Source organism: Peromyscus leucopus, chromosome 2 (assembly GCF_004664715.2).
Source record: "Peromyscus leucopus breed LL Stock chromosome 2, UCI_PerLeu_2.1, whole genome shotgun sequence".
In the NCBI taxonomy this organism is placed as follows: Eukaryota; Metazoa; Chordata; class Mammalia; order Rodentia; family Cricetidae; genus Peromyscus; species Peromyscus leucopus.
This window is the reverse complement of record NC_051064.1, coordinates 131,224,494-131,368,672: the sequence shown is the minus strand read 5'-3', so window position 1 is coordinate 131,368,672 and position 144,179 is coordinate 131,224,494. Positions and strand designations below refer to the sequence as shown.

At 46.5% G+C, this 144,179-nt stretch overlaps 2 protein-coding genes across 21 annotated transcripts in view; both read right to left on the bottom strand.

The window, feature by feature from the left end:
- Pum1 (pumilio RNA binding family member 1) overlaps window positions 1-54,520 on the bottom strand; it is a 125,806-nt gene extending 71,286 nt beyond the window's left edge. For 8 of the 18 annotated variants that reach the window (XM_028887635.2, XM_028887638.2, XM_037202977.1 and 5 more), the window contains exons 1-3: window positions 54,369-54,479; window positions 48,551-48,924; window positions 17,635-17,703 (exon numbers count right to left, since the gene is read on the bottom strand). In XM_028887635.2, coding sequence (XP_028743468.1) covers window positions 17,635-17,703; window positions 48,551-48,913 — 432 coding nt within the window. In that variant the 5' untranslated portion in view covers window positions 48,914-48,924; window positions 54,369-54,479. Of the gene's footprint in view, window positions 1-17,634; window positions 17,704-48,550; window positions 48,925-54,368 lie in introns of those variants that run through there. The other 10 variants (XM_028887639.1, XM_028887640.1, XM_028887642.1 and 7 more) reach the window with 3 other exon arrangements.
- A 48,731-nt stretch (window positions 54,521-103,251) lies between these two features.
- Window positions 103,252-143,961, bottom strand: Nkain1 (sodium/potassium transporting ATPase interacting 1). Of its 3 annotated transcripts, none has more exons than XM_028887654.2 (7): window positions 143,600-143,961; window positions 111,229-111,366; window positions 109,661-109,741; window positions 106,703-106,916; window positions 105,760-105,820; window positions 105,217-105,298; window positions 103,252-105,056 (listed from the first exon to the last, which is right to left on the bottom strand). In XM_028887654.2, the coding sequence occupies exons 1-7, from the start codon at window positions 143,767-143,769 to the stop codon at window positions 105,047-105,049; spliced, it is 756 nt and encodes a 251-aa protein (XP_028743487.1). In that variant the 5' UTR covers window positions 143,770-143,961; the 3' UTR covers window positions 103,252-105,046. The 3 variants fall into 3 exon arrangements, with proteins under 3 accessions (XP_028743487.1, XP_037058871.1, XP_028743488.1); XM_037202976.1 differs by having other exon boundaries at window positions 105,223-105,298; XM_028887655.2 differs by having other exon boundaries at window positions 106,703-106,900; window positions 143,600-143,744.
- Window positions 143,962-144,179: the final 218 nt, after the last annotated feature.

The window sequence follows — 144,179 nt, the reverse complement described above, 5'->3', positions numbered from 1 at the left end:
TTAGGAAAAAGTAATTAGCTCTGTCATTCCATGTTCTCCCCTACTCTGGCTTCTAACCCTTCCACAGTGATAATAAGTAGCTTTCAAATGCTGAATGACACGCAGTGGCAACACTTTCAACTTTTTATTCAATGTCAATGAGAGTAAGAATATCTACCATCAATGCTGATGTTAAAACAGAACTAGGTAACAACTTTATTATAAAACAAAATCAAGATCCAAGAGCCACTTAAATTCAGCAACCACCCCACTGGAGGTAATTCTATCCACCACATAAGTGACTTCCCCACAAGCCAACTCATTGCCAAAAACAAGTAGTTGCCAAACTTTCACTTCAGCCAGACTTAACCTCAATCACTGCAAATTTAAATGCAACCACATTATTTGTGAGATATGGAGTGGGGGAGAATTATTGACAATCTACACAAAGCAACATTCCTAGCCAGCAGACTTTCTCTTTTCTTCTGTGGAACAGGTAAGCCCAGGCAGACTTGGAACTCCCTAAGAAATCCAGGCTGATTCCAGCTCTTGGCAATCCTCCTGCTTCAGCTTCCTGGTGCAGAGATTACAGCCAAAAGTCAACAAATCTCAGGACAGCTTTACAAAATTCACTTTAAGGGAAAACTAGGCTATAAAAGATTATAATCTGATGATTGTTTTCTTTCTTTCTTTCTTTTCTGTTTTTGTTTTGTTTTGTTTTTCGTGACAGCGTTTATCTGTGTAGCCCTGGATGTCCTAGAACTCGCTCAGAGATTTCCCTGCCTCTGCCTCAAGTGTTGGGATTAAAAGCGTGCGCTGCCGCCACCACCGCCACCGCCGCCACCACCACCTGGCAAGATCAGCCAATTCTAAAGGAAACCAATGAGAACTAGGAATTGGTCCAAAAAAAGCCAAGGAGACAGATGCAGTTGGACTGTTAACCCAGTTGGCACGTAGGAAAAGAGCAGAGGCCTCCAGTCCACACCTATGAAGGCATTTTGAGTATAGGAGACACTGCAGTCATGAGTCTGACGCCTTCTCCAACTCTAATGCTAGCAGCAAGCACCTGCTCAGAACTGAATTCCTGAGCCAAGCACACGGTGACCCAGTCCACTGAGAGCTAGTTTTTCCTCAGACTGCAATTAGGCTTTTACACATTAGTATCTTATGGTTCTAGTTAGAGTGGGGTTAACGTCATAACGCAATTTATGAGCAATACAGACCTACTTTTAAGATCTATAAATCGCCAAGAGGTGGTGGCGCACGCCTTTAATCCCAGCATTCAGGAGGCAGAGGCAGACAGATCTCTTTGAGTTTTGAAGTCAGCCTGGGCTACAGAGCTAGTTCCAGAAAAGGTGCAAAGCAACACAAGAGAAACCCTGTCTCAAAAAACCCAAAAAAAAAAAAAAAAAAAAAAAAAAAAAAACCAAAAAAAAAAAAAAGATCTACAAACCAGTTGGGCGATTGGTGGTGCACTCCTTTAATCCCAGCACTCGGGAGGTAGAGGAAGGCAGATCTCTGTGAGTTCAAGGCCAGCCTGGTCTATAGAGTGAGTTCCAGGACACAGGACAAACAGGGTTATACAGAGAAACCTTATCTCCAAACCGCACCCCCAAAAAAGAAAGACAAACCTACAAATGGGGTGGGGGTAGGGGGGTTGTTGTCATCTTGCCATCCTCAGCAATAGAACAGACCTTGTTCTCTTTCCCTATAATGTCCCATCAAATGGAATTCCTAATTGGATAGAAGGAAAAATATGCCATTTTATCTTCTGAACCATAGGTTCATACAGGAAATACTTAAACCAGTTAACACTTTGTGAGACTTCGAGAAAGTAGGAGAGAAGTACTAGTGTACAAGCAATTAGACACTCGGAAAACTGACATATTGCCTAGGAACACCTTCCCTGTTTTTTAAGTCTAACAAAAAAAGAAAATAAAGTTATACTCAGTGGAATATGGTTACACATACATGCCTGTAATCTCGGTAATCAGAAGCAGAGGGAGAATTATCACAAATTCACTGTAAGCCTGTTCTACACCAAGTCTAAGCTGGCAAAGACCTTGTCTCAAACATTTAAAACCAAGAACCTCACAGTCATCGTACATCCCTTATTAAGGATCCTTTAACACACGACGACTCTAAGGTAGCTTCCTTAGTTCAGTGATAATATATAGGAACTCTCTGAATTCCACGCTTGACTCAAAAATCATTGTCTGCCTCATCTCACCTTATAAATGACCATCAAATGAAATGATACAATACAGCTCACAATGAAGAACTACTACTACTCTAGAGGAGAGGAGTAAGACTTCCCCAACCCAACCTGGGTATGGTAGCGCACACTTGTAATCCCTGCACTCAGGGGACAGAGGCAGGTAGATCTCTGTGACAGAGAAATAGGGGGGTGGGGGAGGCCGTGCGACTTCCCTGATACAAGGCTGCCCAAATGTCCTCAGCCCTCAGACAAAACTAGCACAGTGCCACCTAGGCCACTGAAGTAAAAAATCACTAGCCAACCAAACCCCACAAGAATCCTGACTACAGCTCTGCAGAACCTAAAGAAGCTATTACTATTATTGAGCTATTATTGAGGATTAGCGTGTATGACCATATCAATTCTAATATTTGCCTAGGGAAGTATCCGTGAGGTTCTCTGAGGGCCTTAACAGCAAGTGTGCATTCTTTCTGCTTCACTACGCTCTAAAGGGTTAACTGCTTATACTTGTAAACCCATGTTGCAAATATCTACCCACCTCTTCTCCACCACCACTCCCCCCCCCCAACACACTACTCCCAGGAAAACTTGGCTTATAAGACACACAGCGATGCTTACAAACTCACAGGCATGATCAGGTCTCATGTTATCATAACTGGCTACTCAAATTTCCAAGCCTACAAGTCTCTTCATATCTATTCTCATCACTCTGATTACATTAAGTCAGAAAAAGGGCCTTCTGAGACTGAAAGGTGAGCTATGATGGTGATTGCAGTAATTCACAAGTCCATGAAAAAAAAACAGCATTTCCAGAACCTTCTCAAAACCTTAACTCCATCAAATTTAGCTAGTCCCTCCATACCAGATTGTTATGAAGCCAAAGGAGACACCCAGAAAGTGTTCACAAATGCCATGACCTATACAGATGCTAAGTCATTATTCTGTTTATTATAGTTTTTTGAGGGAGTTGTTTTATTTTGGGGTTTTGGTGGTGGTGGTGGTGGTGGTGTGTGTGTGTTGGGGAGTGGGGTTCGAGACAGTTTCCCTGTGTAACAGTCCTGTCTGTCATGAACTTGCTCTATAGACCAGGCTCACCTGGAACTTAGAGAGATATCCACCTGCCTCTACCTCCTCAGTGCTGGCAAATTAATGGTATGCACCACCATGCCTGGCTCTTTATTTAAAGTTTTATTCAAGTTTGAAAAACAAAAAAACAAGCCAATCTGGGATATAGAGAAAGCTAGTCTCTCAGAAAATAAAGAAATAAAAGTATAAATCAATTATTGACAAAACTTTTAAAATAAAGACTGAGTCATTCATTAACTGCTACAATTCTTTCAGGGGTTATAGGGGTGGGGGAGTTGTCAAAATCAGAATGAATAAAGGGCCATCTGAATTCCCAAGAATTTATCTGAACAACAACAAAACAAACAAAACAAAACGCCTCTTCAATCTGCCATGGTACAACAACTCAAGACTACTAGAGAATTACCACATACCTGGGTTACAAACAAGATCCTTTCTCAACACACATAGACTTTCTTCCCCACCCAACAAAATGCAATAAAGATTTTTAAAGAAAAAGACTGCCTCTCTTTGTGCATTGTTCTCTTTTGGATCAAGATGCAAAATTTGTCGGCGATGGTGGCACACTCCTTTAATCCCAGCACTTGGGAGGCAGAGGCAGGTGGATCTCTGTGAGTTCAAGGCCAGCTTGGTCTACAGAGTAAGTTCCAGAACAGGCTCCAAAGCTACACAGAGAAACTCTGTCTCAAACAAACACACACACAAACACACACACACACACACACACACACACAAGGGGGGGGAGGGGGAGGGAGGGAGGGAGGGAGGGAGGGAGGTGGAGGTAGAAAGAAGAAAGAAAAAGAAATCCAAGATGGACCTGGAAGATGGATCAGTGGGTAAAGGTACTTCCCTAATGGCCTAAGATTAATCTTCAGAACCTGTATTGTGGAGGGAGCAAGCTAACTGCCCCTAAAATTGTTCTCTGACCTCCACATGCCTATCCACACACATAAAAGATTTTTTGTTGTTGTTGTTTTAGAATTAGAATGATACCAGGGATAATGGCACACATCTGTAATCCCAGCACTTGGAAGGCAAAAGCAGGGGCCTGAATCTGAGGATATTACATAGTAAGACTCTCTCTTTAAAAATAAAAATAGAGCCGGGCGGTGGTGGCGCACGCCTTTAATCCCAGCACTCGGGAGGCAGAGCCAGGCGGATCTCTGTGAGTTCGAGGCCAGCCTGGGCTACCAAGTGAGTTCCAGGATAGGTGCAAAGCTACACAGAGAAACCCTGTCTCGGAAAACCAAATAAATAAATAAATATAAATAAAAAATAAATAAATAAATAAATAAATAATAAAGCCAGGTGGTGGTGGCACACGCCTTTAATCCCAGCACTTGGGAGGCAAAGTCAGGCGGATCACTGTGATTTCGAGGCCAGTCTGGTCTACAGAGCAAGATCCAGGACAGGTACCAAAACTACACAGAGAAACACACACACACACACACACACACACACACACACAAAACCACCAATGAATAAATAAAATAAAAATAACAAAAATCAGTGCTTATTGATGTTAACAAGATTATGAATTCCTTGCTGAATTAGTAGGGACAGCAAGAGAGCACAGCAAATAATGGTGCTGTCATTAAGCCTGATCACCTAAATTCAATCCCTGAGACCCACATAGTGGAGAGAACTGACTCCTTCAAGTTGTACTCTGACCTATAAACATACAAAGTGGTAAGTACACACCCATGTGTATACACACACAATTTCAACATTTTTAAATATCTTTAACAGTTTACAACTCATAGTCTAATAAATGAAGCCTGATATTAAGTGATCTTGAGTTCACTACAAATAAACCATTTTCTTTTAAGCAGACAACATTTGCTTCAACATGAATTCAAAATGACAAAAGCTGGTGGTAATTTAGGAGATTATACTGTATTATTTGACAATTTTTAATACGTAAAGTTGCAGCTAAGTTTACAAATGGTAGCTTAAATAAGAAGCAATAAAAATCATCACTGGCTTCATCACAAAGCCAATTATTCTATTAAAATAAACATATGACAGGGCTGGGTTTGTGGCTCAGTTGTTGGTGTACTTGCCGAACCTGCAAAAGTCCTCAACTCAATGCCCAGCGATACATGAACCCTCAGTGTGGGAAGGAATTTTTTAAAAAAGATTATCGTGTGTGTGTGTGTGTGTGTGTGTGTGTGAGGAGTGGTGTGGTGAGTGTGTAAGAAGAGGGAGGGGAGGGGAGGGGAGGGGGGGGGGGGGGGGGGGGGGGGGGGGGGGGGGGGGAGGGGAGGGGAGGGGAGGGGAGGGGAGGGAGGGGAGGGGGGGGGGGGAGGGGAGGGGGGGGGGGGGGGGGGGGGGGGGGGGGGGGGGGGGGGGGGGGGGGGGGGGGGGGGGGGGGGGGGGGGGGGGGGGGGGGGGGGGGGGGAGGGAAGGGGGAAGGAAGGGAGGGAAGGGGAAGGGAAGGGGGAAGGGAAGGGAAGGGAAGGGAAGGGAAGGGAAGGGAGAGGAGGAGAATGTTTGCCATGTGTGCTCGAGATGTCACAGCCAGAACAACTCCCCTGGCACTGGATCACAGACAGCTTGGGAGTAGCAGTAAAAACCCTGACCCATCTCTCCAGCCCCTGAAACTAACAATTTCGTTTTTCCCTGGGTTATAAGGCACTTCTGATAAGCAGGGTTAGTGCCATTCAACACCAGTTACATTGCAGTGAAACCCACCTATCACTTGGCTGCCCAAGATAGTCATTGATTCTTCCTTCCTGAATCTAAAAAATCCAATGCTGATTTTTCTGTCTGTGGAAAAAGTTTCTCCAGCAGCAAATGCATGTCTATAATCCCAGCACCCAGGATGCTGAGGCTGGAGTGCAAGGTCAGCCTGTGTTCAAAGCAAGAAATCCACTTTTGATGGTCTATTGTTTTGTTTTGTTTTTTGTGTGTGTGGAGGGGGGGACACGGACACAGACTACGGACACCAGGGTTTCTCTGAATAGCCCTGACTGTCCTAGGACTCACTCTGTAGACAGGCTAGGCTCAAACTCAGAGATCTGCCTGCCTCTGCCTCCAAATATACCTGCATGTATATGATACACATATACATAATGATATAGTCACTGAAGAAATTCTTCACATGGGGTGAAAAGACAGTCTATAGTACCTCAGGTGTGAAGCCCTAACAGGAGGTTAAGAACCCTGTAGGACCATGTGTGTGCCTGGTGTCTGCAGAGGTCAGAACTCTAGAGGCACTGGATCCCCTGGAATTGAAGTTATGGATTTGTGATCCATCATGAGGGTGCTAGGAATCAAATCTGGGTCCTATGCAAGAGGAACAAATGCTACCAAACATTGAACCATCTCTCCAGCCCCTTGCAAAGAAATTTAATTCCCTCCAAAACAATTAAAAATGTAACCTAGTAAAACTCAAATGCTGGGGGGGGGGGGCCGCAGGCGGGACCTGTAGGATGCCACTCAGCTTTCCCACTGCTTTACTTATTCATCTTATTTACTATGATACAGAGTGGCAGTCAGGGACTTTTGTGTGCTTGACAAGTCCTCCACCCATGAGCTACATCCCCAGCCCTCAGAGAAAGTTTGGGGTTGATTTTGTTTTTGTTTTTTTTTAAACTGTAATTCCTTTCTTTTTCTTTTTTTCAAGTTTTTTTTTTTTTTTTAATGTTTTGCATGTATACCACATGAGTGCCTGGTGCCTTCAGAGGTCATCAGATCTCTTGGAAATGGAGTTATGGATGGTTGTGAACCGCCATGTGGGTACTTGGAATCAAACCAGGTCCTCTGCAAGAAGGACTCTTAACCACTGAGTCATCTCTCCTGCCCTTGTTAACTGTAATTACAAATTAAAAATCAAGACCTATTATAATGAACAAGAATGCAACTACTGAAACAAATTTATTACTTAAGTTTTTTTTTTAAACTGGGAATCTATTCTGTAGTCAACTGAAGCACAAAGGGCTAATGTAGAGAGACTTTGTTTCATCCATCCAGAAGGAATTAAGGTGCCCTGAAGAACCACTATGAACTGCTGAGAAACTAAGAGGTATATATCTGTGGAGGGGGATGGAGATATGAAGAACTGATGCACTTTAGAACACCCATCAGTCAGCGCTGCAAGCTGGCTTTTGACGATCCCTATACTCTGATACATAGCCATTAAGAGCAACTTGTCCTGAAACAGTCCGCAAAAAAACATGCTGCTTTCAGGAAGCAAGTCCTTCAAAGACATCTGGACACACTGATAGCACTCAAAGGTGCTATCACTTGTGATGCACTGACCTGGAGACAAGTCATACGCTGACTTCTCTCCACTGAGAACTCCTAGAGTGCACTAAAGCTTTCTTTACAAGCTCCCACTTCAAGTTACTGAAACATTGACAAAGGTAACTTGTCTCTAATCTTAACACTTGACAAATTGACAATCAGTCTACAAAAATGACAGGAAGAAATACACAATAAAATAAAAGTACGTTGTCTGTCAAGTTACCTACTGATGAAGTCACATGCTTTTATTCATGTATAAATGATACAGCTGATCTGTGTTCTAAGCACATTCCTGTTAAAATGGGCCTATATGTTACTAAAAAAAAAAAAACCTACACAATTTTTCTTGATAGCCTAATGTACATAAGACCCGCCCCAGATCCCTTACCACAAAGTTCAGGAATAAGGCAGTGCGAACACCATTTCAATCAACACCCTCTAGATCCTGAAATTCCAAACAAATGCAACACTCAACTCATGCCCATGGTCAGTCGGCCTCTCTAGTGCTCAAGTGTGAGCAATACTATGCCAGAGACAGGAGTGCCCTTTCCATGCATTCTCAGAAATGACTATTTATCTATAATAGATATATATATATATTATATATTATATTATATATATATATATTATAATAGCTATTTATACAGGGAATAACAACACAGAAAAGACTTTCTCTAAGTGCTCCATTATGAGAACCACACCAAAATACAATGAAATAAGTTTGATGTTCTCTGATTCCTTATGGCAAAGTTAAGAGAAAGATTTGCTACGCATTGTGGTACAAACCACACCCTTAATCACAGCACTTGAAAGGTAAAAGCAGACAGAGCTCTATGAGTTTCAGGCCAGCCAGGGCTACAGAGAAACCCTGTCTCAAAATTTAAAAAACACCTTTTATCCCAGCACTTATAAGGCAGAGGCAGGCTAATCTCCAAATCCGAACACAGCCTGGTATACACAGTGAGCTCCAGGACAGTCAGAGTTACAAAAAGAAACTTTGTTTTGAAATACAAAAAAATAAACCAATAAATAAACAAAACAAACAACAACAAAAAAGAAATGCATACATCATAGTTAATACATATCTGAGCAAGCAACAAAGCACAAGTAAGCCCAACTTCCTAGACATCATTATGTCTGGCTATGCAGACAGAATAGAGGGTGTGTCTAAGCCATAGTAGATGATACAGAAAAAGCAGCCTATCGATCTGGGAGCATATGGTAGAGCGTGCCTACCATTCCCCCCACCCCCAGTACTCATAGCACAGAGGCAAGATCACTGCACATTCCAGGCTAGACAGGGCTACACAGTAGGGATCTGGCTCAAAAACAGAACGCCTGCATATCACACTCAACTTCAAGGGCAGCAGCACTGTTGGATCCTTGGATACCTGTGCATTAAGTAGTTATCAGTGCTTCTGGCGTAACTATTTGCAAAAGAGGAATGAGGCCTTTCAGTTTTGTTGCTATCCATCCTCTTTCTCCACATCTTCACAACCCTAGGGGCAGGAAAGGCATCTAAGTGCTCCATCTGTTTATTGAATTGAACTGGGGGTCTGGGTGGACAAGTGGGGGGCCTTAAGAACAGAAGGAATCCTCTGCAACCTAAACTCACTCTACAGTTTTTAGCTGGTGAGAGAGCAGGAGAGCTTAATGGAGGAGCACAAACTAGCAGCTGAACTTTGAAAGAGTAAAACTCAACATGATGGACTGGGAGTAAGGTATTGGAGCATGATCACATCAGTCTCTTGCTGCCTAGCTATTTTTTTAAAAAAAGCATTCTAACAACAAAGGACCATCATGAAAATCATGTCTATGAAGTAATAAGCATAGTCAGAAAACCTGTATTTATTCCTATCCTTTTTCTGTGCTCAACAAAATGGAATCAGTTTATTCAGTATTGACACTTCATAGCTTTATCTGGTCTTTTTCCTCATCTTTAAAACAAATAAACAAAAGTGGAAAGATGGAGGCACAAGTCAGGCAAAGTGGTACACACCTATAATCCCAGCATTTTTCAAGAAAAAACAGTATAAGTTCAAGGCCAGCCTTGGCTACATAGTGAAGACATATTTTACACAACAAAGCAAAACAAAAGGTGGCTCACAGATGATGAATGCTACTGATGGCATCATATGAATATGGTAGTGGAAGCTGGCATTTACTGTTACACAAGTGTTCAGCTGCTTGACTCTCAAATCAAGTATATAAATATGCATCAAAAAGACACTACTAAACAGCCATGGTGGCACACACATTTAATCCCAGCACAAAGACAGGTAGATCATTGTAAAAGACCAGCCTAGAGGGTTGGATAGATGGCTCCAACAGTTAAGAGCACTGGCAGTTCTTCCAGAAGGCCCAGATTCAATTCCCAGCACCCATGTGGCAGCCCACAACTGTCTTCATGTTCCAGGAGGTCTGACTTCCTCATACAAACATACATGCAGGCAAAATGCCGATGAAGATAAAAATAAATAATAAAAGGTCAGCCTAGGCTATGTGGGAAGATCCTGCACTTTTGAGACAGGGTCTTCTCTACATAGCCCTGGCTGTCCTAGAACTCACTATGTAGACAAGGCTGGCCTCCTGATTGCTGGAATTAAAGGTATACAAAACTATACCCATCCTCTTTTTTTTAAGCTAACATTTTAGCCAAAAGAAGAGCATGAAAGGGTAGAAATACATTAGCACAGGGGTCCTACTATGCTTACTGCATTTTCACATTCCAAGGCAGCTCAATGTACACAGTAGATCAGGTCAGCCTTCTCGGACAAGTGATATGACAGGTTGAACACAGGTCTCAAAGTGATGGGACGAGGAGTTAGGAGCTACGTTCCAAATATCAGACACACTCACTTTTCAGTTTAGAAGGCACCATATCTTTGCCCTCAAAACACCAAATCTCAAAACTTATTATAAGGCCTCAGGAATATCCCCAAATAATGCAGAAAAGTCACTTCACATCCAACATACAGTAAGTAAGTTAGCCATTTACTAAGAGTGTGCTCCTTGGGATCATGTGGCCTGAGTACATTTCATTCTAACAGCACGATGTAGGAGATGATCTAGACCAAATAGTTTTAATACAGAGTTAATAGAACTAGGGCCTTCACCATTGCTCTCTGTGCTCAACAGCCAGTTTGGAGAGAAGATGTTAGTTATATGGGCTGGCCAGATACTTTGTATTAATATATCTAGAAAGGCCTGCTTTCTGAGTCAACAGTATGTCTCCTTTCCAACAATCAATTTCATAGTCAACTGAATGAACTACTACTTTTACGTACCACTACTTAAAAGGAATTGCCAGCTTAAACAGCAATCCCATTCAGAAATTCACAAACCCTTTTAGTTGATCAAAACTTTGTAATTCAATGTCAACCATAATGGAAAATAATTTAACATACTGAGCCACCACATCAAATCCTCATTTGGCCTTGCTTCCAAACCATGTATCCTGAGGGACATTTCCAGTCACTGGAAAGAACTCAATGAGGGCTAGTTGGCAGTTGGCAGTTACATGCATTAGCATGTATGAGGCCCAGCATCCATAAACAGAGTATAGCAGCACACACCTATCATTCTAGCACTCTGGAGGTAAACGCAGTAGGATTATGTAGTGGGTAGCCATTCCAGCTTGATCTGGAAGTTCCAACCCCCATTGAGACTCTGGCAACTGTCATGCCTAGGCGGGGCGAGGGGAGGCACTGGAAACCCTAGAGCTGGATGGGCCAGCGCTCTCTCTAGGCGCGCTCTCTGTGCCTGGACCCTGGACGGTGGAGGTTGACTGTGCAGAGCTCCAGAGAACACCGCTGGATTGCGATACACCTTCCCCAGACTCCCGCAACCTATCTATTCCTTCATTTGTAAGTCATCCACTAAATAAATCTTCCTTTTAACTACGTGGAGTGGCCTTTATAATTTTCCCCAATAGGATTAGAGGTTGGAACTAGAGAGGGTGGCTCAGCAATGAAGAACACTTAATGTTCTGGCAGAGGACCTGGGTTTAATTCCCACCATCTACAGGATAGTTCACCCACCTGTAACTCCCCACTTCAGAAGACCTGACACCCTCTTCTGACTCCCACAAGTTCCTGAATGCAAGCTGCACATAAACTCACGCAGGCACATCTATATACATAAACATATTTTTTAAAGCTGTTCAAGGTCACTATTTGTTAAAATTAGAATGATACAAAAAACCCTATTGTAGGCCAGGAAGTGTGTATGATGCGAGGAATCCAATGAAAAGTTCTAGGATAACCAATCACTCTAAAAGGACAGCATATTTTTCCTCTCCCCTCTAAAGGCTGAACCATTCTTTTTCTACATAAGGTCAAACTCCAGCAATCTCTGATCTGGGAGAGTCCTAGAAACTAAACTGTTACTCAACATCTCTTAGAGATAGAAAGAGCAGAGCTCAAAGATAAATGTTTAACCACAGATGGAAGCATTAACTAAGGCCCTGCGCTATGCTGGCCCTATCCTAACTATCCTAAACTAACCAAGTTTTACTTTCTCTGAATAAACAGCTTCCCAGATCACTATGAGATCACTCCCTCCTCTAAATCTATGCTTTTAATCCCAGCACTGAGGAGGCAGAGAGTTCCTGGTCAGCCAGAGCTTCATAGTAAGAGATCCTACCCCTTAAAATGGATGGATGGATGGATGGATGGATGGATGGATGGATGGATGGATGGATGGATGGATGGATGAAAATTAAAAAACCTACCTTACATTCAGGAATACTATTCTAATTTCTAGTATCTGCAATTATCATTTAAAGTCTACTGGTGGATAAGGAAGGATTCTTTATCACTTCATATTCAGGGAAAATGCTCTAAATTTTCTCAATCATATTATTTTAATGATTTATTCTTATTATATGTGCACTGGTGTTTTGCATGCATGTATGTCTGTGAACGGCTGTCAGAACCCCTAGAACTGGAGTTACAGACAATTAGGAGCTGCCATGTGGGTGCCTGGAACTGAACCCAAGTCCTCTTAACAGATAAGCCATCTCCCCAGCCTCTTCTCAATCAGATTTAAAAATCTATCACCAAGGGTAATAATTTTCAGAGATTTATTTATTTTTATTTCATGTGCACTGGTATGTCTGTGAACATGCCAGGCCCCCTGGAACTATAGCTATAGATAACTGTTAATTACTATGTGGGTGCTGGGAATTGAACCCAGGTCCTCTGGAAGAGCAGCCAGTGCTCTTAACCACTGAGCCATCTCTCCAGCCCCAGTAATAATTTTCTAAACGATGATGGGATAACTATCTAAATACATTCAGTTTAACCAAGAAATGACATGGTGGCTTACACTATTAAACTATGCTAGATATATGAAACATTATAGAATCTTAGCTCATTGTGATGGTGAATGACTACAACATTACCATTTACAAATGGAGGCAGGAGAATAAGTTCAAGGTCACCTATATGGCATGTCAAGTTTGAGGTCAACCTGAGTACTTCCATCATTACCAACATCCTAAAAAAGAAAAATAGTCACTTTTTCTATAAAGGTTAGAAAAATTCAGCTAGCTCATGCTAGTTACCCCAGCCCTTGGAAGGCCCAGGTAAGAGATCTGTTACAATTTCAAAGGCAGCCTGGGAAGCAGGGAATTCCAGTAGAATGAGACTGTTTCAGGCCCACTACAGTAGCACACACCTTTAATTCCAGTGGTCAGGAGGCAGAAGCAAATATATCTCTCTGTGAGTTTGAGGTCAGCCTAGTCTCCAAATCAAGATCCAGGATAAGGATGCATAGTGAAAGTCTGTCTCAAAAAAAAAAAAAAAAAAAAAAAAAGACCCTATCCAAAAATAATTTTTTTAGACAACCACAAATAAATGACAGAAAAAACAAAGGTCAATTATGCACTAAGGGATCTTTTCATCAATGACTCTCACAATACTTCTTTCCTTTCCATAAATCCATCCTTTTTAGGACATAAGTAGTTATGTTCTATACAGAAAGAAAGGACCACACAGGAAACCAATGTAGAAAATTTAAGAACTCAAAGTCAACATGATAGTTAACTGTGATTGTCAACCTAACTGGATTCAGAATGGACTAAGAACCAAACAGAGCACATTCTGGGTACAAGATACCTCAGCGACTCTGATCAACCCGAGTGGAGTCTCAAAAAGATGGCGGCGTTACTGGGACGTGGAGAAGGGCAGAAGGCAGGGACCAGACAGAGCCCTGGAATTATGTCTGTGTTCTTTGGTCTCTTCCTGACTCCAGCCTCACTGCTTTCTGTCTGCCATAAACAAGCCCTTCTGTTATGTGTTCCTAACTCGGAAACTGAGAGCTAAAAGAAACAATTCTGGGCTATAAAGACATATACAGGCACAAAATCCATACACATAAAATAAAAGTAAATCTTGAAGGGGATTTATCTCCCATAAATTAAAAAAAGAATTGTTCTATTATTTTATTGTTGTCAGGTATTTGGTCTCAGTGACCACAAAAGAACAGTCCATGATTTTCTGTTTGTACAAAACTACTCTCCTCAGTCCATACCAACTAAGCTGCTCAGGCATGTGTCCCAAACCTTTGGAAGACTTTCAGGTTGAATGAAAGAGCAAGTAAGGCACATGGGAACTAGTTTAACGTATTACCCAAATCCCAAGACACATTCCTTTATTCCTTTTTCACACTCTACACAAGGAGAAAGGAATCCCTTCAGCTAAAAACAGCTGAACTTTAGGGGCTACAGAGTAGGTTCAGTAGTTAAGAGTACTGGTGGCTCTTCCAGAGGACCCAGGTTCAAATCCCAGCACCTAGGAAGAAGCCCAAAAGTGGCTATAATAACTCCAGTTCCAGGGGATCTGGCATCCTCTTCTGGCCTCTGCAAGCACCAATCATTCATGTTCATGTAGTACATATACACATACACTCAGGCAAAACATCCTCACACATGAAGTAAAAGTAACTAAATCTTAGGCTAGGCAGTGGTGATGCACACGTTTAATCCCAGCAGAGGCAGGAGGATCTCTGAGTTCCAGGTCACCCAAGGCTACACAGAGAAACTCTGTCTCACCAAAAAAAAAAAAAAAAAAAAAAAAAAAAAGTAATTAAACCTTTTTAAAAGTTTTTCCAATAAAAACAGCTGTACTTCAGACAACCAGCAAAGATGTGAGAGTGGTATTTTAAGCAACAACTTCTTAGCAAATTTCCTTCTACAAACTGCTCAAAAATCTCTCTATGCCAAGAGCTATGGCAAAGGCTTTAACACAGTAAGGCAGCACTAACAGTATTAGAAATCAATTTCTTTTAAGGGAACCAACATTCTTTGAAATTTTAAAGACCCATATATGAATGTACCTAAAGTATTCTCTCTCCCTTGCCCTAGCACCCACACCACTGTGCCTGGCTTAAAAGTCCATCCAATCCATTTAAATTTAGTGTTTGTATTAGCTATATTACTCCTTTCAAGAGATGTTTTATTGATAAACAGAAAGAAAAATCTAGCAATCAGAAGTTGGAATTAGCCAAGTGGTGGTGGCCCATGCCTTTAATCCCAGCACTCAGGAGGCAGAAACAAGCAGATCTCTGTGAGTTTGAGGCCAGCCTGGTCTACAGAGGAATTCCAGGATAGCCAAGGCTACACAGAGAAAGTAGTCAGACTTTTATTATAAAACCATGCTGTGGACGGGCAGTGGTGGCACTCACCTTTAATCTCAGCATTCAGGAGGCAGAGGCATTCGAGGCCAGCCTCACCTACAAAGAAAGTTCGAGGACAGCCAGGGCTGATACTCAGAGAAACCCTGTCTGGGGTGAGGGGAGATAAATAATTTAAAAAAAAAAAAGAAGAAGAAGCATATTGCTATGCTTCTGGTGTGCTACTCTACCCTGCATTCCTGCATTTGGGGGGGGGGGTCCCCTTTCCCAATCTGCATGTAACCAAGTCCTCATATGACCAAAAGATGCTTCTTAGTCTGGTACCTCCTCATGATACTGATGTGCTCTCAAAGCCCTTCTCGGGTTGGGGATTTAGCTCAATGGTAGAGCGCTTCCCTAGCAAATCCAAGGCCCTGGGTTTGGTCCTCAGCTCCGGGAGGAAAAGAAAGAAAAAGAAAAAAATAAATTAAATAAATAAAAGGCCTTCTGTAAGTTTCAACTATAGAAGAAACTTGTTCTTCTTTTAGTGTAGACTCTGGGTTTCCTTCAATCTGTATTTCACTGCCCTTTTTGTGCTTCTAAGAAATAACTTGTGTGAGTTATCCAAGCTTAAGGAAGGAGTAATATCTTTCCTGGTGTGGACAATAAACTGTGTCCTCAGTGGGTCCAGATAAGCTAATGTGTGCAAAGTACTTAATATCTGCCTAGAGGGTAATTAACAAATGGTAGTTTCCACTGTTGCTTTGTGAATGTGTTGTTTTGTACTCTGAAAGTCTGAATGAAAAATGTCCCTACAGGCTCAGGGATAAATGAACAGTTGGTCTCCAACTGTTAACACTGCTTAGAGAGAGGTTATGGGGAGGTATAGCCTTCCTGGAGGAAGTATGTCACTGAAGGCAGAGTTTAAAGCCTTATACCACTTCAAGTTCTGTGTGTTTCATGCCGAAGATAAAAGATGTGTTCTCGTGACCTATGGTCACATCTCTCCTACCATTATGAACTCTCCTTCTGGAACCAGAAGCTCAAATAAATTGTTTGTTCCTTAAGTGACCCTTGCTCATTTTATCACAACAGAAAACTAATTCAAACTCTTCATGCCTCAGTGTCTCAATGCTGGGCTTAAAGGCATGAGCCAACATACTCAGTTTTAGAATTGGACTTTTAACAAAAAATAGGTTATAATCACAGAAACAGGAGAAGATAAAATAGTTTATCCTTCCATATTTACTATCTAATCTGTTAATTTTCTCTTTAAACTTACTCTAGAAATTAAGTAACGAAGTTTTTTACCCAGTACCATGTGAGGTTTATTACAACATGCTGCTCCAATGACAGTAGGCAGGCAGAGGTAACACAAAAACACCTAGGACTGCCTAAAAGTCAGAACCCAAGATCGTAAGGCAGAAACTGGCCTCTCTGAACACAAGAAAATTCAAAGCAAAAATCTTTCAACAAATGAGCAAGAATCCCAGGGCAAAGCAGCACAAGCCTGTGACTACTCAGTGCTACCACAGAAGCAACCCATGAGTGCTCAGTGTCAACCCAGCAAAGGGACGGCATTACTTCTGAATCTTGCAAACCCAGCACGATGCCTGGACCAACAGCATTCCTGAAACCACACAGATGTTATCTAAAGTCCAGCCATTCTCCCTCCTTACAAACATTCAAGTAGACAGGAGAGCTTTCAAGTGCAGAACAAAAGAGACCAAACCAAAGTTACTGCCCAGAACGACAGCCACCAGCAAACAGTCTCTCAGGAATGAATCGATGCAGTCTTCAGCTAGACATGTGAATAGTCTACCGGACTTGTCATCAGTACAATTCCTGTCAACAAGCAGAACCTTCGGAGGTTGGGTGTACTTTAACTACACTCCCCCTTTAAACAATGGTAACTCTACTTACAATATAATGAACAAAAAAAATTAAAACACTACAAAGAAACCAAAGTTCTTGTTTCTGGATTCTAGCTTGTTTCTGGACGACTAGCTGAGATCTCTATCTGTAAGTATTTGACCGGAAACCTAAGCAGCATCACGCATTCACGATGGAGCCGTAGGTACTACCCTTTACAAAGGCACTCGTCTGAACAGGCTACTATCATCCCCTGATTAGCAGCACAGCTAAAACTCCCTTTCCTACTGCCAAAGCACCTAGACACTGAAAAATGAGGTGAGGGTAAGAACACTTGATAGATATCAAAATGTTTGGACACTTCACATTACATCTAACTTATCAACATTTATTAATGTGTGCTCAGACTTTGGTGCTTTGTTGTTTAAGTAACTGGGCTAAGTTAATACCCGTATCAGTAGTTTTGGCACAACTCTCCAGCATCCTATTCTACTGTGAGGATGGCAACAAGGAAAAGCAAGCACATATTTCTAAAGACTAGATTCAGACACATCTGATGAAAGACAACTCCAAGCTTCCCTAAGAACACCTACTTTCAACCACACCAGCTCACTTACCTCGCCCATAGCTCTTCCCTCCAGAGCAAGTGCTTGAAAATCATGATTTAATTCATCCATAGAGCGTACCTAGTGTTCAGAATAAAGGGGAAAGTTTCACGTCAGCATTATGAATATTACATACCTATCATACACATATGTAAAATCTTCCAATGTTTACTTTAAGAAGTCAACAGGCACGGTAACAAAACTCAAGGTATCAAGCATTCACTTACCTTAAACCATCAGGACTCAGAAATGACCCCTGCTTTATCCTACCCACTCCCTTCTATTTCCAAAGCATGAAAACATCACATAACAATAATGTTAGTTACTTTTCACATACTTTAATAAGCAGAGGTCAATTATGCTGAACAACAGTACTGCACCTCAGCCTTCAGCAGTCAAGTATAAATGAGGTCAATTGGAACTAGTATTCTTGGATCACTCCAAGATATTGGGCTGTAAACTTTACAGAGTACCCGAACATCTATCCACAGGAGGCAGTCCTGGGAAGCCTCCGAATCTCAAAACAAGGGAAAAAAGAAATAGCACATATCACAAGAAACCTTCCTCACAACGCATTAAAGCCTATCTATATACAACTTCTTTAAGCTTCCATTTAATCAGCTCTAAAGTCATTAACTCTAAGACCACAGTGGATCAAGGCACTTATTACTGAGTCTGATGACCTGAGTATGATCTCCAGGACCCACATAATACAAGGAAAGAACTGACTACCACAGGTTGTTTTCACATGCACACGCACGCATACATACATATATACATACATACACATACACACACACACACACACACACACACACACACACAAGTAATAATAATTTTTTTTCAAGACACGGTTTCTCTGTGTAGCCCTGGCTATCCTGCAACTCACTCTGTAGACCAGGCTGGCCTCGAACTCACAAGAGATCAACCTGCCTCTGTCTCCCTAGTACTGGGATTAAGGTCATACACCACCATGCCTGGCAAATTTCTTAAAGATAACATTAACAATGGAAATCAAATATGAGAATGAGTACTCAAAGTTGTCATCTCCATCAAGCCAGAAGCCATAAGACAAAAATGATGGGAAGTTTTATGTCACTATGAGTTTCACAGAAAGACTATGATTCAAAAACAGCAAAAGTCCTTTTGCCATCTGCTAGTCTTCTCAATTTTGATCAACAATCCATCTCTGCTTTCTAAGGCTAGAGTCTGCCATCCATGAAAACGATATTTATAGCCAGGCGGTGGTGGTGCAGCCTTTAATCCCAGCACTCGGGAGGCAGAGCCAGGCGGATCTCTGTGAGTTCGAGGCCAGCCTGGGCTACCAAGTGAGTTCCAGGAAAGGCGCAAAGCTACACAGAGAAACCCTGTCTCGAAAAAAAAAAAAAAAAAAAAAAGAAAAGAAAAAGATATTTAATCTCACCCTGAAACAAGGTGCTGCCGGGCGGTGGTGGCGCACGCCTTTAATCCCAGCACTTGGGAGGCAGAGGCAGGCGGATCTCTGTGAGTTCGAGGCCAGCCTGGGCTACAGAGTAAGTTCTAGGAAAGGCACAAAGCTACATGGAAAAACCCCTCAAAAAACAAAAACAAAAACAACAACAACAAAAAAAAAACCAGCTGCCAAAAGTGAGAGCCTCCTAACCGTGCTGTCCTGCTGGCCACCACCTACCCAAGGTTGGTGAACAATTTCTAGGATGAAGCAACTAATGCCAAGGTTGAGCTAGGGACAAGCAAGGAGAAAGATAGTGCTGTAGGATGTTCTTATGTTAAATGTGTTGTTCTGATTGGTTAATAAATAAAACACTGATTGACCAGTAGCCAGACAGAAAATACAGGCAGGACAAGGGGAGAGGAGAATTCTGGGAAGTGGAAGGCTGCCACCATGAGAAGATGTTAAGATACCAGCAAGCCACGAGCCACATGGCAACTTATAGATTAATAGAAATGGGTTCATTTAAGATACAAGAACAGTTAGCAAGAAGCCTGCCACAGCCATACAGTTTGTAAACAATACAAGTCTCTGTGGGTTTACTTGGTTGGGTCTGAGTGGCTGCGGGACTGGCAGGTGAGAGAGATTTGTCCTGACTGTGGACTAGGCAGAAAAACTCTAGCTACAAGATAGCACTTAAAACCCAACTTAAGCCAGGCGGTGGTGGCCCACACCTTTAATCCCAGCACTCAGAAGGCAAAAGCAAGCAATCTCTGAGTTCGAGGCCAGCCTAGTCTATAGAGTGAGTTGCAGGACATCTAGGGAGGGGTACACAGAGAAACCCTGTCTTTAAAACAAAAACAAACAAACAAACAAAAAAAAACCCTTAAGACTTAGAATGTTGGTTTGTGTGAATATTAACTATGTAAAATTACAGTAGCACTATTGCTTTCTAGCAAATACTTTAAAACCCACAGGCAACAAACTATGCAACTAATGATACAATGTGTTACTAGGCTGTAACAACTTTGGAGTGTTTGCTAAAAAAAAATGTAGTTTATACAATTCAAGCTGAGTATGGTAACCTAAAAGACTTTGACAGGAAGATCACAAAGTCATGGCCAGCCTGAACTTTACCAGACTATACATAACAGGGGCAGGAGAGACGGCTCAGAGGTTGAGAGCACTTGTTGCTCTTGTAAAGGGCCTGGGTTTGATTCCCAGCATCCACATGGTGAAGCTCACAACTATCACAACTCCAGTTCCAGTGATTCAATGCCTTCTCCAGACTTCCATGGGCACCAGAAACACATGGAACACATACATACATAAATACTGATACTCATAAAATTTTTAAAATAAACTTAAAAAAACAAACACTACAGGCAGAATTTGGAAAGCACACACGTCTATCTCTTACTGTGTAATCCATCTTACACTAAAGAGAACTAAACAATTCTTGGACACCAAAAAAACTACAAATACAGTTTTAAGGAGGAACACTAACCATTCTGTTCCTATTTCCCAAGGAAACTAGAAGATTAGGTAGGTAAGATTAGATTACACGTATTTTTAGCATCAGCGAACCCACCGCACAAGTGATCCACACTGCACCTCAGAGAACGGCCTTCTCCAATTATGGCTTATTCCAGTACGAGCAAACCAAGCACCTTCCAGCCATGCAAGGATCTTAAGATCCTTCCTGTTTCCCAGCCTTCTGGAGACCACAGGTGCAGACTGCCTTCCCTGTCTGCTGTGCTCACCCACTCCACTCCTGCAGCATCAGTTCTTCTTTAGGCTACCATGCCATCATTACTCTTCTTCTCCCAGGTCTCCTCTTACACACACCCTTCTTTTATTCTTTCACTCCCTCCCGGCCTGTTTCCACCTCTCGTATGAAACAAACTACTTTTATCCTTTCCTTACATCATGCCGTCTTTCTTCCTCCTATGCTGAGAAATGGCCTCATACCCTAAGACGTTCTTTGTTGGCACACCACAGACTCCATTGAAAATTTCACCTACAGTTAACCAAAGCACATAAACCAAATCCTTCTCTATGGGAACTCTGTATGGTATGGTTACTGACACCAGGACAGTCATCCAGCCAAAATTCTTCCTTAGAAACAAAACTAATAACCAAATAGAAACTCAGGGGAATAAAAAAAAAATGGAGAATAAAGATGTAGGCTCCAGCAGGAATGTTTGACCTAGGTACTAAACCCATTCTCACTATCAAGGAGAAAAGCTAGTTGCCCTTGTAGTCAGCAGCAAGCTCTTCCCACCAAGATTGAACTTCCTAAGTTGTTACAATATCCTCTGCCTCCCTTTCCTTCAGAAATCTGACTGGCAGGTTATATTAATTTCTTATCTGGTAATTCCTTTTTCAAGACTGCTAAATGTCTGTAGTAAGACTTCCATTGTCTTCTATCTTTTCACAAACGCATTTCTTTTTTCTTTGTGCCACTTGCCAATAACATCTAATTTTCTCTCCCCATCCAGGGAGATGTTGGGAATTAAATGCTGCCCTATGGCTACCTCCTCCCATACAGACACTACCTCCATCTCCTTTTTAAAATATTTACTTTTATCTTAGGTATATAAATGCTTGCCTGTGTGTACACCACAGACATGCCTGGTATCCTGCAGAGACAAAAAGAGGGGATTAAATTCTCTGGAACTAGAGTTTCAAATAGTTGTGAGCTGGAGTGTGGGTGCTGGGAATTGAACCCAGGGCCACTGCAAGAGCAGGAACAGCCTTTTTTTTTTTTTTTTTCTTTTTCTTTTTTTGGTTTTTTGAGACAGGGTTTCTCTGTGTAGTGCTGGGATTAAAGGCGAGCACCACCACTGCATGGCAAAATAATTTCTTTAAAAAAAAAAACTTTATTTTTAGGGACTGGAGAGATGCTGTGGATATCACTCTACATAAATAAAACACTGATGGCCAATGACCAGGCAGGAAGTATAGGCGGGACAAAGAGAGAGGAGAATTGGGGAAACAGGAAGAAGGAGGAGAGAGACTGCAGCCACCGCCAGGACAAGCAGCATGTAGAGACTCTGTCTGGTAAGCCACCAGCCACGTGGCAAGGTATAGATTTATAGAAATGGGTTAATTTAAGATAAAAGAACAGTTAGCAAGAAGCCTGCCACGGCCATACAGTTTATAAGTGATATAAGCGTCTGAGTGATTATTTTATAAGTGGATTGTGGGACTGCGGGGCTTGGGGAACCTGGAGAGAAGCCCACCAGCAACAGAGAGATTTCTCAGCAGTAAAGAACACTTACTGCTCTTACAGAGGACCTGGGTTTAATTTCCAACACTCACATGGGATTAAAATGTGTGTGCCATTACTGCCTGCCTGGCTGAGACTTGTATTTTAAGCTGGGTGAGGTGGCTCATGAGGGGAAGACAGACCTCTGGGTTCCAAACCAGCCAGAGTTACATAGTAAGATTGTCTCAAAATTTAAAAAGGGGAGAAATTCTCAATGGCCAACTACCATCTCCTTCACTTAACTATATGCTACAACTCCTACACTGATCACAACAGAAAGCCACATCTGTCACTGATTTCTCATCTGGATAACTATGAGTAGCCTACAGCAACTGTACAAACATGTCAAGATCAACAACTGAGACAAGATGTCTAAGAGAGTACATAGGCAACAGTGTCTGTCTCAGTGACTATTCTCTGTAAAGTACTCAAGAGTCTCCACAGTTCAGCCCTTTTATCTCTATGCTTATCCAGAGAGCAAATTTTAATCATCCTTTTCAAGGGGAAGAGAGACCAGGAATCTGGATGGACTTCAATGCTTCATTTTCATCATCAAAATATCACAACTACCTATACTGCTTGATGTTGTATAGCAGTTTCCTCCTAGATCAAAGCATTCCATCCTGCAGGGAAGCTCCTTAAGACAGAAAGTAAGCAACTCAACATAGTTTCCAGAAGTCCCTTGCTCTCAAGAGTAAACAATACAGACTGCTCAGTTACTCTAGACCAGACCAGCAGAGCTGCCTGGAAGAGGCTTAGATGAACTGAGCCACCTGGGATGGATACTTTCCAACCTGCTGAGCTGCCTGCACACTGTACAATGAGGTTCAGGTTGCCAGCTTTTTGTGAGCTTTGGTGAACGCAGCTGTCTAAGGCATTTCTGCTCTGTAAGTAAGTAACCCCTTGCTCATATTCCTGCTGAGCAGCCCCAATAAAACTCATTGGCTCACCAGACTTTGGTGGTGTCCATACTTTGCTCTGTCATGTGCTTCCTATGTAGTCAGAGTGGGTGGGTGAGTGAGAGGGAGGGAGGGAAGGAGGGAGGAAGAGAGAGAGAAAGTGTGTTTTGTCTCCCTAGTAGAAGTCTGAACATCTTATTTTCTAAACTGTAACATTTCAGTGTACACCCATTCCTCTGCCTTCCCAATTCTGAGCCAAACCAACAACTAAGTGAAGACATTCAGACACTGTCCCATACCCCCCCCCAAAAAAATCACTACTTCATGTTCATGGTAATCTTATTATCTTTTTTCAATTGTCATTGAAAAGAAAAAGAGTGCTAGGCTGTGGTACCTCACACCTTTGATCCCAGCACTCAGGAGGCAGAGGCAGGCAAATCTCTGAGTTCGAGGCCAGCCTGGTCTACAGAGCGAGTGCCAGGACAGCCAAGATTACACAGAGAAACCCAGTCTCAAAGAGAGAGAGAGAGAGAGAGAGAGGAGAGAGGAGAGAGAGAGAGGGAAAGAAGGAAGGAAGGAAGGAAAGAAAGAAGGAAGGAAAGAAAGAAGGAAGGAAAGAAAGAAGGAAGGAAAGAAAGAAGGAAGGAAAGAAAGAAAGAAAGAAAAGAAAAAAAAAAAAAAAAAAAAAAAAAAAAAAAAAAAAAAAAAAGAAAGAAAGAAAGAAAGAAAGAAAGAAAGAAAGAAAGAAAGAAAGAAAGAAAGAAAAGAAAAAGATAGTTCTGAGTCTCCCAACTCGGTCATATTGCTGGCCTAAATTAGAGTGGGGGATGGACTGAAAGGCTGAGTCAAGCACAACAGAATGCAAGGGGGGGGGGGGAGCTGAGACAGGGTTTCTCTGTTTAACAGCCCTAGCTGTCCAAGAACTCTGTAGACCAAAGCTGTAGACCAAGGTGGCTCCAAAATTTTTTAAAGTGAATGACCCATACATATATACACTTTTCATAATTATCATTTCTTTCATTTAAATAGACTACAGAATAATAAAGCAGACACTGGTAAGCCCTGCAGTCACTGGAGCCACAAAATAAAGCTAAAGCAGACAGACACTGGTGAGCCCTGTGCTAAGGGAATGAATGGACCTCACCAGTCAAGAGCTCCTAGAGTGTGGAGTCAATCAATCCTCACCACCACTCACAAGCTAGGACTGAAGAGCACGCCCATTTATGACTCCTCAACTGCTTGGTGCAACAGTGTGTCCAGTCTCCTACTGCATATACAAGAGATCCACTCAAGACAAAACAGAGTGTCACCAAGTCAGTACTCACTAACCTGTACTAGAAACTTCTATTTGAAACAAAAAAGCTGTAGCCAATCAGTGGCAGTAACACCTTTAATCCCAGCAATCTGGAGGCAGAGGCAGGTGGATCTCTTGAGTTCAAGGCCAGCCTTGCTTCGTAGCCATGAAGACAATTCCCAGAATTGAAAAGCATAAAGTATATTTCAAATTAGCCAATGAGAAGTCATTTAGACACAAAACTCCCAATTACTGGTTTACCAGTGTTCTTCCCTCTTTTTTTTTGAGCTGAGGACCAAACCCAGGACCTTGTGGTAGCTAGGAAAGCGCTCAACCACTGAGCTAAATCCCCAACCCGTTCTTCCCTCTTAAATTCACCAAACTCATTCATGCTGATGAAATAAATAATAAAGGCAAGGCCACTTTAATTGGAGAGATTATTAATTAATTGCTATTGAAGACCCTACTAAGTAAAAATATGAGTCTTGTCTGGAAGCTACTAAGGTATAGGCTTATTCATGTGACTTATTATTTATGACTATACAGAAAGGTATGTTTGCCTCAAAAATGGTTATTTGCAATTAGCACATAAAAGTCATAACAGTAAAGTTTCATTCTAAAATATCAATCTTAAAAGAAAACACACAGCCGGGCGGTGGTGGCGCACACCTTTAATCCCAGCACTCGGGAGGCAGAGGCAGGAGGATCTTTGTGAGTTGGAGGCCAGCCTGGTCTACAAAGCAAGATCCAGGAAAGGTGCAAAGCTACACAGAGAAACCTTGTCTCGACAAACCAAAAAAGAAAGAAAACACACAGAAAAAGTAAAAAGTAAATTAAGGAAGTTTACCCAAAAACTGTTTAAAACTGGGCTGGAACAAATTTCTAAGTAATAGTCTTCTCATAAAATACGAAATGAAGGGCTGGAGATGATCAGCAGTTAAAGAGCACTTGTTGCTCTCCCAAAAGGAACTCAGAGTCAGTTCCAAACTCACATGGAAGCTCATAGTCATCTGTCACTCCAGTTCCAGGGGATCAGCCATCCTCTTCTGACTTCCATGGGCACAAGGCACTCAGGTGGTACATATACATACATGCAAAACACTCATTCACATAAATTAAATCTTTTAAAAAGAGAGAAAGGCAAAAAAAAAAAGCCGGGCGGTGGTGGCGCACGCCTTTAATCCCAGCACTTGGGAGGCAGAGCCAGGCGGATATCTGTGAGTTCGAGGCCAGCCTGGGCTACCAAGTGAGTTCCAGGAAAGGCGCAAAGCTACACAGAGAAACCCTGTCTCGAAAAATCAAAAAAAAAAAAAAGAGAGAGAGAGAAAGGGGGGCAGGGATATGGTTGAGTGATACAGTGCTTGCCTACAACTCCTACACAGAGGAGAGGGAATGTTCTAGACCAAAAGCTAAGTGTGGTGGCACACATAATTCCAACATTAGAGGAAGGACAAGCAGATCTCATCAGTAAGTTCCAGGTTACTACTCTGCAGTAAGCTACAGAGTGAGACCCTATCTCCAAGAGGTGGGAGTATCTTTTAGTACAACAGGTTGAGTTTGGGAAATTACTGTCTCAGTGGATTTTGCTCCAGTTTTAGTCAACAAAATACATTTCCTTCTTTGTTTTCTGTTTTGTGAGGAGGTGTACAGTAGGCTTGAGTGTCTAGTGTCTGAGGAAGGCAGGAGTCTGTGAACAGTGAAAGTCACCTTTAATACATAGGACACTAAGACAGAAGCTTTGCAGAACAGCACAATTTACTATGAATTGAGAATATCCCATCTGTTGTTGGAGAGTTGCTTCAATGATATCAGTATTGAATCAATAACAAAAAAGAGGGTCACTGAGTTTGAGGCTAGCCTTGACTACATGTTAAGACTCTGCATGGAAAAAATGGGGGGAGGTATTAACAGTGAGAATGATCAGTTATAAAAACAGATTCACAGGAGAAATTACTACCCACCTTGCAAGCCCACACTGAGGATGGTCACTCAAGTACTGTCTCTCTACCGCTCCAGCTGAAATGCTCCCTCTTCCTCAAGGACTGACTGGATGTCTGAGAACTGAGAACCATAGTGGGCCTCTCTCTTCCCTCTCTCCTCTCTCCCTTCATACCTGAAGTAACACTCACTTCAGCTACATGCAGACATGACCGGCAATGCCATGAAAATTACTCATATTTCACTACAAGTGATCTCTGAACATCTAGCTGAATTAAAAGCTGAGTCATCTCCATAAATATCTGTAACTTCATAAATAACAATCTTATTTATGATTGCCAGGAGAGCAAAGGAGAGTGACAAAAAAGAAGGAATTATAGCCCTAGAGGCAGCTTCTGTCAAATGACTCTTCTCTTGCCTCACAGGAACCCAGCATGCTTCACTGGCTTTTCTAGGAATCTAACAACAAGTTTTATAAGTTTTATTAATATCTATGCCCCCTGACCTGGTAAACTGACTTGCAGGAATCTAAAGCCTAACCAAATTATCAGAAATATGGGCAAAGATTTATTGACAAAGATTTCAAACCTGATATTATAATAGGGAAAGCTACAGCAAACAGCTACAAAATAGGAAGAACCATGTGTTCTAAAGAATTTGGGGGAGGGAGCAGTTTTAGAGACAGAGTTTCTTTATGTAGCTCTGGCTGTCCTGGAACTCACTCTGCAAACCAGGCTGACCTCAAATTCAGAGATCCACTTGCCTCTGCCTCCCAAATACCAGAATTAAAAAGGCATATGCCACCACTGCCTAGCAGAATTTAAAGAATTTGATATAGCTATTTAAAATGTCTAAATTTTTTAATGAGTATGAGTGTTAGACCTGCATGTATGTCTATGCATCATGTGTGTGCCTGCTGCCTGTGGAGGCCAGGGGAGGGTGTCAGATCCCCTGTAACTAAAGTTAACAGATAGCTACAAACCCCCATGTGGGTGCTGGGAACGTAACCTGAGTCCTCTAGAGGAGCAGCAAGTGCACTGAGCCACTCCTCCAGCACCCTAAAACATGCCTTTTTGTTGGTTGGTTGGTTGGTTGGTTGGTTGGTTGGTTGGTTAGCTGGCTGGCTGGCTGGCTGGCTGGTTGGTTGGCTGGCTGGCTGGCTGGTTTGGTTTAGTTTTTCGAGACAGGGTTTCTCTGTTTCAGTCCTGGCTGGCCCCGCATTGACTTTGTAGACCAGGCTGGCCTTGAACTCTCGAACTCACTGAGATCCACCTGCCTCTGCCTCCCAAGTGCTAGAGACATACACCATAACCCCAGCAACATTTCTAAATTTTTAAAGAGAAACAAGCATGTACATAAAGACTCAAAGTAGGACAACGCAAAGTACCATATGAGCGAGTTCCAGGACAGCCAAGATTATACAGAGAAACCTATCTCAAATAAATAAATAAATAAAACCAGTAAGTAAATAAAATAAAAATGTAGAACCTCTTAATCCTGGGTAGCCTAGCATGGTAGCATACACACACTTCCACCTTAAGAAACAAATTGTGGGGACTGGAGAGACGGCTCAGTGGTTAAAAGCACATGACTGCTCTTCCAAAGAACCCAGCACAAATGTTAGGAGGCTTACAAGCACCTGTAACTCCAGCTCCAAGAGGATTCAACCTCTGACCTCTGCAGGCACCTGCATACTCACACATAGATGCAAATATAATTACAAAACGAAACAAGGGTGGCTGGGTGGTGGTATACGCTTTTAATCCCAGCACTCAGGAGGCAGAGAAGGTAGATCTGAGTTCAAGGCCAGCCTGGTCTAGAGTGAGTTCCAGGACAGCCAGAGAGACACAGAGAAGTCCTGTCTTTAAAAAAAAGACAGATGCCGGGCAGTGGTGGCGCACGCCTTTAATCTCAGCGCTCGGGAGGCAGAGCCAGGTGGATATCTGTGAGTTCGAGGCCAGCCTGGTCTCCAAAGAGAGTTCCAGGAAAGGTGCAAAGATACACAGAGAAACCCTGTCTCGAAAAACCAAAAATTGCCGGGCGGTGGTGGCGCACGCCTTTAATCCCAGCGCTCAGGAGGCAGAGCCAGGTGGATCTCTGTGAGTTCAAGGCCAGCCTGGTCTACAAAGTGAGCTCCAGGAAAGGCGCAAAGCTACACAGAGAAACTCTGTCTCAAAAAACCAAAAAAAAAAAAAAGAAAAGAAAAGAAAAAAAAAAACCAAAAATTATTAATAATAATAATAATAAATAAAAAGACAGGATGAGAGGAAGACGTGGCAGGGAAAAGAGGAGGGGAAGGAGGGAGGGAAAGGACCATAAATTCTGGCTGGTTTGGGGCTACAGAGTGAGTTACTGTCTTAGTCAATGATCTATGCCATGACCAAGGCAACTCTTACGAAGGAAAGCATTTAACTGGAGGCTTGCTTACAGCTTCAGAGAGTTGGTACATAATCATCATATCAGCATGGGAACGTGGCAGCAGGCATAGTACTAGAGAAGCAGCTGAAGGCTACACTACCTCCTGATCCACAGGGAGCAGGCAAATACTGGGCTTGGCATTAGCTTTTTGAAACCTCAAAGCCACACCCAGAACCTCCTCCAAAGAAACACCTCCTAATCCTTCCAAACTGGTCATCAACTGGGGACTAGGCATGCAAATATTTGAGCCTATGGAGGCCATTCTCATTGAAACCACTACAGTCATAGACCAGCACTGAATACACAGCAAGACTTTTTGATAGGGGAGAAAGAGGGTTGAAGAAATGGCTCAGCAGTTAAGAGTTCTTCTAGCAGAGGCCCAGGTTCATTTCCAGTACCCACATGGCAACTCACAACCATCTATAACTCCAGTTCCAGGGAGTTATCTGATGCCCTCTTCTGATCTGCGGGCAGCAGCACACACATGGTGCCCACACATACTTGCAGGCAAAACACACATATACACAAAATAAAATGAAATAAACATAAAATTATTCTTTTTAGGAAGCCCTTCAGGAGCAAGTGTGGTGGCATACACCTATCACTCCAGCACTTGGGAGGCTGAGGCAGAAGGATCACTTGAACTTGAGATCACACTGGGTTACATGGTGAGTTCAAGGCCAATCTGAGCTACGTAGGGAAACAGCCTCTTGCGCATGCACACACACGAAATATTTTAAGAGGCACTCAAATCATTACTTTTCTAGAAACAGATCTTTTTTCTTTTCTTTTTTTTTTTTTTTTTTTTTTTTTTTTTTTTTTTTTTCGAGACAGGGTTTCTGTGTAGCTTTGTGCCTTTCCAGGAACTCACTTGGTAGCCCAGGCTGGCCTCGAACTCACAGAGATCCGCCTGGCTCTGCCTCCCCGAGTGCTGGGATTAAAGGCGTGCGCCACCACCGCCTGGCTTAGAAACAGATCATTAATAGCCAAAATTAAGAAAAAGCTTTCATGGGGCTAGAGGGTTCAGTGGTCAGAGTTCTTGCTGATCTTTCAGATCATAGTCTGGTTCCCAACACCACTGGGCACCTTACAACTACCTTTAATTCCAGCTTCAGTGGATCTAATGCCATCTTCTGGCCTCCATGCATACCCGTACATATGTAGACAAGTGGGCACATGTAGAATATACACATGGACACAAATACCAAATTTTCTAAAAATGATTGTATTTATTTAAAAAATAAAAGTTGTATACAGAATACTATATAGTTATTTCTTAATAAGAAATTGAGGGCTGGAGAGATTGCTCAGAAGTTAGGAGCACTGGCTGTTCTTCCAGAGGTCCTGACTTCAAATTCTAGCACCCACATGGTGGCTTACAACCATCTGTAATGAGATCTGGTGTCCTCTTCTGGCCTGCAGGTATACATGCAGGCAGAACATTGTATACGTAACAAATAAATAAATCTTTAAAAAAAAAAAAAAGAAATCAAGACAAGAGCAGATAACTGACAAGAAATAAACAAATTAGGTATGGAATGTCCATGGACAGTTTCTACAGACAGCACTATTTAAAACACAGACAGATCAACCTTCAGTGCCATCATGATAGGCAGATGTTAAACAGTCAGGGTTTCCGCTATCATTAACACTGTCTGTTGTTTAGTTCTCAAACAGATAACTGTGAATGAAGTTCTCTCCCTATCTTTTTTCAAACAAAGCAAAAACCACACAAAAGATTAAACCCTGTCTTAGGGTTTCTACTGCTGTGCTGAAACACCATGACCATGGCAACTCTTATAAGGAAACATTTAACTGGGGCTGGCTTACAGTTTAGAGGTTTAGTCCATTGTCGTCATGGCACAGCATCTTAGCACACATGGTGCTGAAGTAACAGTTGAGAGTTCTACATCCTGATCAGCACACAACAGGAAATGAACTGTGTACCAAACTGGGCAAAGCTTGAGCATATGAGACCTCAACGCCCACCTTAATGAAAAACTTCCTCCAACAAAGCCACACCTCCTAAAACTGCCACTCCCTATGGGCCAAGCACTCAAACACATGAGTCTATGGGGGTCATATCTATTCAAACCACCAGAACTTGAGTCTTAACTCAGCATCCTATATTAAAAATCCAAATACTTTTAGGGTATTCCAATTATTTTTATACAGTAAAAGCAAAAAGAATTGCAATAATCCAGATCCAAAGAAGCTGCACTAGATGAAAATGCACAAGAAATAGAGAAGTAAAGTAGAGTACAAACGGAACCACATCCAGCCGCACACAAGGGCCAGCTACCCAGCCCACCTGTGAATCAGGCTCTCTTCTGTTAATTCAAGAAGCAAAAAGGAGTGAACTATCAAGAGACTATGTGGCCGGGCGGTGGTGGCGAACGCCTTAATCCCAGCACTTGGGAGGCAGAGAACTCTCTGAGTTCAGGAAAGGCGCAAAGCTACACAGAGAAACCCTGTCTCGAAAAACCAAAAAAAGAGAGACTATGTGGAGAGGACCTGCTCAGTTGGAAAAGGGAATCGTACCCCGAAGGTTTAAAGGATACTTCTGAGAGCAACTTTCTATGGAAGAAAATAAATATAAATACATATCCCTACAGACATATTTAGAATACTATCTGAAACCCCTAACAGAATGGGAGAGCTTTTGTGAGACAGAAAAACAAAAGCTACTAGCAAAGACCAGCTGAAGGGTGCTAAAGAGACAGCTCATTGGGTAGGAGCCGTGTGTTCTTCCAGAGGATCACCTGTAACTCAGCCTAGGGAATCCAATGTACTCTCTGGCATCCGAGAGCACCAGCACACATGTGCAGACACACAAAAAAAAAACTAAAAAAAAAAAACTTTTTGCTAGGCAGTGGTGGCACAAGCCTTTAAACCCAGCACTCGGGAGGCAGAGGCAGGCAGATCTCTGTGAGTTTGAGGCCAGCCTGGGCTACAGAGCTAGTTCCAGGACAGGCTCCAAAGCTACACGGAGAAACCCTGTCTCAAAAAACCACAAATAAATAAATAAATAAATAAATAAATAAATAAATAAATAAATAATAAATAAATAAGTAAATACTTTTTAAGAATTAAAAACTCAGGCCAAGCATGATGGTGCATTCCTTAATAGCAACAATCAGTGAGGCAGAGACAGGTAGGTATGTGAGTTCAAGGCCAGCCTGGTCTTTGTAGTGAGTTCAAAACCACCCAGGGCTACATAATGAAATCCTATCGCCAAAAAAAAAAAAAAAAAAAAAAAGGAGAAGAAAAAAAGAGCTCATTTTTTTCATGTTTTTTTTTTTTAATCTACCTATAGGCATTTTGCCTGCACAGATGTCTGCCCACCACATACATGCCCAGCTCATCATTCTCTCCCTGGAACTAGAGTTACAGGTAGATGAGACTCACCCACATGGATATTGGAAATTGAACCCAAGTTCCCAAGTCCCCTGAGAGAGCAGCCAGTGTTCTTAACCATTAAGCCATATCTCAAACCCTAAAACTCTGATGTGCGTTTTAAAAACCTCAGTCTCAAGGCCTGTGAGGTGGCTTGGTGGTAAAGGTTCTAGTTCCAAACTTGACAACCTGAATTCCATCCCTGGTACTCACACTGTAGGAAAGAACTCACTCCTGAAAGTTGTCCTCTGACCTTCACACTTGTGCTATGGCATGTGTGAGTGTGCCTCATGCACACGAAGTAAATCAGAATGTAATAAAAAGTGACAGAGCTCTGCTTTTTAAAATATGGGTATTTTTAAGATACATGCCTCTGACCTCAACACTCAGAAGGCTAGTACAGGATTGCTGTGAGCTTGAGGCCAGTCTTGAATGCAAAGTGAGACGGTGTCCTAAAAAAATCAAGTAAAAGCAAAATAAAAATATCTGTAAGAATAGCTAGTTACTGGTTATTTACTTGACTGGCTAACTGTTAGCAAAGTACGGCAATTTGAGTGAGACTGGCCCCCACAGACTCATAGATTTGAGTGCTTGGTCACTAGGAAGTGGTACTATTTGAAAGGATCAGAAGGTGTGGCTTTATGAAAGAAAGTTTATCACTGAAGGTGAGCGATTAGGTTTTCAAAAGCCCAAGCCAAGCCCAGAGTCCTCTTCCTGCTGCCTGCTGATCAGGATGTGGAACTCTGTTACTTCCCCAGCATCATGTCTGCATGTGTGCTGCCATGCTACCAGCCATGGTGGCATCATGGTGGCACTGGACTAAACCTCTGAAACTGTAAGCAAGTCCCCAATTAAATACTGTCCTTTGTAAGAGTTGCTGTAGTCACAGTGTTTTTTTTTTTTTTCATAACAATAGAAGAAGTAAAGTAGAGTACAAACGGAACCACATCCAGCTGCTACTAAGACTGTAGAAGACCTGTGTAATTTGATTTTCACTTTCTTAGGATGGGAAAGTAGTGCAGCCCTTTAAATTGTATCTCTTATGTGCTTATCTGTCCTTGCCCTGTTCATTTTATTTTTGTTTTTAAGAAAGGATGCCAACAAGTAACTCTGGCCCGGAACTTACTATGTAGACCAGGATGGCTTCAACTCAGAAAGATCCACCATCCCCTGCCTCCCTGGGATTAAAGTGCTGGGTCTAAAGGCATCCACCACTATGTCATCACTCCATTTATTTGAGACATGGAATTACCATCTGGTCCACACTAGAGTGGTTTTGTTATGTAATCCTCCTGCCCTAGCCCTCTGATAGATGGAATTAGAGGTGCCCCCATGTCCATCTCTTATCCCATTTTTTAAATTAAAGTGACACTTTTATTTGTTTGTTTATTGAGGCAGGGTCTTACTATTTAAGGCTGGCTGTCCTGAAACTCACTATGTAGATGAGGTTGACCATGAACTCAAGAGATCTGCCTGCCTGTCTCCCAAGTGCTAGGTGTCATATTTTATGGCAAACTTAAGTCTAATTTAATTTATTTATTGATAGTGTCCCATTGTGCTGTTAAACTTGAGCTCTCAAGTAATCTTCCTCTTTTAGTCTCTTGAATAGCTGTGACTACCACTGCTGCACCCAGCTAGCATGCAGTTCAGTGAATTCTGTGAAATGTACACTTCTGCCACAACCTAGACCATTCCCTAGACCTGGAATGGTCTAGGTATCTGTTGTCTTTAGTAACTCACTCCCACCTCTGTTTCTAGCTATTGCTATGTTTGCAGTTTTACCTTTCCTGAAATGCCATAGCTGGGCACATTTGCACTTTTTATTACATTCTGATTTACTTCGTGTGCATGAGGCAGAAAACTCACACTCACACATGCCATAGCACAAGTGTGAAGGTCAGAGGACAACTTTCAGGAGTGAGTTCTTTCCTACAGTGTGAGTACCAGGGATGGAATTCAGGTTGTCAAGTTTGGGAACTAGAACCTTTACCACCAAGCCACCTCACAGGCCTTGAGACTGAGGTTTTTAAAACGCACAATTACAACATCAAAGCACACACCTTTTAAGAGAGTGTTCCTTCAAGCCCAAGCCATCTCAGTATTCAAGATCCTACACTCGGTTACACCTTACAAGTTTATCAGTTCAAAATGACATCTTAATACTCTTCAAAATAGAACACTCCACTCAATACATCTCCTCAATGTGCCCTGATGATGATGTCTTCATTTATCACTTATATACTACTTGCCAGGTGCTGGGAATAAGAGGCTTTAAAAGACTTCTTTGAGGAAGCATCTTAGTGATCCTTAACAAATGCACACATAAGAAACACCAGGGAGGCCTTGAAAACATACATTAAACTCAGCACCGGAGATTCTGATTCAGTGGGTCTGTCTGGATGCGAGTCAATCACTTGTTTCTTACAAAAGCATGGTAACACCCAATGGAGACAGGAAATACTTAACTAAATGTTTTAACCAAGTACCACAGAGGCACAAGAATATCCAACTCTGAAAGAAAGAAGGATCTAGCGATGGCTACCAGAAATGAAGGCACTTTAACAGAAGCTTGAAGGAGATGCGGGGTCCTGTCTTTGAACATTCAGCCTCCAGTTGATAGCACTGTTTGGGGAAGTCTAGAGGGTGCCTTGCTGGAGGAAGAATGACCCTGGTGGCTGTCTTTGTGGTTTCAAGGCTGAAGGCATTCCCACTGCTGGCTCAGTCTGATTGGGGTTCAAGATGTGTTCTCTCAGCTTTCTGCTTAGGCTGCCATGCCTGCCTGCCATAATGATGATGGACTCTTACCCTCTGGAACCATAACCAAATAAACCCTTACTTCTAGTAAGTTGCCTTGGTTATGGTGATCTACCACAGCAACAGAAAGTAACTAATACAGACTCTAAGACAACATAGCAGAGATCCTTAGATCCTTACACACCCATGTTTCTTGCTGCACTATTCACAATACCCAAGACATAGAAAGCCTAGAAGTAAATGACAGATGAATGGATAAGGAGTACATGGCACGAGCTGAGTGTGACCCTGCATAGCTATGATCTCAACATTTGAAGAAAGAAGAGAGGGATGAGTTTAAGATTGGGCTTGGTCACATACCTAGTTTGAAGTTAGCCTAGCCAGCAGAGAAGGGAGAAAGAAAGGTAGTACATATACATAACTGTATCTTACCAGCTAAAAAATGAAATTCTTTTAACATTTTCAGACAAAGAGAAAAACCAGGCACAGAAAGATAACGCTGCACGGTCTCCCTCACATGTAATGTCTGTATTTAACCCCAAAGCCCCAGTTTGCTTTTTGTTTTTTCCTTTTGTGTTGTCTTGTTTTGTTTGTCTGTTTTTTTTGAGACAGAGTTTCTCTGTGTAGCCCTGGCTGTCCTGGAACTCACTCTGTAGCCCAGGCTGGCCTCAGAGATCCGTCTGCCTCTGTCTCTCTGGGATTAAAGGTGTGTACCACCACCACCACCACCACCACCACCACCACCACCTGAATGAATTTTTCTGTGTGTGTGTGTGTGTGTGTGTGTGTGTGTGTGTGTGTGTATTATATATATAACCTTAAAATAGAGGATTATGAGAGAAAGGTTAAGGAAGTTCTAGAGACAAGGAGAGGATAATAGAGTCTATGTCACAAGAAAGCAGAAGGGGAGAAAGAAGAAGGGCAGGGAGCAAAAAACAAAGTAGAATGATATCTATTGTAAAAATACAAGAATAAAACCCATTACTCTCTTTGCTAGCTTAAAAAAATTAAATTAACAAAAAATAAAATAAAAGGTGGCTTGGTGAGTGAGAAAGGAAGAAGGCTTAAAAGAAAACTACAAAAATAGAAATGCATTGTGAACCCAGTATCACTGAGCACTGGAGAGGAAGACAGAGCTCTGTGTTCCAGGCTAGCCAGGGTTACACAGTGAGACCATCTCAAAAAATAATAATGGATTAATTAATTAGTTAATTCATTAAAAAGTCCCATGTGAAAACACTGCCCAAACTATTAAAAATGCATATTTTTGACGTGGTTATAGATTCAGTACAACTAGAGTGGAGCTAGTGAGGAAGTGGAGAGGAGAGCTGTACCAAAACACCAAGCAGGGCCTGCTGGGCTATGTGGGAGGAAAGCTGAAGTTTCCCTAAATTCAAAAGACAACACAAAGAAACTGGCCAGCTAAAAGGCACACACACACACTTACAATCCTAGCACTAAGGAGGACTTCCACAAGTGCAAAGCCAGCCTAGGCTACAAAGCCAATGGTAATAACCACAGGGCTAAAAACATAGTGAAGATGACAGGGTGCTTGACAGATAGCAGGCAGCAAGTCCAATGTTGAATCCCAACAACACACAAACTGGGTACTGGAAACAGATGCCAGTAACCCGAGCACTCTGAGAGATGGTAACAGAAGAAACAAAAATGCAAGATCATCTTCTGCTATACCTTGAGATGGAGTCCTGCCTGGGATACAAGACACCCTCAAAAACAAAAAGCAATACAGGATGAATAAAATAAAATTAGACAAAATGAGACATGGGCAGACCGGCTGGCAGACAGACGGTCTTGAAAAGGTTTTATTTGTGGCTTCAGGAAGGACTCCTGTTACTGCCCTTACAGTGTACTCAATAAACCTGTTCTGGTTATGTTTAGGTTTTTGTTTTTTGTTTTGTATGGTTTGGTTTTTGGTTTTTGTTTTGTTTGTTTGTTTTTCTGAGACAGGGTTTCTCTGTGTAGCTTTGGTGCCTTTCCTGGAACTCACTTGGTGGCCCAGGCTGGTCTCGAACTCACAGAGATCCGTCTGGCTCTGCCTCCCAGTGCTGGGATTAAAGGCAGATGGTAGGAAAAAGAAAAGGGAAAGAGAACAGAGGAGAGCAAAAGGGGGAAGGTTCTATTCTGGGCTGGAGAGAAGGTTCAGTGGTTAACAGCACATACTATTCTTTGCCAAGTACCTGAGTTCAATTCCCAACACCTGTATCAGGCAACTCACAAATGCCTGTAACTCCAACTCCAGGTAATTTTTGATACCTTTCTGACCTCCTCCTACATGCACGTGCGCACGCACACACGAACAAAACACACAGACACACCAACAACAACAGTTAATAAAATTTATTAAAAAGATGTGCTGAAGAGATGGCTCTGTGATTAAGAGCACTAGCTATAGCTACTCTTCCAGGCCCTGAGTTCAATTCCCAGCAACCACACAGTAGTTCACAACCATCTATAATGAGATCTGATGTCCTCTTTTGGTGTTCAGGCATGCATGCAGGTTGAACACCGTATACATAAATAAATCTTAAAAAAAAAAAAAAAAAAGAAAAAAATTTAAAGCTCTATCCTGCAGTAACATTAAAAACAGAGGCTAGAGAGATGGCTCAGCGGTTAAGAGCACTGGCTGCTCTTCCAGAGGTCCTGAGTTCAATTCCCAGCACCCACATGGTGGCTCACAACCATCTGTAGTGAGATCGGATGCCCTCTTCAGGTGTGCAGGAAAACATGCAGATAGAGCACTCATATACAAGAAATAAATAAATAAATCTTTAAAAAAAAAAAAAAAAAAAAAAAAAGGTGGTGGACACCTTTAATCCTAACACTTGAGAGGCAGAGACAGGCACATATCTGAGGCCAGCCTGGTCTACAAAGCAAATTTCAGGACAGTCAGAGCTATTACGCATAGAAATTGTCTGAAAAAAAAAAAAACAAACAACAAAAAAAACCACAAACAAAAACAAAAAACAAAAAGTACAACTAGTCACATATAACTACATCAACTGTGACAATTTACATGAGCCCCACATTTCCCCACTCAAGTTTTCTCATGCCTAAAAATGAAAGTGATAAAAACTTACATAGAGGGCTGAGCTATGTTTCAGTGACAGCACTAGCCTGAATAAAGGCTAGTCTAGTCTGCCCAGTTCTATCCATACCACCACCACCAAAAAGAAAGTAACCTCTATGAAGTTCATATATGTTTGGAGGTTCCAGCCATGTAAGAATACAACTATTCTGGGATGGTATGTGAGTATGGGTTATTATTTCTATAATTAAACACACAAGAACACTATAATCAGCTGGGTATACAGCTCAATGGGTGGACTGTTTGCCAAGAACGTACAAACTCCTGGGTTCTGTCCCTCACACACAACTGGACACAGTGGTACTAGGGAGGTAGACGTAGGAGTTCAATGTTATCCACTACATACTGAGTTTGAGGTCAGCCTGGAATACAGGAGACTTTGCCTCCCTCCTCCCAAGAAAAATGAATGAATAAATGAATGCAAATTATTTATCTAAACAAAGAATACTACAGCAAACTGCCTGCAGATGTTACTGAATCCACTCAGTCCATCCCTGCAACCTAAATACATTCAATATATTGCTAACTTTTTTGTTTGTTTGGGGTTTTTGTTGTTAGGTTTTGGTTTTCTGTTGTTGGGTTTTTTTGTTTTTCAAGACAAGAGTTTCTCTGTGTAGCCCTGGCTGTCCTGGAACTCAGGACAGGCCTCAACCTATAGACCAAGCTGGCTTCGAACTCAGATCCTTCTGCCTCTGCCCAAGCGCTGGGATTAAAGGCGTGAGCCACCATGCCCAGCTAAAAGCCTATTTTCTAGGAAATGAACCAACAGCTCAATACAGAGCTACAGAAGTTCCCATTTGAAACCATTTTGTACTTCCCTCCCCCCTTCATAAAACCAAGTTTCTTCAGAAGACATAAGCAGATCCATTATTTTGCATTTTCCAAGACTTCTGACTCTACATAATAGTTATCTCCCTAATCTACAAATGGGAAAACACAAATATGAATTAATAAACTCTTTAATGAGTAAAAAAAAAACATTTTATAGTCATCAGCAAGTTTGTTATTTTTTAAACACTATAATAGAGGCTGGAGAGATGGTTCCACAGTTAAGAGCACTAGCTGCTTTTCCACAGGAGCCAGGTTCAGCTCCCAGAACCTATATGGCAGCTCACAACCACCTGTTAGCTCCACTTCCAGGAAACCCAACATCCTCTCTGGGCCTCCATGGATACCAGACACACAAAGTTTTCATACATATACACAGGCAAATACTCACAGACATAAAATAAACCTATTTTTAAAAAGAAATAGTTGCTGTCAGAATGTAAAAAAAAAAGACAAAAATGAAAAAAATTTACTTAATAAAAAGAAAAAAAATAATAAAAATTAACCTGAAAAAAGAAAAAGAAATAGTGATACTGACAGCACCAATGACTCCCCTGCAAAGCTGGGGACCAAACCTGAGTTACTCAGAAAGCACCACCACTGTGGGACTCCACTTCCAGACCCTGGATGAGCCCTTCAAACACTGGGCTAACCCAAAGAAAGTAGTCACAAAGAACCAGAGACTACCCAATTTCAAGTTCTCAATAGGCCATCCACAGACTAGATTAGGCTGGTGGCTACCCAGGGCTGGAGAGTAAGTGCTAGGGTGTGAGATCTACAGGTGATGAGAATGCTGACTGGGATGACAGCAAGGCAACTATGTGAACAGCCAGCAAGTGCTGAATTCACACTTTAATTGAGCAAACTCTATACAACTTATTAATTGTACTTATTAAAAGTACTTCAAGGCTGGAAATGTATCTGGGCAGCAACCTACTTGCCTGATATAAGCCAAGTCCTGAGCTCCATCCTCATTATCTCCAGCAAGTAAATAAATAAATTCACATGACCTATTGCAATCTGTACACCATTTGCACAATATTCCCAGCAGAGAACAAAGTACCAGGACAGCTACACACTGAGTTATAGTGTGACTCCTTATATCCAGAAGAAACTGAATGAAAACACAGCAAAGAGGTTTTAAAAAAAGGTTTTTTTTAAAAGAAAACTACCAACACACACACCCTTAGCGTCTCCCACTTTCTTGACACTGTGCAACAGTACCTTGTACCTGAGTGTGCATTAAGATTTTTAAGACTAGCCGGACCGTGGTGGCACACGCCTTTAATCCCAGCACCCGGGAGGCAGAGGCAGGCGGTCTCTGTGAGTTCGAGGCCAGCCTGATCTACAAAGCGAGTTCCAGGAAAGGCACAAAGATACACAGAGAAACCCTGTCTCGAAAAACCAAAAAAAAAAAAAAAAAAAAAGATTTTTAAGACTGCTATCTAAGCAGTCTTCCCAAAAACTGCTCCATAAGTCTTCAGCAACTGCAGCTACCTGGGAGAGCCACATGCAAGGATGTGTCTACCACACAGAGGTGTAATCAAAACAGGAGCAGGAGCATCTCACTGCTTTACACCCTACAAGGTACCTAGACTGCATTTCTCACTGAGATTTAAAACATGTCTCCTAACTGCTGTGTTTTTCTTAAGAATTTCATGGCCCTGGGCAGTGGTGGCACATGCCTTTAATCCCAGCACTTGGGAAGCAGAGGCAGGCGGATCTCTGTAAATTCAAGGTCAGCCTAGTCTACAAATTGAGTTCCAGGATGGCCAAGCCTACACAGAGAAACCTTGTCTAGGGGGAAAGGGAATTTTTTCATGGCCAGGTATGGTGGTATACATCTTTAATCCCATCTCGGTGAGTTTGAGGGCAGCCTGGTATACACTGCAAGTTTCAAGCAAGCCAGAGTTAGGTAGTGAGATCCTGTCTCAAAAATTTTATATTCATTACATTCTCTTTTCTTCACCAGACAGATGCTCAAAGCAAACTGTAATTCTGGTATACATTATTTCTGTGTGTTTTTAACTTTGAAACAGGGTCTCCTTGTATAGCCTAGGCTGTCCTTGAACTCAAAATAAATTGTGAATTATGTCATTTTATTTTCCACTGTGACATCTCACTGCCATCTATCATAATTTCTCCTAATACCTTACCAAAAGCTTTCTGAAACAATGTGTTGCCCAGAGGGCATACACATCAAGTTCATAGCATTAGGACGATATTTGATTGGACTTGTATGTACACACGCACATGCCAGGACCACTGGACCCATAACTCTTCAGAGTATATAATCAAAGGACTGATGGTCATCCTTGTAACCAAATACCTAATAGTAAGTCTTGGAAGTTCAGAACACAAAAGATGAAGAATGTAGGGATAAGAGAATACAAAAAATGGAAGGTGGATTTAGTAAATTGCTACTGGCCCAAATGCTGAAGAACCTAAGCAATCTACCCCAAAAGTCCACTCTAATTACAAGGTGTCAGTTACTTCACAGCACTGGAGAGGAAGCAGGCATGTGCATACATCGTAAGATGGCCACACTTGATCAAAGAACAAACAGTACAGGACCACTGAGCCACTCCCATCTGTCATCATCCCCTTTAATGCCAATTTACAGTGAGCACCAACAGAGTCTAGTACCAAAGACCACAGGCAAATCCACATGAAGTATGCTCCATGATACTGTAGCCCGAACAGAGCTACTTAAGTCTGCCTGGATAACCCCAATATAAAGACCACAGTTCAACCATGGACCTTAAAATGTTCCCCTATTTCATCATCTACTTTACTGCCCAATATTTTACAGAGAAAATAGATTTCACAATAAGAATATAATAATCACATGTCAAAGATTTAACCTTTAGTTCTGCAAGATGAAATTTTCAATATTTGTCAGAAAAAAATTCTGAATCATAAAAATGACTATTAAAATATAGCTCATTTACACGAAAAGATGGGTCTTCTAGTTCTTTTCTAGCATCCTCTTATTGGTCATCTTAATGGCTTGCTACGGATGTTATAATGTGTACAACATAGCTGCTACTGATGTCTGGAAGCAGTGTCTGTCTGTCTGTCTGTACTTAATGGCTTACTTTACAACGCACCACACCCCAAGTTTACTTTCCCTCACTCTCCTCCAGAGCCTCCACTGAGTCCAAAAATAAGGGCTTTGAAGTTTCAAAATAAACCAAATATAGCAATTTTATTTAGGAAATCAAATTATGCAAAAGGCTCTATCCTTTTGTTGTTCATATGCGGGGCATGGGTTAACACAAGAATTTACTCTGAAGCCCAGCTGCCCTCCAACTCCCTATTCTTCTCCCTTAGCCTACTGAAGCCTGGGATTGGAGCCTAGATCCACCACGGCCACCTTACTTACAGGGGAGTACCTCCTATAGGTCTCCTTTTTCCTAAGAATGTAGCATATTACAGTCAGCTCTGACAGTGTATGACTTGAATCCCACACTCAGGAGAGACAGAGGCTACAGGATCTCTAGGAGTTTGAAGTCAGCATGGCCTACAAAGCAAGTTCCAGGCCAGTCAGAGCTACATATACAGATTCTGTCCTTAAAGAGCTCAGTATTATAAAGTGGAAAAGCCAAGTGTTGTATATATAGTATGTGCTTGTAATCCCAGCTACTCAAAAAGCTAAGGCAAGAAAACCTTGCGTTTATGGCCAACCTGGGCAAAATAGCAAGACTTCAATTTCAAAAACAAAATCAATTTAAAAAACTGAATGTAGCCGGGCGGTGGTGGCGCACGCCTTTAATCCCAGCACTCGGGAGGCAGAGCCAGGTGGATCTCTGTGAGTTCGAGGCCAGCCTGGGCTACCAAGTGAGTTCCAGGAAAAGCGCAAAGCTACACAGAGAAACCCTGTCTCGAAAACCAAAAAAAAAAAAAAAAAAAAAAAAAAACTGAATGTAGATTGGAGAGATGGCTCATCAGTTAAAAAACACTTGCTACTCTTAAAGACCCCAGTTTGGTTCCCAGCACCTATATGGCAGCTCACAACCTTGTGTTAACTCCAGTTTCAGGGTAGCTGATGCCCTCTTCTGATCTCTGTGGGCACTGTGTGTACTGCATACATGTCTTTCACTTACATGCAGGCAAAACACATAAAATAAACCTTTTTTAAAGGTTAAAATGTAGTATTTTTCACAAAAGTGAGGAGCATGAATCTAAAGCATTTTGGCACAGTAAGTAAAAAAATTCCACCATAGTCTGAGAATCTCACTGATGAAAAGCATTTTACCAATTTGATTTTATTTTTGTCCCATTATAACTGGGCATTAGTGCACACCTTTAATCTCAGCACTCAGAAGGCAGGCAGATGTCTGTAAATTCAAAGTCAACCTGATTTACACAGCCAGTTCAAACCAGCCAGGGCTGCAGAGACTAGACTGTCTCCAAAATAAAACAAAACAAAACAAAAAGAATAAAATGAAGAACAAATTGATCCATTATGCGAAAAAGTCATTTAAAAACAAAACAAGCCGGGTGATAGTGGCGCACAGTTTTAATCCCAGCACTCGGGAGGCAGAGACAGGCAGATCTTGGTGAGTTCAAGGCCAGCCTGGTCTACAGAATGAGTTCCAGGACAGGCTCCAAAGCTACAGAGAAACCCTGTGTCAAAAACAAACAAACAAAAAAAGTTGTTGGGTGGGTGGCACACGCCTTTAATCCCAGCACTCAGGAGGCAGAAGCAGGTGGATCTTGGTGAGTTCTAAGACAGCCAGGGCTATTACACAGAGAAACTCTGTCTTGAAAACCAAAAAGAAAAAAGAAAAAGAAAAGTAGAGGCTCAGAAAACAGATGCTAGCAAAAATGAATAACCCAGTAGTACAGTAGCAGGCAAGATCACTTCATATTGAGACAGATAAATAACTTCCCTACATTACTACTTAGACATTTACCCCTCATAAAAACAGAACTTACTGCTCATGGAAAAGAAAACAAGACTTCAGTCCCATTTTGATGAGACAACAGTCAACACCATTTGTATTTACCTACTATCAAGCTTATGGTCTCTCCCTTTCCAGTAAAGCAGTCCATTGGCCTAAGAATGCGCTACTTTACTCCAGTTAGTTCTCCAAGGTCCAGCGTGTCTTCCTAGGAAGGCAGAAGTCTACCTAGAGCTTGCACTCTGGACCCACACTTCAAAACTGTACCTACTGGACACAGTGGTAGCACGTTCCTGTAATGCCAGCACTAGGGTCTGCCTCACGACTACACTTCAGTGTCTTGTCTCTCACAAAAGGCTGTTAGCCACCCCACAGAATTGTAAGGATAAAATTCAGGAACTACAGAGTTCAGTGCCTAGAACTCTTTCACTTCTACCTACCTGACAGATCACACATCCTCTCACCCTCACCTGTAACAGTGGCTAAGCAGGGCAGGGTCCCTACCTAGTCATGTCCCTTTGTTCTAGTGTTCCTCCTGCTAGATGCTGGGATAACTTGGCCATCCTCATCTGTCTTTAAAAAACAAACATGCAGTGGTGGCGCATGCCTTTGATCCCAACACTCAGGAGGCAGAGCCAGGCGGATCTCTGTGAGTTCGAGGCCAACCTGGCCTACAAAGTAAGATCCAGGAAAGGCACCAAAACCAAAACTACACAGAGAAACCCTGTCTCCAAAAACAAAACAAAACCAAGGTCTCAGCCTAGCCTAAGCTGGCTTGGCACACACCTACCTGCACAGCCCTCCCTGTCCCCTGCACTCCTGTCACAGGATTTCTACCTCTAGCCTTGCCTTTCTGAGATAGCTAAGCTGTAAGATCCACTATGAGGGCAAATTAAATGGCTCCTGTTTTTGCCTCAGTTAACAAAAAAATTACAGAATACTTCCAGAGAAAAAGGCACCCAAAAAAAAAATAAAAAACCACAAGAACCTCTGCCCTAGAGTAGCTCAGTCCAAAAAGTAAGACAAATATCAAAACCAAACCAGACATGGCTGTCATCCCAGCACTCAAAAAGAGGCAAAGGATCCTTTCAAGTTCCAGGCCAGCCAGGGCTACAGAGTAAGATGCTATCAACTAAACCAGCCCCCCCCCCAAAAAAAACCATTAAGTGTGTTGATTCCCCATAACTATATATCAGCCATCCAGGGTTCTCTACCATTGTGCATTACTGGGGTACCCTCCCCACTACAGTGTGATGGTGACTGCTACTTCCAAGCCAATCACTCACTGGTTTAGAACCCTTGAGTAGTCAACAGGTTTGCTGTTGATTTCTAACTACTTTGCTAAACAAACTGCCTGGGAAATGAGATGTGATCCTTACGACAGGGATCACTACAGACAGGCAGAGTAAGCCTTAAAGAAACATTTGGTGACTTGCACAACCAGATCTTAAATCTCTCAGAGCTCTGCCATCAACTGATCCAGAGTCATTTGCTCACTATGCAAAAACTGTCCTAAGAGCTTGATTCTCCTTTCAGCTTTGGACAAGGAATGCCAATCTAAGATGTTTCAGATCTGTAACACAGTATTTGTTTTTTGTTTTTGAAAGGTTCAAGACAGAGTCTCACCGTGTAGTTCTGGCTGTCCTAGAACTTAACTGTAGACCATGCTGGCCTCAAACTCAAGGAGATCTGTCTGCCTCTGGCCTCCTAAGTGCTGAGATTTAAAGTCACGCACCACCAACACAGATTTTAAAAGCAGAGGTTATGGCCTCTAAACAATGTTTGGCCAAGTCAAGAGATAAGGGCCGTTTTCTGCTTTGCCTTTTAAAGGTGCCACCCAAACACACCTCCATACAGCATCTACCTACTGCATCCCATCTTAACCTAAGTTCAACATGTATACTACCTATCAAGTGTAATCACCTGTCTCCCAAACTTCCTTGTCCTGGTACTTCCTTGTTAACCAGGAACCAGCATCTATAATTCAATCCACAACAATAGGCATCCCAGTTCTCTATCTTTTCTGTGAGGTTTCTGGCAGGGTTAGAGTTGAAACCCAGTCCTCAAGCATGCTAAGCAAGCTTCTGCCACTGAGCAGTACCTCTGTCTCTCATGCTTATACCTCATCTGTGTCTGTTCAAGTTGTTACCCAGAACAGGCTGCAACGGCACACACCTGGAGCCCCAGCACTCAGGAGGATGAGGCACAAGGATCGCCAGTCCTAGGCCAGCCTGCACTACCTTACTGAGACAGTGCCAAAAAAGGAAGAAAGGAGCCGGCAGGGGGTGGTGCATGCACTCAGGAGGTAGAGGGTAGAGGCAGGTGGATCTGAGTATAAGGCCAGTCTAGTCTACAGAGTGAGTTCCAGAGCAGCCAGAGAAACCCTGTCTCCAAAAAAAATAGAGGGGGGGGGGGGGGCCTGGAGAGATGACTCAGCGATTAAGAGCACTGGCTGCTCTTCCTAAGGTCCTGAGTTCAATTCCCAGCAACCACATGGGGGCTCACATGATGAGATATGGCACCCTCTTCTGGCCTGCAGGCATACATGCAGGCAGAACACTGTATACATAATAAATAAGTAAATCTTTAAAAAAAGCAAAAAGATAGGAAGATTAGAGGGTGGGGGGCTGGAGAGATGGTGGCTCAATGGTTAGGGGCACTTTTTCTTCCAGAGGACCCAGGCTCAGTTCCCAAGTACCCCATGGTGCTGACAACTATCAGTAAGTACAGTCCCAGGTCATTTAACACCCTCACTGACTGACCTCTATAGACATTAGGCACGCACTACACACATGAGGCAAAGCATTCATACGCATAAAATAAAAAAGTTTAAAAAAAGATTCAAAAAGATTTTTAAAAAAAAAGTTGTCCAAGGCGCCGCACACCGCACGCCACACACACACACACACACACACACACACACACACACACACACACACACACCAAACACCCCCCACCCTTGTGATGGCACACGCCTTTAATCCCAGCAGTCGGGAGGCAGAGCCAGGTGGATCTCTGTGAGTTCGAGGCCAGCCTGGTCTACATACTGAGTTCCAGGACAGTCAGGGCTACACAGAGAGACCCTGTCTTGAAAAATAAAGGAAAAAGAAAAAGAAAAAAGGGGGCTGGAGAGATGGCTCAGCAGTTAAGAACACTGACTGCTCTTCCAGAGGGCCCAGGTTCAATTCCCAGCACTATATGGCAGCTCACAACTGTCTTTAACTACAAGATCTGACACCTTCTCACAGACATATGCAGGCTAAACACCAGTGCACATAAAAAAATAAATAAAAAGGAATGCCTTCTGATAAACAAGGTGGAGAAATGTAGTCCTAAAACCTAAGCAAACAAAAGCAAAACCATTCTGAGAAATACATGCCAGAGTTGAAATTAAATCATAAGAGGTAAAAATAATAATAAAAAATAAAGAAAAAAAAAGTTGTCCAATGGGGCTTGGTCCTTACCCATTTCTAATTAGAACACTACCAAGGTTACATAAAAGCCATTCCACACAAACAGTGCTGTCTAGAGAATCACATCTTGGCCTGGCATGCAAGGCCTTTTCCTTTACTACCATGTTCTTTTGCTGCAGCCTTATTAAAGACCAAAAAGGCTAGGGAATCATGAAAATTTCTTTCTTTTTTTTCCCAAGTTTTATTTTTGGTTTTTTGAAACAGGGTCTCAGTATGTAGCCTTGGCAAGTCTGGAACTCATAGAGATCCGCCCGCCTCTGCCTCCCAAATATTGGGATTAAAGACATGTGACACCACACTCAGCCCCAAGTTTCCTACATGCTAAAGTCTACAGACTAGAATATTTAAAAAAAAAATTTTTTTTTTTCAGAGAAACCCTGTCTCGAAAAGAAAAAAGAAAAAAGAAACCAGATTGTCCAGCTTGGGAGGCAGAGGCAGGTGGATCTCTGTGAGTTCAAGGCCAGCCTGGTCTACAAAGAGAGTTTCAGGACAGTCAGGGCTGTTACACAGAGAAACCCTCAAGAAATCAAAAAGAAAAAAAGATTAAAAATTATTTTCTGTTTATAAAAAAAAATTTCTTTAAATTTTTTTTAAAAAACAGAGCAAGTTCCGGGACAGCGAAGGCTATACAGAGAAACCCTATCTTTGCAGGAGGGACAGACCCCTAAGATACAACCAACCCTTACACAGGGCACTTCAGTTTAACTTCAAACAAACCTTAAGTGAGTAGCTGATTTCTTAATTTCCTCTACATTCAACCATAACATCTTTTATTTCAATATTCCTTTAATTTTCAATTTGTAACATCCATCAAGTTTAATTCTTCCTAGGAATTTAAGCATTCTCACATTGCTTCCAAACAGCATCTTAAAGATAAAAGTCATCCAAGCCCAATAGAAAGACTCTGCTTAAAAACCAAACAATTCTTGAAAGCATATCAATGGTGAAAACATATTTTGTTAGCAATATTCTTAAAAATGCATTGTGAACATTAAAACAGTCTTGAGATTTCTTTAGTGAATTTACTATATAACACCAGAATGGTAAATGACCCAGTGGCAATTACAATAACCAACCATTCTTTAAAACAAGTGACTCTTGATTACAACAAACTAAATAAGCAATCAAAGAGTTTGAGACAGTCATTGAAAGCAGACAGCCTAAGCGGACAGTGATTAGAAGAGTTTTAAAGCTGAAATAGGGAACTTTTTTTACCTGGTGTTCTGCATGAATGTTATCCCCTGTAGGCCATCGATGTTTGCTAGTATTATAGCCGCCTCCACCACTTCCTCCTCCCCCAAGCTGCTCACCATGCTGCCTCTGAAAGAAGTAGTCCACCATAGCGTCGTCCTGGGAACGGCCTGCAACTCCTATGGATCCTGGGACAGGGCTGGAGTGTGTCCCAGCTGCAAGAGCCTGATTTGCAGCTGGCTGTGGCTGCGCTTGCGACCCTGTTCCAGATGTCAAAACAACAGGCATGTTGGGATTAGCTGGTTCTTGAGGGTGATGTTTCAGGTGGGGGCTGAAAGAGTCCTGCCAAAGCACTGCTTTTCTCTTCAAGACACATGCAACGCTCATTCCACCAACACCTAAGAACAAACAGTTAACACATGTTTAATGTTTAACTCCATGTACTCCAGTACAAATGCTAAACAATTCCTTCTCTTCTGCAAGACAATCATGTATATAGAACCTGTGTCTACCAAGAAGACAAGTGTCTTGTAACAGTTTCCTGAACTGAGCCTCCTTTGAAGCTGCTGGGCCTGTATGTACAGGAATAAAGGTTGCTAGCAGCAGGTACTCCAGCTAGTGCTGAGTTGAGGGCACACTACTGTAACGAAGCCTTACTAAAAAGTAATGACAGAAAGACTAGAGATGTAACTCAATAACAAAGAACTTGTCTAACATGTACAAGGACCTAGATTTGAGCCTAGGACCACAAAAATAAACATATAAACAAAATAATATGGAATCAGAATGTAATCAATGACTTCCCTACTCAACTTTCTCCTTAAGCCAATTGTACTTCAGTCTTTAAATAAACAGCTTTGTTTTTTTAGGTGAAGTTTCATGTAACCCAGGCTGGCTTTGAAATTAATAGATAGCCAAAGTTGGCCATGAACTACTGATCCTACTTCCACCTCCTGGGTGCTTGAATTACAGGCAACCATTAACAGGACTGGGACCAGAAGCTTTTGAAATTATCATTAAGTTTATAGTCTGGAGGTGCAGCTCCATGGAGCAGTACAGTGCTTGCCTAGCCTAAAGAAGCCCTAGATTCAATCCCCTGGACTTCCCCCTACCCTCCAATTCAAATTCACTTCAAAAAATTTACGGCTGCAGCCAGGGTGGTGGCACACACCTTTGATCCCAGCACTCAGGAGGCAGAGCCAGGAGGATCTCTGTGAGTTCAAAGTCAACCTGCGGTACAGAGTTCCAGGGAAGGAGCAAAGCTACACAAAGAAACCCTGTCTCAAAAAACAAAAAACAAAAAAACCAACAAACAAACAAAAAATGTACAGCTGCAATAAACCTGTTAATAAACAAACAAAAGCCTATGGCTAGGGCTGGAGAGATGGCTCAGCAGTTAAGAGCACTGGCTGCTCTTCCAGAGGACCAGAGTTCAATTCCCAGCACCCATGTGGCAGCTCACACCTGTCTGTAACTCGAGTTCACACCTGTCTGTAACTCGAGATATGACACCCTCACAGAGACATACATGCAGACAAAACACTATAAAACAAAAACTTAAATTTAGAAAAAAAGCTTATGGCTTAGATTCTGTAACTTAAATGGACCCTTTAAAATATCTAACATGTTTGTGTGACAAACAAGAGTACATGCTGACCAAAATCATGAGTGTTTTTACAAGAGGAAAATCAAGACTTTTACTGGTAACTTACAAATACAAGGCAATCATGTTCACTAGTGATCAACTTAGAAACAGGACAAGACAAACCCTTTGGTACTAAAACCCTTTGGTACTAAACCTCACTGTAAAAACCAGAGGCCTGCCTCACCACAGTGAGAGGGCAACAAATACATGGCAGATATTATCTCATCACAGAAACACTGAAAGGGAAGCCCTGCTTTACAAGTAAAACATTACAGAAGTTAGGAGGAGCCCAAAGCCACCATCCAGCTAGGAAGGAGCGGAGACCCCAATCTATTCTGAAACCAACCTTGGTTCCTTCTAGAATCCTAGTAAAAGTATCACTGTTATCTTTTTTTTTTTTTTTTTTTTTGAGACAGGATCTCACTACGTAGAGACCTGGCTGGCCTTAAACTCACTGAGATTGCCTGTCTGGTTTCTGGGATTAAAGAAGTGGGCACCACTCCTGCATGTTAAACTCTGGAAATCCAACAAAGAAATCAAATGTTACCAGGAATCATTACTACTTAAGTCCCTCAAAACCAAATAGTTATATTTGTACACACAAGGTAACCTGGCTAACAATTAGTATACACTTGTCTGCAGCCACTAGAGTAACTTCCAAGGATATCAGCACTGCTCAAAACAAGAAACCTGTTTTCTCTCTTTTTTGAAATATGTATTCTTTTATGTGTGTTTTACCTTCGTGCACGAGCACCATGCACATGCAATGACTGAGAGGGCCAGAAGAGGGTATCATGTCCCCTAAAACTGGAGTCAGGGATGATTGTGAGCCACCGTGTGGGTGCTGGGAACCAAGCACGTCCTCTGCAAAAACACTCCAACTTTTTGTTTTTGTTTTTGTTTTTTGAGACAGGGTTTCTCTGTGTAACCCTAGCTGTCCTGGAACTTGCTTTGTAGACCAGGCTGGCCTCAAACTCAGAGCGATCCACTTGCCTCTGCCTCCTGAGTGCTGGGATAAAAGGCATGCACCAATGGGTTGGGGATTTAGCTCAGTGGTAGAGCGCTTGCCTAAGCACAAGGCCCTGGGTTCGGTCCTCAGCTCCAGGGGGGAAAAAAAGGCATGCACCACCATGCCCTACACACCAAGTGCTCTTGACCACTGACCCATCATCTCTCCAGCCTCTGACCATGTTCTCTCATTAGATTAATAATCTCCTCGAAAATTCTTGCTACTAATTCATGTTCTGAAGCTAGAAGTACGTAAGAGGTTACAATGGAATCTGTTCAAAACCTAGTTTGTAATCCCAGCACTCTGGGAGACTAAGGCAGGAGAACTGCTAATAGTTTGAAGCCATCTTAGGTTACACTGTGAGTTGAAAGCCAACCAAAACTGTAATATTCTCTAAAAAAACAAACAAAAACAAGTGGGGCTAAAGACATGCTTCAGCGGTTAAGAGCACTAACTGCTCTTCCAGAGGACCCAGGTTTAGTTCCCAACATCCACATGGCAGCTCACAACTGTCTTAACACCCTTACACAGATATACATGCAAGCAAAACACCAATGCACATAAAATAAAAAAATTTAAAAAAGACAAAACCTCTACTTTGGAAATGCCTGATATAAATCAACAATTCTAATATCCTCCTCCAACCCCTCCCCTGCAGTTAAACCCCATCCAACAGAACCTTATACTAGAATAGTTTTAGCCTTCTAGAATAAAAGGCTGTCTAGGTTTAAGTACGAAACCAGAAAATTATAGGTGTTTCATCACCAGCCTTTGCAACATGAATACCAGCCTAATGCCTTCTCACTTGCTCCTGTAAAGACTTTATCACTCTCATACTGCATAGTACATTTTCTTCTACAAGAGAATCTCTATCAGATACTTTATGCCAGTAGATGCAAAGCCCAAGTTTTGCCACTAAACTAAAAATGTTTCAGCCAGTTTCCAAAGAAAGTCTGTCTTTCCTCCATGCCTTAGTTTTGGGGGGGAGCTTTCTAGTCAAAATAAGAGATATAAAGGTTTCAACAAACTTCAAATCACTATGCTGACAATTCTGCATATTTAGTTACCTACCAGTCAAGGCATCAGAGCCCCAATCTCCAAGAGAATTCTTAAAATAGTAAATGTCAAAAGTTACCTAAAATGAATTTCCATATTAAGAAAAAGTTGATCCCTGAAAACAATCTCATTCTAAAATATAACTGAGGGGGGAGGATCACTTACAAAAACATTCAAGCACAACAATTGGATTCTGTGAGGCTATCTGCAGGCCCTGAGACTTCCTGCTGCACCTAATGAGGAAGGCAGTTTCTCAGACAGGAGAGAACCTGCAGGAGAGAGCCCTGCCAAGTGAGAGACCGGAACACTAACTCCGTAACATCTTAGGACAAGAAAACAAAACTAATAATCAGCTACCTAAGTACCAGAAAACAGGAAACTGATGTTACCTTTTAGGGAACTCTGAAGCTCACTAAAAAGTTATGTACACTATCTGAAATGTGATTTTTTGTTTTTACAAACGACATATTATTTAAAAAATAGATGTTTCAAGTAATACAATGAAGTACAAAGTCTTTCAAACTGAATAAAGACCAAGCTGTAGTTTGTTTTTACTTTTTAAATATCACTAATAGGAGTTTTCTTTAAACAAAGCAGCATGGTTTAATCTACCTCCTTTTACTAAGACGGTCAGGTTTAAAAGGTGTTTATTTTTACCACAATGAACAAACCTTTTGTGGACATAAATTTATCTTAAAACAGTTCATCACAGACCCAAACTAAACAAATCCCAACTTCAAAAAGCTGTGGCCTTGGACAAGATGAATTCAAGCGTGGAAAGACAGAACACTTAACTCCGAGTTCAGAACCCAGTATTTCCAAACGCTCAGATAAAGAATTCGCAGCCCCAGAACGTTTTGCAAAGTTATAATCAGAGAGGGGTCAAAATGTTTACTTTGTTTACTAAAACCCCAAAGGCAGCGGCTTATCCTAGCGGGAGGGCCACACTGGTAACTTTTCCACCAAAACAAAAAGCTAAAGCTACAATCCTATCTTCAGAACTAACTGGTTTTAAAAACAGAACGCCCAAAAGGCCTCATAAATCATCTTAATAGTAAGAGTAATTAATGGGGTGAGCAAAATGATCAAGTGTAACGAAGCGTTATCGTAATTTGCACAATGAAAACGAACAATTCTTCAAAGTTATAGTGAGGAATAAGCCTTCTCTGATAATCTGTGTGGGAGTTCTTCAATGGGGGGGGTCCTTTGGGGGAGGGGTGAACTACTCCGGAGAAAAGTTACAGGAGTGTTCCTCACTTGACGTGGGAGTGGTACTGACGAGTAAAACAAATGACCCGTGTTTACCAACCACGTTCGTGAGGACTAAACTGTAGCACTGAGCAGCTACATGTTTTTCCTACTACCCAGGGCTGAAAGCCCCTTGGAGAGAAAAGCACACTAACCACCGGGAGGCTCAAAGAGGAAGAGCACCCCCCCCAAAAAAAAACACACACACACATACATACACACACACACACACACACACACACACACACACACGCTCTCACGGAAACAAAAGGCCACAAGAAACCGCAGGAGCTGAAAAAGCGATCCGAAACTTCCTGATGGCCACCTCTCTCCAACGTGAGGCTTGCAAAATCGCCCCCTCCCCACCACGGCGGGGTCTCGCCCGTGGACCCGGGCCCCCCGCCGCTTTCTCAAGCGAGGTATTGTTCCTCCCTCGGCGCGGCCACGGAAGCTCCAAGAAGTCGAAGGAACCCGCGGTAGCGCGGAATTTCCACTCCGCGGCCACAAGGGAGGACGCCGGGCTTCGCAAACCCCTCCAAAAATAAATAAATAAATAAACACACAAAAGCCTAGCCGAACGGCAGCACCAGTCTCCAGGGACTCCCCGGAGCAGGGCCGAAGGGAGGCGCGGAGCCGCCGGCAGCGGCGGGGCCGGCCCCGGCCGCGGCCCGCTCCCCACCCCCTCCTCGCGGATAACAATAGGGGCCTCGCTGCCGCCTCCCAAACACGTACGAGCGGAGCGAGCGCGGAGCCTCCGCCAGGCCCGGAGGCGTCTCTCAGCCCTTCTCGCCCCGCCAACCGCTGCCAAACGCCAATACGGGGGGCGCATCGGCTCGCTAGGAGTCCGGAGCACGGTTTGGGGTCACCCGGGCGCGGATACTCACGGGCGGAGCGGTAGGATGAAGATGGATTCCGGCCCCCCGATCTTCGCTCGCCGGCGCTCTCGCTCCCCCTTACCTTTCACTCCGACAACATGGCGGCCCACTGGGGACTGGGCTGGCGCGGTGCATCATGGGAGCGGCGCCGGCCCCGGCTCCGGCGGTGGCAGCGGCGTGTGCGGGCGGGCGGGCGGGCGGGCGGCTCTGGAACAGGTTGCCCGGTTGCCATGCCAACCGCAGGGCCTGCGTGAACTCGGGGAAACTCGCAGGCCACACAACTGCTGTGCCCGCCCGCAGGGACGAGCGCGCGCCGCCGCGAAGGGAACGGGGAGGAAGGCGCCCGCCGGAGCGCGCGGACCGAGCGCCCGGCCCCGCCGTGGGGGAGGGTGGGGGGGTGGAAGGGGGCGCCGACGCGGGGCCGCCCACGCTTGGGGGGCTTTTCGCGCAGCCCCGCCCGAGGCTGGGTTCGAACCCCTCCCAGCCTTCTGGCTCGCGGCTTTATTGTATCATCCTGCCTCCACGTCCCCTTTGTAACACACAAAAGAAAAGGACCACAGCTCCTTAACTGAACGCCCATGCCGATGAAGGGAAGGACCTCAACCTGATTTGCAAGATCTGGCTGGAGCACAATGGCAATACCTGGACCCTTGTTCAAAAGTGAAATTTCTTAATTTCAAGATGGAGCTGGATGGTGGTGGCGCTCACCATGCCTTTATTCTCAGCACTGGGGAGGCAGAGTCAGGTGGATCCCTGAGTTCGAGGCCAGCATGGTCTATTATAAAGCAAGTTCCAGGACACCTTGGGCTACAGAGAGAAACCCTGTGGGGGGGCAAGGGAGAAAGAAAGAAAAGAAAGAAATTTCAAGATGGCACAGTAGATTAAGCTGAGACCATGAAGCCAGAGGTGTTTGCAAACACTGGCTTTTGTTTGTTGGTTTTGGTTTTGGTTTTGGTTTTTTATGATACAGGGTCTTGTAGCCCTGGGTGGTCTCAAACCTGCTAAGATCCACCTGCCTCTGGCTCCAAGAACCACTCAGCCTTAGTATTGGCTGTTGTATTCTGTCCAGTTGCCAGAGAGAATGAAACTGGCAGTTTGGTTAAAGTGACTTAAAAATCACTCATAGTTAATGACAGAATTTCATTACTTTTTATTTGTTTTGGGAGGCATGTGTGGAGGTCAGAAAACAGCTTCTGTGAATTGCTTCTCTCACCATGTAGGACCAACGGATTGAACTCAGGTGTCTAGCGAGCATCTTAACCACCGAATCATCTTGGTGGCCCAAGACAGTCTTATCACAGACTCAAGATGGGTTTATTTTTTTATTTTATTTTTATTTTACTTTATTTTATTTTTTTGGTTTTTCGAGACAGGGTTTCTCTGTGTAGCTTTGTGCCTTTCCTGGAATTCACTTGGTAGTCCAGGCTGGCCTCGAACTCACAGAGATCCGCCTGGCTCTGTCTCCCGAGTGCTGGGATTAAAGGCGTGTGCCACCACCGCCCGGCCTCAAGATGGGTTTAAAGCAGCCGGGCGGTGGTGGCACACGCCTTTGATCCCCGCACTCGGGAGGCAGAGGCAGGAGGATCTCCGTGAGTTCGAGGACAGCTTGGTCTACAGCGTGAGATCCAGGATAGGCTCCAAAAGTTACACAGAGAAACCTTGTCTCGAAAAACCAAAATAAAAAATTAAAAAAAAAAAAACTTGAGCAAACAACAATATTCTAAAAGACCAGAAGATATTGGGAAAGAGAAAACCTTCTGGATAAAGGAGAAAAATAATTATTATAATTATGAATAAAAAATCAACAGATCATAAAGAAAGCAGAGCTTAGGAGCAAAAACCTGTGATCCCAGCACTTGGAAGGTTGAGGCAGAAGGACTGGCATGATATGGAGGGCTGTCTGGGTTACGTAACAAGTGCCAAGCCAGCTGAGAGCCAAACCCTAGATTTCACCCACACTAAACAAGCCCCCCACGCACCAATGACCTACACTCAAGACTAAGGTGTCTCACTTCTGAATAAGATTTGAGAGTTAAACTAACATACAAAGTATCATGTATACAGAACTAGTAGTGAATAAATGTAGCTTGTTTCATACAGGACTTGTAGTAATTGCTCGATAAACATATTACGTGCAAGAATTTAACAGCTGCTTTCACTCCAGTCCTCAAATTCCCTTTTTATGTCTTTTTGTTTGGGGAGTTGCTTTTTCTAGACAGGGTTTCTCTGTATGGTCCTGGCTGTCCTAGAACTCACTCTGTAAACCAGACTGGCCTCACACACAGAGATCCACCTGCCTCTGCCTTCTCTGCCTCCCTAGCACTGGGATTAAAGTTGTGTGCCACCACTGCCCAGTTCCTTTTTCTTTTTTGAGAAAGGGTGTCAAATAGCCCAGGCTGGCCTCTAACCCACTATGTAGCTGAGGATTACCTTTAACCCTTGAGTATACTTCTATAACCTTCCTACTTCTGCTATTATAGACATGTACAACCATCCCCAATTTATGCAGTGCTGAATACCAAACTCAGAACTTTGTGCATGTGAGGCAACATGCTACCACCAACTGAGCTACATCCCCAGGTCTCAACATTCAAACTCAAGAACATGCTGTATTCAGAGAGCCAGCTTGAAGCTAGACCTGAAATTACTTAACCTTCATTTTCTCTACTGCTAAAACAAGGACTTAATATAACAATACTTCATGAAATCAATTAGATAATGCATTTAGCCCCATCAGGCCAGGTTCCTGAGCACTGCTAAATAGCCATACTAAGAAAATACACAAACCTGGCAGTGATGGAACACACCTTTAATCCCAGCACTTGGGAGGCAGATCTCTGTGAGGACAGCCTGATCTACAGAGAGAATTCCAGGACAGCCAGGGCTACACAGAGAAACCCTGTCTCGAAAAACCAAAATTAAACAAAAAACAAAAAACAAAAGGAAGAAAGAAAGAAAATACACAGGAGGAAGAAAGATGGCAAATACAGAAAAATTACACCTTTCAGTTTCTTACGAGACTGTAGGCTCCATGCTTCCATCCTGAAATCCATACTTAATTCTTTAGTTTTAACTTCAGCTTTCATTACTCATTTAGTGAGATTCTAATGTCAGGTTAGCCATAGTCAGGAGATACTTATCAACTATTTACCATGTGCTTTCCTGAGATTTTTGTAATTATTACTTAACTTAAAATTTCCAGCCTAGTGGTGGTGGCGGTGGTGGTGGTGCATGCCTTTAATCCCAGCACTCGGGAGGCAGAGCCAGGTGGATCTCTGTGAGTTCGAGGCTGGCCTGATCTACAGAGAAATCTCCAGGACAGCCAGGGCTACACAGAGAAACCCTCTCTCAAAAAAAAAAAAAAACAAAAAACAAACAAGCAAACAAAACTTCCAAACAAAAACAAATAAAACTGTCAGACTATAAAACAGTAATTCATAGAAGTTATCAATATTACTGTTTTAAAATGAGAAAATATAAACTGAGTGGTGGTGGGGCATGTCTTTAATCAACTCAGGAGACAGAGGTAGACAGATCTCTGAGTTTGAGACCAGCCTGCACTACATAGAGTTCCAGGCTGCCAAGGCTATATAGTAAGACCCGTTCTCAGAAAGAAAGAAAAAAATCTAATCAAGCTGACCTGGGAAGAGAATAAAGGTGGATTTAAGAAGGGTTTTTTGTTTTGTTAAGATTTATTTATTTATTTATTTATTTATTTATTTATTTATTTATTATGTATACAGTATTCTGCCTGCATGTGTCCCTGCAGGCCAAAAGAGGGCACTAGATCTCATTACTAGTGGTTGTGAGCCACCATGTGGTTGCTGAGAATTGAACTCAGGACCTCTGGAAGAACAGTCGGTGCTCTTAACCACTGAGCCATCTCTCCAGGGTTTTATTTTGAGTTTTTTGTATACATGTGTATTAGGGATATCCCCTGGAGGTGGAGTTACAAGCAGGTGTAAACTGCCTGATGTGGGTGCTAGGAATTGAACTCTGGTTTGCTTCAAGAACAAAACATGTTCTTAACCACTGAGCCATCAGCCCCAGAAGGGTATGTTTAATCTAATCAGCAGAAATGTGTCATAACCTAATCAAAGAAAAACCAAAAGAAACTTCTAATGAGAATCATTCAAGAAAACCTTGGGAAGCTAGGCAATGGTGGCACAGGCCTTTAATCCCAGCACTTGGGAGGCAGAGGAAAAAAACAGAAAGAAAGAAGAAAAGAAAATCTTGGAAGCTGGGTATGGTGGCAAAAGCCTGTGACCCCAGCACTTGAGAGACAAAGGCAAGAGGATCATGAATTCCGAGATAGCCAGGTTTCATAAGAAGACCAAAAGGATGCTGGGTGGTGGTGGCACATGCCTTTCATCCCAGCACTCAGGAGGCAGAGGCAGGAGGATCTCTGTGAGTTCGAGGCCAGCCTGGGCTACAGAGTGAGTTCCAGGACAGGTGCAAAGCTACACAGAGAACCCTGTCTCCAGAAACCAAAAAAGAAGAGGAGGAGGAGGAAGAACAAGAAGACCGAAAGGGAAAGATAGATAGACAGACAGACAGACCTTTCAAATAGGCCTCTGCTTTCAAGAGACAGGACAAGTTTTCAAAGTGTGGGCAGGGGCAACCTGGCTGTCCACAGTGACTCCAGAGACACTTTCATTCTCTCCTGTAATATTCCTGGCTGATGACAGTTTCTAAAAAGTGGTGTTTGGCTGGGCAGTAGCTCACGCCTTTAATCCCAGCACTCAGAAAGCAGAGGCAGGTGGATATCTATGATTTGAGGCCAGCCTGGTCTACAGAGCAAGTTCCAGGACAGCCAGGACTGTTTCACAGAGAAATACCTGGGGTGGGGGGGGGAGCTGGAGGGGGGAGTGGTGTTTGTAAGCACTGTAAAGATTCTCAGGCAGCTTTTATGTCTCCTAATTTTCTGAAAGGACATTTTGTTATCAACGTTGTTTTCCTACTGTGTTACGCTTGGCCACATATTTATCTCAGACTCTCCCTCCAATGGCGTCCATTGTTTCCATTGCTACACTGTTGCCATTTTCAACAGTCACTTCCTTTCCTTGTGATCTCAGAAGACTAATCCCCCTCACCCCCAACCCCGACATCCACCAACTGCACCTAGGCACCAGGATCTAAGCAGTCCTTCAACTGAGGGAAAACTAAAAAGTGGGGACAGGGGACTGTTGTGGAATATTACTCTAACTAGGTAAAGATGTGTTACGTTTGTTTATGCTGCATTTGTGCATTTATGTAAAGATCTGTTGCTGTTTTACCTTGCCTGCCTAAGACACCTGACTAGTCTAATAAAAGACTAAGTGGCCAACATTAGCTGGGCAGGAGAGGGATAGATAGGGCTGGCGGGCAGAGAGAATAAGTAGAAGGAGAAATCTAGGCTCAAGATGAGAGAAAGGCAAAGAGAATGAAGAAGAAAGGTTTAAAAAAAAAAACCTGAGGCAACACGTAGATGAGGAGAAACAGGTTAATTTAAAAGAGCTAGTGGAGCAAGCATAAGATAAGGCCATGCATTCATAACTAATACTAAGTCTCCATGTCATGATTTGAAAGCTGGTTGGTGACCCAAAAGAAAGCCTGCTACAGGAGACACATCAAAAGCTCGGTTTGACAGAATCGGAAAGCTAAGGAGGACATGAGAATTACTGAGCCAAGATCTGGGAAAGCCGAGTGAGGAACTGACAGGGAAGCCTCCCATTTGAAGTACTTCCGGGGGAGGATTTTCGTGATAGACAACGGAAAGGGAGAGAGGTGTAGGGTTCCTTTCTGTTTGGCGTTTAATTTGTTTTTGCTGTGCTTTGGTTATTTGGGTTTTTGTTTTGCTTCGCAGTGAGGGGATTGGGCCTGCTCGTTTATTGAGTTTTGAGACAGTTTCATAATGTAGCCCTGGTTTGCCTGGAACTCACTATGTGGACTAGGCTAGCTCTGCGGTGCACTAATTTTCTTGCTTCTGCCTCCCAAGGGCTGCAATTATGAGTGTGAGCCATCAGCCTTGCTAGAAAATACCTTGAAGGAAAACAATGTAAGGTCTACTTTTGCTTGGTTTTTATTACAATGTATTCCTTAATCATTAAAGCGGTCTTTTTACAGCTCCGTAGTCAAAACACTGAAACGAACAGGTATGGTGGTGCTCGCCTTTCAACCCAGAGCTCTGGAGACAGAGGCAGGAGGATCTCTGTAAGTTCAAAGCAAATCTAACAGAGCTAGTTCCAGGACAGCCAGAGATACTTAATAGAGTGTCTTTTTTTTTTTTTTCTTTTTTGAAGATTTATTTATTTTTTATGTGCATTGGTGTTTTGCCTGTATGTATGTCTGTGTGAAGGTGGGTGCCAAATCCCCTGGATTACAGACAGTTGTGAGCTGCAATGAGGGTGCTGGGAACTGAACCCGCATCCTCTGGAAAAGCAGCCAGAGCTCTTAACCACTGAGCCATCTCTCCAGCACCCCCCTCCTCTTTTTTTTTTTTTTTTTTTTTCTTCTTCTGAGACTAGTGTTTCTCTATGCAGCCCTAACTGTCCTGTAACTTTCTCTGTAGACCAGGCTGGACTCAAACTCAGAGATCCACCTGCCTCTGCCTCCTTGAGTGCTGGGATTAAAGGCGTGTACCACCAGCCCAGCAAGAGGCCCTATCACTGAAAACTAACAAACCAGCAAAAACCATTGAAACAAGTTCCTAATTAGGCTACAGCAGTATAATAATGTCTGGGATCAGCTTTGAAATCATCTAAAGCAGAGGAAATAGAAGGGCATCCAAAGGAATCCAGATTGCCCATGAACTGGACATTGTCAGATTTGCATTATGAATATGTGGGAATTGTATTATATTCGGAGACCACACGCCCAAGAACAGACAAGAGAGCTCCAGGATCAGTGAGTAAAGCACCGTGAGGACCTGAGTTCATCTCCGAAACCCACAGGTGCAAAAGCTGGGCATGGGGGGCATATTTGTAACACCAGTACTGAGAGGAAGAAACAAGGGGTGGGGAGCGGCTGGGGGGGGGGAGGTTCCTTTGAAACTCACTGGTTACTCAGCTAGCCTACTTGATGAACTTCAGGCCAGTGAGAAACACTGTCTGAAAATGAAGCAGACCCTGCCTGAATAACACCACCTGTGGTTGTCCTCTGACATCCACATGCACCAGAACATATATATGCATGCATATACACACCAAAAAAAAAAAGACTAGTTATTTAAAAAAATATTATCATAGAAAAAAAAAAGGGCCAGGCAGTAGTGGTACACACCTTTAATTCCTACAGTTCCTGAGGCAGAGGCAAATAGATCTCTGTGAGTTCAAGGCCAGCCTGGTCTACAGAGTGCATTCCAGGACAGCCAGGGCTACACAGAGGAACCCTGTCTTGAAAGAAAACACAAAAAACAAAAGAAGGGGTTGGGGATTTAGCTCAGTGGTAGCAAGCGCAAGACCCAGGGTTCGGTCCTCAGCTCTGGAAAAAAAGAAGAAGAAGAAGAAGGAAAAACAAAAAAACGATGACTGTTTATGATGTGCATTTGTGTGTATGTGGTGTATGTGTGGTGGCATGCGTGCTGTGGCAGGGATGTGGAGTCAGTTCCACCATGTGGATGCTGGAATAAAAGTCATCATGCCTGGCAACAAGCACCTTTACCCATGAGCCATCTCACAAGCCCCTCTCTGGTTTTTTGTTTGGTTTGGTTTTGATTTTTAAGGACCTCATCCTGCCCAAGCTAGCCTTGAATTCCTGACTTTGATTTGAGGCAGTTTCTCCTGGCGGAGCCCGGCTGGTCTCCAATCTGTAATCCTCCTTCCTCACCCTCCCAAGAACTAGGATTACAGATGTATACCACCACGACACCCAGTTCACATATCATCTTTATTGTTTTATTGTACTTCTGTGGAGGGAGGAAGTGACCAGAGTGCACTGCAGAGGGCAGAAGGCAACCGGCAGGAGTCTTCATCTAGCTGGCCTCAAGTATCGTTTTTAATTCGTTTTATTTAAAGTGTATGATTCAATACAAAGACACCAGCAAAGGCTGGAGAGATGGCTCAGCAGTTACGAGCAGAGGACCTGAGTTTGATTCCCAGGACCCGTAGCAGGGACTCACAACTCCCTACAACTTCAGCTCCGGGGAGATGATGCCCTGGCCTCCTCGGGCACCTGCCTTCTTTTTTTCGAGACAAAGTTTCTTTGTGTAGTTTTTATTGTAATCCCAGCACTCGGGAGGCAGAGGCAGACGGATCTCTGTGAGTTCGAGGTCAGCCTGGTCTACAGTGTGAGTTCCAGGACAGGCACAAAACTACACAGAGACACCCTGTCTCAAAAAACAGACAAGTTGAAGGATAGTCAGGGCTGGGAAAGACCCTCTCTCCAAAACAAGGGAGAGAAAAAGAAAGACCTTGTCCCTGTGGCCATCACTCCCGACTCTCTATTTTCCTTACCCCAAGCCTAAACAACCACTAATAAATTTTCTTTCTTGGATTTTCTTTTTTTTTAGAATTTTTTTTTTAAGATTTATATATTTATCATGTATACAGTGTTCTGCCTGCAGGCCAGAAGAGGGCACCAGATCTCATTACAGATGGTTATGAGCCACCATGTGGTTGCTGGGAATCGAACTCAGGACCTCTGGAAGAGCGGCCAGTGCTCTCAACCTCTGAGCCATCTCTCCAGCCCCTCTTTCTTAGATTTTTACATTTATTTGTGTGTATGTGTGTGGGCATGTGAATGCACACGGGCATGAACTCACTTTGGGGAAGCACTCATACACTGTGGTGCTCATGTGGAGGTCAGAAGACAACTTCCATGAGTTGGTTCTCTCCTTCCGCCGTGTGTGTTCTCGGGATCAGACTCAGACCATCAGATTCAGTGACAAGTGTTTTTATCCACTGAGTCATCACACAGGCCCGTTCCTTTTGTTCAGTGTGGGTGTGGGTGGATACATGTTTGCACATGTGCACAGTGTGTGTCAACCTCAGGTGTTACCCTCAGGCACCATCCACCTTTTTTTCAAATTAATATTTATTTATGTTATGTGTATGGCAGGCTAGAAGAGGGTATCAGATCCCCTGGGATTGGGGGATGTGTTGTGAGCTGCCATGTGGGTGCTGGGATTTGAACCCAGGTCCTCTGGAAGTGCAGCAAGTGCTCCTAACTGCTGAGTCATCTCTCCAACCCCAGCCTCACCTTGTTGTTCTGAGATACAGTCTCTCACAGACATGGAGCTCACCAAGTAGGCTAGTAAGAGCCAGAGAGCCTTAGGGATCCACCTGTCTCCACCTCCGCAGCTCTGCGATGACAAATTCACATGCTACCATACTTAGATTTTTTCGCACAGGTTCTGGGGATCAAAGTTAGATCTTTGAAATCGCCTGCCAACAACCTGACTGACTGAGCCGTCTCCCTCACCCCCTAGTGTGTTTCTGTCTGGATTTGCCTAGTCTGAGTCAGGTCTCACTATTGCACTCTGATAATCCCAGCTACTCCAGAGGCTGAGGAGGTAAGATCATGATTTGAGGCCTACACAGCTTTCCCTATTCAGGCCATTTTATTTTTTTACTTATTTTATTTTATTTTTATTTTTATTTTATTTTGTGTGTGTGTGTGTGTGTGTGTGTGTGTGTGTGTGTGTGTGTGTGTTGGGGGGTGTCAGGCTGCACATGCCACAATCTAAATGTAGAGATCAGAGTGCAAATGTGAAGCTGACTTTCTCCTTCCACCTTTACATGGGTTCACAGGATCAAACCCAGGTCCTCAGCCTAGCCTTTACCCACTGAGCCATGTCATTGACCTTATTGCAGATGTTTATATGATGGGGACCATATACTGTGTAGTGTTTGGTATCTGGCTTCTTTTTTTAAAATATTTTTTAAGATTTATTTATTATGTATACAGGAGAGGGAGCCAGATGGTTATGAGCCCCCATGTGGGTGCTGGGAATTGAACTCAGGACCTCTGGAAGAGCAGTCAGTGCTCTTAACCTCTGAGTCATATCTCCAACTCTTTTTTTTTTTTTTTTTTTTTTATGGTTTTTTGAGGCAGGGTTTCTCTGTGTCGTTTTGGTGCGTGTCCTGGAGCTCGCTCTCTAGACCAGGCTGGCCTTGAACTCACGGAGATTATTTTACCTAGCATGCATTTTCAAGGTTCATCCAAATTGTATTATTTCTCAGTACTTTTTTCCTTTTTTGTATTGTTTTGGTTTTGGTTTCTTTTGGTATTTTTTTTACACAAGGTCTTACTACATATCCCTGGCTGTCCTAGAACTCACTATGTAGACCAAGCTGGCCTCATATTCACTGAGGTCCCTGCCTGCCTCTGCCTCTGGGATTAAAGACATGGGTTACCACACCTGGTTTATTTCCTTCTTTTTCTTCCTTTCTTTCTCCCTCCCCCCACCCCCCCCCCCCCCCCCCCAGACAGCATTTCTCTGTGTAGCCCTGGCTGTCCTAAAACTCACTCTGTAGACCAGGCTGGCATCAAACTCAGAGATCACCTGCCTCTGTTTCCCAAGTGCTGAGATTAAAAATGTGTATCACTACCACAGAGCCCATTCCTTTTTTATAACCAAATAATTCACTGTCACTGGACTATGCCACCATACGCTCTTTGCCACATCCCTCCACTGAGTACTCACTCAGCTGTGTCTCTGCTGGGGTACTATGAACAACACTGCCATGATATTCCTGTGCAAGTTTCTGTGGCATGTGTTTGCATTTCCCCTGGCTACGTACCCAGGAGTGGACCTCCCAGTTTGGTTACATGGTAACTCTGCTTAATCATTTGAGAAATGTCAGACTGTTTTCCAAAGTAACTGGCCTTGAACTCACAGAGATCCTCCTGCCTCTGCCTCCTGAGTGCTAGGGTTAAAGGCGTGTGCCACCACCGCCCAGCTCATTTGTTTGTTTGTTTTGGTGGCTTTGCTGATGGAACCCAGGATCTCATACCTGCTAGACAAGCTCTCCATAGAGCTGTGTGTATGTACCCCCAGACAAACTTCTCATCACTTCCTCAACTTCTTTATCCCCCATGATTCTTACCTACCGTTCTGTACTGTTTTGTTTCATTCTGAGGTTTTGGTTGTTGTTTGAGGCAAGGTCTCATGCTGTAGCCCAGGCTGGACTCATTATGTACTTCAGGCTAGCCTTAAGCTTGCTGCAATCTTCCTGCCTCCTAAAATGTGGCTCGTTTGGATCACATTCAGGCGTGGTGGCAAGCTCCTTTGTCTGCTGAGCCATCTTACTAACCCTCTTCTATAGACATATACTGTTTGTTGTTTGTTTTTCTGAGACAAGGTTTCTCTGTCCTGGAACTAGCTCTGTAGATCAGGCTGGCCCGGAATTCACAGAGATCCGACTCCTCTGCTTCCTAAGTGATGGGCCACCACCTACTGCTTCCTTTTCCTCTTCTCTATTTTTTTTTTTCCAAGACAGGGTTTCACTGTGTAGCTTTGCGCCTTTCCTGGATCTCGCTCAGTAGACCAGGCTGGCCTCCAACTCACAGAGATCCGCCTAGCTCTGCCTCCTGAGTGCTGGGATTAAAGGCATGCACCACCACCGCCTGGCCTCTTCTCTATTTTTAAGATACAATTTTGAGCATTTCTACTTGCTTTTTGAGTAATATCTTTTTCTTTGTTCTGTAATTTTATCCTTCCTTTCTAAAGGTTTCCTTCCTTCCTTCCTTCCTTCCTTCCTTCCTTCCTTCCTTCCTTCCTTCCTTTCTTTCTGTTTTTACTTTTTGAGACAGGGTTTTTTTTTGTATAGCCTTGGTCTAAAGGCTTATCCTAGTCTCATCTTCCCAACCCCCACCCTGGAGCATCCTGTTGGGTAAGCTATGGCAGCCTTCAAAAAAGTGGAAGCCTGGGGAAGTCTTTAAGGCAAAGCAGAGAAATTGATACAAGCCTCTTGGCTACAAAGTTTCCTGGTCATGCAGATCTGAGACAAGATGGGTTTCAGTTTGCTGGTGGAGGAGCCGTGCGGGCAGGCCCGCATGACTGGGGTTCTGAGCTTCACGGCTAGATTGCCCCTACCTTGAAGAATGCTAGAGATAAACTTTGCCACAGAATTCTGTGCATGCCTGCAAGGAGAAATCTCTTTATCCTTATCTCCTCCCGCTTCTTCTCGGCTCTTTCAGGGAAAAGAGAAGTTCAGTTGGGGTGAGGATCGCTGTGCTTATATGCTCCATTGCCAGTCCTGGAGATAAACATGTCCCAGATGAAATGAAAGTGTCTGTCACCAGCTTTTCAATACCTTCCGGTCATGGAGATCCTGTACAACTGAAGGACCGTCCTAAGTTTCTCCAGATGGTCATGAGAATGAGGGACATCAGGTCCTGATGACTAGCCAGGAACTAGTTAAGTCAGGGCCCATGGGAGTGCCTGGGCCTTGGGGAGGGAGACTTCTTGAGATCTAGCTCTCATCTTCCTGGAGCGACCACTATCTCTGAGGCCACAAGAACAGGCTGCACCCAAGGACACCTGGAGTCAGGCATAACATATCGTATCTGGAGGCTGAAGCACGGGGATCACAGTTTTGATTTGTTGTTGTTGTTTTTGTTTTGTCTGTTTGTTTGAGACAGTGTCTCTGTGTAACAGCCTCGGCTGTCCTGGAACTCCTGTAGAGTTCTACAAAACTCTCCAGGCTGTCCAAAAACTCACTGAGATCTGCCTGCCTCTGCCTTCTGAGTGTCGGGATTACAGGCGTGTGCCACTTTGAGGTCAGCCTTGGCTACAGAGCTGGGGTGCAGCTTGGTGGTAGAGTGTGTACCTGAACACACAAGGCCCTGGACTCCATCTCCAGCATGGGCAATTGGAACTGAGCATTCAGGAACACACATAGAGGATGTGGGCTTCAGTCTCACTGATTGTTTGATTATGTGTTTATGACAGGGTCTCACATGTTTGATTATGTGTTGTTTATGACAGGGTCTCACACCACTCACCACTTCCCAGGTGAGTCTCAAACTTACTATGTAGACCAGGCTGGCCTCCAATTTGTATCAACCCTTCTGCCTCAGCCTCCAAGTGCTGGGATTACAGGCATGAACCATGGCTTCTAGCTTAAATCTTAGTAATTAGTTTAGCTCTTTACATTCAATCCTGCCATTTATAATGTCCCTCAGGGCCTCCTGCATACTGAGCAAATGCTGTATCACTGATATCGTGCTACATCCCCAACCTTCGTAGCGACTGCTTTTCTAGTTGGCTTGTGTGTGCGTACTTGCACATGTATGCATCCAAGACACATGTAGGAGAGCAGAGGACAACTGGTAAGAGTGGGTTCTCTCACCGGGCAGTGGTGCCGCACACCTTTGATCCCCAGCACTCAGGAGGCAGAGGCAGGTGGGTCTCTGAGTTCAAGGCCAGCCTGGTCTAAAGAGTGAGTTCCAGGACAGCCAGAGCTACACAAAGACAAGACACTCTGTCTTGATCAAACTCTAGACTTGAAGGTGAATTCCTTTACCCACTGAGCCATCTCTGGTCCTTGCTTGACTCTTTTAAAAGTTTTCCTTGCTTACCTTTTCGATTGTTAATACTTTTACTTATCTTTTTATTGTATTTTTAATTTTGTCCTGAGAGCCTTGCCACCACAGTGCTTGTTACTGTGCCCAACCGTGCCCAGATCTCACACATTCTAGGCAAGCCCTTTGCCACTGGGCTCTATCCACCTGCAGCCTGGGCACTTAATGGGTTTTTGTTTGTTTGTTTGTTTGGCTTTTTTTTTTTCTCCTGTCTTTTAGAGACCAGGTTTCTCTGTGTAGTTTTGGAGCCTGTCCTGGAACTTGCTCTGTAGACCAGGCTGGCCTCAAACTCACAGATATCAGCCTGCCTCTGCTTCCCGAGTGCTGGGATTAAAGGTGTGAGGCACCATCGCCCGGCTGGGCACTTATCTTTTAGAAGATCCTGTTTGCTAATAACATGGGTCAATCAGATTTGTTTTATCTTCCTTTGAAAAGTCATACTCATCTAATACACTCTTAGCTTGTCAGCCCTTATTCCCCTGGGAGCTTTAACTGCTCTCCCTAGAAATTCTACTCCGAGGAAGGGAGGCCCAAACGCTAGCCCAATCTCATTCAAAGCCCATTTCAATACAGCCACATGTGGGGCCTGCAATGGGTAAGGTGATAATCCAAAAACTGATCAGGTATCTGCTTCCGCTGTCGTCATGTGACCCCTGTGAACCATGCCCCAGAAGCCTGGGCAATGACACCCGGCTCTCTGTAGTAGGAGCCAGGTTAATGATTGGCTGGTGCTTGGTGAGTAGCATGCTAAGAAGGAAGAATTTAAACCACCTTTTGTGCCAGGAGTGATGTCACACATCTGTAATCTCAGCACTTGGGAAGCAAGGGCAGAAGGATTCCTACAAGTTCAAGGCCAGCATGGTTTGTATAGTGAGGTTTAAGCCAACCAGGACCATGTAGGGCGACCCTGTCTCAGAAGATGAAAAGAATAAAAAATTAAAAATTTAAACTACTTTTTGTTAATTTATACATGCCTAGTCATGTATAAATTACATGACCACACAGGGTGCATGGGTACCCAGGGGGGCACATACATCCACCTCTGTCACAGTCTGTCTTTCAGTTTGGATCCGTAGCTTCTGAACCTGCTTTGGTTAGAATTTCTTTGGGATGTATAGCCACTTTAGTGAGAAGGGCAGCTGTGCATTTAGTCCCAACTCTAGACTCAGGGAATGGTATGTTCCTTTGAAACACTGGTTCTCAACCTTCCTAATGCTGTTGTGACCCTTTAATACAGTTCCTCATGTTGTGGTGACCCCAAACCATATAATTACTGTGTTACTTCATAACTGCCATTTTGCTATTGTTATGAATCGTGGTGGAAATAGCTAATATGCAGAATATCTGATCAGTGATCCTCCAGAGGGGTCACCACCTATAAGTGGAGAACCACAGCTTTAAAACATTAAACAGGGCTGGAGAGATGGCTCAGCAGTTAAAAGCACTGGCTGCTCTTCTGGAGAAGACCAGCTCAATTCCCAGCCCCCTCATGGGGACTCAGCCAGCTCTAGTTCCTTAGGATCCAGTGATTTCTCCAGGCCTCTGAGAGCACCACACACACACATGATGTATAGACCTACCTGCAGGCAAAACACCCCTACACATTAAAAAAAATTATTTTCCTTCTCTTCAGACAGGGTCTTATGCAATCCTGCTGGCTTGGAACTCAGTATGTAGACCAGGCTGGCCTGGAGCTCACACAGATCCACCTGCCTCTGCCTCCGAGTGTTGGGACTAAAACTGCTGACAAGGACCAGTTTCTTTTTATTTTTTCTTTTCTTTTTGTTTGTTGTTTGTTTGTTTGTTTTTGTTGAGACAGGTTTTCTCTGTGTAACAAAGTCCTGGCTCGCCTCCAACTTGCTTTGTAGACCAGGCTGGCCTCGAACTCACAGAGATCCACCTGCCTCTGCCTCCCGAGTGGTGGGATCAAAGGCGTGTGCCACCACTGTCTTGCTAAGGACCAGTTTCTTTATACTATTGCTTTGGCGCTTGAGTTTCAACATAAGTTTCAGGAGACACAGTCAGACCACAGCAAAGAGGCTCCTGTTGGAGGTTTTTCTGGAGTTAAATAGAAGCCTCAAAAATAAAAGACAAGGCCGGGCATTGGTGGCGCACGCCTTTAATCCCAGCACTCGGAGCAGAGCCAGGTGGATCTCTGTGAGTTCGAGGCCAGCTGGGTACCAAGTGAGCTCCAGGAAAGGCGCAAAGCTACACAGAGAAACCCTGTCTCGAAAAACAAAAAAAAAAAAAAAAAAAAAAGACAAAAGCATGGTGGTATACACCTTTAGTCCCAACACTAAAGAGGCAGAGGCCAGTGGATCTCTATGAGTTTGAGGCCAACCTGGTCTACATAGTGAGTTCCAGGCTAGCTAGGGCTACACAGAGAGACCTTGTCTCAAAATAAATAAATATTATCTATTTCAAATAAGAATTTGTCATTTTCTGAATAATGACACTGGTAGAAAATTGAAGGAAGTAATAAAATTGTAGGGGATGTGTTAGTTACTTTGCTGTTAACTGTGGTAAATTCCACAACCAAGGCAATTTATCAAAGGAAGAGTTTATTTGAACTTCTGTTACCAGGGGGATAAGAGTTCCTCAGAGCCGGCCCGTGGTGGCGCACACCTTTAATCCCAGCACTCGGGAGGCAGAGGCAGGTGGATCTCTGTGAGTTCAAGGACAGCCTGGGCTACAGAGTGAGTTCCAGGACAGCCAGGGCTGCACAGAGAAACCCTGTCTTGAAAAACAACAACAACAAAAAGTTCCTCAGAGTCAGGAATTGTGGCAGCAGGTGACAGCCTTGGCCACAGGAACAGGTGAGAGCTCTCATCTCAAACTTCTCGCAGGAAGCAGAAATCAAACTCAAAACAGCAATCTTTAAACTCCACAGCCCAGGCTGGAAAGATGTAATCCAGCTTCAAGAGTCTGTACTGCTCTTGCAGAGGACCGGAGTTCGATTCCAAGACCCACATCAAGCAACTCACAGCCACCTGTAACTCCAGCTTCAAGGGATCTGACACCCTGGCCTCAATTAGCACCTGCACTCACATCTGCTTATTCTCACACACAGACACATACATGACTCGGAAAATCAAAAAAAAAAAAAAAAAAAAAAAAAAAAAAAAAAAAAAAAAAAAAAAAAAAATCTTTAAAACAAACAAAACCCCTCAAAGCCCACCTTCAGTGACACACTTCCACCAGCAAGGCCACAACTCCTAAGTCTCCCCAAACAATGCTACTAGCTAAGGACTGAGTATTCAAATGTTGATGTTATGGAGGAAAGTTCCTTCTAGTCACCATGGAGGAAGGGGATGGGGGAGGAGTGATCTCCTGTCATGGTTACATCCCATCTCAAAGGAGCCTATTGTTTGTGTGCACTGAAAGGTTTTGGGGGCTGGAAACATTTCACCAACACCAGAATGAGAATGAACTTAAAGACTGGCAGTGTCTGGTCCATGTTCCCAATAAACATGAGACAACTGAAACACACATCAACCAAACTAAACTGAGACCTGACTCCAAGATATATATGTACACATCCATGAAAAAAATGAAGGGAAAAAAATGGGAGCTGTTATTGAAATATGATGCTTATGATTCAGATTTTTAGTGATGGAATGTCTAGACTCATCCAAAAAGTTGATGAGTGTGATAATGGGAAATTCTCTTCCTTGGCAAGAATCAGAGTACAATTTGATACAGTTATGGCAGAATGTTTATGTGGAATATAAATATTGGCACAACATATTGTCACACATTGTTTAGGGGATGAATAAGACCAAGTTAAAACTGTAGATGATGCAGAGAGGTGCTGGGGAGTTGGCTCAGTGGGCAAGAGCACTTGCTGGGTAATCACCAGGACCTGAGTTCAAATCCCCAGCACTTATCTAAGTCAGGCGACTCTGCTCACAGTGTTGACAAGGCAAAGTCAGGCAGATCCCAGGAGCTTGCTGGCCAGCTAGTCTGTCTGCAACAGCAAGCTTCACGTTTAGTGGGAGACCTTATCTTAAAAAAAAAAAAAAAAGGCAAGACAGCTTGGTGGTTAACGGCACCTGCTGCGCTGCTCTTGTGGATGACTGAATGAAAAAGAGAACATGACGACTCCTAGGTATGGGTGAGGAGAAGGTTTCTATTGTAGACATGGGAGAGAGAACAGTCAGCGGCATCTGGAAGGGTCCAGACTGAACAGCCAGTGGGTAGGGGGGTGGGGGGCGAGAGACAAAGAGAAAAGAGAGGGGACCAGGAGAGGGAGAATAATCAAGAGAAAGAGGACCAAGCAGGCAAAAGAGGACAAAGAGAGGAGCCAAGAGCCCGAAGGATTGAAATAGCTGAGTTTTATAGGAATCAGAGCTGGGGGAAGGTTGCTCAGGGGCTGGAGAGGTGGAGAATAGAGGACGAGGGTAAAAAGTACTGAAAGCCAGGACTCTGTAACAGGAACTTCGTGATGCTGACAGACCCTTGCAAGCCGGAGTGCGCTTTGGTGTGTTGAGCAGGCAGCACACTTAGCCATTTGTCCTGAGTTCTTTGGGACCTGACAGACTCTGGCTTGGTTTCCAGCAGCAACATGGTGGCTAGCAGGCTGTGACTCCAGTGTCGGGGAATCTGAGGCCCTGTTCTAGCCTCCTAGGGCACTGCATGTATGTGGTGTATGTACACACATGCACCCAAAACACCAACACATATAAAAGTAAATCTTTTTTAAAAAATGTCAGGTAGAGGGGCTGGAGAGATGGCACAGCGGTTAAGAGCACTGGCTGCTCTTCCAGAGGACTCAGGTTCAATTCCCAGCATCCATATGGCAGCTCATAGCTGTCTGCAACTCCAGTTCCAGGAGATCTGACACCCTCACACCAATGCACATACAATAAAGTTAAATAAATTCTTAAAAAAAAAAAAAAGTCAGGTAGAGAATGATAGAGGAGGAAACCTGAAGTCTTCCTCTGGCCTTTGCACCTCTCTCTCTCTCTCTCTCTGTCTCTCTCTCTCTCTCTCTCTCTGTCTCTCTCTCTCTCTCTCTCTCTCTCACACACACACACACACACACTCACACATACACAGTTGGTTCTGTTGTTGATGTTTGGGACAGAGTCTCTGTGTAGCCCAGGCTGGCCTGGAATTCACTATGTAAGCCAGGCTGGATTCCAGCTCACTGTGTTGCAGAGGATGACCTGGAACTCCTGACCCTCCTGCCTCTTCCTCTCAAGTGCTGGGATTGCAGGTCTGTGCCACCACACTCTGAGTGTTTCAGTTCTTCAGAGTATTTACCCACTAGCTAACATGAAACAATCTGTAGGCAAAAATCTCGTAAATCAGTCATGTAGGGTGTGCTTAGTATTCATAGGTTCAATCCCAGGTACACACTGCACCTGTACTTCACACTATGGTCTATGTCCAGTGCTTGTTTCCCTGACACAGTGTCTAACTATGAGACCCAGGTTGGCCTTAACTGGTGATTCTTGCCTTAGACTACCAAGTGCTGGGATTACAGGTATGTGTCATAATGCCTAGTAAGTAGACTCATTTCATCAGGATTTCCAAATTGAAAAACTGAATTTCCAAATCCCTTTACCTAGACAGAGGTGGCGGCGCAGGCCTTTGATCCCAGCACTCTAGAGGCGCACACCTTTAATCCCAGCACTCAGGAGGCAGAGGCAGGTGGATCTCCATGAGTTTGAGACCAGCGTGGTCTACAGCGTGAGTTCCAGGATGGCTAGGGCTGTTACACAGAGAAATCCTGTCTCAAACACAAAAACAAAAGAAAACAAAAAGAAAAAAACAACAGAAACCTAAACAGAACACCCAACAAGATTTTTGGAAGTCCATTCTCTCCTCCCACTATGTGGGTTTTAGGAATTGAACTCAGGTCATCAACCTTGGCATCAAGTGCCTCCTCCACCTGTTGGGCTGTGTGGCCAGCCTGCTGGTGTGTGTCTGTATTCCCAAATGCTGGGTAGGCAGAAACAGACAGATCCCTAATTAGCAGGCCTCAGGCCGGATGAGCCATCAAAGACAAAGAGGGGTCAGAGAGATGGGTAAGTATTCGCTGTGCAAGCATGAGCACTTAATTTGAATCCTCAGAACCCAGGGAAATCCAGGCCCAGCAGCACAGGCTAATCCTAATTTTCCTACAGTGAGATTGGAGGTAGAGGCAGGAGAAGCCCCGGAAGCTTACAGGACACTGGTGTATGCAGTAGGAAGCAACAGAGACCCTGCCTCAAAAAAGGTAAAAGGTGAAATCAACACCTGAGGTCGTCCTCTGTCCACATAGTCGTCCTGACAACACATGTATGCATGTATTCCCGCGCACGCGCGCACACGCGCGTGTGTGTACACACACACACACACACACACACACACACAGTGGATAGGACTTGAACAAGACTTGAATTTGTCCTCTGACTTACACACACACACACACACACACACACACACACACTCAATATTGTAATTATTTTTGCTGAGAAGTAGTCAATACAAAATGTTGCTGGGCGGTGGTGGCACACGCCTTTAATCCCAGCACTCGGGAGGCAGAGCCAGGCGGATCTCTGTGAGTTCGAGGCCAGCCTGGGCTACCAAGTGAGTTCCAGGAAAAGGCGCAAAGCTACACAGAGAAACCCTGTCTCAAAAAAAAAAAAAAAAAAAAAAAAAAATGTTGACTGGGCATGCTGATGCAGGCCTTTAATCCCAGCACTCCAGAAGCAGAAGCAGGTGGATCTCTATGAGTTCTAAACCAGCCTGGTCTACATAGTATGATCCAGGACAGCCCGGACTACATGTAGAGACTCTGTTTTTGTTTTTTAATGTCTCTCATGCTGGGTGACCAGGAGCAGGCCTATTCTTTCCATCCTTGGAAATTTAAACAGCATCTTCCTTGGGCCTGGGAGTTCAAGAACAGTCTGGGAAGTGTATGGAGACATCATCTTAAACAAACAAACAAAAGAATTTAAAACTTTTCCTAATCCTTTGTAACAGGGTCAGCAAATTCAGTCCCTGGCCCAGTTCATGACTGCTTCTCTGGTTGCATCTTATTTATTTATTTCAAGTTTCTGTTTGGCTTTTTTTTTTTTTTTTTTTTTTAAAGAGTTTGCTTTCTTTCTTTCTTCATGTGTATATGTAGTGTGTGTGTTCAATTTTAAATGCATGACTGTTTTGCCTGCACTTATATATATGTGTACCATATGTGCCTCATGCATACAGTGTCCAGAAGAGAGAGAGCATCAGATCCTCTAGAACTGGAGTTACATACTATTGTGAACTGCCATGTGGGTGCTGGGAACTGAATCCTAGTCCTCTGCAAGAGCAACAAGTCTTTTTTTTTTTTTTTTTTTTTTTTTTTTTTTTTTTTTTTTTTGTTTTGTTTTTTGTTTTTTTTTTTTCTTTTTTTTTTTTTTTTTTTTGGTTTTTCAAGACAGGGTTTCTCTGTGTAGCTTTGCGCCTTTCCTGGAACTCACTTTGGAGACCAGGCTGGCCTCGAACTCACAGAGATCTGCCTGCCTCTGCCTCCCAAGTGCTGGGATTAAAGGCGTGTGCCACCACTGCCAGCCATTTTTTTTTTAAGGATCAAAGCAGACAAGCACTCTACCACTCAGTTGTACCTCCAGCCAGTTTTTCACTTTTGTTTAAGACAGTCTTGCTGAGTTACCCCAGGCTGGCCTGGAAACTGCAATCCTCCTGCCTCAAATCTGTAGCAGCTGGAATTTCAAGTATGCATCAGCAGGCCCAACTCTTTAACTGTTTAAACAAAAATGATAGGAGAGGACCAGAAAGATTGCTCATCAGTTAGGAGGACACACCGCGGGGTAGAGGTAGGGGGACATTCTGCTCTTACATAGACCTGATTTAGGTTCCCAGCACCCACATCAAGCAGCTCACAATAGCCTGTAATTCCAGCTCCAAGGGGTCTGACACCTTCCAGCCTCCAAGGGCACCTCCACTCACCTGCACAAATGCCTTTACAGACACACATATACCCATAATTAACAATAAAAATACATTTTTTTCTTGAAACAAGGTTTCTCTGGCTATCCTGGAACTCACTCTGTAGACCAGGCTCCGTAGATCCACCTGCCTCTGCTTCCAGAGTGCTGGGACTAAAGGTGTGCGCCACCACGCCTGGCTTAAAATACATCTTTAAAAAATCATAGGAGGCCATTGTTTTTGGACTGGCTTTTGCACTAAGTCCCAACAGACTAGGCCAGCCGAAAATGGAGCCATGCACTGCAAAATCACAGGGAAACTCTCTAGAAACAGACGTTTTTCCAAAACAGACCACGGTCCCTAAAAAACAGGAGATGCCAGGCCACTTGAGTCAGCATAATAAGGAAGTCCCAGGTTCAACCATTACCAAAAATAGCATTCACTAATCAGCATTTTATTGTTTTGCTTCTTTGTTCCCATCTTACAAAACTGTTTTTTCCAGTGTAAACTCTCTGTCCAATCTGCAGAATGAGAGCCAACTTGATCTATAACCAAGTTTGGTGTAATTTTGCCCTTTGATATAACCAGAGAAGCTCAGCCAGCATTCCCTCCCCGTCTTCCCGTTGCCCAGGGGACACAGGTCAGAAGGCTCAGCCTGGGCTCAGGGTTCTCTGTACCCCGGCAGCCTCCTGGCCTCACTCTGGCCGGTCCCTCCTATTTTGCTACCTCTCCCTGAGCCCCCAAGACTTAGATTCTCAGTCCCTAATCAGGACTGTCCTCTTCCCCGTCCAGGTACACCTGGCCTCTGTCTTCTCGGTAACAAATCTTCCTCACGCCCATCATGCCCACTAGGCCTTTCCAGTAGGGTGAGGCTGTGTTTCTCCCACTGACCTACACTCCAGGCAAGTTTAGAGACTTGTGATAACCCCCAAGGGCCAAGATCACCTCAGGATTTAACTGCCATTGTCTTCATTAAGATAAAAGTTAGAGTATGCAGGGGTGGAGGGTGGGGGCAGCACCTGCCTGTAATTCCAGCATTTAGGAGGCAGTAGAAGAAGAATCAGGAACTCAAGGTCAGCAGGTTCGGTTGGTGATCAATCAGCCTGGTTAAAGAAAAAAGAAAGAAAGAAAGAAAGAAAGGAAGAAAGAAGGAAGAAAGAAGAAAGAAGAAGAAGGAGGAAGGAAGGAGGAGGGAGGGAGGGAGGGAGGAAAGGAAGGAAAGAAGAAAGGAAGGGAGGGAGGGAGGGAAGGAAGGAAGAAGGAAGGAAGGAAGGAAGGAAGGAAGGAAGGAAGTTAAGCCTGTAGTAGTTCGGTAGCATCTGTGGTGTTCCGTGGGTTTAGCACATGTGACGTCCTGGTTGTTTATCCTTAATACTGCAGAAAAAGAGAAGGGGGCGGGAGTGTTTTGGGCTGGCCGGTAGTGGCGCACGCCTTTAATCCCAGCATTTGGTAGGCCGAGGACCGCAGAACTCTATGAGTTCAAAACCAGCCTGCTTTAAGAGCTCCAGGCCAGGCAGGACTCCATTGTTCTTTCCTCACCCTCCTCTCCCCGCCCAAGTTCTAGATGTTACTACAGGTGGTGGGTGAGTGAATGTGTCTGCTGGAGATGAAAAGACCTCATCCCTGCTAGGTACGTGCTGTACCTCCCAGCTCCCATCCTTGGGTGCATGCACACTTCACGGCAAGGATGAAAGCCAGAGCCTTAGCTAGGCCTGCCCCAGTCTTTCGGCTAAGTCGAGGAGGCCTCTTGGGGCCAGGTGGACTTTCTGCTCCAGGCGTGGTTCAAAGTCCTTTCCTTTCCCACAACAGCAGAGGAACAAACTGATGTCCTGCCCCCTGTTCCAGTCACCCTTGCAGACTAACCAGACCCTAAGCCTTGCCCTGTACCATGCCCTCTCTGCACTAAAAGGCCAAGAGAGTGAGGGGCCTCGAGAGGTGGGCAGGACATGTAGGCCTTTTCCTAAAGTGGAGCATCGCAGGTGTCTGGAGCTCAGAGGTAGAGCAAACTGTCAGCAGGGGTACATAGGCCACCTTGAGATTCTTCAGTTCACGAGAGGCAGAGGCAGGAGATCTCTGTGAGTTCGAGGCCAGCCTGGTCTACAGAGTGAGTCCCAGGACAGGCTCCAAAGCTACACAGAGAAACCCTGTCTCAAAAAAAAAAAAAAAAAAACAAGCCAGAATAAACACCGGTTGCTTGCCGAGATGTCTGTGTGAGGGGGTCTTGCCTGTGTGATATTCTTTTCTTTTCTTCCCCTGGGCACCTTTCCCCCAGTGCACACACAGACTCCACACCCACCCCTCCTCCCACCCCACCCCCAAACAGGTCTTTCCAGAGCTGGAAAGCAAAACCTTCTGGGTAAGAATGGAGCTGATCTGTTGCCAAATGCCCTCTGCGTGGTTCACCTTAAGTGCGGACCCTGCCACACCCTTCCTGCTGCCCCAACTGGATCTTGGCTACTGCAGGGATTGGCAATTCCTATGGGGGAGGGGCAGCCGAGGACTTTGCCTTCTTCCCACTCAGACTTCTGTGTTTGTTTTTTTTCTTTATTGTTTTGCTTTGTTTCACAGTGTGTGGTGTGTGGCCTGTATGGTGAATAGTGTGTGTGTGGTGTGTGTATGGTGTGGTGTGTGTGTGTGTGATATGTGATGTGTGTGTGATGTGTAGTGTGTGTGTGTGGTGTGTGTGTGTGTGTGTGTGTGTGTGTGTGTGTGCAGGTCAGAGGACAACACTTAGGAGGGGTTCTTTCCTTCCACCGTGTGTGATTCAGGGGTCACACTCAGCCATCAGGCTTGCATGGCAAGTGCTTTTACCCACTGAACCCCCTTGCTGGTCACCCTGTTGGATTTGTTGTTGTTATCTTTCAGTTTTTCAAGACAGGTTTCTCTGTGTAGCCCTGGCTGTCCTGGAACTCGCTCTGTAGACCAGGCTGGTCTTAAATTCAGAGATCTGCCTCTGAGTGCTGGGATTAAAGGCATGTGCCACCACTACCCAGCTGGTTTACTATGTTACATTTATTTTTTCTTTATTATTTATTATTAGATTACATTTATTTATTTATTTAGTGAGTTAGTTTGTTAGTTAGTCTTTGTGTGTGTGTGTGTGTTGTGTGTGTTATGGTGTGGTATGTGCTATGTGCTATGTGTGTATGTGTGGTATGTGTGATATGTGTGTGTTTGTGTGTGGTGTGAATGTGTGTATGTGTGTGGTGTGTGTGTATGTATATGATGTCATGTGTGTGTGATGTGGTGTGTGTGTGTGTATGGTGTGTGTGTTATGTGTATGTATATGATGTGGTGTGTGAGATGTTGTGTATGTGTATATGATGTGGTGTGTGTATGTAGGTGTGTGTATGTGTGTGTAGTGTATGTATGTATGTGTGTATATATGTGTGTGTGTCGTGTGTGTGTACATGCAAGCTTGAGTGTGTAGGTCAGAGGACAACATGGGGGAGTCCATTCTCTCCGTACCACGTGGGTCCAGGTCATCGGGCTTGCCAGGAAGCACTTTTAGATGCTGAGTCATCTCTCCAGTTCTGTTTTTTTTGTGTTTTGAAATAGGATTTCTCTAGCCCAGGCAGGCTTTGAACTTGCCATCCTCCTGCGTGTTAGGATTGCAAGCCTGTGCCCCCAAGCCCAACTCCAAGTTATTTACATTAATAAATACCCTGCTTCTTCCATGTAGATCACCTACCTAAGCTGTGTCTCCCCACACCGGCATCTGTCTTTGCCCTCATGCATCATGTGACTTTAATTTTTTTTCCTCTATTGAACACATTAATTTTTTACAGTATAATTGAGTTTTCATCATTAGGAACCCATCAACCTTTCCCCTTCTGTTTGTTTTGAGATGTGGTCTCATTAGGTAGCCCTGAGTGGTTTGGACTTCCTGTGTGGACCTCGGTGGTTCCAGAACCTTTAGCCTTCTTCCTGCCTCTGCCTTCCCCATAGTGTGTGCCACTTTACCCAGATCCCCCATTATTTTTCAGGCTCAAGAGATGGCTCAGCAGTTAAGAGTACTGACTGCTCTTCCAGAGGACCTAGGTTCAATTCCCAGCACCCACATGGTAGGTAGCTCAAAACTGTCTCTAACTCCAGTTCCAGAGACTCGACATCCATGACAAAAAAAGCGATACAATTTTTTTTTCTTTTTCTTTTTTTCCGAGATAGGGTTTCTCTGTGTAGCTTTGCGCCTTTCCTGGAACTCGTTTTGGAGACCAGGCTGGCCTCGAACTCACAGAGATCCGCCTGCCTCTGCCTCCCGAGTGCTGGGATTAAAGGCGTGCGCCACCACCGCCTGGCAGCAATACATTTTTTAAAAAATTAATCAATTAAAAAAAAAAGCATATTTCCTTCTTGAACTTTGATACCTTAAGCTTAGTGTTCTGTCAGTGTGCAAAGGGCAGGACTCAGGCCTGATGAGCAGCTGTACCTGTCTCTTATCCGACGACATCCCCGACTTTCTGGCTGCTAAGGCTGACACAGACTAAGTCATGCTGGAGCATCGAGTTCCTGATAATCCTGCAAAGAACCACTGCCGGCTGTGGGAAAGCACCTCGCCAGTCTGCCCTCACAGCAACGTTGCTCCTTCTCCTGTGCCGCCATCACGGCTACCTAGCAATGAGAGGATCATGGGCCCTACCCCCTGTTCCCAAGACTCTGTTCCCACCGGAGCAGATGCCTCCCACCCACTGAATCTCACTGGGAACTTATAGAGGGTGTGGATCCCATGGCGTAGCTCCTGTAATGGGAGCTGGTGACACCACATGCTCCATAGACGACGATTACTGAATGAGCACGTGGCAAGCAAGCCTATTTCCTGTAAGTACTTGGCTTTTATAGGAAACGTCTTTTGTCATTTTTGTTTGGTTTTCTTTTTTTTTTTTTTTTTTTTTTTTTTTTTTTTTTTTTTGTTTTTTCGAGACAGGGTTTCTCTGTGTAGCTTTGCGCCTTTCCTGGAGCTCACTTGGTAGCCCAGGCTGGCCTCGAACTCACAGAGATCCGCCTGGCTCTGCCTCCCGAGTGCTGGGATTAAAGGCGTGCGCCACCACCGCCCGGCTTTGTTTGGTTTTCTACACAAGATCTCTCTACTTAGCCTTGGCTGGTCTGGAACTCTGTAAGAGATCCATAAGCTTCTGCTTCCCAAGTGCTGACATAAAAGGTGTGTGCCACCAAAGCTGGCTGTTAATTTAGATTTTGTTTACTTATTTGAGGGAGGGGGGACATTACGAGACAGCGTCTCTCTGTGTGGCCACTTTTGTGGCTCTGCCACATTAGTTTTGGGGTTTTGTTGGTGTCACCTCCCCGGTACTGGCAATGGAATTCATGGTCTGACTCTCTGCTGGACAAGCACTCATCACGGAGCTGTATCCTCAGTTCATACGTTTGTATGTGCAGATATTTAGTGTTTGCTTGTGTGCCTTGAGATAGGCTCTCACATAGGGAAGGCTGGCCTAGAACTCACTATGTAGCTAAGGATGATCTTGTACTTCTGATCCTTCTGCCTCTCCTTCCTAAGTGCTAAGATGACATATGTGTAATTTTGTTGTTGGTGGTTTTAATTTATTTTATTTATTTATTTATTTGTTTGTTTTAGTTTGGGTGCTAGAGAGATGGCTCAGCAGTTAAGAATACTTGATGCTCTTGCAGGGGATCAGAATCCCATCCTCAGCACCCATGATGTTGGGCCATTCACAACCACTTGTAACTCCAGCTCCAAGGGGATCTGACACCTCTGGTCTCTGAAGTCACCCCAGGAAAGAAGGAAGAAAATGAAGTGTGGGGCCCTGTGGCTCTGTGCTCACAATCTCTTCAAAGAGGTCACACATTGACACTTAGGGTTCTTAAGGAGAGCCTCAACTGCACCACACTTCCACTTCATCTCTTTGGTGAGAGCATCATCTTCTGGATGCAATGGATGCAAGGGAGTCTGGGAAATGTAGTCTTTGTGCCCCGCTGATTGCTAGGGGATTCAATGATCAAAGAAGTGGAGAATGGGTATCCGGGAGAGAACTGGCAGGTTACCAAACACACACAACACTTGAGTGGAAATTCTTCTGCTACTATTTGAGATTTGGTCCCAAAGCAGAACAAAGGGATGCAAAATGCCTCAAATAAAATGATTGAGGAGCCTCCAGGGAGAGCCAACTATAGGGTGTGCATGCTGTCCTTATTGCTTCACTGCTTCCCCTCTCCCCGAGGCAAAGGCCTGAGAGAGACAGAGACAGAGCATTTTTATTGATAAGTTAAGAACTGAACTCAGGCCCGGGGCAAAGGCTCAGTCGGTAAACTGCTGACCACACAAGCATGAGGACCTGGGTTTGATCCCTGGAATACAGGTAACAGTTGGGCACAGCAGCCTGTGTCTGTAACTCCAGCACTGGTTGGGGTAGTGGTGGGAGGGTGCGGGACAGAGACACACAGATCCCAGTAGCTCATTGGCTAGCCAGCCTAGCTGAGTCAGCAAACTCCAGGTCCTTGCGAGACTCTATTTCAAAAACTCAGAGAGGGGGCTGAAGAGATGGTTCAGTGGTTCAGAGCACTGGCTGCTCTTCCAGAAGACCTGGGTTCAATTCCCAGCACCCACATGGCAGCTCACAACTGTCTGTAACTCCAGTTCCAGGGAATCTGACAGCCTCACACAGACATTCACGCAGGCAAAACACCAATGCACATAAAATAAAATTAAAACAAAAACAAAAAACTCAGAGAGATGGTTCAGTGGTTAGGAGCCCTGGCTGTTTATTGTTTAATAACATAAAATGACACTGGCCTTCCGAAGGATGGATCTGTGAGCTCATCATCCTAGAACGTGGATCTCTTTCTCTCTCCCTGTCTCTGTCCTACACCATTTTGGAGTGGGGACCTCTGCCAGGCCACAGATGATACCTTCACACCTGTACAGATGCAGAGCAAAGCAGCAGTGGATTTATGTAAAGAAAGAGTCCCTTCCACATGTCCCCTTCTGGACGGCTGCAGCCCCTACATGACTTTCGGTGTCCCAGCCTGAGAAACAGACAGAACCCTTTTTTGTTTGTTTGGTTGGTTTGGTTTGGTTTGGTTTTGAGACAGGGTTCCACTATGTAGCTCCGGCTGGGCTGGAGCTTGCTATGTAGATCAGGCTGACCTCAAATTCATAGAGAGCCTCCTGTCTCCCCAGTGCTGGAATTAAAGTCGTGTGCCACTATACTTAGCTCCAGCAACTTTTAAATAGCTATTTATTTATTTATTTATTTATTTATTTATTTATTTATTATATTTTTGCTTAGTGGAAAAGGCAAAATGTCACTCAGGGAGTCTCCATTCCTTTCTTTTTTAAAATTAAAGGGTTTTGTTTGTTTGTTTGTTTTTGTTTTTCAAGACAGGGTTTCTCTGTGTAGTTTTGGTGCCTGAGTGCTGGGATTAAAGGCGTGCGCCACCACTACCTAGCAAAATTAAAGTATTTTTTAAACACTTATTTATTTATTGTGTGGGAACTAATGGTGCCGTGTGGAGATGAGAGGATATTCCTACAGGAGCCCATTCTCTCCCGCCACCTCATGGGTCTCTGGGATCAAACTCAGATTGTCAAGCCTTTACCAGCCAAGCCATCTTGTCCTCCCCACTTGCTACATTTTTTGTTTGTTTGTTTGTTTTCTGTGTAGCTTTGGAGCCTGTCCTGAAACTTGCTCTGTAGACCAGGCTAGCCTCGAACTCACAGAGATCCACCTGCCTCTGCCTCCCGAGTGCTGGGATTAAAGGCGTCTGCCACCACTGCCCGACTACGCTACAGTCTTAATGACAAAAAGACCTTTAAAAGCTGCTGAGTCCGGCTCTTTTCAGATCCCACTCCACAGTGTGGAGAAACAAATGTGTTATCCAGAACTTGCTATGCCTGGCTATGCCTGGCTGCCCCTTGCTTGAGTCACTGAGGGCCAAGCCAGGGCTCCAGCATGAGGGCATTCTGCTTACAGAGGATGTCCCCTGGGATCCCACACTCAGGTCAGAGCCTGTGCCTTGACCTGTAGGACTTAGGGATTGATCTAACTGGGGTGACCACAATAAAGAGACGACAGGCACACATAGAGAAAAGCTGGGGTCCGGTAGGCCCTGGGATGTGATGGACACAGAAGGTTTATTGTATGCAGCTGAACAAAGGGGCAGGTTTCGTCTCTGTGGGAGAGCAATCTTGGGATGCAAACACTCAGGAGGAGGAAGCTGTGGTCTAGGTTTCTGTACACACTGTCAACATCTGCACACAGACCAGGGAAGACTTTGTCATTTCCCTGGTCTGGGGCGTTAGGATCCTTGACATGGCTGCACTCAGGTCAACACACATTCACTCAGGACTTCATCTGCTCCCCACACCCCTGCTCGTCTGTGCCCTTCACTCCATGCAGGAACTTTTCTCAGTTTATGACTAATTCTGTGTAGGAGGAGATAGTCAGGGTGGTGGGTGTCACTAGGGTCTGCTGGAAAATGTCTGACAATCAGTTCCCTGGTTGTAGCATTTGACAGCTTCCTTGGTGACTGACTACACCTCACAGTGGCTCATTTCCTTTCTGCTTCTTAACTTTTCAGTTTGTTTGTTTGTTTTTCGAGACAGCGTTTCTCTGTGTAGCCCTGGCTGTCCTGGAGCTTGCTTTGTAGACCAGGGCTGGCCTCAAATTCACAGAGATCTGCCTGCCTCTGGCTCCTGAGTGCTGGGGTTAAAGGTAAGCGTCACAAATACCCAGCTTTTTTTTTTTTTTTTTTTTTTTTTTTTTTTTTTTTTTAAGACAGGGTCTCTGCGTAGCCGACTGTCCTGGAACTCACTATGTAGACCAGACTTGCCTTGAACTCCTCTGCTTTGGAGTGTGGGAATTAAAGTCTTGTACCACAATGTCTGGTTCTCTTCTGTTTCTTTAATCTTTTACATTGATTGATTGTGTGTTTGTGTACGCATGTAGGTAATGCTCTTATGTGTATATATGTGTATCTGTGTGTGTGGAGGTCAGAGGTCATCCTCTGGTGGTATTCTTCAGAAGCTGTCTGCCTTGTTTCTATTTGTTTTCCTTTATTTATTTATTTTTTTGTTTAGTTATTTATTGGGGTAGCGGGGCATGTGACAGTATACATAGAAGTCAGAGGACACCTTGAGGGAGTCATTCCTCTCTTTCCACCCTGTGGGTCTTGGGGATCAAGCTTGGGTTCTTACACTTGTGTGACAGGCACTCTACTGACTGAGCTAGCTCCGTTAGAAATCCTGTTAGCGCCTGGTGGTGGCGGCGCGGTGGCGGCGGCGGCGGGCGGCGGCGGCGGTGGCGGCGGGGGGGCGGCGGCGGCGGCGCGGCGGCGGCGGCGGCGGCGCGGCGGCGGCGGCAGCGGCGTAGGCGTACGCCTTTAATCCCAGCGCTCGGGAGGCAGAGCCAGGCGGATCTCTGTGAGTTGCAGGCCAGCCTGAGTGAGTTCCATGAAAGGTGCAAAGCTACACAGAGAAACCCTGTCTTGAAAAAACAAACAAAAAAAATGTTATTATGCATACAGTGTTCTGCCTAATGTGTCTCTGCATGCCAGAAGAGGGCACCAGATCTCATTATAGGTGGTTGTGAGCCACTATGTGGTTGCTGGGAATTGAACTCAGGACCTCTGGAAGTGCAATAAGTGCTCTTAACCACTGAGACATCTCTCCAGCCAACCCCCCCCCCCCATCAACTTTTAAAAAATTTTATTTATCTATTATTTTAGATATGAGTGTTCTGTTTGCATGTATACCTCCATGTCAGAAGAAGGCATGGGATCCCATTATAGATTGTTGTAAGTCACCATGTGGTTGCTGGGAATTGAACCGAGATCCTCTGGGAGAACAGCCAGTGCTTTTAATCTCTTAGCCATTTCTCCAGCCACTAATTCCATCAAAAAAAAAAAATTTTTTTTTTTTTCCCGAGACAGGATTTCTCTGTATAGTTTTGGTGCCTGTCCTGAATCTCACTCTGTAGACCAGGCTGGCCTCAAACTCACAGAGATCTGCCTGGCTCTGCCTCCTGAGTGCTGGAATTGAAATTGTAACACCACCACCGCCCAGCAAATTCCATCAATTTTTTTTTTAAAGATTAATTTGTTTTCATCTTCTGGGTATGGGTGTTTTGCCTGTGTGTATGCATGCCTGTTGCTGGAGGAGGCTGTAAGGGGTGTCAGATCCCCGGGAACTGGAGATACAGACAGTTGTGAGCCAACATGTGGGTGCTGGGAGCCCAGGCCCTCTGCCAAGAGCAGCCAGTGCTTTTAATAGAGGAGCCATTTCTTCAGCCCTAGACTTTCATATTTTTCTTAATTTCCCCCTGTAGATTCCACAATTCCACAAGCATTCCAAACAGGATGCTTGTCCTTCCAAATCTGGCGTATTTACTTAACATGATGATCTCCAGGTTTGTTGTCCTGTGATATTCTATCAGAAGAAAAGAATTTGAAAGACAAGGGGCCAAGAGCACAGATGCAGTAGCAAGACTTCCCCCACTCAGGAGGCAGGGGCAGGTGGATCTCTGAGTTTGAGGACAGCCTGGTCTACAGGATAGCCAGGGCTACATAGAGAAACCCTGTGCTGGAAAAAAACAAACAAACAAACAAACAAAAAAAAAACCCAAAACCAACAAACAAAACTCCCCAACATCCAGGGACTGTAGCTCTCCAATATCAGGGAGTGTAGTTCCCCAACATCCAGGGACTGTGGCTCCCCAACATCCAGGGACTGTAGCTCCCTAACATCCAGGGACTGTGGCTCCCCAACATCCAGGGACTGTGGCTCCCCAACATCCAGGGACTGTGGCTCCCCAACATCAGGGACTGTGGCTCCCCAACATCCAGGGACTGTGGCTCCCCAACATCCAGGGACTGTGGCTCCCCAACATCCAGGGACTGTAGCTCCCCAACATCCAGGGACTGTAGCTCCCTAACATCCAGGGACTGTGGCTCCCCAACATCCAGGGAATATAGCCTGATAGTAAAGCACTTGCTTAGCATGTACGAGAGCCTGGGTCCAATTCCTATCACCCCACAAACACACAAGTAAACCAGTCATTAGTGGAGGCAGAGGCAGGCGCATTTCTGTGTGTCTGAGGCCAGCCTGGTCTACACAGTGAGTTCCAGGCTAACTAGGGCTACATAGGGAAGTGAACAAATAACAACCCAGAAGTTTCTAGTATTCAACCTGCTATTTTAAAAAAAAAATCTATTAAATGACACTTAGGAAAGTATAATTTTAAATGACTCATATTCATTTTTTATTTTGAATGGAGATGTGTGTTAAGCATTCTAATTTATATAAGAATTCAACAACATTGGCAAATATTTGTAATATTTTTGCATGAATGGTCACAAGAAATGCTTGGATTTTCTCTGGGGAAAAGCTGAATTACATCTTTTCTTCCTTCTCTTCATCTTCTCATTTATGAGAGGGCTTACTCAGCCAGGCTGGCCTGGCACTCGCTATGAGAATCAGGCTGGCTGTGAACATGCAACAAGTCTCTCAGCTTTGCCTCCTTAGCACCTGGGCCCATGGTGTGGGCCACTAAGCCTGGCTTCATTCTTGTCTTCAAGCAGTACTCAGTTAAGATCTGTGTGTGGCTGGGCATGGTGGTGTGTGCCTTTAATCTTAGCACTCCTTGGGAGGCAGAGGCAGAAGGATATCTGAGTTGGAAACTAGTCTAGTCTACATACAGAGTTCTAGGACATCCAGGGCTACACTGAGAAACCCTGCTTCAGAAATTAAAAAAAAAAAAGAAGAAGAAGAAAGAAATGTGTGTGCTGCAATCCATTTCCCAGTTTAGTTTTTTTTTTCTTTCTGTTCAAATATGCTTTGATGAGTCACAAGCCAAAGTATAATAAAATGAACAAAAGATAACCCAGGCATTGAGTGCAATAAGCATTCTCTTCCAGTAGAAAGAGAAATATCTTGAGTTGATCTTAAAAAAAAGAGATCTTCTTGTCATGCATTAGTGAAGAACAATAAAAAGAATGACTGTGAGTCACGGGCAGGAAGGTTTGGGAAGCCACTGAGGTGATCTTCATGTTCTTTGCAGCTGGAGGCAGCTCCCCTACTGCAGCATCCAGGCCCTGGGATCACAGGTCATTGCATGTCTTCTGAGCAAAGATCTGGTAATCTTTATGGTGCTCACATTCCTGGGGAGGCGAAGGAAGGTACTTATCATGGGCAAGACAGGGCAGGGAGCACAGACCAGAGATGGAGGGGTCACCTGGCATAAGGCAATAACAGATTTCACTCAGATTCTACTTTGTGCAAAACCAAACTGCTAAGTGCATCTAAACTAGACAAATGTTGCTCCTTTCTAGTCACTTGTTTTAGTCTTTGAGATTATAAGTAAGAAGCTAAATCTGGATATATCAAAGAAGTTGATCTTTATTAGGCGACTGACTATTAACTTGTATGTCTTATAAGATTAGGATTTTATACTTTTATTCAGTTCACCCCTGCAAGATCCAGAAAGCCCCATCCCTGTATCTCCCAGACCCCATCCACTCAGAGAATCTCTGAACCAAGGAAAGGCACCAAAAAACCTAGTTTTGCATTCTTGGCTATGTCAATTCCTCCCCCGAAGTTGCCAGCCACCCAAGTCCCCATCTAAAGTGGTCAGCTTTTGGCCATACTAGGGCACAAACCCAGCTTGTGACACGTCATCACCCTTCCCTACAATCTATATAATCTCCCTGCTTATATAGGGAGATTCAGGCGTGTGGCTTCTCCAGCCCTGATCTCTGGGACTGGGGAACCCACCCAAGAGTTGCTTTGCTCAAATAAACCTGTTAGACTTTTTCAATTTGGCTTGATCCGAGCTTAATGAGTAGGCAGAGAAAACTACTTTATGGGGGGGGGGAACCTATTACAAACCAATACCCAAATGCAAAATGCTATTACCCACCTCTAACTTTTTATGTAAGCTTTTTCGTTTTGTTTTGTATTTTGTTTTTTTTTTTTTTTTTTTTTTTTTTTTTTTTTTTTTTTTTGAGACAGGGTTTCTCTGTGCAGCTTTGGAGCCTTTCCTGGAACTTACTCTGTAGCCCAGGCTGGCCTGAATTCACAGAGATCTGCCTGCCTCTGCCTCCCCAGTGCTGGGATTAAAGGCGTGCACCACCACGCCAGGCCCTGCTACATTTTATTTTTCAAGATTTATTTTGTTTGGGAATGGAATCCAGGTCCTTGTAAGAACTATAAGCATGATTAACCACTGAGCCATCTCTCGAGCCCCTCTTTTTTTTTTTTTTTAATTCTATGTATGTGTGTGGGTATGCACATGTGAGTGTTGGTGTGCAGCAGAAGCATCAGATGAACTGGTGCTACATGTGGTTCTAAACCACCATGTGGCTGCTGGGAACCAAACCCAGTCAGTTCCTTTGCTGGAGCAGCCAGTGCTCTTATCTGCTGAGCCATCTCTCCAGCTCCTCTTGCTACATTTTAATGGTACTATTACATGATTGTCAAATGTGCTGTGAAATATTCTTCTGTCTGAGCCATGGTCGGCCTTCAAAGCATTCTTTACTGCTCTGTTGTCACACAGCTTGGGAGCAGGAAGGAGGGAGGCCGCAGCTCTTAGATAACGCCAAGGACTGACTCTGAAGGAAAAGGAAAAAGGAGGAAGAAGGGGAAAGAGATGACCAGATGATACAAAGCAGGAGTGAGGGCATCACGCAGATCTGCCAGGAGCTAAGAATGGAGGAGCCGGGCTGGAGAGATGGCTCAGATGATAAGAGCACTGGCTGCTCTCGCAGAGGTCCCAAACTCCATTCCCAGCACCCATGTGGTGCTCAGGACCATCCATAACTTCAGTTTCAGGGCATCTGATCCCTTCTTCTGACCTCCTCGGGCACCAGGGATGCACATGGCGCACACATATACATACAGGCAAAACATCCACACACACGAAATAAGATAAATAACTTTAAAAACAAAACAAAACTAATGGAGAAGTCTGGCCTGAGGGTGCAGCCTGTAATCCTAGCATTCAGAGGGATACGGATCTTTTGAGCCCAGAAGTTTGTGGCCAGCACAGACAACATAGTACAATCAGCAAAGGAAAGAAGAGGGGGAAATAAAATGATTTGATATATTAAATTAAAGGGGGCTTGCAAGGTGTCTCAGAGAGAAAAAAAATACTTGTTGAACAAAGCTGACAGCCAGAGTTTTTTTCTTTTTCTTCCTTTTTCTTTTTCTTTCTTTCTGTTTTCTTGAGACAAGGTCTCTCTACATAACCCTGGTTGTCCTAGAACTCTCTGTGTAGACCAGGCTGGCTTTAAACTCACAGAGATCTGCCGCCTGCCTCTGCTCTCTAAGTACCAGTACCGGGATTAAAAGCATGGGCCACCATGCCTGGCTGACAGTTGGAATTTGGCTCCCATGTCCCACTGTGGAAGGAGAAAATCAGCTGCTGCAAATATAATAATAATAAATAAAAAGAAAGTGGAGTGACGGGGCTGGAGAGATGGTTCAGCCGTCAAGAGCAGGGCATGTACTGCTTTTGCAGAGGACCCAAGTTTGGTTCCTAGCATTCATGTAAGGCAGCTCACAATCATCTATAAATTCACCTCCAGGGAATCCTATGCCTCTGGCCCCTGCACTCACTTACACACACACCCACACCCACGCACCCCAACCCTTTCCACTGACTTTGGCACTGATTTGCTCGAGGACTCAGGAGAATACACATATACCCAAAGATCTCCTTCCCAAGTGGCAGAATCCCACAGGCCAGATGTGGCTGGACACACCTGTAGTTTCAGCACTCAGAAGGTGGGATGGGGCTGAGTCAGGGTAATTCCCATGAGTTTGAGTTCAGCCAGAGCTATAGGACGAGGCCAGCCTTTGCTGCAGAGTGAGTATAAGGCCACATCAGTCTACACAGCAAGATCTAGATCAGCCAGGACTAAACAGGGAGACCCTGTCTCAACAACAACAAAGAAATAAATTGAATAAAATAAAGGGGAAAAAAGGAAATTTATATATACAAATATATGTATATGTGTGTGTGCATGATAATGACCTACGTAACCCAGGGTAATACAATTTAAAAATATTAAGAGTATTGGCTCACATAATTGTCAAACTAGGAGAAACAGCCTCAGGCGCAGCTGGATCCAGGTGTTCAAATGGTGTCAGCAGCAGCTGCCCCCTAGACTCTAATTTTCTTTAGCTCTCCCTCTGTTCTCAAACGGCCATGCCAAATTATTTTTCACCATAGCTAAAACCCCAGGCCAAACCGGTCTTTGATGACAGCGACAGCCTGGGTCCCCTTTTCCCTCCACCCCTCCCCCTCATTTCTAGTATCATCTTTCGATAGTGCTCTCTTTTTTTCATTTTAAACATGTACTTAGTAGGTGGGGAGAGACACAAGCCACAGAGCAAGTGTGGAGGGCAGAGGATGATTTTAGGGAGTCAGTACTCTCCTTCAGTTGTGTGGAAGGTCCCAGGGATCAAATTATGTCACCATCAGACTTGGCGGCAGACCCCTTCACCTGCTGAGCCGTCTCAGCAGCCCTCACATAGAGATCTTTTAACAGAGTGGATCCGATTGCATAATAACTCTGTTCCAAACTTTTTTTTTTTTTTTTTTTTAAGACAGGCTCTTGAGTATCCTAAACTGGCTTAGAACTTGTTCTCAGCAGAGGGTGGATGGATGGTTTTGAATATCTGATCCTCCCGAGTGCTGGGATTACAGGCAGGGCTTTTCTTTTCTTCTGCTGTTTGGTTTTGTTTTCAGACTGGTTCCCTGCTAAGTAGTGTTGGGCAGCCCAGAGCTCTCTTAAGTAGCCCAGGCTGGCTTTGAACTGGAGATCTTCCATCCTCCACCCCTCCTCTGCTCAAAACATTGGAGTAGCTTCTCATTGTAAAATCCAAAGCCCTCCTTGGCCTGTCCTGCTTCTCTCCTCTTCTACTCCCGGCACTGTTTGTCCTCCAGTGCGATGGAGGCGTCCCTCCATTTCTGGAGGCTAGCTCCTCCCCTTCACTCACGATTCACTCACCTCGGAATGGCCGTTCTCACAGAGTTCTCTTGCCTACTGTTTATGCTGTACCAGTCCAGGGCTGGCTCTCATTGGTCACTCTGGCCTGACACTCCCCGGAACTGCCGGTCACTGTTGCCAAGGGGCTGGCATGTTCTGACCGGCCTGGCCTGTGTCACCTGCCCTGGAGCTGATGAAAAGTGGGTTGAGTGGAGAAAGACAATCCCCTTGAGAAAAAGGGATCCTGTTACCAGAAGGATGAGGTAATACCGTTCAACAAGAATAACAGATGAGCATTTTCAGTGTTTGCCCAGCAGCTGACAGATAGGAAGTGTTTAAAAAAGAAAAGAAAGAAAGAAATAAAAGGAGCAGAAATAAATCAGCTTGTATTGCTCGTGGGAGCCCCGGAGGGCCTTCCTTCATCATCATTAATTCATTTAACAAAATTTTATTGATATTACTCATTTATGGGCTTTGTCTACAGAGAATCTGCTGCTCTCTTGAATTAAAATGTAATAAAGTAGTGCATGCCTGTCATCCCAGAACTCAGGGGATGGAAGCAGGAGAGTGGAGAGCACAAAGCTGACTTAGAAACAGAAGACTGTGTCTCAAAAAATAAATAAATAAATAAATAAATAAGAGGGTCAGAGGCAGGCAGATCAGATCTCTGTGAGTTCAAGACCAGCCTGGTCTATACAGAAAGTTTCAGCCAGTGCCGAGAGTAAGACCCTATCTAGAAGAAGAAGAAAGAAAGAAAGAAAAAAAAAAAGGTTACAAGATGAGACTTTCTGAATGGTGCCTGATATTCATTCAACAACATTTATTAGCCTTTACTACTAATCCTGGTGGTTTACATGAAAATGGCACCCATAAACTCACAGGGAGAGGCATTATTGGAGGTGTGGCCATGTTGGAGGAAGTGTGTTACAAGGGGTGGACTCTGAGTGTTCAGAAGCTCAAGCCAGGCCCAGTGACATCCTCTCTTCCTGTAGCCTAAGGATCCAGATGTAGAACTCTGAACTACTTCTCCAGCACAATGTCTGCCTGTGTGCCAACAGGCTTCTTGCTGATGAAAATGGACTAGACTTCTGAACTGTAAGCGAGCCCCAATTAAATGCTTTCCTTTATAAGAATTGCTGTGGTCATAGTGTCTCCTCACAGCAATAGAAACCCTAACTAAGACCCTAGCCTTGGAGAAGAGCAGCTGTGAAGACCACAGGCAGTCCCTTTCCTCTTGGGGCTCTAGTGAAGGACAGACAGCCAAAGTTATGTTTAAATGGGAAGGAGGTCTCTGGAAACTTACATTTCTGGAGGGAAAAAGAAATGACCAGGGTCGTTTTTTCAGAGTAGCTTTTTTTAACCCTTGTAGTTGCATGCTTGTGTTAACCATCTTTTTAAAAGCAATGCCAGGGATATGGTTCAGTTGGTAAATTCCCCGCCACAGGAACGTGAGTTCGAATCCCCCCACCCATGTAAAAGCCTGGCACAGCAGCCGTTCATAACCTCAGGACTGGGGAAGCAGAGACAGGAGGACCCTGGGAGTTCACTGGCTAGTCAGTCTAGTCCAGTGGATGAACTCCAGGTTCTCCAAGAGATCCTGTCTCAGGAGATAAGGTAGAGAGCACCATGATGGTTCGGGGGTAATCCTGCCCTATGATTGATTTCATTTCTGAGAACCACAAAGTGGGAGGGGAGGATGGAATCCCGTAAGTTATCCTCTGACCTCCATATGTGTGCTTTGGCACACGTCCCATCCCCCCCCCACAAATAAATATAATAAGTGTAATAATAAACAATAAGATAAGTTAGAGGGCAAGGAAGACCCCATTGTTGACCCCAGCCTTCATATGTACACATGTCTGTATGCCATATGCTTATGTGAACAGGTACACAGTGAACACACATAGAAAGACAGACAGAGAGAAAGCCAACACCATTAAGAGCTAACAACAGGGCTGGAGAGATGGCTCAGCAGTTAAGAGCACTGACTGCTCTTCCAGAGGACTCAGGCTCAATTCCTAGCACCCACATGGCAGCTCACAACTGTCTCTAGCTCCAAGATCTGGCACTCTCACACAGATATACATACAGGCAAAATACCAATGCAAATGAAATAAAAGTAAATAAATTATTTTTTTAAAAAAGAAGAAGAGCTAACAACACACAGGAGAACTGCTGAAAGATTATTGGCAATGTCAACTGCTTCCAAGGGTGTTGGCAAAAGGAAACCTCAGGCATTGCTGGTGAGCTTGGGGAATGGTGTAATCACTTCAGACAGCTGTTTGGCAGTTTCTGATACAATCACACACAATTACTCCATGACCCAACCTTTCTGCTTTTACTCAAAAGAAATAAAAAACAACCTTTAATTAAAGATTTAGTCTGGGGGCTGGAGAGTTGGCGCAGCGGTTAAGAGCACTGGCTGCTCTTCCAGAGGACCCAGGTTCAATTCCCAGCATCCACATGGCAGTTCACAGCTGTTTGTAACTCCAGTTCTAGGGGTTCTGGCACCCTCATACAGACATACATGTAGGCAAAACACCAATGCATATAAAACAAATAAATAAATCTTTAAAAAAATAGCTTTACTGTTTTTATTATGTGTCTGACTCTGCATGTGAGTACTGGTGATCGGGAGACCAGAGTGGTTGGACCCCCTGGCTCTAGAGCTACAGGAAGTCATGAGTTGTTTGAGGTGGATGCTGGAAACCAAACTTGGGTCCTCTACAAGTACACCACATCCTCTTAACCATCTCTCCTGCTCAAATGGAAACAAAACAAAAAACCAAATATGTGTGTGTGTGTGTCCATGCAAGCAAATGCCACTTGGGTGCCGGCTTCCTTGGAGGACAGAGAAGGGTGGTGGACCTCTCATTATGGATGGTTGTCAGCTACCCCTGGAAGAGCAGTAAGGAATCTTAACCCCTGAGCCATCTCTCCAGCTTCCCTATCCCCTGACCTTCTTTGAGGAATCCTTCTATGTAGGCCAGACTGGCCTTAAACTGGAAATCCTCCTGCTTTGGCCACAGGAGAGATGGGGTTGCAGGCATACACTACCATGCCAAGCTAAGATATCTGCCTTTTCATTTATATTAAGATACAACTTGCTGGGTGGCGGCGGCGGTGGCCGCGGCAGCAGCACACGCCTTTAATCCCAGCACTTGGGAGGCAGAGGCAGGTGGATCTGTGTGAGTTCGAGGCCAGCCTGGTCTACGGAGCAAGTTCCAGGACAGGCTCCAAAGCTAAACAGAGAAACTCTGTCTCGGAAAAAACAAACAAACAAACAAACAAACAAACAACAACCCCCCCACACACACAGACCTTGTCTTAAAAAAACCAAACCAGAGCCGGGCGTGGTGGCGCACGCCTTTAATCCCAGCACTCGGGAGGCAGAGCCAGGCGGATCTCTGTGAGTTCGAGGCCAGCCTGGGCTACCAAGTGAGCTCCAGGAAAGGCGCAAAGCTACACAGAGAAACCCTGTCTCGAAAAGAAAAAAAAAACAAAAAAAAACCAAACCACACACACACACACACACACACACACACACACACACACACACACACACACGGCTAGGGATGGTGCTTTTCAAGGTCCCATGTAGAACCATATACTTTATACTTTATTATTTTTAATTGTGTCTGTATGTGGGTTTGTGCAAGTGCGTGCAGGTGCCCATGGAGGCATTGGATCCCCTGGAGCTGGAGTTACAGGCGGTTGTAACAGTGTGAGCTGTCTAATGTGGTGCTGTGAACCAAATTCTGGTCCTCTGTAAGAGCAGCCAGTGCTCTCAACCCATGAGCCCTTTCTCCAGCCCCAAAACTGCGTACTTAAGAAAACACAAACACCTCCCCAGAACTTTACCACCCACGCCATTTTACTTTCTCTGCAGGGGTTTCTTCTTCTATACGGGGGAAACACACATAGCAGCCGCTTCACAGGGTCGCTGTGAAGAAGGACATCAGTGTGGCACCCTGAAGTACTTGGTGGCTTAATGTCAATTAACCCCTACTACCTGACTTCCAACTCCTGCCAGCAGCTCCTTGGGCAACTGGGTCCCAGGGCTTTATGTTCTTTCTCCCTCAACGTCCCAGTCACACCGTGGGCCTGACCTCCCTGGATAGGACACAAAGACAGACAAGATGCATGTGTGGTACTGACCCTATGGGGTGAAGATCTCAGGTCAACAGCACCTGGGCAGGTAGGAATGCTGCTGGATATCAGCTGAATATGAAATACAGCCAGCACCTATGGCTGAACCAGCCAGGAATCAGAAACCCTGGCCCAGGGCAATTGCAAGGCTTGTTGGTGCTGCCCTTGGGGACTAATATTGTGTCTGTTTCACAGGTGAGTTGCTGAGCTCATGTGGTGACATGGCCATAGCACAGCCATATACAATCCAACCAGGATTTATCTGGTGTCTGAGATCCCCAACTAAGCTGCTCTTTACTATCTATCTATCTATCTATCTATCTATCTATCAATCATCCATCCACCCATCCATCCATTATGTATACATTATTCTGCCTGCATATATGCCTGCACTGCAGGCCAGAAGAGGGCACCAGATCTCATTACAGAGAGTGGTGAGCTACCATGTTGTTGTTGGGAATTGAACTCAGGACCTCTGGATGAACAGCCAGTGCTCTTAACCACTGAGCCATCTCTCCAGCCCCTACTTTTTTATTCTCTTTGTTGGTTTGTTTGGTTCTTCTTGTTGTTGTTTTATTGAGACAGGGTTTCTCTGTGTATTTCTGGCTGTCCTGGAACTCATTCTGTAGACCAGGCTGGCCTCAAACTCAGAGATCTGCCTGCCTCTGCCTCCCAAGTGCTAGGATTAAAGATGTGTGCCACCTTGACTGGTGAGCTGTTCTTTTCTTTTTTTTCTTTCCTTCTTTCTCTTTCTTTTCTCTTTTTTTCTTCTTCTTTCCTCCTCCTCCTCTTTAACAAGTGTTATGCCTTCATGCATGTCTGTGTACCACTTGAATATCTGGTGCCGGTGGAAGTCAAAAAAAGGTATTGGATCCCTTGGAACTGAAGTTACAGATGGTAGCGAGCCAACATGTGGGTGCTGAGAATCATACAAAGGTCCTCTGCAAGAGCAACAAGTGCTCTTAACTGCTGAGTCATCTCTTTAGCCCCAGATGATGTCATCAGAAATTGAACCCTGGTCTCCTGAGTGGCAAGTGGAGATACTCACACTAGTCTGACAAGGATGACACTTTGCTTTACTCGTTGAGATGGGGTTTTATGTATCTCAGGCTAGCTTCTTTCTCTATATATACTGAGGATGGTCTTGAACTCCTGCTTCTATCTACCAAAGTTCTGGGATTACAAGTGTGTATGATTGAACACAGTTTATATGGTACAGGGCCAGGCAGTGGTGGCACATGCCTTTAATCCCAGCACTTGGGAGGCAGAGCTAGGCGGATCTCTGTGAGTTCAAGGCCAGCCTGATCTACAGAGCAAGATTCAGGACAGGCACCAAAACTACAAAGAGAAACCCTGTCTCAAAAAACAAAACAACAACAAAAAAATACTGTTTAAGTCCTTGGGGATCCCAGTCTAGTCTTCATAGGCTCCTGAATATCCACTAAGAGCTGTGGTTTAGGGGTCGTGGACATAGGTCAGTTGGTAGAGTGCTTGCCTAGCATGCATGAAGCCCTTTACCATATAAATCTTTTTTTTTTTAATTTTATTTATTTATTTATTTATTTTGCTTGCCTCTGCCTCCCAAGTGCTGGGATCTAAGGCGTGTGCCACCACTGCCCAGCTAAACCATATTTTTTGGGGGGGCTTTTTTCGAGACAGGGTTTCTCTGTGTAGCTTTGCGCCTTTCCTGGAACTCACTTGGTAGCCCAGGCTGGCCTTGAACTCACAGAGATCCATCTGGCTCTGCCTCCTGAGTGCTGGGATTAAAGGCGTGCACCACCACCGCCTAGCTAAACCCTATTTTTTTAAAGATGTATTTACTTTTATATATATGAATGTTTTGCCTGCATGTATACCTACACTATGTGTGTGCCTGGTACCCAAGGAGGTCAGAAGAGGACATTGGACTCCCTGGGACTAGAGTTACAGATGGTTGTGAGCAGCCACGTGGATGCTGGGAGCCTAACTCAGGTCCTCTTCAAGGGCAGCAAGTGCTCTTAGCTGCTGAGCCATCTCTTCAGCCTAGACTTAAAAGTCTAGAGTATTTTTTAAAAAATATTTTTATTTTATGTGCATCAGTTTTTGGCATGGGTGTTGGATCTCCTGGAACTGGAGTTACAGACAGTTGTGAGCTGCCATGTGGGTGCTGGGAATCGAGCCCAGGTCCTCTGGAAGAGCAGTGAGTGCTCTTAGCCACTGAGCCATCTCTCCAGCCCCTGACTTTTAGTATTTTTGAAGGCTGGATAACTATCTCAGTGATTAGGAGAGGGTTGCTCAGGAATTTGGGGCTGTGATGACACATCTATAGTCCAGGAGGAAGTGGGGGGATGTTTGAGGCCAGAAGTTCAAGACAACCTGAGTAGTATAGCAAACCCTAAGGAGGGAAGGAAGGGAAGGAGGGAGAGAGGGAAGGAAAGAAGGAAGAAAGGAAGGAAGCAAGGAAGGAAGGAAGCAAGCTGTTGGGGAATATTATTTTAAGGTGTGATACTTTTATGTTGCATTTGTTTAACTCTGTGAAGCTGTGTAAAAACACCTGATGGTCTAATAAAGAACTGAACGGCCAATAGTGAGGCAGAACAGAGAAATAGGCAGCGCTGGCAGGCAGAGAGGATAAAAATTAGGAGAAATCTGGGAGGAAAAGAAAAGTAGCCAGAGGAGGAGAACCCAGGGGCCACCCACCCAGCTACACAGCAAGACAAGGAGTAAGAATAAGATTTACAGAAGAAAGAGAATGGGAAGAGCCCAGAGACAAAAGGTAGATGGGATAATTTAAAGTTAAGAAAAGCTGGCAAGAAACAAGTCAAGCTAAGGCCGACCATTTATAAGTAAGACTAAGTCTCCATGCGTGATTTATTTGGGAGATGGGTGGCAGGCCCCCTAAAAAAGCAAAAACAACAAACAGCAAGCCAGTAAAAAGCTGGGTAGAGCAGCACCTTTTGATTTTAGTACTTGGGAGGCTGTGGCAGGATTTCATCCAATTCAAGTGTGAGGACTCTGCTGCATGCAGACCAGAGCCCTTCAGGTCAGTGGTATGGCATCAGTGTTGAACTGGTGTCCCTGGTTGGAGATACAGACCTGCCTGTGTTCTGTTCATCTCCTGCTTTAACTCTGCTGCTGCTGGCTTTTCCAGGACCAGGCTTAGTGTGGAAGACCTTACAGCCTCTCCACCCTTGCTTGGAGGACATACCAAGACTGCCATAAACACCCACAGGACACACCCGGGGAGCCTGGTTACAGAAATCCCTCCAGCAGTTTCTTCTCTAAACATTTATTAAGGCATGCCATGTCACCAGTGTCCATCCATGAACCACATTCACCACGAAGGACATGTATGCTCCAGGTCTTCTTCTTGAGGCAGGATCTCATGTAGCCCAGGCTGGCCTCAAACTAGCTATATAGCCGAGGATGGCCTCAAACCTCTGATCTTCCTGGCTTTACCTCCAGGGTGCTGGGATTAGTGTATAATTACAGCATGCACCACTATGTCCAGATCATGTGACTAGGTTTTGCACTTTCAAATCTTGAAGATCACAGGGAAGAGTGAGTGGACATATGTAGCTGAAGAGTTTCTCCCCCGGTCCTGCCAAGCCCTCACAGTCCCACAGCCCACTTATAAAATAAACACACAGACACTTATATTATTTAAACTGTTTGGCCTAATGGCTCAGGCTTCTAGCTAGCTGTTCTTATATCTTAAATCAATCCACTCTCTCTTTGTCCCGCCTATACTTCCTGTCTGGCTACTGGCCAATCAGCGTTTTATTTATCAATCAAGCATCCACAGCAGACATAGGCTAGAGAAGGAGAGAATGAGGGTCTGCTTCATTTTTTTAAAAATGCTTCAAGCTGGGCAGTGGTGACACAGGCCTTTAATTCCAGCACCCAGGAGACAGAGGCAGGTGGATCTCTGTGAGTTCAAGGCCAACCTGGTCTCAGGGGGAATTCCAGGACAGCCAAGGCTACACAGAGAAATACTGTCTCTAAGAAAAAAAAAAAAGCTTCATTTTTGTTGTTGTTGTTACATTTTATGTTGTGTGTGCCACAGTGCAGGAGTCAGTTCCCTCCTTCTACCATGTGGGTCCTGGGGATTGAACTCACATTGTCAGGTTTAGTAGCAGGCACCTAGATCCACTGAGCTACCTCACCAGCTGCAATGAAACACCATGACCAAAAACCAAGTTGGGGGGCTGGAGAGATGGCCCAGAGGTTAAGAGCACTGCTTGTTCTTCCAGAGGTCCTGAGTTCAATTCCCAGCAACCACATGGTGGCTCACAACCATCTGTAATGAGATCTGGTGCCCTCTTCTGGTCTGTGGGTGTACATGCACACAGAACACTGTATACATAAAATAAATAAATCTTAAAAAAAAAAAAAACAGCAAGTTGGGGATAAAAGGGTTTATTTGGCTTACGTTTCCATGTTGTTCATTATTGAAGCAAGTCAGGACAGGAACTCAAACAAGGCAGGATCCTGGAGGCAGGAGCTGATGCAGCAGCCATGGAGGAGCACTGTTTACTGGCTTGTTACCCCTGCCTTCTTATAGAACCCAGAACTATCAGCCCAGGGATGGCACCACCCACCATGGGCTGCACCCTTCCCCATTGATCACTGAGAAAATGCCTTACAGATCTCATAGAGGCATTTCCTCAACTGAGGCTCCTTCCTCTCTGATGACTCGAGCTTGTGTCAAGTTGACACAAAATCAGCCAGTATTCCAGCCCCCCCCCCCCCTTTTCTATTTTGAGACTAGGTCTCATATAACCCAGGCTGGCCTTGAACTTCTGATTTTTCTGCCTCTGCAGGCGAGTACTAGGAGTGCCTGGCACATACAGTTTAGGCGGTGCTTGCAATCAAATTCAGGACCTGGGGCATGCTAGCTAAGCCCTCTAATTTAGCCAAGCTTGGCCAGCAGGTGCCTTTACTGCTGAGCCCTAGCCCTGAACTCTTGTTCCCTCTGAGTCAGCCCTCCAAGTGTTGGGCCTGCAGGAATGCACCCCTGTACCCCTGCCCAGCAAAGCCGGAAGATCTTTTGCAGGACAGGACAGGGTGCTGCTCTTGCCTGGAAGATAAAGGAAGAAGTCGTGAACTGGAATCCTTCCATAGCTTCCAGAAAGAAAAAAAAAAAAAAAAAAAAAGCTGGCTGAGTTTTAGCCCGGCAAGGCCCATGTTGAACTGCTACTGTAATAAATGCGTACAGTTTAGACACACTGGATTCCATCCATAGCAGAAAAGAAAAATGAGATGAAAGTTGGGTGAGGTGGTACACATCTTTGATCCCAGCACTCCAGAGCAGACAGATGTCTGTGAGTTTGAGGCTAGCCTGGATTACATAGTGAGTTCCAGGCTGGCCAGGGCTACACAGAGAGACCCTGTCTCAAACAAGAAATAAAAAGACACTCCAGTTTCACTCATGTTGTGGCCAAAGTATCACCTAAACAGGAAGCGAATCCATGTCCAGTGGTGCTCCCTCCAGCCTCCCCACTCTCACCCCAGACATCATTTTCACCTCCTCGACTTTGACTCCTGCCCTGGGCTCTCAAGTTCCTCTTTAGTGACCAACATTCGCTCAGCTGATCCAATGTCTACAGCACTGACCCGTGGCTCCCAGCACCCCTCCTTCCAGCCTTCCCATGAGGTATGCTCCCATTGATCCACACATGGGGGGCCACGTCTCACTTCCTTTCTGAATACCATGGCCAGGCATGGTCCCCAGAAGTGGTAGAGGGGACCTGAGTGTCCTTGTGTAAGACCTGGGCTCAGGAAGAGTCACTGTAAAACAGCAAGCAGCAGTTTCACATGGGTACCTGGGGAGGGGTTCCAAGACCTCAGGGTCAACTGGAAATGCTGATTCTTGGGCTATGTCACCAGAATGATCCAGAATGTCAAAGGTAGGAGACAGGAACCCATGTGGTCCCCATACGCTCATTTATTTGAATGTTTGATTCCCTGTTGGTGAACCGATTTGTAAGGATTAGGAGGTGTGGGCTTGCTGGAGGAGGTGTGTTCCTGGTGGTGAACTTTGAGGTTTCAAAAGTCCACACTTGGCCCAGTCTCTGTCTCCGCCTGCAACTTACGGAACAGATAGATGTGAGCTCTCAGCTACTGCTCCAGCGCCGTGCCTGCCTGTCTGCCGCCACGCTCTCTGCCTCAATGGCCAGGGACTCACCCTCTGAATCTGTAAGCAAGCTCCCAGTGAAATGCTTTCTTTTCTGAGTTGCTGTGGTCATAGTGTCTCTTCACAGCAAGAGAACAGTAACTAAGACACAGCTCATTCAAAGCCAGGAACTCAGCTGTCAAGGGAGACGGAGCCAAGATGCAAAAGAGACCCAAAAATATCATCAGAATGGGCACCTACTGAGAAAACAAAATAGAGAACATTCGCATTTCTCCTTTCTCTCCCTCATTCTCTCTCTCTCTCTCTCACTTTTTTGGGGGAAAGGTTTCTCTGTGTAGCCCTGGCTGTTCTAGAACTTGCTCTGTAGACCAGACTGACCTCAAATTCACAAGAACCGCTGCCTCTGCCTCCCAAATGCTGGCCTTAGAGGCGTGCCCGGCAACTTCTGTGCGGTTTTGAGGAAGGAAAAGACAGTGACTTTCCCAAAGCCACAAAGCCAGCCTGAGGCAGGGCGAAGCCAGGGTCTCAGGAACATATAATAAAGGCTAAGCATGGTGGTGACCATCTGTAATCCAGCACCGAGGAGCCTGGTGCAGGAAGATTGTGGATTTAAGGGCAGACTGGGTTATATAGTGAAACCCAGTTTCAAAACACACACACACACACACACACACACACACACACACACACGGGAGTTAGCTCCACTGGGAAAGGCACCTGCTAACTAAGCCTAGGGACCTGAGTTCGATTCCTGGGACTCACATGGTAGAAGAGAACCGATTCTAGCGAGTGGTTCTCTGACTCTGTGGCATGTGTGCTTAAACCCCACCCCCCAACAAATGAACAAATACAGTAAAAGAAAAAAATAAAGTAGAAGAACTCCCTCCACACGAACACTGTGGTACACATGCCCTCCAACACAAGTTATAAATATTTTAAAAAGGAAGCCAAGTGTAGCGGCACACACCTTTAATCCCAGCACTTCAGAGACAGAGGCAAGTAGATTCCAATGAGTTCAAGGCCACCCTGATCTATATATTGAGTTCTGGATCAGCCAGATCTCAAACAAACAAACAAAAAGATAAATGTATGTATATATGTTAAAAGTGAAATGACCACCCAGCTTTGCCCGTTTTTACCACCCAGTTTTGCCCATTTTTTTTTTTTTTTTTTTTTATTTTTTGCAGGGGCTTTTCCCTTTGGAGGTCTTTCTGACCCACAGGGCAGGACAGGCACACAGTGAAGAAAACACTTTTTTTAATCAACCCACCTGCATGGATACCAGGAGGTCCCAGTCTACAAGGTCTCATTGAGAAGCAAGCCCAGTCCCCCTGCAAAACCCAGCTTATAAAACCAAAGGCTTCCAGCACCACTGGCGAAACCCTTGAGTAGAAAGAGGCTTGGGGGAAGGGATGGGAGACGCGAGCGCTGTAGGTGGGCGGCCCAGTGGAAGAGGCAGCCTGGCCTAAAGGAAATATGTCCCCCTCTGATAGGGCGCACCATCCAGGGACCTCCGATGGCCAGAGGAGCTCCTGGACCTGGCTGTTCTGTGCGGCATTTTGGATGGGATGGTGGAGCGGGTTTGCTATCCTAGTTCAGGAAAGCCCGGAGTGGAGAATGGGGAGAGATGTGGTCACCCCAGTGTGGTGTCAACCGTCCTCCACTGCCCAAGCTCTCTGCTAGGTCCCCGTGCTCCTTAGCCACCTTCCTAATCCAGGGTGGCTCCAGTTCCACAGGTTGGGGCGGTGATGTCTGCTCTCTGTACATAACTCACCTAGCAGTACTCAGGACACGGGGGCCTCAGGGCATCCGTGGAGGGGGGTGATGGGAAGGATCCGCCGCCTCTGCTTGTCCTCAGGAAGGGTGGGGTGCTGACTCTGGACCCTGGTCACTCACACCCCCACCCTACCCTTTCAGCACTCCTGGACACCATCCTCTTCCCCTCTGAGACCACAACGGTGAAGTAGGTGGAGGAATGGAGGGGTGAGCGGGATTGCCGGGGGAGGGGGCGGCAGCATAGGATCATGGGATAGGAGATCCAGGCTTAGGGACCTGGTGGAGCATAGGGCGAGTGGAGGTCCTGCTTTCCTGGAAGATGAGGTTCAAAGCTTTGCAAAGATGGGCAGGCTGAGTCTACAAAGGCTTCCTGTGGGTCAGGCTGAGCTCAAGGCTCTGGGCTCTGTCTGTCTGGTTCCCAAGAGAAGAAACTGGTAATATTGCTTTAAGAGTGGAGCTGGTGAGTGGTGGCGATGGTACGTGAGAGTACAGGAATGTCCAAGCTACAAGGGGGCTTGTAAACCAAGTCCGGAGCCCAGACAGTGGGTTGCAGAGTCTGAAACTAGAGTACACAGGACTCAAAGCCTGCCTCCATTAGAGCCTTGCTGTGTGGCTTCAAGCAGATCACTTCACATCTCTGGGCCTTAGTGTCCATATCTGCCCTGTGGCCCAGGGAATTGAGAGTCACATGAGAATGCCAGATGTGTCATCTGCTAAGGGATTATTTTAATCATCCCAGGTGGGGAAACTGAGGCCCAGAGAGAGCAAAGGCTCCGCCAGATGTCACCCGGGATGTCAGGGATGCTGCTGCGGCTGGAGCCCAGGACTCCTGCTCCTCGTTCACAGTATCTTTCCCCAGGGCAGGTGAATGAGGGATGAGGTGGGGTGAGTCCGTCTGTCTTGCTGTTTGGACTGAGGGCAACATACTAGATAAGGAGTGAGGTTGAAGAGGAGGACCCCGGCACGTGCCAAGGCTGAGATTAAAAAAAATACAAACCCAGCGAATCCCCCTCCCCCCGTCCCGTCCTGCCCCAACCCTGAAGTCCAGCTGCCAAGGGCCATGGCCAGAGCCAGGGTCAAGTCCAGGTCTGAGTCTGAGTCCACATTTGCTCCAAGGGCCGCAGATCCAGGAGGGGCTGCGCAAGTTGCAGTCAGCCCACGGGCCGCCAGGGGGCGCGCCTGCTCCTAGTGATCCGAGCTCCCTTACAGTGCTGCTTCTCACTCCAATTGCCCAAGTACGCGGGTGGGTGCCGGGCGGAAGCTACCCCGACCTGCAGGAAACAAAGGCGGGTTAGGGGTGCATCTGCAGGCCTGCGAATAGGCAAGCAGAGAGACCCGGGTGCCCGTGCCTCCTCTGTGATCTCTCCACCAACACTAAAGACTCCACACCCAGCCACCACCACGCCCTCCCTCCCGTGCGCAGGGACCCACGTGTACAGAGGCTGCAGCTGTAAATGCGACGTCTTCTGCGGCGCCTGGTACCCATAGGAGTCAAAGCCACCGATGAAGTCAACTGCGGAAGGGAAAGGGTGAATTATGAGAGACTGGGTTCTGAAGGTGAAGAACCCAGGACAGGACCCCATTCCCGGGGGTACAGGGCCTGAAGAATGGATGGTGCTGAGAACGGCCACGCCCATGCTCAGGACGGACCTAGGGCGGGACCGTGCGTGGGGGAGAGGAGGGACAAGTGTGACCCCCTGACGGCAGCAGCAGGTTGAAGGAAGGCCCTCAGGGCCTAGGACCTTTGATAGGGTTAGATCCAGCAGTGGGAACAGGCGGTTTTGGGACCTTGGACTGAGCACCTGGTCATCTGAGTCCTAACCTAGAGTGGTTACGCAGACCCTATCCATTTCTACCTCTCTTCTTTCCTTAGAAACGGGTCCCCAAACTAACCCCAGATTCACTGGAGGGAGGGGTTGGCAAAGACCGGCCGCTCCCACGTCCCTGGGGCGGGAGTGGTGGGGATGCACTTACAGCTGTCCTCCTCTTCCAGGAACACTTTGCTCACGTAACAGGCAAACACGAAGCCGAACAGCTGAGAGAGGGGATGACAGGAAGAGAAAGAGAAGTTGTCCTTGTCCCCTCTACCCACCCGACTCAGCGCCCCGTGTCCACAGCACTTAAGTTGAATGCCAACGCTTAAAAGCCTGTGCAAGTGTGAGACTCCAGACAAGTAGTTCATCTCTGCAATCGATCGCAGTCTTCCCAGCCAGGCCCGGGTCTTACCTCACTGGACTGTTCAGTGGAAGAATTACGTGAGCCTGCCTGTAAAGTGCCTAGGACAGGGCTGGTCTCAAGAAACCCAGGCTGGCCTTGAGCCCTGGCTCCTCCTGCCTTTACCTTCCAAGTGCTGGGGTCACAGGTCACCATGCCTGGCTGTGACCCCTATTCGGAGCCCCTTTCTTATCCTCACGACTCTGTGAAGGTTGGTACCATCTTTTCCATGCAAATTGGAAGGGAGCTCAGAAAGATCAAACCGTTTACCCAAGGTCTCGTGGCGTATTAAATATTTAAGCCCAGCAGGAGTTCGCCTGGTGTCTCACTCCATTCATGAAACCTGTCCACGCCCTTCTTAGGGGGTGGGGGTAGAGGGGGAAGGATGGGGGTGGGGGGAGGATGGTGTCACAAGACATAGGTCCAAGCAGAAACAAAGGGAGGCTGGAATATATAGATTCATTTTTTCTTTGTCTTTGGTTTGTTGGTGGGGGTAGGGGTAGGGTCTAGAACTCACTATGTAATCTAGGCTGACCTCCAACTTGTGATCCTGATCCCCCTGCCTCTGCCTCTCTCCTGAGGGCTGGAACTGCAGGTATATGTTACCACACCTGACTTGTCCTCTCTTGACTGGGGATAAAGAACGGGATGGGTTGGAATCTGCACTTCTGGAAGACGAGGGTGGGTGATGAGCAGGACTTACGGCTAGGAAGATCTGCAGAGCACTGCTGAGGGCTTCGATGTAAGGATAATCAAGCAGGCAGCCAGTGACGGAGATGACATGGTGGTCCTCCAGGGCTAGGCGCGAGTTCAGAACAGGAGTCACCAGGCAGCCCGGCCCATTCTCCATCCACCACGAGCGATGCAGGGATGTGTTGAAGGTCATGATGAAGTCCCGGTCCTGGGGGCAGAGGGGCCTGGGATACTGAGCGGTGGGGAGGGACAGGAGGACACTCCCCAGGCTCTCACTACCATCTGGACTCTCACAGCCTGCTACCCTCTCTAGCGTGATTTGTGAAGGGAAGGAAGACTACACCTGCAAGTCCATATATTGCCAGCAGGAGGCAGTAGATGATCACGTAGAGGCCACACTGCTGTCAGTGAGCTGGAAAGGGTGGGTATTGAGCTTCTGGATTTCAAAATTAAAAGGGAGACTAACAGGGACGGGCCTAACTCCCCAGGCATTGGTGAAATCCTCAATACGGGTCAAAATCCCGAACAGCCCGATGGGTTTCTATTGGTCCTCTTTGTGTGACTGGACAAATCTCTCCTCTCCTTGGTCCATGATCTCTCATGTTACATGGAGAAGGTCTAGCCTCAGGGCAGCTGTTCACAAAGGGTGTGCAGCCTTGTGCCTATCAATACCTGCACTCCTTCAGTCAGACCGAGAGTCACCATGCTGCCAAGCACCAAACACATAGGCTTGTGATCAAGCTTCATCTTCTGGGTAACCACATGGGGCTGCTATGGTCTCTACTTTTTTTGGGGGGTGGGGTGCAGGGGGATGAGGTTCAAGACAGGGTCTTTCTCTGTAGCCTTGGCTGTCCAGATAGAGCTTGGCTCTGTAGACCAGGCTGTCCTCGAACTTAGAAAACTGCCTTCCTCTGCTGGGATTAAAGGTGTGTACCACCATGCCCATCTTCTGTGTGTGTGTGTGTGTGTGTGTGGTGTGTAAAAGTCGGGTGTGTGGCTGTAAAAAAATGTTGGTGTTGGTGTGTGTGTGTGTGTGTGTGCGCCTGCGTGCCCACCCCACCTGTGTGTATTCAGGTGCCACAGGTCCTGTCCGGAGGTCTGAACACAGCTTTGGGGAGTCGGGTCTCATGTCTCCGTCCACTGCAGGATCTGGGATTGACCTTGGCTCACCAGGCTTGCAAAGCGAGCATTTTCACCCACTGAGCTCGCTCTCTGACGCTGCCTTGTTTTTTGAGACAGGGTCTCTCACTGACCCTAGAGTTCACAAGTTTGGTTAGACTGGCTGGCCTGAAAAGCCTGGGACCCCCTTTCTCTCCCAGTGTTGCGGTTTACAGACACATTATGCTCTCTGCAGGCTGGTTTAGAGGGAACAGGACTGGGCATGTGGCTCAGCTGGTAGAGTACTTAGCACACAGGAAGCCTTGGGTTCTCTCCCAAGCACCACACGCAGGGGTGTATGACTGTAATCCCAGCACTCCATAGGAGGAAAACATAGGATCAGGAGTTCAAAGACATCCTTAGCTACAGGGTGTTTGAGGCCTGCCTGGGCTACAAGAGACTCTGTCTCAAAACAATCAGGGGGAGGGGCTGGAGAGATGGCTCAGCAGTTAAGAGCACTGGCTGCTCTTTCAGAGGACCAGAGTTCTATTTCTAGCACCCACATGGCAGCTCCCAATTGTCTGTAACTCCAGTTCCAGGGTTCATCTGCCCTCTTCTGGTTTCTGCCAGCACTGCATACACGTGACGCAAGATGCACAGCCACACATGCGGACGGACGAAGCCCCTTGGTTTCAATGGGAATAGCTTCCACAGGCTCGTATGCTTGAATACTTGAATCCCCAGTTGGTGGGACTGTTTGCAAAGGATTAGAAGGTATGGCCTTGTTGGAGGAGGTGTGTCAATGGGGGTGGGGCTTTGAGGCTCTAACAGACCACTGATCTCTCTTTGCCTCAGGTTGTTGGGTTGTGGATCAAGATGTGAGCTCTCAGCCTGGTGGTGGTGGCGCACGCCTTTAATCCCAGCACTTGGGAGGCAGAGGCAGGTGAATCTCTGTGAGTTCGAGGCCAGCCTGGTCTACAGAGTGAGTTCCAGGACAGCCAGGACTTACACAGAGAGACCCTGTCTCGGGGGTGGGGTGGGGGGGATGTGAGCTCTCAGCTGTTTCTGCTGCAAGCCTTTGCTCTGCCATCCTGGACTCTTACCCTCTGAAACCCAAATTAAACTCTCTCTTTTATAAGTTGCCTTGGTCATGGTGTTTTATCACAGCATTCGAAAAGTAACAACCACACACCCATACACATAAAATAAATAATAAATGAATCTGAAGAAAGAGCAAACTGAAATTTAGAGAGAAGAGGCCATTTGCCCAGTGTCAAACTGCTGGGCAATGTTCAGCGGGGACTTAAATGGAGCAGGGTCGAACCGTGAAGCCAAGGTTCTCCTTCACCTATTTGGCCTCCTTTCTATCTAAAAATAGAAGTTGTGTCTCTCTGGGCTTGCTCTTCTTCCAGCCACACATCTCTGTCTTCTTCAGTTCTTCTCCCCAGGACACAGTTTGTTCAGTCCCCCACCCCCAACAAATGCCACTTAGTCTCTTTCTGAAAAATATTGATCAGCCCTGGACCCACCACGTCTTCGTGCCTAAGCAAGAAAGAGTGTATGTACGACATTTTCACCTCCTGCCTGCGCATTCTATCACGAGGCCAACACCTGCCTTTGGTTTTTACTGAGCTTGGTCTATAGCCCTCAGCTCATCTTCACAGCAAGTGCTCTCTGGACCCATTGGTTCCATCACTGTTTTTGAGAGGTGCACAAGAGGCCAGAAACAAAAATGGAGGTCACGCAGGCTGCATGGATTATCTTAGTGTGCAGAGGGGGAAAGGTGTGTGGAAGAGACCATGTCCCAGCTCCCGGGAGGGGTGGTGGAGGTCAGGCTGTGCTCTTGCACACCACCAGGCCGGAGGCTTACCTGGGATAGCTGCCCAACCTCCAGGTAGAAGCAGATGATGAAGGCATTCCAGCCAACCCAGAGCACCAGCCAGGCTGCGTACTGTGGAAGCAAAGCGGAGTTCAGGGTGGGGTCGGGGATGGCTCAAAGGACACAGACTCCAAGGGGGAGGGGATCTTGTGGTGGAGGCTACAAGTCCACATCTATCCTTCCCTGCCCTGCCGAGCAGGCATGTCCTCTCCCCTCTCCTGAGGCCCAGAGGCAGGCTCAGCTCCTCTGGGTCACACAGCTAGGAGGAAGGGCCGGCCCTTAGCCCAGGTCCTTGAAGAGACCCCTTCTATGTGTACTTCAATGACTTGGAGGAGTTTATCAAAAACACAAATTGGGAGCTGGGGTGGTGGTGGCCCACACCTTTAATCCCGGCACTCAGAGGAGGTAGAGGCAGGCAGATCTTTGTGAGTTCAAGGCCAGCCTGGTCTACAGAGTGAGTTCCAGGACAACGAGGGCTACACAGAGACCCTGTCTCAAAAAAAAAAAAAAAAAAAAAAAAAAAAAAAAAAAAAAAAACAGATAAACAAACAAAACAACACAACACAAAGCAAAAACAAAAAGCAAACTGGAGAGATGGCTCAGCAGTTCAGGAGAGATTTTTGTTCCCAGCATCCACACAAGGGCAGGCTCACAACTACCTGTACCTTCAGGTTCAGGGGACCCAGTGCCGCCTTCTGGCCTCCTCAGGTACCCACACTCAAGTGCACTCCTTCATAATTAAAATAAGCAAATGAAATTTTTTTTGTTTTGTTTTGATTTTTTTGTTTTTCAAGACAGGTTTTCTCTGTGTAGCTTTGTGCCTTTCCTGGAACTCACTTGTAGCCCAGGCTGGCCTGGAACTCACAGAGATCCGCCTGCCTCTGCCTCCTGAGTGCTGGGATTAAAGGTGTGCGCCACCACTGCCCAGCAGCAAATGAAATCTTAAAAACACAAACTGCAGGGGCTGACAAGTTGGCTTAGAGGATGAGGGCACCGGCCAGCAGAGCCAGCGCGGTGGAATGTGCCTTTAGGCCCTGAGAGACGACCTAGAATGAGCAAGAGTAGGCCACTGGTAGCACAGCACTGCATGCCCTTGATAACGCAGGAATCAAGTGTACATGTGGGTTAATCCAGGGAAAAGCCTGCTTCCTTGATATGGCCACCTGAAGAAGCACCAAGACCCAAGGGGAGCATGGCTGAGGATGTCTGAGACTCGGAGTCTTGAAGACCATTAGCAGTGAAGGGCTCTGGGAATATCCATCATACCCCTGGGGCTGGAGCACAGGAACCATTGACCTCAAAAAGCCACACCAGCTACCTTCAGACCATGTTATCATTCTTTTTTTTTTTTTTTTTTTTTTTTTTTTTTTTTTTTTTGATGTAGGGTCTCATTGTGTAGCCCAGGCTACCCTGAACTCTTGATGATACTGCCTCTGTCTCCCAAGTTCTAGGATTACAGATACACATCACCACACCTGCCAGAGCACGTCCTCAGTGAATGTCAGTCAGTTGGGACAGAAGCCACGACTTCCTGATGTTTCCCTTGCTACCCTACGTACCAGGATGAGATACCGGGACCGATACTGCACGGTGCCAAAGATGCCCAGGATGACAGCCATGATATGCAGGAAGTTGGCCAGGATGGGAGCCCACTGGTAGCCCAGGAAATCGAAGATCTGTCGCTGGAGTGCAGCCACCTGTGGAAGAGACAGGGTGAGACAATTGCCACCCAAAAGGACAGAGACTCAAGACACCCATTCCTTCAGCCCCAAAGGGGTAAATGCAAGAGGAAGTCAAGGCCTCTACGGCTGACCATGACTTTGGGGTGGGGCTTGGAATCTGAGGCTGGGTCCTGCCCTCTCCTTCCTGCTGGCAAGTCCTTCCTGGGTAACTCAGTAAGACCACTGCTCAAAGCAGACATGGGGTGGGGGCAAGCTGGCTGACAGGCTAAAGGTGCCGACCACTGAGCCGGACTACCTGAGGTGACTTCCAGGACCCAAATGGCGAGAGAACTGACTCCTATAATTGGTCCTCTGATATGCACAAGTATCAAATAAATAAATGTGATTAAACATTTTAAACTGGGGGACTGGGAATACAGCTCAGTGGTAGAGTACTTGTCTAGCACATCAAAACCTTGGGTCTGATACCAACACTAAAAATTACAACAGCAGCAGCATACCCCCAGAGTGAAGCAGAGGATCTGCCTAGGAATGAGGCGGGGGGATTTGGGTCAAGAGAGAGACCCCAGGGTCTCTTCCTTTCAGGGCAGCAGGCTGATGCCACCACACAGATGGCACAACTTGGGCAGAGACCAAAGAAGCTGCAGGCCTGGGCAAGACTTGAGGGGAGCCTGGTAGTGCCAGGCTCAAGCCTGGCACCTTCCCATCTGCTTCTCGCTGGTGACAATCCTCACAGGGCTCTGCAGATGGTCAGAGGCATCCCAAGTTCATCTCTGCCTGCACATGCCTTGGCAGGAAGACGGACCTGGGATCGTTATGTCATCTTGAGGAAAGAGAACATGCGCTTCAGAGAGGACAAGTGACTCACCCAAGGTCACACAGCAGGCAGGTGGCAGAACAGACCTGTCTCTGCCACCTGTCTCATCTAGGTACCAAGGTACCAGGCTTCCCAGCAGGCACTAGCTCGGGAGTCAAGGGGCACAGGTGGACAGTGGGGAGTGTGCCCCTGTCTGCTGGGGGGCTTTGGACAGGTCACCTGCCCTGCTGGGTCTCAGGCTCCTCACCTATACACAACAGATAATGGGCTCCAAAATCTAGCTCTGACTTGGGTGGCTGACTGATCCTGGGGAAAGAACTCTATAGGCTTGTTCTCCTCATCGTGTGTGTGTGTGTGTGTGTGTGTGTGTGTGTGTGTGTGTGTGAGAGAGAATTTGCTACAGTGAGCACGTGGCAGTCAGGGGACAACTTTTGGGGGTCTGTGACTTCCAGGATCAAACTCAGGTTGTTAGGGTTGGTGGCAAGGGCTTTAACCACTGAGCCATCTTCCCAGTCCTTTATTTAATTAAATTAATTAATTTATTTGGTGACAGGGTCTCATGTAGCCCTCTCTGGGCTCATCTCACTGGTAGCCAAGGTTATTGGTGAGATCCTGTCTCACTTTCTGGAATGCTGGGATTACAGGTGTGTGCGACCAAGTTGTTTTGTTCAGGGAAGCCTGCTGAGACCAGAAGCCATAAGTGGTCTCTGGGTGTTTGTTATTTTGCAGTCTGCTCCCTTAGCAAAGACTCCTGATGTGTGAGTGCTAAAGGAAAAGCCAGTCTTGAGGGTGTTTCCTCCTCCTCTTCTTCCTCTTCTGTTTGAGGCGGGGCTCTCTGTCAGTCGGGACCCCCTTGGGGGTTTTTCACATATCAGATATCCTTCCTCTCAGATATTTATATTACAATTCATAACGATAGCAAAATTGCAGTTATGAAGTAGCAACAAAATAATTTTATGGTGTGGGGTCACCACAACCTAAGGAACTGTATTTATTAAAGGGTCTCAGCATTGGGAAGGTTGAGAACCACTGTTCTGTGTAGACCAGGCTGGCCTCGAACTCACAGAGATCCCCTCTGACTCCCGAGTGCTGGGATTACAGGTGTGCACCACCATCACCTGGCTGTCTTCTTGATTCTAGAGCCCACGGGGTTCTGTGCAGCCTTCCCTGGCTGTACCATTGCCATCCCGTCCTTGGCTCTGTCCCACGTACTGCACCATTCCTGAAGTTTCTTTGGAAAGTCTGTTTCTCTTTCCTCCTCCCATGCTCCTAAGGTTCCAACAGGGGTTGACAGTCTTTTGGCTGCTACACGTCACCCACTCCTCTCCAGGGCTTGCCCCATCTCTGAAAACTTTTTTTTTTGTTTGTTTGTTTTTGGTTTTTCTTTTGTTTTGCACACAGGATCTTGCTATGGAGCCCAGGCTGTCCTGGAATTTGAGATCCTCCTGCCTCAGCCTCCTGAGTGCTGCGTTTACAAACCCACTCCATCACGCTACAGTATTCACTGTAAACTTAATCTGCTGGACCTGGTCCATTTCCAGCGTCCACTCCTCTGATGTGTCCAGATGCAAGAGCTGGACACTTCAGTTCTAAGTCAAGCATTCTTCCTGCTCTTTAATATCCCCACGCCTAGGGGTCACCGATATGACAAATCTCCCATCTGACCACTTTCACCATCCATGTCTTCTCTCACCTGGATGCCCCAACCCTCCTCTCCCATAACTCTTCAAGACTGCACATACACGCTCCTCCTCTCCAGAGTGAAGACCTAGTCTGCCTGGATGCCCTTCCCCTGGCCCTTAGCTCCCCACCCCCAAACCCTGATTATTTATTTATCCGGTGGCTGCCAGCTGAGGGGGATGCTGTTGCTATGGGAACCTTCAGCCCCTTGTCAGGGCTGCCTCTGGTCTCAGTAGGATGCTCTTGTCTGTCTAGACTCCAACCCCAGGAGCCCAATCCCAGGTGGAAAACTGGGTGGGGGTGGGGAATAACACAGATGGACCCACCCGAGCCCCCAGGAAGCTGGCTAGAGCGGAGGCAGGGAAGGGGCCGGGCAAAGGGCCATGGAACTTTATCAGAAGCCTCTAGTACCTCAGCCCCTGCCCATCAATTTTTCAAGTCAACTGCTTCCCTGGCCAATACTCCAGTGTGCAGCCATATGCCTTGGCTGCAATAAGTCTGGCTGTCTGGGGGAAGAGGAGGGTGGCGCCCTGAAAGTCCTGGAGGAATGGAAAGAGCAGCCCTCTTCTGCCTCTGACTGACTTTGAGGAGTGAATCTCCCCATTTGGGGTCTGGCAGACTGGAGGGAAACCCAGCTCAGTCAGTGCCCCAGCCTGCAACCCTGGGCAGGTTCCTCTCCCTCTCTGGGCCTGGGTTTCCTCGCTGGCGATGTGTCCTGCCACACAAAGCGCTCGGCTAGTGGGGTGTCAGACACAGTTGGTCCTCAGCACAAGGCAGCAGCCCTCTGTGTGCCTCAAAGCCCCCCTTCCCAGTGGATTTCTGAAGCAGCTGACAAAATTACACTCGACTCAGCCCCTCATCCGTGAAATGAGGGGGTGGGCTGGAGCGGATGCCGCGGCTGGAAGGAGCCCCAGAGATCTTGACTAGCGAGGCCCTCATTAGGGCTCAGCACAGTGACAGCTGAAGGGACAGCCACTTGCCTGAGGGGAGGGGCCTCCCAGCTCCTAAACCGGACCCACCTCGGGGCTCCACCTGGGGCCAGCACTATTGTGTGTCAGCTGAGAGAGCGTCTTAGCGGGGCTTAAAGGGAGAGTGGCGGAGAGCAGGAGGGGCTTTAGCAAGGTCAGGGGAGGGATTTAATCCACGGGATAGATTTGGTAAGCACCACCGTCTGGGCCAGGCCCTAGGCTAAAGACGGGCATGTGAGGCAGTCAACAAACCATGTGGCCTCTGTCTTAGAAAGCAGGGCTCCAAGAGGATAGCACACACCTGTAATCCTAGCACTTGGGAGACAGAGGCAGGAGGGCCCACTGCAAATTTATGCCAGCCTGGGCTATATAGTGAAACCGCATCTCCCAAACCGGAAGTGGGGTGAGAGTAAAGAAAGCAGAAGGAAGAAAAGAAAGATGGGTGGGGTGGGGTGGAGGGAGGGATGAAGGAGGGATGAAGGAGGGAGGACAGGGGAGGGCAGGGGGGAGGGTGGTTGAGAGAGAGAGGGAGGAGAGACAGGCCATGGCCTCTGGTGGCTGACATTGGGGACTACTGTACATTCCTCTGTGCCTAGTGGCCTTTGGGGACACCTCTGGTGCTTTGTCATATGAACAGTGTCCCACCTTCTTTCCAGAGCCCCAGCAGCCCTCCTCCCAGCCATGATCCCACTGGAAACCAGCCAAAGCTATCACTGTTAAGTTAGAAAAGCAAGCCACAGAGCAGTCCACTGTGTGAAAAACAAAAGCCAGAAAAAGACACCAAATGCGCGCGCGATAGTAAACGCAGCAGCAGCATCGAGAGCCAGGGAAAGACAGCAGTTCTGAGGGGTCACCTCAGGGGAGCAGAGCGTGGGCACAGGAGACAAGGTTCCAAACACACACATCTGGAGCTCTGAACTGGCTCACAACTAAGATAATGTTTTTTTTTTTTTTTTTTTTTTGTTGTTGTTTTCCGAGACAAGGTTTCTCTGTACAGCCCTGGCAGTCCTGGAACTCGCTCTGCAGACCAGGCTGGCCTGGAACTCACAGAGATCCACCTGCCATCTGCCTCCCAAGTGCTGGGGTTAAAGGCGTGGGCCACCGCTGCCCAGCAAGATAATGTGTTTAAGAAAGTTGAAGCTACCGGGCCAGCAGAGGAGATCTTTGAGTTTAAGGCTAGCCTGGTTTATCCAAGGCCACATAGTGAAACCCTGTCTCCAAAACAACAAAAAAAGAAAGGAAGGAAGGAAGAAAGTTAAGGTCCTAGAGAGATGGCTCAGCAGTTGAGAGCACTGGGCTGCTCTTCCAGAGGACCCAGGTTCAACCCCCAGCACCCACATGGGAGCCCACAACTGTCCATAACTCCAGGACACACAGACACACATACAGGCAAAAACACCAGTGCACATAAAATAAAAAAAATAAAATAATTTAAAAAAGGAAGTTAAAGCGCGCGCATGTGCGCAGGGGGGGGGGCAGTGAGTGGCAGTGTATGAGGCTGACTCAGATCCCAACACCTACATAAGAAAGGTTTTAAAAAGCCAAGCGCAGTAGCACACACCTATATTTCTAGCACTGGGGAGGTAGAGGCAGGAGGATCAGGAATTTAAGGCCAGCCTCCACTACATATTGAATTCGAGGTCAGCCTGGGCTATATAAGACTTTGTTTAAAAAAACAAAAACCAAATGAGCTGGGCTGGTGAGATGGCTCACTGGATTAGGCAGTGGCTGCCAAGCCTGACCACATGACTCCAGGAGCCCCTGGGCTAGCATGGCCCTGACTCTCCTGGCCCTCAAAACTCTGCCTCCTCCAACCTGACTTCATCTAGATTCACCCTCTCTTCTCCTTCGGGGGCTGCAGGCCAAGGTCATCCTGTCCCCACTGCTGTTACCCAACTTCTGAAGTTACTCAGACAGAGGTGGCAGACTCTGGAACCTAGTCCTGCATGCACTGCTGTTCTGGACAGTGTGGGGAGGTGACAGAGTAGACCAAAGTGTATCTCCTGAGTCACCCTGCTACTCACTAGCAAGGGCTTCTCTCCCAGACACACTGTTTTGAACACACAGAATCCATTCATTCACCTATAGATGGTTCTTCAAAAAAAAAAAAAAAATTTTTTTTTTTCAAGACAGCGTTTCTTTGTGCAGCCCTGGCTGTCCTGGAACTCACTCTGTAGACCAGGCTGGCCTCGAATTCAGAGATCTGTCTGCCTCTGCCTCCCAAGTGCTGGGATTAAAGGTGTGTGCCACCATCACCTGGTTTAAAGATTGTTTTTAACATCACGTTTATTTATTTGTGTGTGTGTGTGTGTGTGTGTGTGTGTGTGTGTGTGTGTGTGTGTATCATGGCACACACTCACGTGTAGGTCGAAGGACAACGTTCAGAGGTCAGTTCTCACTTCCCATCATGTAGGCTCCCAGGGATTGAACTCAGGCTGCCAGGCTTGGCAGCAGGCATCTTTATCAGCTGAGCCAACACAGTGCTTTTTGTGGGCCAAGTCCTGAAAACTCCCTGATGGAAAATGAGCTCAGCTCCTATCTTGGGGACACGGCTCATGTCATCTCTCTCCTCTAAGGACACTAGTACTAAGCCCAGAGGAAGGGAACGAGGAACATGGACAAATGTGGAGTGTCCTCATATAAAGGGACAAACCAAACCCCCAGGACAGCGACAACCTTAAGGGTCTACCATATTGTACTTTAATCAAGTACCGCTGTATATTGACCTTCACATCCATGCTACATCCTCTAATCCCATCCCAAGGTACAAATGAGGAAACTGAGGCCCAGAGCTGTGGAAGACACTGCAGAACTCAAGTTCAGCCACTATGTGGTCCAAGCTCTCACTCTTCCCTGCCACACATGCTCACAAAGCTTAGCAATTGAGCCTATCTGTACCATCCCTTAAGAGGCCTGCTGGAACCAGGCAGTGGTGGCGCACGCCTTTAACCCCAGCACTCGGGAGGCAGAGCCAGGCGGATCTCTGTGAGTTTGAGGCCAGCCTGGTCTACAGAGTGAGATCCAGGACAGGCTCCAAAGCTACACAGAGAAACCCTGTCTCAAAAAAAAAAAAAAAAGAAAGAAAGAAAGAAAGAAAGAAAAAGAGAAAGAGGCCCTGCTGGAGGGCCTTCTGCTCTGGAAGGAGGCACCCTCTTCCTCACTTCAGATCTCTGTATCCAAACCCCAGACTGCCATCTGTCTGTCCTCAGGCCCTCCTGCTGTGGCCCAGCCCTCTACTTGGACTGGGTCAGGGGGGGAGCTAGAAAGCAGTTGGTCCTCACCTTCCGGGTAATTAATCCTCAGAGACCAGCTTGGCGCTTTAGTGAGGCCCAGCAGGCTGATCTGGCCAGTCGGGTCCTGTCAAGAGGCAGGGCTTTGGCCTCTGTATCCATGGCAACCCCACCCCTTCATCTCAGTGACCACTGACCCATACCCCTTCTCAGCTGGGGGCTCCTTGGGCCCCTTCTGGACAGCTCTGTCTCACCAGATCTCTGAGCTGGCAGCCCATTAGTGCGTGCCGACTGGTAGTGATCCAATTAACATACATCTACATCAATTTGCATAAACCCCAGAACAGCCCAGGGCAGGACAATGAGGGGAAAACCAACAAAAATCAAAGTACCCCAACCACCCCACTGGGCCTGTTTCTTCATTCACCACCTGGTAAACCCTTAGAAGCCACAAGGGGAGGCAATGCAGAAGGCCACTATGCCCCTGTGACTCAGTTTCCTCCTCTGGAGATGGAGACAAGGCTAGACTCCTTGCAGTGCCGTCTAGATTCACTCCAAACCCCCAGGACTCCCCAGCTCAACTCCTCTGTCACTCACTCTGTACGCAGGAGAGCCCACAGAAGCTCTATGGAGCTTGCACCTGAATCTGGGCTGCACTGCCCCACCTCCAGCCCGGGTGCCTCCTGCCTAGACCTGGAATCCCATTTCTGGGTTCTGGCATGACATGGATTTCAACCTGATTGCCAACTTTCGGACTTGACTTTTTGGTGGATCCCTCCTACGGGCTTTGCCTTTGAGGTTGCACACTGCCCCCCACCCCCCCCCCCCCCTCCCTGGCAGAGCCCAGGGCCCTAACCCTGCTCTGGGCCCCCGCACCACTCACAGCAAGAAGCGGTTTATGGTGACAGGGAGAGGCAGGAGGTGCTCTGAAGGCAGACTGCCTGAGTTCACGATGCTACTGCCCGCTGTGTGAGCTGGGGTTCATTTTCCCTGAGTCCAGATTCTCCATCCTGCCCGGCGGCGGTGGCGCACACCTTTAATCCCAGCACTCGGGAGGCAGAGGCAGGCAGATCTGTGAGTTCGAGGCCAGCCTACTCTACAGAGTGAGTTTCAGGACAGCCAGGGCTCCATAGAGAAACCTTGTCTCGGAAAAAAAACAAAAAACAAAAACAAAAACAAAAACAAACTAACAACCACCGCCCCCCCCCAAAAAAAAAAAACCAACAAAAAAAGATGGCCCCTGAAGAACACCTGAGGTTGACCACCTCTGGCCTCCACACAAAGCACTCCCACACAATGAAAAGATAGTGACAGAAAAGAGAAACCCCTGGAATCCCTTGGGGAGTTCAGGAAGGCTCTACAGAGATGCCATTTGAATGTGGCACAGCCCATGCCCGCACACAGTAGCACACAGTGTAGCCATTGCAAGAGGGTATGAAGAGAGGGCTGTGCTATGTATGATGGGAAGGTAGGCTGCAGGAGCATGTGGACAGTGTGAGGGGAAAGAAGAAGGGGACAGGGACTGTGAGACTCAGTCACGGTCTGCAAGGCTTTGCTTTGGAGGAGTAATCTTGCATAAGGAAGCAGAAGTACGACATGAAATTAGCCACAGATGATAAACACACACAAGCGAATCCCGAGCCCGAGGCGGGTGGACCACTGTTCTAGACTACCTGGGGCTTTCTCAGGGCATAGCACTTTGAGAGACAAGCAAGGAAGTCCTGGGCAACTTGGGACATGTGGGCGCCATGGGCCCTGACCCCCGACTGTGAGTGGCTGCAGCCTCGCTTGCTGACCAGGTGTCCTCCCTATTCAGATTCCCTGCCGGTGTCCTTCTCACCTTAGGATCATCGGAGGTTCTTTGTTCCTACATCCTGCTTGTGGTGTAAACAACTTAGGTGCATCCTGTATTTGGTGTAAACAACTTAGATGCAAGAATGCAGAACATTGGGTCTAAATTGTAGACCATTGGTAGCAAACTTCTGCCCTCAGGGGATCCTCCATTTGTGTTGTAAGCCTGTATTTAAGGTTTCTTCCCTCTTTCAATAAACGGCATTCGACATCCAATCATATGGATGACCCGCTGTCTCTTGTCTCTCTTTTTTAATCCGCAGCCCTTCGCTCGTACATGGTGAACGGTTATCGGTAATGCGGGCGTTACCGCTACAGGGGCAGTATAAATGACTGGCTGGGTGCAGTGAGAGGTGATGGGAAGGGGAAGTTGAGGTTGGAAGGGAAAGTCAGGGCAGAGGAATTTTTTTCCTTTTCCAAGATTCCCCCCCCCCCCAGACAGGATTCTCTATAACAGCTCTGGCTGTCCTAGAACTCACTCTGTAGCCCAGGCTGGCCTCGAACAGAGATCCGCCTGCCTCTGCCTCCTGAGTGCTGGGATTAAAGGCATGTGTGCCACCACCACCTGGCAAGGTTTTATTTTTAGTTATGTATGTGTGCACACATGTGAGTGCAGTACCAATGGAGGACAGGAGGGGGTGTCAGACCTCCAGTAGCTGGAATTACAAGCAGTTGTGAGAAGCTGCTATCTGGTATAGGTGCTGGGAGCCTAACATGTTCTTAACTACTGAGTCATCTCTTTCTGGGGAAGAGAAATTCTAAGCAGACAGCCAAGAAACAGCTTTAGAGGGAACTGGACTGGAGATGGGGGGTGAGGTGAACATGTGTGGGATGTTCCCAGCAAGCTGAGGACAGTGCCCAGAACTCTTTTCCAGGCTTGGGTTCCAGTTCTCCCAGGACTCTCAATTCTTGGCAATGCTGACATTCCTATATCCACATTATTAGCCCCCGGGAGGCCCAGCTTCTAGATGCAGGCCCCCAGCAGGCTCTGGAGCAGGCAGTGAAGGCCTGGAAGGAGACTGTCCTCTGAAGAGGAGCCCCGAAGGCAGGTAGAGCATTCAGAGCCAGGAAAACTCAGCATAAAGACCTCCCCAGAGATGCCGGCTGCAGACAAACATCCAGATAAATAAAACGATGATTAATCAGATTCACTGACTAAATACAATGCACACCACCCTATAATTAAGCCAAAAAACCCTGGACAGAAAGCACCTTACAGAGCCGGCACTTTGGCACAGGATTAATTATGGCGGAGCTCTGGACTGCCTGAGTGCTAAGTGGGAGGGAGATGAAGTGGGGGGGGGGGAACGGGAACAAAAACAGGCTTGGTTCCCCCCCCTCGCCCCTTTTTGCAGACGAGAAATGGAGGCGAGGGAGGTTTGAACACTTGCCAGAGGTCACATGGCTAGGAACTGATGGAGGCCAACAGGATGTGCTAATAGCCCTAGGGTGGGTGTATTTTCCCAATCTATCTGCAGACTCTGCAGTCTCCATCAAAATAGCAACAACCTTTGTTTTTTTAAAAAAGGGGTGGGGCATAGTGGTCTATACCAAGCACTCAGGAGGCAGAGGCAGGTAGATCTCTACGAGCTCCAGGCCAGTCTGGTCTACACACTGAGTTCTGGGCCAGACAACACTATATAGTGAGACCCTGTCTCAAAAAACAAAGTAAAGGCTGGGCAGTGGTGGTGCAGGCCTTTAATCCTAACACTAGGAAGGCAGAGGCAGATGAATCTTTGAGTTTGAGGCCAGCCTGGTATACAGAACAAGTTCTAGGACAGCCAGGGGTATAGAGAGAAACACTGTCTCCAAAATCCACAATAACAGAACAAAAGCATAGGTCTAACTCTGCAGGACCTTAGATTAGACAATAGTTCCTTTGTTATGATACCAAAATCACAATCAGCCAAGTAATGAAGCAGACAAGTCGCCCATCCTGAAAATGAAGAGCTTGCTGGGCCTGAGATAAGAGAAATGAGCGATCAAGGTCTGCTTGGGCTTCAGAGCGAGTCTGGAGCCAGCCAGGGCTATATGATTCTTAAGTCTCAACAAACTTTTTTTTTCTAAGTAATAGGGCTTGAGCTCAATAGTTGAGTGCATTCGTAGCATGTACTATATGAGCAATACATGCGAGTGTACTTGTGCAGACATACACAGATACATATATACACACATGAAAGGAAACTTTTATAACATGTCAATTGCATCTTTTAAAGATATTTTTCTTTTTGCATGTGTGGAGGGGTGTTCCCAAGACAAGGTTTCCCTGTGTAGCCCTAGCTGTCCTGGAACTCACTCTGTAGACCAAGCTGGCCTGGAACTCACTGAGATCTGCCTGCCTCTGCCTCCCAAGTGCTGGGAAAAGGCATGAGCCACCACTGCCCCGCTTAAAGATATTTTTATTTTATGTGTGTATGTGCAGACATCAAATATGTGCAGTGCCCAAGGAAGCCAGAAGAAAGAGTTGGGTCCTGAAACTGAAGTTCCGGATGGTTGTGAACCACCTCATGTGGGTGCTGGGGCTCCAACTCTGGTCCTCCAGAACAGCTGCCAGTGCTCTCGACTGCTAAGACATCTCTTCAGCTTCTACAATGCAACTTTCAAAATGGGAACCAGGAATGGTAGTGCAGGCCTGTGGTCCTAGAACTTGGGAGGCGGAGGCAGGAGGATCAGGAGTTTAAAAGCTAGCCTCAGCTACACAGCAAGTTTAGGCTACTCGAAACTTTGTTTCAAACACACACACACACCCTTGGGAGTCCCCATTCAGAGAGACTTTCACACACACACACACATACACACACACATACACACACACACACACACCCTGGAGTCCCCATTCAGAGAGACTTACACACACACACACACACACACACACACACACACACACCCTTGGGAGTCCCCATTCAGAGAGAGACTTTCACACACACACACACACACACACCCTTGGGAGTCCCCATTCAGAGAGACTTTCACACACACACACACACACACCCTTGGGAGTCCCCATTCAGAGAGACTTTCACACACACACACACACACACACCCTTGGAGTCCCCATTCAGAGAGACTTTCACACACACACACACACACACACACACACCCTTGGAGTCCCCATTCAGAGAGACTTTCACACACACACACACACCCTTGGGAGTCCCCATTCAGAGAGAGACTTTCACACACACACACACACACACACCCTTGGAGTCCCCATTCAGAGAGACTTTCACACACACACACACACACACCCTTGGGAGTCCCCATTCAGAGAGACTTTCACACACACACACACACACACCCTTGGAGTCCCCATTCAGAGAAAGACTTTCACACACACACACACACACACCCTTGGGAGTCCCCATTCAGAGAGAGACTTTCACACACACACATATACACACACAGACACACACACACACACACTTACTCTGTGTTCAGAAGGAAGGGTCCAGGAAGAGAGCTGCAGTGGACAGGAAGGCTCGCCTGAGGATGGGATCTGAAGGTGAGGAAGCAACAGTATTCAACCAAAAATCTTGTGGAGCCCAGGGGTGGTGGTGCACACACCTTTAATCCTAGCACTCGGGAGGCAGAGCCAGGCGGATCTCTGCGAGTTCGAGGCCAGCCTGGGCTACAGAGTGAGATCCAGGAAAGGCGCAAAGCTACACAGGGAAACCCTGTCTCGGGGGGGAAAAAATCTTGTGGAGAGGGAGGGGGCCTGGAAGCACCCACTGACTAGAGCCGAGGGCACGGAGGACACAATGCGCACGCTCCAGCGTCTGGACGACAGACCAGGCAGGGTTGGGGCAGAGCCTGAAAGCAGCGTGGATCGGGGGAGTAATCCAGTGGGGCTAAAGGCTACCGTGGAAGCATCTGTGTCCTGACGTGGGGTCACCTCTCCTGGCTGATGCCACCCTTCCTGTGACCCGGGAAGGAAAGCATCCCATCCCTGGCTGACTTAGTGGTCCTCTTGCCTTGAGGCTCCGGGGAAGGAAGTGCTGAGGAAAACCAGCCTCACTGCTATGGCAACCGCAACCACTTCTGCCCAAGAGCCAGGTGGGGAAGTCTGCCCGGCAACAGCAGTGGGAGCCGGCAGTCAGGAGCGGCAGGCAAAAGTGCACAAAAGACCCTCCGCCCCAGGGTCCCAAACACTTAGCGTCCCAGTCCTGAAAGGTGCAGATTGTGAGTTATGATGCCCCGGGACATGTTCATTTTAGTCCTACGGGATGGATGGAGGATGTGGAGGCTCGAAGGGGCGAGGGAGCCTAAACCCTTGGCACCCATCCCTCTGCGCAGCCCTTCCCTGACACAGGCTGAGGGTTTATGTGCATAGGTGTTAGTCACGGGCATTAAGGACTCAATGATAAATAAACGGAGGGCGTGTGTCTCACACACTCACACCCACTTTCCCTGGTTATCTACCTGTCATAGGGGGTGGGGTGCCTCAGTCCAGTCTGGCCCAAGTGAGGACCTTGTGAAAAGTTATTTGGGGTCTATAGTCACGGAGTGTGAGAAGGGGCTGTGGGGGGAGGGGGTTGCACAGGGCACCCAAAGGGGACACCCTTTTGAACAGATTTCTGCTTTGAACTTGAGCACAGAGTAATGACAATGGCTAAGATTTTGCATGCACCAACGGCACCAGGCTTTGTGCCAAGCCCTAGCATGCATCGTCTCATGCAGCCCTCACAACTACATATGACGAATGGGTCATCATCCCACCCTTCTACGGATGACAATCTTTAGCCCAAGACCGCAGGGCTGATCGTCAGCAGGCCAGGTGGTATGACCAGAGGCCAAGCTCTTAACCAGACATCTGTACAGTCTGCCCTGGGTAGGCCTGGAGATTAAAGAGGGTGCGGGGTGGGGGGCAGGATAGACAAAGCCTGGCTACCTTTTGCAATCATTTCCTGGCCCTGAGTGCTAACAGAATCTGTGTGGGGGTCGGGGAGTGGCTGGCTACACAGGAGGCCAGAGTAGAGTTGATAGGGGAAGTCTTGTTTATAGAACCTACTATGTGCCAACACTGAGGACTCATCTCATGAGACATTGTACTACAGCTCCAGAATGCCAAGAGGAAATAGAATTGGCCACACATCCATGCCATGTACCTCCTGGTTCTAAAAAAGCTTCCATTCAGTTAACCCTCACAGACATGCTGGGCAGACTCGGATCTTTGCACTGGAGGAAACAGAAACACAATGTAACTAGCAAGGTCATGGGGCTGCTGGGAATTCCCACCAGGGTCTCTGGCTGGAGTCCCAGCTCTTACCACACTCACTGGCCCATGAACTGGTGGTCTACGTTCTCTTCACAAATGAGACCCTTCCTGAGCTCACTGGTGTTGGTGGGTTGGAGTCCTCCCTCCTAGGAATGTCTATAATGTTATGACTTATTCAGTAAGACTTCCAGGCTGTGGCTCACCCCCCGTCCTGTTCCCCACGGACCATCCCCAGAAGCACCAAGACCACAGAACAATATTAAACAGCAGACTCTTGCCCACAGTCCCTCAGCAGAGAGGAGCCAGCAGCTGCCACTGCTCATCATACTGTCTAGAACTGTGCCCTCCACTGGATCCTCAGGAGGAATGGTATAAACCTTTCTAGAACAGCCCTTAAAGGACCCCTGATGCCAGAGCCCCTGTCCTTCCCTGGAGAAATGAGGAAAGGAGGCAGGGATTGGATGCCATCCTCTTCTCCAGGCCTGTGCTGGAGGGATGCTGTCAGGGACCCTTCTCGTATTATCAGAGTCTGTGTAAAACTGGAGAGTGTATTCACTCTATCCAGCAGTCATGGCTACAGGTTTCACAAGAACACCTCAGAGAGCCTCGTAGAGGTGTATAAAGGCCAATATTACTACAGGCACTGTTTGCAAAGCCTCAGTTAAATGCCATCTGGACACAGTAACTCACATCTGTAACCCCAACACTTAGGAGACTGAAATAAGAGGTCAGCCTGGGCTATAGAGTTCGATCCTGAGAAACAGCTCAACGGGTAACAACAGTGTTTGCTGCCAAGGCCGATGATCCAAGTTCTGTCCCCAGAACCACCATGGAGAGGGTGAAAATCAATGTGTACAAGTTGTCCTCTGACCTTCCTTCCATATACACACCATGGTATGCATGCACGCACATACTCGCATGTGCATGCATGCACGTGAGCGCAGACACACACACACACACACACACACACACACACAATTTGTGCTGGCTAGTTTTATGTCCCCTTGACACAAGCTGCAGTCATCTGAGAGGAGGAGACCTCAACTAAGAAAATGCCTCCATAAGATCTGGCTGTAAGCAAGCCTTAGAGGGTTTTCTTCATTGGTGATTACTGTAGGAGGGCCCAGTCATGGTGGGTGGTGCTACCCTGGGCTGGTTCTATAAGGATGCAGGCTGAGCGAGCCATGGGGAGCAAACCAATAAGCAGCGCTCCTCCTCAGCCTCTGTATCAGAGCCTGCCTCCAGGATCCTGCCCTGTTTGAGTTCCTGTCCTGCCTTCCTTCGGTGATGAACAATGATGTGGAAGTATAAGCCAAATTAACCCTTTCCTCCCCAAGTTGCTTTTGGTCGTGGCGTTTCATCACAGCAATAGTAACCCTAACCAAAACAGCACTAATTAAAGTATAAAAATCAAAACCACTAAATCAAAGAAACAAAAAAAAAAGGTGCCAGGTGTGGTTAATCAGCACCTCCACTTTATGGATAAGGGGACTGGGTGGGAGAGGCAGAGCAATTGACCGCTGCTCATGCTGGGGGAGAGGTATACGGCAGCATCTCTGCAGGACAGAGAGGGCTCCCCACTGCCCAGGGGTCCCTCCTCAGGCATTTGATCCTAAGGAGTCTTCCTAAACCATGCCTCCCAACCTGCCATGGCCCACTTCCTGTCGGATGAGCCCGGGCTCCCACAAGCCCAGCCTCAGACAGCTTCTCACTTCAGCAGAGGATCCTTGTCCCTGGCGGCCTGTCTTGGGGATGACAGCCTGTGGAAGCTTGGGGACTGCAGTTCACTCCGATAGCCTGCAGGGCCACTGACCAGCAAACAGGCGGTGACAGACTGAGCAGCTTGAAGTGCCCGAGACTGATCACAAGCCTCTGGGGAGTCTAAGTCTGCACCTACTCCCAGGTCCAGACCTTCCCTTAACATTCTCGGGCCTCAGGACCAGGGAAGAGAAGGCACAGAGGCCCCCACGTTTGTATCTCAACAGCTGGGTGTAATGGAGCATGTCTGTAATCCTGCAACTCTGAAGGCATAGGCTAGGTGATCGTTGCAGGTGTGAGACCAGCCTCAGCTACATACCAAGTTCCTCCCAGCCTGGGCTACGCAGCAAGGCCCTATTCTAAAAAACAAACAAGTTATGAACTAAGACAACAAACCTTTCAGCAACAGCTGGACTCGGCCCATCCCCTGGCAGCTGGCTTGCCTCTACTGGGCCTGCTGTTGAATGAGTAAGTAGACTCTTGTCTAAGAGAGAGGGTGTGGTCAGAGCAGATCCCTTAGTAATGCCCAGGTCGCTGTAAGGACTGTGGTGTCTGTTAGGAGCAAACTGCTAAATCCTCACTGGAGACACTTTTAGGTTACACAGGGGCAGTGCAGGGTTTGAAGAGCTTGGGGCTCAGCATCAGGAATACCAGGTTCAAGTCCCAACTCTACCACATATGACAAGAGCAGCCCAGAAAACTCCTCTATGGGGTCCAGCTTGCTCCTTGGCTGGACTGAGAAGTGAATATAAGAGCTTGAGAAAGGTCCATGCCCTCCTACATACAGACTTACCAGCTCCACGCTGACTCCAAGGGTAGTTAAGGAGCTCTTTCCAGGGCATCTTCATCTCCATTTTTTTTCTTCAAAATTGTTGTATGAGTGCGCTACTGTGTGTGTGTGTGTGTGTGTGTGTGTGTGTGTGTGTGTGTGTGTGTGTGTGTGGCATGGCACACATGTGGAAGTCATGGGACAACTTTGTCCTCTCTACTTTTATAGGATTCCAGGAACCTAACCTGAGGGGGGGGGGACAGAATTCCTTGGCAAGTATCCTTACCCACTGAGCCATCTAGCCTGCCCTTTGTTTTGTTTTGTGAGACAGTCTCATGAAGCCCAGGCTGGCTTTGAACTCACTATGTTACAGCTGAGGCTGTCCTGGAGTTCATGAACCTCTTGCCTTCACCTCCTGAGAGCGAGGATGATGGCTGATGCTATGCTGGGCCACACTCAGGTCTTCCTGCATGGCAGGCAAGCACTCTTCCACCTGAGCCACATCCCCTGCCCGGCATCTCTCTTCTGGTCCAGCACTCCCAGTATCTCCACATCACCACGGGCACCCCTGAAACCCAGCACCTGGCACAGAGACCAACCAACATCTCACCAGCCAAATGAATCATGAGGCCCTTCATCCAAGTACCTCACAGTCATCAAGGGCATTCAGTGGGCTATGCTTGGTGACAGGCTCTGGGAAAGGATCCCATTTACGCCGGGGGGGGGGAGGAGGCAGAAACAATGAGCCAAGGAGAAAAGACCGGTCTATCAGATGAGGAGGAAACAGTGAATGCAGAGGCGGTGAGCTGGGGGAAGGACCTGGGTGCTCAGGTGAGCATGGCCGAACATGGGGACACGGATATGGTGAGAAATCAAGACTGAAAGTCGAGGGCCAGTGAGATGGCTTAGTGGGTAAAGACGAATGCTGCCAGGCCTGACTGACTGACAGATCCCCAAGACCCACAGGACCGAAGAGAACCAACTCCCTAAAGCTGTCCTCTTGCCTCCACAGGCAAGCAAGCCAAGGAGAGCAGACGTGTGTGCACAAGCACACACACTACACCCCCTCCCCGACATGCACAAAATAAATAAGTAAATGGAACACAAAAAGAAAGCTCCGTAGGACAGCCTGAGCTGACCACAGTCTGGACCACTGACTTATTTAGTACCTGGACCAGCAGCAGCAGCAGCAGCATTACCACCTGGGAAATCATTAGAAACTGGAATCCACGGGCCCTACTCCAGATCTACTAACCAGAAGCTCTGGGGATATCTAGAAATAGTTTGTTTCTTTGAGACAAGATCTCACTATGTAGCCCAGGCTAGCCTTGTGGAGATTGTCCTGCCCTGTCTCTAGGTGCTGGGATTACAGGTGCCGCCATCCCGTCTCTCAGACATCTGCAAGCCCTCTGGGCAATCCTGATGCACATTTGAGAAGATGGCTTCCAGCTTCATTTAGAAGGCAGGAAGGCAAGGAGGAGCCATGGAGGGCTTTAGGCATAGGGGGGCAGGATCAACACTGCATTCTGTTAAGATTCGGTCAGCTGGTGAAGACGGACCCAGGGCTGACGGGGAAGGACAGGTAAGATGAAGTGGACCCACTTCCAGTCGGACAGAGCTGCAGTCAGCTGCACAATGGAGCTTTCTATTTGAAAGGGAGGGACCACGGCAAGTCATAGGCCCCTGCTGGGCACGGGGCCTGTTGCCAGGGTGACTACCTGTCACTCAGAGAAAAGGGGCAGGGCCCCACAGAGAGGTCAATGATGGGAAGCTGGTTGTCATGGCAATTTCCCCTAAGGTAGGTCAGGGAAAGGGAAGAAAGAAGGCTGGTTGTCTCCAGGTGCCCCAACATATCCCTTCATTTGCAGAAAGGAGTCACTAGACTAGCGGCCCCTAAGTTCTTCTCTGACTCCATCCAGCTCATCATCCCAGCGCTGCCATCTGGGCCCTGGGCACTCCCCTTCTCTCTCCATCAGGAAGCTACAACCTCGGGTCTCAGCCCATGGGCTTGGGGCTGTCTCCATGGCTACAACCTTGGTAGCCATGGTGATCTCCCCTCAAGAGGCCAGGGCCTCTCATCCTCTAGGCTATGGCCTTCCTTTGCCAAGAATGCTGGGGTGGGGGCAGTGGCCAGTCTGGGGACAGTGACTCAAGTCAGAGGTGGGGCACAAGGCAAGAGACACTAACAGAGACACGCCATTCACAAGGAAGGACACAATGAACAGTGTTTCAAGGTCCCCAGCAAGGAAGCTCAGGATGACAAAGGTCTAACCTCAGGTAGATTGGGTCATGTCCTGAGTCTCAGTTTTCCCACCTATACATCAGAATCAATGTCTATACAATAGTGCTACCACCCAAGGTTACCAGAAAAGTCAGAAAATGGACCTGGAGGGACCTTGACCCTCAGAGGCACACTGAATCCTATTGGCTTCTCCTTGCTAGTGGGTCACCAAGTGGGGAAGAGCAGCCAACCGGGCTCAGAAACGTCCCATAAGGCTGAGCACGGTGTGCATGTCTTTAGTTCCAGCACTCGGGAGGTAGAAGCTGGCAGATCTCTGGGAATTTGGAGCCAACTAGTCTACATACCAAGTTCCAGGCCAGCCACTGCTAAGTAGTGAGACACAATCTCAAAACAAAACAAAACGCCCAGTAAGCATTGGCCAAGGGCCCCTTTGTTATTATTCTTTATTGTAATGGTTTGTTCTAGAGACAGGGTCTCAGGTAGCCCAGGATGGTCTCATACTTGCTATGTAGCTGAGGCTGACGTTTACCTTGTGGTCTTCCTGCCTCCGCCTCTCAAGTGCTTTCTGTTGGTTTTTGAGGCTACGTCTTACTATATGGCCTAGAGTAGCCTCAACCTCTCCATCCTCCTGCCCTGGTCCCCAGAGATCTGGGGTTATAGGTGTAGACCACTACACTCGGCCTATTGTTACTATTAATCATTTGGCAGTGAGTGGGGCCTTGGCTGGTAAATGGCTCCCTCCAGGTGATTTATAATGTTCTGCCACCCCGGCAGTTCTCATTCACTAGTGTGCTAAGCGGGCTTGCTGGAAAGCAGGTGCCCATGAGGCTTTTTAGTTTTCTTGCAATGCCTGGCTGGGGATCCCTGGGAGGGTGAGCCCAAGAGCTCAGCAAAACGCAAACATTTGGGAGACTCCTCATAGGAATTCTCGACTGCGTGCATAGCGGAGAGCCCGCCTCCTGAGCCAGCCCAGTGGGCACTTGAGTGCATCAGGGCCTCCTCCGGAGGGAGGGCAGTCCTTGTCCCTGCTGAGGGTGTCCCTGTCTCCATGAGTGAGCAGAAGCTGGGGCTCCAGGGAACCCCCGGGGCTGCCCCGCCCCTGCTGGAGAGAGGAGTGGCCCTAACTACGCTCTAATTGCTTTCTTCCAGGCAGTTTCTCGGGAGCCAGGGAGTTCAGAGTTCATGAATAAATGAAGAGGGAGGAAGCAGGAAAGGATGTTTATTGATCCACAAATCTCTCCGTGCCAGAGTCTGCCCCACAAACGCTCGGGTCTGCAGTGGTGTGCAGTTTGGAATGTGTACAAACATGCTCATACACCACGGACAAACTCCTCTTTCTCCGTGACAGACTGACTGATGGCTACATCATCGATCCTAACCCTTGGGAGGCTGAGGTCCCAACATCACTTCCACAGTGAGTTTGAGGCTGGGCTTCATGACATTTGGTCTCAAACAACAACAAAACCTTCTCACCTCACAACAAACTGGTCAGGCTTATGAGGGAGGCTGAGACGAGTGTCCCAAACTTACTTGGGGTCCCAGTTTCGGTGCTACCCCTAACTTACAGGACATTCTAGAACAGATCACAGATTATCTCCGGGCTTTAGTTTTTCTGGTTAGTGCCAGGGTGGAGTTGATGGGATTTTTTTTTAATCCAGTTTTTCCCATGCCCAATTAGAGAACTGCAAAGTTAGAACAATCCTGAGCTTTGCCAGGTGGGCAACTCATCCTCCAACCTAATGCTGCACTCTCAGGAAAACTGGCAAGATGCTCCAGAGACATGATACCTCCTTGGGAATGAGATACAGGGTGGCTGAATGTCTGCTCTGCCCCTCAGGGGCTGTGAGGCCCTGGACAGGGCTCTTAAGCTTTCTGGGCCTCAAGCTGCTCCATCTATTACGTGGGATTGTGGAGAAGGTTCATGAAGGGCAGACAAGACTCGGTCTAGCACCCAGCACACAGTGCAGATTCTGCAAGGAGCAAATTGCTTACTGCAGTATAGGTCAGGTCACTAAGGTATTGGGCAGGGCGTGTGGTTCCCGGGCAGAGGCAGGTTCTGCTTTAATTATCAGCACTACAAAAGAACAAAACAAAACAAATGCTGGGCGGTGGTGGCGCACGCCTTTAATCCCAGCACTCAGGAGGCAGAGGCAGGCAGATCTCTGTGAGTTCGAGGCCAGCCTGGTCTACAAATCGAGTTCCAGGACAGCCAGGGCTACACAGAGAAACCCTGTCTCAAGAAACCAACAAAACCAAACAAACAAAAACCCCCAACCAAGCTAGCTGATGTCAAGGCAATCTGATCAACACCAAGCATTAAGTGACCTACTCTGCCTGACCCATCTGTGTTCCGAGGGGCTAGCTCATAGTAGGTGCTCATAAATGATATCGGGGGGTGGGCTGGAGACACAGCTCTTAACAAGAGCACTGGATGCTCTTGCAGAGGATCTGGGTTTGGCTCACAAGCACCTGTACCTCCAGTTCCAGGGGATTAGATAATTTCTCCGAGCTTCCTTCCTCGGGCTCCTAAATGCATGTGGTGCACATACGCAGGCAAGCTCGCACATAACACATCATTTTTTTTTTTTTTAACAAAATTATGTTCCTGGGCCAGTGAAACGGCATAGCAGGAAAAGGAGCTTGCAATGAAAGTCAGAGAACTTGAGCTTGAACTCACAAAGAGGGAAGGAGAGAACCAGCTCTGACCTCCACACGTGCACTGTAGCACCATGTACACACTTATCATAATAACAATAAATACATAATAATATTCTCAACTACAGAAAAACAGAGCAAAACCAAAAAAGAAAAGCTAGGTGTGGTGGTGCACACCTGTAACCCCAGCACTTGGGAGGTAGGAGCAGGAGAATCAAGAGTTCGAGATCACCCTTGACTATCAACCTGTGGGCGGGCAGACTACAAGACCCCATCTCAAAACAGTAACAGAAGCTCTGCTTCTACTGACCCAGGTAGGGTTTGCTGGGTAGATAACTGGATTCAAGTTTTTTTTTTTTCCCCCAGGATTACAGCATAGTGCTGGGTCTGAGGGACCTGAGCATCTATCTGGGCCAGGTAGGAACAGCAGGGATCCTCAGCACATACCAGTGGAAGGAAATCCTTTAAACCTGTCTTTACTTCTACTAAGAGCCACAGTGTACAGAGGTGGAAAGATACCTCAGAGGTTAAGAGCACTGGCTGCTTTTCCAGAGGACTCGGGCTCAGTTCCCAGTACCCACATGGTCTATAACTCCAGTTCCAGGACATCCAAACCCTCTTCTGGCCTCTGCAGACATTGCATGCATATGGTAACAGGCATACATGCAGGCAAAACACTCATACACACATTTTTTGTTTGTTTGTTTATTTGTTTGTTTGTTTTTTGAGACAGGGTTTCTCTGTGTAGTTTTGGTGCCTGTCATAGAACTCACTCTGTAGCCCAGGCTGGCTTCAAACTCAAGAGAGATCTGCCTGGCTCTGCCTCCCGAGTGCTGGGATTAAAGGCATGTGCCACCACTGCCCGGCTCATACACACATTTTAAAAAAGAAAACTGCAATGTGAAACCCTGACTTTGGGCACCAGATAGACGGCACTCTGTGGTTCTGCCCATTCTTGGAGTCCTCAGCTGGGAAAAGGTAATGCTGTTGTGGGGACTTGACATGATGCTGGTGAAGCCCTATGGGGTGGATCTCAGCCCTGGTACTACTACCTGGTGTGACTGCAGTAGTCCTCAGATGCTGTTTCTGTAAAGCGGGATGGTAGCTGTCCACCAGGCATGGGTCCCCATGCCGGAGCAGAGGGAAGATACATGGGCTACAGCAGTTACAACCCGAGATGTGTCCCAAAAGCTTGTCAACTGCAATGGAGAGACTTTGTGGTCCATTTCACATGTGGGGAAATGGAGTCCCAGGGAGGGATGGGAGTTGTCTAAGGTCACAGAGTCAGATACTATGAAAGGCCAGGAACAGCAACAGTGTCCACACCCTGACCTCTCCAAAGACTCGGAGATGCTGGAACAGATTTCCACAAGACTGGGCCATCCTGCTCATGGCTGGAGGACTCTAGAGGACCCTACGTTCCCTAGTGGCTCGGGGACTGTTCAGGGGCTTCCTGGACTGGCTTGTACAGGGAGGAGCACTGGAGGACGGGAAGGGCCGACCCGTCCTCCGGACCCACCCAGCTAGCACCTCCACTCTCAAGGTGGCCGAGAGGCCTTGCGAGCACTCCAGGAGCCCAGGACCACAGCACCATTTGTCAGCTTTGCATGGTGGCGGCAGGCTCATCTCCATGGCAACATTGCAGTGTGAAGGCATCTCGGCATCATTAGGGAGTGCGTTGAGTAGTATAAACAGAGGCCGCAGTAGATTATACGCCTGTTATGAGCAGTCTCGGGCTCGGAGCATTGGTAATTATGCCTAATTGTGCATTTAATTGTGTAATTGAAAACCCACATCTCTGGTTCAGGCTGGGGCTGCAGAACCTGCCCCCCTCCCCAAAGTAAAGGAGACTTAGGAGCCAACCCGGACTCTGGGAAACTAAGGTTGCCTCTTCTCAGGCAGAGGGTAAAATGTCCACATACTCGCATTTTTCTGCTTCCAAGGTCCAGAACTCCACCAGGCCCAGAACTAGAGAGGGGTCAGAAAGGCACAGGCTCAGAGTAGAGGGTCCTAAGAATACATTTTTCATCATTTGTTACAGCATTTGATGCTACTGGCACTGTCCTCTTGGAACCACCATCTGGCGGTTCCTGAGGCCTGGGTCATCTTCAGATTTATTACATGTCCAGGAAGCTACCCAGCCTGCCCACGAACCTAGTCATCACTGCAGACAACTCGCCACTTGGTTATCAGCCCCAACCCAGATGGCCACTGGCTTTTGGAAGGGGTGCAGGATGAGGCTGAGGCAGGGTCTGTAGCTCAGTCTGCCCTAGACCTCATTATATAGCCTAAGCTGTCCTTGAACCCACAGTGGTTCATCAGAGCTGGACCTCCATAGAGTTTGAAAACACGGATGGAGTCCAATACCTCCTCCAATCCCCCATTTAACAGACTGGGAAAATTAAGTCTAGAAAGTTGTACTGTGAGTGAGGATCAGGATCCAGGGCTCTGGGTCACTTCAAACCCCATGATGAACCAGCCCAACTTCAGGTCATGCTCTTACGGTCCTGTGAGACAGCTGCTGTCATCCGCTCATTTTACAGCTCAAGGCGCAGCAAGTCCACATGATTAGACAGGACTGCCGCTCCACCCTGCTCCTCCACTGCTGAAGAAGGAGACGGGATTCTCCTGTCCTATAGCATCTATAGCAGAACCTTTGGGCTCTGATCCTCCGCACTCAAGGGGATTTCCCAACCATGCACAGGCAGGTTATGATTACCCCAGTTTAGAAACGTGAAGGTGGAAGCCCAGAAACAATGTCTTGCCCAAGGTCACTGGGCTACAAGGCAGGACTGGAACTCAGAGCCCAGGCTTATCTTGATCCTGAGTTCGCCCAATCCACACCTGAATCCCTTACAATCTATCAGCTTTTTTGAGATGCAGGGCCAGGAAACTAGAAATCTACCAACAAGGCTAATAATAGTTCATCCCAAACCTGTGTTCAATTTCCCACCCTGCTGGCAGAAGTGAATGTCCCCAGAAGGGAGGTGTGTGTTGACACTCAACGCTCTCAGTCAGTCTCCGAATGACCCCTGTCGTTCTCTAGGCTAGGTGGGTATCGGGGGTGGGTGAGGGATGAGGTCAAGGACAAGACACAACTCTACTCCATGGCTTGGAGCCTCCTCCTCCTCCTTTTTTCACAGGGTATTATGCAGTCCAGGTTGGCCTCAGACACAACTAAGATAACCTGGACTTCTGGTCTACCTTGACTTCCTGAAGTGTGTTCACGTACTACCGTATTGAGTTTATGTGGTACTGGGACTGAACCCAAGGCTCCATGCACGCACGACATCAGGCTTAGCAGCAAGTGCCTTTACCAGCTGCACCATTTCACTGCCCTCCTCCCTTTAAAGATACTATTATTGTAGGGGCTGGAGAGATGGCTCCGTTAAGAGCACTGGCTGCTCTTCCAGAGGACCTGGGTTTGATTCCCAGCACACACATGGTGGTGACTCACAACTGCCCCACAAATCCATTTCAGGGAACCTGAGGCTTCTGTGGGTAGCACGTACACACACGGCACACAGACATACACAAAAGCAAAACACAAGTACACACAAAATAAAATAAAATTGAAAAAAATAGTATTTGTGTGTGTGTGTGTGTGTGTGTGTGTGTGTGTGTGTGTGTGTGTACATGATGGAAGGGCCTATGTGCCACAGGTCACAAATGGAAGTCAGAGGACAACTTGTGGAGTTGATTTCTCTCCCCACACCTTTATGTGGGTTCTGGGAATTGAACTCAAGTTGCCAGGCTTGCTTAGCAAAGTTCTTTTGCCAGCTGAGCAATATTATTGGCCTCTTATTCTGTTGTTGTTTCATTTCCTTCATGAAATAGGGCTTCATTGTGGAGCCCTGGAACTTGCTATGTAGACGAGGCTGGCCTTAGACTCACAGAGATCCTCATGCCTCTGTCTCCTAGAATGTTGAGATTAGAGACAGACCAAGTTCAGATTTTTTTTGTAGTTTTTGTTTTGTTTTGAGACAGGGTCTCACTATACTATGTTGCTCTGGCTGTCCTGGAACTCACTCCATAGACCAGGCTGGCCTCAAACTCAGAGATTCATCTGCCTGCCTCTGCCTCCTGAGTGCTGAGATTAAAGGTGTGGGCCGCCACTCCTGGCTCTTGTGTATGTGGTTTTCTGTTTGCTTGTTTTAAGACAGGGTCTTACTTTATAGCCTGGGCTGGCCTGGAATTCACTATGTAGAGCAGACTGGCCTCAAACTCTTAGCAACCCCTGTCCCAGCCTCCTGAGTGCCAAGCTATAGAGGCCGTCACTTATTTACTATATGTAGTTGTGAACAGACCAGATAACATCTAGGGGCAGGGATCTAACACCATGCCAGGCTCACAGTAGATCCCAGAGAAAGACAAGATTATTCCCACCCAGTCCCAAACATTCCACATAAGGAGAGGAAGTCTTGGGCATGGTGCATTCTTATAATCCCAGGGACAGGGAAGCAAGAGGATCAGGAGTTTGAGGCCAGCCTAGGATACATAAGACCCTGCCTTAAAAACAAAAACAAAAAAAACCCCAAACCACAGAAAGAAGGAAGGAGAGGAGAGACAGAGAGACAGAGAAGGAAGAAGGGAAGAAGAGGAGAGCTGGAGAGATGACTCAGTGGTTAAGAACACTTGCTATTCTTTCAGAGGACTGGAGTGGATTCCCAGCACCCACATAAGGTGATTTCAACACCCCTGTAGCTACTGCTCTTGGGAGATCTGACACCTCTGACCACTGAGGGAACCTGCATTCAACATAAACATAATTAAAAATAAATCTTTTAGCAGGGCAGTGGTAGTGCACGCCTTTAAGTCCCAGCACTTGAGAGGCAGAGGTAGGCAGATCTCCGAGTTCAAGGCCAGCCAGCTCTACAAAGTGAGTACTAGGACAACCAGAGCTACTCAGAGAAACCCTGTCTCAAAAAAAACAAACAAAAAAAAAACCAAACAAATAATAATAAAAAGTAAAAAAGAGGCGGCAGAGAACTATGACAAACTTGGATAAACATGGATCATTTATAGGAATGACCTTGATCAGTAAAACCTCTGATCTAGGCAGAGATGGGGCTGAGTGACCAGTCCAAATAGCATGGGACTGTGGGGAGTGTGTCCCCAGGCAGGTTCGTGCCCAACACTGTCAGGCCATCATCTCACCTCATCCCCAGACTGCCTTGCAGCAGAGTGCTGCTCTAACTACGTCACAGGTGAGAAGGAGGCAGCAACACCTGCCTGGTCACAGAGATGGGCTTCTGACTCCGCCATTCACTGTCCTACCCACCCTGCAGAGAGGCCATCCCTGGCCCCCAGAGTCCTCTGGCCTCAGTCTGTCCATCTGCTCAAGGGAGCAGATCTCCCCGCTTCATTCTGTCCACAAGGAACTGAAGCACAGAAGTGACCGGGAAAATTTCACACCCCTAACTCTGACGCCAGGCCTAGGACTTCAAGGCCCAGGTGAGAGTCAGCTCCCTCCTTCGAATGAGCCACACGCTTGCAGCTGCAGCTGCTGTGGAGCGCAGGCCCCTAGAGCCGCCTCCCTCCATCCTCACCATCACTATCGCTAATAACAACATCCATCAGCTTGACCATGTTTCACGCCATTACTCTCGGCTCAGCTGGAAGCCGAGTTATTTCCCCCTCACTCACCCACCACCTTCCAGAAAGCAAAGAGCTTCTCAGAAGGGGAGGGGAGGATTCCAATATTTTCTCTGAGTACCTACTATGCACCTGGCACCTGGCTAAGAAAAACCTTTCTTTCTATCACTCTGTGAGGCGGGGACCAGACTTAGAACCTGGGGCCTATGGAGAATGCATCCGCCCAAGGTCACACAGACCCACCACACTAGGAAGCCCTTACCAGCTCAGAGTGGAGATAGGACACACACAAGAGACCATTAACACCTCACTTCAGACCGGAAACTGAAAACTGGAACTGTATGCCGTCATGACCTTTTTTAAGGGGCAGAAGAGGACTGACATTCAGGTTCTGTCACCAACTAGCTTGGTGACCTTGGGCAAACTTCCTCACCCCTGGGCACCTCAATTTCCTCATCTGAAAAAGGGGACAATAAAACCATCCATCCCAGAGCTTGGAATGAAGATAATGCGAAGGGTAGAGGCAGGAAAATGGCGAGCGTTTATTGATCGTTTAACATGTAGCAGGCACTCTGCCAAGCACTTTACATATGTAAGCTCATTTGGTTAAATGAGGTAATGCATACAAAGTGCTTAGCACAGGCCTCCTGAAACGGGAATGATGATGATGAAGAAACTGATGAGTCCCTGGGGCAAACGGCCCTGGTCCATCCCCTTACCAGAAGAACAGAGTGGCCATGGGAGCTTGGGAAGGAGGTGAGAAGAGAGAGGAAATATGCAAATGAGTAAAAAGCGGAGGGAGTGAACAGAATTAATAACATCAACATGTTACAGTAATTAGAACCCAGGAAACCAAAGGGCCAGGGAGGTTCTGAGAACAGAGGGAACGACAAAACCTCCACACCAGCCCAGATGCCTCTCAGATCCCATCAGGGAGAGCTGGACCCCAGACTACAAACTCCACACCAGCCCAGATGTCCTCTCAGATCTCAGTCAGGCAGAGCTGGGACCCCAGAAACTACAAAACCTCCACACCAGCCCAGATGTCCTCTCAGATCCCAGTCAGGCAGAGCTGGGACCCCAGAAACTACAAAACCTCCACACCAGCCCAGATGCCCTCTCTGATCCCAGTCAGGGAGAGCTGGGACCCCAGGAACCAGGCTTCAAGTTCTCCATACTACATAAATGGGGAAAAATCAAAACAAAGAGGTGAAACAGGTGCACGTGCAGGCTGTTGAGGGCAGAGCAGGGCTAGAACCCAGTCCTCCTGCTCATCAGCTCAGGGTCCCATACCTGCCACTTCCTGCAAAAGAAGGCACAAAGTCCCTGTATGAGCTTGCATTACAACTCCGGGGAGGCAACCCCTATAATAACCTAAGAATCAGGAACTTGGGGGCCGGGAGACAGCTCAGTCAATCCAGTGCTTGACACACAAGCACAAGGGCCTGTTCAATCCCCAGCACCCACATAAAAGAGCCGGGTGCAGCTGCGTGTGTGTGTGTGTGTGTGTGTGTGTGTGTGTGTGTGTGCGCGCGCGCGCGCGCGCGCAACAGGCAGGGACAGGAGGCTCTCTGGTGTTTGCGGGCCTGCCAGGTTAGCCAATCAGTGAGATCTAGGGTCAGTGGGAGGCACCGTAGGGTACAAAAGGTGGAAGGGGCTGAGGGAAAGACCGACAGCAGCAACTGTTTATACAGGACAGACAGACAAGGCTGAGCTTTGGAGCAGCGAAGCTGTGCGTGGTGGCGCACGTCTGTAATCCCAGCACTCGGGAGGCAGAGGCAGGTGGATCTCTGAGTTCGAGGCCAGCCTGGGCTACAGAGTGAGTTCCAGGACAGCCAACGTCACACAGAGAAACCAGGTCTCAAAATTAAAAACAGCAGCAACAACAAAGGAACAAAAACAAAAACAACAACAACAAGCGAGCAAGATGGCTCAGAGGGTAAGGGTGCCTGCTGCCAATCCCAACAACTTCAGTTCCATCACTGGGACGCACGTGGCGGGAGGAGAGAACCAGCTCTTGCAAGCCGTCCTCTGACCTCCACACGCATGCCGCAGCATCTGCACACACATACACTAAATAAATGATTAAAATAAAAAAAAAATGAGGAAGAGAGAGACAGAGACACTTATTCAAGATCACACAGCCAGGAAGTGACAGAGATCTGGAACCCAGATGACTGTGCAAAGTCCAGAGCCTCCATTAGCACCCTGCACTGGTCCAGCTCAACGGCATAGTCCCAGTCCCCTTCCTCGAGGGCTCCATTCCCTTGTGTTCCACCCCTCTGCTCAAACAACTCCACCCACAGAAGGGTTCGGGACTGGCTTGCTTCGTTACAATGCCGGAACTCCATTGGAAAAAGAAAACGATCCTTTCTTTTCTTACATTTTTCAGCTGAAAAACAGCTAACTGCCTCTTTAATACCTCAGTCCTTTGGATGAGAAAGCTGAGCCTTCTTCTCCCCTCAGGCTGGCACATTCACCATCCTGAGAGCACATTCTGGAAGCTGCCAGGCTGCAGGGGCTCTAGGGGGGTTTAGTGAGTGACAGCTGGAGGGACCCTCTCTGCAATCAGCTCAGACAGAGCAGCAGAGCCAAGAGACCAATTTTCAAGTCATCCCCACCCCCGCCCCCCAGCGCTTCCTAAATTGTCTCATGTAGCCTGCACAAGCTGCCCAAGCCACCCAGGCAGGGCGTGGGAGAAGTGGACTCCCACCCAGGTCCTGTCTAGTGCATCTCTGTGCTGGTGAAAGAATGGGTGTCGCCTTGGGTGGGAAAGCTTGGAGGCCGGGAGACCCCCGTACCACACTTCTGCTTCCCAAGATGGGTGAGCGCGTCTCTAAGGACCCCAGTGTACCAAAGCCAGAGCTGCTTCAGCTGTAGCTAAGGCAACAGAGGCGGCCGGTCCCATGCCTGGATCCCAGTGCGTGGATCCCTTTGAGCAAGTTGCATCCCTGGGTCACAGTGAAGGTTAAATGATTTGACTCAGGGTTTAAAAAGCACTCGCAGGAGCGGCTGGTACCAGTGAGATAGCAACAGAGCAAGCCTGGGACCAACTGCTTCAGGTCTACCTACGGGAGGGCATCCGGCAGAGAGAGAAGAAAACTGGTTCTGATTTCCACTCTACGAGCACGCACGTGTTTATTCACTTCATAATATATGCACATTGTTTCTTAAGTTTAAAAAATGTGGTTTACGCCGGGCGTGGTGGCGCACGCCTTTAATCCCAGCACTCGGGAGGTAGAGGCAGGCGGATCTCTGTGAGTTCGAGGCCAGCCTGGCTACAAGTGAGCTCAGAAAGCGCAAAGCTACACAGAGAAACCCTGTCTCGAAAAAAACAAAAACAAAAACAAAAAAAAAAAAAAATGTGGTTTAAAGCCGGGCAGTGGTGCACACTTTTAATCCCAGCACTAGGGAGGCAGAGGCAGGAGGGTTCCTGAGTTCAAGGCCAGCCTGGTCTACATAGTGAGAGTTCCAGGACAGCCAGAGCTATACAGTGAGACCCTGTCTTGAAAAAAAAAAACAAAACAAAACAAACAGACAAAAAAAAAAATTAGTTTAATATTTAAGCCAGCCATCCAGTAATGCCATCACTGGAGGGGGTGGCCGTGAGGCTGAGCTGGAAGATTGCTGAGAGTTCAAGACCTGCCTGGACTGCAAGTTAGAACTTGTCTCAAACAAACAAACACAACAAGCAAACAAAAACAGAAAGGGATCCTTAGGCCTAGAGAGTCGGCTCAGCAGTTAAGAGTGCACTGCTCTTGTGGAGGACCTGAGTTTGGTTCTGAGCATCCACCACCTGTAAACGCAGCTCCAGGGGCCCTGGTGGCCTCTTCAGGATGCCTTAAGCACCTGCACACACACATGCACACACAGACACACACAACTTAAAAAATTAATAAATCTTTGAAAACCTCTGAAAAGTTTGAAGATTTCTTGGCATTTTATGTTCCTCAAAACAGATACAGGAGAACGCTTCAACTGTGAACCCAGATTCGCCAAATAACCGGTTCTTCATTTAGCTTACAAATATTAATGAGGTGTCAAGCTCCGTCCAGCTGCTGGGGATTTACCAAGAACAAAGTGGGCTATTTCTGTCCTTTTGGAATTTTCATCCTACCTGGTGGTGATTAACTGCCCCCCCACACCATCTTTGTGAATGGACGCTTGTGAATGGACGCTTGACAGGCCTGGTGGCTTTGTGAGGTGAAGACACCCGGACACCAATCTTGGGGTAGAGGAGGGTCTAGTGTAGCCCAATAGGACAATGCTGTGGATGGCAGGCTGCGGCTGGTTGCTCAAAAGGAAAATTGAGAGGTCAAGGCCACCTACACACCCCACTCAAAGCCCCTCCATCATCCTCTGCACCTGTGTGTCGGGGGTCGGGGTGGGGGCACATGCAGGCCAGGAAGCAGACCCAGATGCAGGGACCCACAGGACTGAGGCGAAGGCACCCCGGCTCCTCCTTAGACCGAGCGCTGCCTGCAGTTCCTACCCAACACTGCCCAGAGAAGTAAAGCCCATAGGTGTTGGAACCCTGCTCCAAGGGAGGAAGAAGACCCTGGCCTCTCCTCTATCACCTTCTCAATTCACAGGCCAGAACCTTAGTTACTCTTAGCCTCCAGATTCACTCTGCTGCCCCCCAACCCTTAGTCAAAGACCTCATTTTCCCAAATTGGGGCCAGCACAGAGCCCCCAGATGACCTGCTTCTTCCCAGGACACCTAAGTGCCTCCATCCAATGGGACCAGGGAACTCTTTACCTGACCCCACCCCGCTGCTGATGGAACAGATGGCTCCTGGGACGTCGGGGGACTCGGTGGCCAGATCAAAGCCACAGAGTGGGTCCCGTGCCTGCCAGGTCAGGTTGGCTCAAGATACATCCTGGTGACCCTCCTCAAGGAGGTGGCTCTCCACTCAGGACACCCAGTCAGGAGGGTTCCGGGAGGCAGAAAAGAAGCACAAAGGACGGCTAAGGGTTCTTAAGAGTCTCAGGTCCCACCATACAAACAGGAAGCAGAAATGGCCAGAATTCTAAAAACATTACACACACACACACACACACACACACACACACACACACACACACACAGACACGGAGCAGAAAGAGACTTTGTGAGAGACACTCACAGGGGCGGAGCCCAGAGGACTGGGGTACCCACGGAATCAGCGATTTGGAGGGGAACATGCGGTCAGGGACCTCGCCGAGTACACAGATCAGCCTCGGACACACCCCCAGACCCAAGGGAGCCACAGTCCCGGGGCGCAGCCCCAGCGGGAGCCCACACGCACCGTACGAGCGGACGCGTGCAGCCCGGGCGCGCTGGACCGTGCGCGCGAGCGCGGGGCTGAGGCGAGGAGCGCACACAAAGGGACAAGCCGGCCCGCGCGGGGCAGGCTCCGCCCGGCCACCCCGCACCCCGGGTGGCGCCCACGCGCGGCCGCGGCCCCACCCCGCCCCGCGCGGCTCACCAGCTGCAGGCAGCAGAAGGCGACCAGCGTGCAGCGCCCGCTGCACTTGCCCATGGCTCCTCCTCGCGCCGCGCGGGGCCGCGTCGTCCCGATGGCGCCCCGGGGCGGCGGGGCCGGCGACTAGGGCCGGATCCCCAGAGCCGCGGCCGGCCGCCCGCGCCCGAGTGCATGGTGCGCCCGGTCCGCGCGGGCTCCGCCGCGCCTCCTTTGTCTGCGGCCGGCCGTCGGCACACCTCCCGCCCGCGGCGCCGGCCAGCGCTCAGCGGCCCCCGCAGGCACCGAGCGCGGCGCGGTGCAGGACTGCCCAGCTGGGGCAGCCGCCCGGGCGCTCGGCGGCTGCCGCTTCCCGGCCCACCACGTGGCTCGGCCGCCACCCGGGAGGGAGGCGAGGGAGGGGCGGAAGAGCGAGGGGGGCGGGGGAGGGGAGGGGCGTGGAGCGAAGTGGAAGAGTGCGAGTCCTGCGCTCTGGCAGCTCTGGGTCGCACCGAGACTGCTGTTCGCGGGCTGTGTCACCTTGGGCAGATCACATTACCTCTCTGGACCATCCCCCGGGGGCCTCAGGAGCAAAGTAGGAAAAAGT

Excerpts from the sequence above, each read along its gene's own strand:
- Nkain1 (XM_028887654.2), bottom strand. The coding sequence starts at position 143,769 with ATGCACTCGGGCGCGGGCGGCCGGCCGCGGCTCTGGGGATCCGGCCCT. Across the intron at positions 105,821-106,702 it reads CTCTGCAGATCTTCCTAGCC|CTGTTCGGCTTCGTGTTTGC; the intron begins GTAAGTCCTGCT and ends CCCCTCTCTCAG. Across the intron at positions 105,299-105,759 it reads CCTGGAAGAGGAGGACAGCT|TTGACTTCATCGGTGGCTTT; the intron begins GTAAGTGCATCC and ends TCCCTTCCGCAG.